The 144,179-nt window shown below is 45.1% G+C and overlaps 1 protein-coding gene across 1 annotated transcript; it reads right to left on the bottom strand.

Annotated features, from left to right (window-relative positions):
• Positions 1 to 55,209: 55,209 nt before the first annotated feature.
• On the bottom strand, positions 55,210 to 57,535 carry LOC127340153 (F-box/kelch-repeat protein At3g61590). The gene is made up of 2 exons (XM_051365928.2): positions 57,403 to 57,535; positions 55,210 to 56,606 (listed from the first exon to the last, which is right to left on the bottom strand). The coding sequence occupies exon 2, from the start codon at positions 56,601 to 56,603 to the stop codon at positions 55,389 to 55,391; it is 1,215 nt and encodes a 404-aa protein (XP_051221888.2). The 5' UTR covers positions 56,604 to 56,606; positions 57,403 to 57,535; the 3' UTR covers positions 55,210 to 55,388.
• Positions 57,536 to 144,179: the final 86,644 nt, after the last annotated feature.

A 144,179-nucleotide genomic window follows, 5' to 3' on the forward strand; every position in this document is an offset into this window, starting at 1 on the left:
GCATAAGATCACGTCATTAAGTTATTTGCTATAAGCTTTCGATACATAGTTACCTAGTCCTTATGACCATGAGATCATGTAAATCACTTATACCAGAAAGGAACTTTGATTACATCAAACGCCACTGCGTAAATGAGTGGTTATAAAGGTGGGATTAAGTATCCAGAAAGTATGAGTTGAGGAATATGGATCAACAGTGGGATTTGTCCATCTCGATGATGGATATATATACTCTGGGCCCTCTCGCTGGAATGTCGTCTAATGTCTTGCAAGCATATGAATAAGTTCATAAGAGACCACATACCACAGTACGAGTAAAGAGTACTTGTCAGGAGACGAGGTTGAACAAGGTATAGAGTGATACCGATGAGCAAACCTCGGACAAGTAAAATATCACGTGACAAAGGGAATTGGTATCATATGTGAATGGTTCATTCGATCACTAAAGTCATCGTAGAATATGTGGGAGCCATTATGGATCTCCAGATCCCGCTATTGGTTATTGGTCGGAGAGAGTACTCAACCATGTCCACATAGTTCGCGAACCGTAGGGTGACATACTTAAGGTTTGATGTTGAAATGGTAGAACTTTAATAAGGAATGGAGTTCGAAGTATTGTTCGAAGTCTCGGATGGGATCCCGGACATCACGAGGAGTTCCGGAATGGTCCGGAGAATAAGATTCATATATAGGAAGTCATTTTATAAGTTTGAAAATGATCCGGTGATTTTACGGAAGGTTCTAGAAGGTTCTAGAAAAATCCGGAAGGAATCACTAAGGAAGGAGGAGTCCCGGAGGGACTCCACCTCCCCATGGCCGGCCAACCCTAGTGGGGGAGTCCAAGGTGGACTCCACCTAAGGGGGCCGGCCACCCCCCCACATGGAAGTGGGGAATCCCACCTCAAGTGGGAGTCCCACCTTGGGTAGGTTTCCCTACTACATGGAAGGTTCTTGTGTTGGGGTCTTATTCGAAGACTTGTAGTCCAACACTTGGGGATCCACCTATATAATGAGGGGCATAGGGGAGGGGGCCGGCCACCCCAAGACCACAAGGTGGCCGCACCCTATAGTGGCCGGCGCCCCCCTCTCCCAAACCCTAGCCGCCCCCTCTCTCCTCCACCTCTCCCGCACGCTTAGCGAAGCTCCGCCGGAGTTCTCCACCACCACCGCCACCAAGCCGTCATGCTGCCGGATTCAAGGAGGAGCTACTACTTCCGCTGCCCGCTGGAACGGGGAGAAGGACGTCGTCTTCATCAACACCGAACGTGTGACCGAGTACGGAGGTGCTGCCCGATCGTGGCACCGTGATCAAGATCTTCTACGCGCTTTTGCAAGCGGCAAGTGATCGTCTACCGCAGCAACAAGAGCCTCATCTTTTTGGCTTTGGAAATCTTCAAGGGTGAGTCTCGATCATCTCCTCGTTGCTCCTGTCTTCTAGATTGCATCTTGGCTTGGATTGTGTTCTCGCGGTAGGAAATTTTTTGTTTTCTATGCAACGAATCCCTACACCCCTCACATGGAAGGGGGGAATCCCACTTGAGGTGGGAGTCCCACCTTCGGTAGGTTTCCCTACTACATGGAAGGTTCTTGTGTTGGGGTCTTATTCGAAGACTTGTAGTCCAACACTTGGGGATCCACCTATATAATGAGGGGCATAGGGGAGGGGGCCGGCCACCACAAAGCCATAGCTTGGCCGCACCCCCTTAGTGGCCGGCCACCCCTCTCCCAAACCCTAGCCACCCCCTCTCTCCTCCACCTCTCCCGCACGCTTAGCGAAGCTCCGTCGGAGTTCTCCATCGCCACCGCCACCACGCCGTCGTGCTGCCGGATTCAAGGAGGAGCTACTACTTCCGCTGCCCACTGGAACAGGGAGAAGGACGTCGTCTTCATCAACACCGAACGTGTGACCGAGTACGGAGGTGCTGCCCGATCGTGGCACCGTGATGAAGATCTTCTACGCGCTTTTGCAAGCGGCAAGTGATCGTCTACCGCAGCAATAAGAGCCTACTCTTATAGGCTTTGGAAATCTTCAAGGGTGAGTCTCGATCATCCCCTCGCTGCTCCCATCTTCTAGATTGCATCTTGGCTTGGATTGCGTTCTCGCGGTAGGAAATTTTTTGTTTTCTATGCAACGAATCCCTACACCTGTGCCTCCTCCAAACCAGGAGGAGAAAGAACCTGTGCCTCCTCCATACCAGGAGTTGGAAAATCGGATGGCTCCCTGGAGGTGAGCTATATATTTAGTTCTCCACCCTTCCATCTATTTCATTCTGTTTGGTTTGCATCTGTAATTATAACTTGTACACTTTGTTTTTGTCCAGTATGACTCCCAGGATTATCGGAGTCGGTGGACAGTAGGAACATAGGTTCATTCAAGAGGAAGCTCCCGGAGAAGCTGGAGGCTGGGAACCTCCCTTTCAAGAAGAGGGGGAAGTACTTCTGTCCATGGCACAAGGTGAAGCCTAGGGGTGGCAAGCTTGAGAACCTGAGGCAGCATTGCGAGGAGCTCGCCTTTTCTGGCACCTTCAAGTAGATAAGGGCAGAGCATGCTGGACTGCTGATGGTGCTTGCTCTGGAGGATGATGCCTAGATGATGTGGACAGATGTGATTGTGTTGCTTTTGGTTTAAGTTGTTTGAACTATGTTTGTAATGTGTGGTGAACTAAGTTTGTTTTGGTGTTGAACTGAGCTGTCTGACCATCTATTATAGTGATGGTCTTAATTTGTGAATCTGTGTGGAACTATGTTCTGTAATTAAGTATTATCTAGGTGTTGATGCTTTGTTATGTCTTTCCTTTGGAATGATGGTGGTTGCATGGTAGAGCCATATGCATATTGTACTGAATTTGGTCATCTGGATCATTGTGAGGAGAAAAATCCCGATGACTTTGTAAAGGTGGTGGTTGCATGTATGTGCACTTTGCATCGTGTTGGTTGCCGTCATCTCCACATTAGTTCCTAATTACCATAAACATCCATCTTATTCTTCGAGGTTGTCTTAATCTTTCTCATTGCCTATGTTACGATGGTGGAGATCATAATTTAGATGATGTATTTATCAAAACTTTGATAGTTATATATTTGTCAATTTATTGGGTCCACATTAGCCGAGACAAGCATGGCACGTGCAAGCTTACTAGCATGAGATCTTGGTTCAGATGATGCTTCGGTTAAATGTACCATGTTTTTCTGTTGATTGGGTTTGATTTGGGAAATTTTGTAATATATGTGCTGTAGTGAGTCCAAAAATGAAGCAGCACATTGATTATTTAGCAAGCTATTATAGGAAACTAGTCGGCATGGGCTTGATGGCATGTTCTTGAGTGGGCCTAAAAGTGGCCGTACACACCAAACCTTGTATGTTTATAGTAATTATTTTTTGAATTTTCTTTTTATCATAATTATTGAAAGCACAAGAATTGATATAATTTTTTGTAATAAAATACAACATTACATGACATGGGGTTTGAGATTTTGTGGTTGCTAACATGGTAGGGATGTGTCGAAAACGGGGGTTTTCGGTGGAAAAGAGGGGGAACTGACCAAAAATATACCTCACCACCTTGGATTGAGCCATCATTTGGAAGACTTGTGCACCTTTTGATGTGACACATTGTTTGCCATTGTTTTTCCATTTTATGAGTTGGTGCCATGGTGACCCCATGGTAGGGATGTGTCGAAATAGGGGTTTTCGGTGGAAAAGAGTGTGAAATGGCCAAAAATATACCTAATCACCATGGATTGTGCCATGATTTGCAGACTTGTGCACATTGTGATGTGACACCTTGGTTGCCATTGATTTACCAATTTAGGACTTGGTACCATGGTGACCCCATGGTAAGGATGTGTCGAAACAGGAGTTTTCGGTGGAAAAAGAGGGTGAAATGGCAAAAAATTGACCTAATCACCATGATTGGGCCAATATTTGGCACCTTGGTTGCCATTGGTTTAGCATTTTTGTAGTTGGTGCCATGGTGACCCCATGGTAGGGGTGTGTCGAAACAAGGGTTTTCGGTGGAAAAGAGGGGGAAATGGCAAAAAAATATACCTAACCACCTTGGATTGGGCCATGATTTGGCACACTTGTGCACCTTGTGATGTGAAATCTTGGTTTCCATTGGTTTACCAATTTAGGAGTTGGTGCCATGGTGACCCCATGGTAGGGGTGTGTCGAAACAAGGGTTTTCGGTGGAAAAGAGAGGGAAATGGCAAAAAATTGACCTAACCACCTTGGATTGGGCCAATATTTGGCACACTTGTGCACCTTGTGATGTTACACCTTGGTTTACAATGGTTTACCAATTGAGGAGTTGGTGCCATGGTGACCCCATGGTAGGGGTGTGTCGAAACAAGGGTTTTCGGTGGAAAAGAGGGGGAAATGGCAAAAATTGACCTAACCACCTTGAATTGGGCCAATATTTGGCACACTTGTGCACCATGTGGTGTCACACCTTGGTTTAACAATTTAGGAGTTGTTGCCATGGTGACCCCATGGTAGGGGTGTGTCGAAACAAGGGTTTTCGGTGGAAAAGAGGGGGGAATGACCAAAAATTGACCTAACCACCTTGGATTGGGCCAATATTTGGCACATTTGTGCACCTTGTGATGTGACACCTTGGTTGCTATTGGTTTACCAATTTAGGAGTTGGTGCCATGGTGACCCCATGGTAGGGGTGTGTCGAAACAAGGGTTTTCGGTGGAAAAGAGGGGGAAATGGCCAAAATTGACCTAACCACCTTGGATTGGGCCAATCTTTGGCACACTTGTGCTACTTGTTATTTGACACCTTGGTTTCCATTGTTTTATCAATTTAGGAGTTGGTGCCATGGTGACCCCATGGTAGGGGTGTGTCGAAACAAGGGTTTTCGGTGGAAAAGAGGGGGAAATGGCCAAAAATTGACCTAACCACCTTGGATTGGGCCAATATTTGGCACACTTTTGCAACTTGTGATTTGACACCATGGTTGCCAATGTTTTACCAATTTATTAGTTGGTTCCATGGTGACCCCATGGTAGGGGTGTGTCGAAACAAGGGTTTTCGGTGGAAATGAGGGGGAAATGGCCAAAAATTGACCCAACCACCTTGGATTGGGCCAATATTTGGCACACGTGTGTAACTTGTGATGTTACACCTTGGTTTCCATTTGTTGACAAATTTAGGTGTTGGTGCCATGGTGACCCTATGGTAGGGGTGTGTCGAAACAAGGGTTTTCGGTGGAAAAGAGGGGGAAATGGCCAAAAATTGACCTAACCACCTTGGATTGGGCCAGTATTTGGCACACTTGTGAAAATTATGATTTTACACATTTGTTTCCAAAGGTTTACAAATTAGGAGTTGGTTCCATGGTGACCCCATGGTAGGGGTGTGTCGAAACAAGGGTTTTCGGTGGAAAAGAGGGGGAAATGGCCAAAAATTGGCCTAAACACCTTGGATTGGGCCAATATTTGGCACATTTGTGCACCTTGTGATGTGACACCTTGGTTTACAGTGGTTTACCAATTTAGGAGTTGGTGCCATGGTGACCCCATGGTAGGGGTGTGTCGAAAGAAGGGTTTTCAGTGGAAAAGAGGGGGAAATGGCCAAAAATTGACCTCACCACCTTGGATTGGGCCATGATTTGGCTCACTTGTGCACCTTGTGTTGTGACACCTTGGTTGTTATTGCTTTTTCCATTGTATGAGTTGGTGCCATGGTGACCCCATGGTAGGGATGTGTCGAAAGACAGGTCTTCGATGGAAAAGAGGGGGAAATGACCGAAAATTTTAAGGAAAGAATATTATAAATGTACAAATCCTAGAAAATCTACCTAATTTTGTGTTGAAGACAATGTGTACAAAATATGGGATGATTTGGAGGGGGTCGAAAAATCACTTCTTTAAATAAGGGTTCATGATAGATGGTGTGATTTTTTCGACCATCTCTAATTCATCCTATTTTTTGTATATGCTCTCATGGTAGTAGTATGAAGTACAATGTGTACAAAATGTTATAAATGCAAAAAAAATTGTTTTCTATTTTATTATTTAATTTTCTATGAATCAATATAAATGTAAGTTTGATCATAAAGGATATTTCATAAACTAAACAAACATATGTAATGTGCATGCCCTACATTTCGAAATTATTTAAAAAAACCAGTTACAAATATGAAACATTTAATGTAATTAACATAGTTAAAATTAAATGGATTTAACACATTTGGGTCGTTTTTTGCATTAAACATTGCTTGGGACAACTTAATGGGCTTTGGGCCCATTAAATGGACGGCCTATGCGTTGACTGCCAAATTATGTGTGTCTAGGTCCGTGTCAGAGCTAAGATATCGTGCTTAGGTCGTTGATACGTCCAATTTGCATCACTATTTTATATCATAATTTGCTGTTATTCATTGATATATTTCATATTGGGACACAATACTTATGTTATTTCATCTATTTTGCATGTTTCATCATTATTGGAGGATCGAACACCGGAGCCAGGATTCTGCTGGAAAAAGCACCGTCAGAACGCAATATTTCGGAAGATCAACTCTGGAAGGAAATTATACCAAAAATCCTATTTTTCAAGATGACGAAGGAAGCCAGAAGGAGGAGCCAGGAGCAGCCAGGGTGGGCCCACACCCTAGGGCGGCGCGGCCTGTGCCCCCGGCCGCGCCGGCCTATGGTCTGGGGGGCCCACGACCCTTTTCGCCTCCTTTTCTTCGCCAAACCCTTCGTCCCGAAGACCTAAGCCACAGAGGGTACCTCGCGAAGAGTTACAGCCGCCTCTGCGGGGCGGAGAACACCAGAGAGAAAAGAGCTCTCCGGCGGGCAGGAATCCGCCGGGGAAATTCCCTCCGGGAGGGGGAAATCAACGCCATCGACACCGTCATCGAGCTGGACATCATCGCCATCACCATCATCATCATCTCCACCATCATCACCGCCGTCATCACCGCTGGACACCGCCACCGCCGTAGCAATTTGGGTTTGATCTTGATTGTTTGATAGGGGAAACTCTCCCGGTATCGATTTCTACTTGTTGTTGATGCTATTGAGTGAAACCATTGAACCAAGTTTATGTTCAGATTGTTATTCATCATCATATCACCTCTGATCATGTTCCGTATGATGTCTTGTGAGTAGTTCGTTTAGTTCTTGAGGACATGGGTGAAGTCTAAATGTTAGTAGTGAACTATGGTTGAGTAATATTCAATGGTGTGATATTTAAGTTGTGGTGTTATTCTTCTAGTGGTGTCATGTGAACGTCGACTACATGACACTTCACCATTTATGGGCCTAGGGGAATGCATCTTGTACTCGTTTGCCAATTGCGGGGTTGCCGGAGTGACAGAAACCTAAACCCCCGTTGGTATATCGATGCAGGAGGGATCGCAGGATCTCAGAGGTTAAGGCTGTGGTTAGATTTAATTCTTAATTACTTTCTTGTAGTTGCGGATGCTTGCAAGGGGTATAATCACAAGTATGTATTAGTCCTAGGAAGGGCGGTACATTAGCATAGGTTCACCCACACAACACTTATCACAACAATGAAGATTATTTAGCCGTATGTAGCGAAAGCACTAGACTAAAATCCCGTGTGTCCTCGAGAACGTTTGGTCATTATAAGTAAACAAACCGGCTTGTCCTTTGTGCTAAAAAGGATTGGGCCACTCGCTGCAATTATTACTCTCGCACTTTACATACTCGTACTTTATTCAACTGTTACATCAAACCCCCCCTGAATACTTGTCTGTGAGCATTTACAGTGAATCCTTCATCGAAACTGCTTGTCAACACCTTCTGCTCCTCGTTGGGATCGACATTCTTACTTATCGAAGATACTACGATACACCCCTATACTTGTGGGTCATCAAGACTATTTTCTCGGCGCCGTTGCCGGGGAGTGAAGCGCTAATGGTAAGTGGAATTGGTAAGGAAAACCTTTACTGTTGTGCTGATTTTATTTCTGCCTGCTGCTATAAGTCATTATGGAGAGATCTTCTCTTCAATTTCTATTTGGGAAATCTACTACTACTACAACGGTAGTGGATGAGGCGCCAGGTGAGGAAGTAATACCATATAAAATACCTATGAAAATTATTGAACGTGTTATGGATAACCGCTATGAAGGGGATGGAACTGTCCATCCCGGTGATCATTTACTGTTTTTGCATGAATTATGCGGGTTATTCAAATGTGCAGGTATTGCTATGGATGAAGTGAGGAAGAAACTATTCTCTTTGTCGCTGTCCGGTAAGGCGGCGCATTGGTATAAATTACTGGATAATGGGGATTCTCTTGAATGGAATGATATTGTGCCCCGGTTTTATTCTAAGTTCTATCCTCCAAGTGAAATTCATAAGGATCGGAATCGCATATATAATTTTTGGCCTCATGATGGAGAGAGCATCGCCCAAGCTTGGGGGAGATTGAAGTCTTTAATGCTCAAATGCCCCATTCATGAGCTTCCTGGTAATGTTATTATTGATAATTTCTATGCAAGACTTTCTTTTCAAGACAAGACCTTGCTGGATACTTCTTGTTCTGGATCATTTACACGCAACAAAGAAGAGTTTAAAAGGGACCTTCTTGATCGGATCCAAGAAAATACTGAAGGTTGGGAGAACGATAAGGATAGAGAATCAGGTATAATTTATGATTATAAATGCATTGAAGCTTTTATGGATACTGATAAATTTCGTAATATGAGTGCTATATATGGTCTTGATTCTCAAGTTGTCTGTAAATCTTTATAAAGCTTTTGCCTCTCATTATGAATTGCCAAAGAAGAATTTTGATAAGTATCATGAACCGTATAAAGATAAAATTGATTCATCTATTAATAAATGCGTTGTAGTTGAAGCTGATCGTGTTATTCCTGAAGCTTATATTGAAAAAACTCCTTTCCCTGCTAAAATGAAAGAGTACTCTGTTATAAATAGTGCGGTTCATAAAAGTGAAAAGAAACCTGTAGAACCAGAAGAACAAATAAAAGTTGAACCTGCTGTTGCAATAGTTAAAGATCTTGTGACTGAAAATGTGGAGGATGGTCATATTATTTTCTGTGAAGATGCTTCTAATATTGTCTCACATCCTAATAAACCCAAACGAGCTAGTGTTCCTATGCTATCTGTTAAAATTGGTGATCATTGTTATTATGGATTATGTGATATTGGTGCAAGTGTTAGTGCTATTCCGTATGAGCTTTACACGGAGATTATGCACGAAATTGATTCTTGTGAACTTGAAGATATTGATGTGGTTATTCAGCTGGCTAATAGAGAAACTATTTCTCCAATTGGTATTGTTCGAGATGTGGAAGTTTTATGCGGTAAGATTAAATATCCTGCTGACTTTTTGGTACTTGGTTCTGCTGCTAGTGATTATTGTCCTATTATTTTTGGTAGACCTTTTCTAAATACTTGTGGAGCTATTATAGATTGCAAGAAAGAGAAAATTTTGACTAAATTCGCTGGTGAATCTTATGAGTTTAACTTCTCTAAATTTACTAAAACTCCTTATAAAGCTGATTTGCCTAGTAATGATTTTAAAATGGAGCAATGTGCATCTATTGTTCTTGTTCCTAATAATCCTTTGCAGCAACATTTGGAGGATAGCGAGAGCGAAATTTTTAGGAAAGAAAGAGATGAGCTTGAGGAAATTTTTCTTCGCCAACCTATTCTCAAGCATGATTTACCGGTGGAAGATTTGGGTACAACACCGCCACCAAAGGAAGATCCTGTTTTTGATTTAAAGCCTTTACCTGATAATCTTAAATATGCTCATATTGATGATAAGAAAATATATCCTGTTATTATAAGTTCTAAGCTTTCAGAGATTGAGGAAGAAAGGTTATTGGAAATATTGAAGAAGCATCGAGGCGCTATTGGCTACACTCTTGATGATTTGAAGGGGATTTCTCCGTCTATATGCCAACATGCTATTAATATGGAAGATGATGCAAAGCCTGTTGTTGAACCTCAGCGTCGTCTAATTCCGAAGATGAAGGAAGTGGTAAGGAATGAGGTATTACGACTTCTTGAAGCTGGTATTATATATCCTATTGCTGATAGTAGATGGGTTAGTCCTGTGCATTGCGTTCCCAAGAAAGGAGGTATGACTGTTGTGCCTAATGATAATGATGAGCTCATTCCTCAAAGAGTAGTTGTAGGGTATAGAATGTGCATTGATTTTCGAAAAGTTAATAAAGTTACTAAGAAAGATCATTACCCTTTACCATTTATTGATCAAATGCTAGAAAGATTGTCTAAAAATACTCATTTTTGCTTTCTTGATGGTTATTCTGGGTTTTCACAAATTGCTGTTAAAGCTAAAGATCAAGAGAAAACCACCTTTACTTGTCCTTATGGAACTTATGCTTATAGACGCATGCCTTTTGGTTTATGTAATGCTCCTGCTACTTTTCAAAGATGCATGTCTGCTATTTTTCATGGTTTTTGTGAAAGTATTGTAGAGGTATTCATGGATGATTTTTCCGTCTATGGGAATTCTTTTGATAGTTGCTTGCGAAACCTTGATAAAGTTTTGCAGAGATGTGAAGAAACTAACCTTGTTCTTAATTGGGAGAAATGCCACTTTATGGTTAATGAAGGAATTGTATTGGGACATAAAATTTGGAGAGAGGCATTGAAGTTGATAGAGCTAAAGTTGAAGCAATTGAGAAGATGCCCTATCCGAGGGATGTTAAAGGTATTCGTAGTGTTCTTGGTCATGCTGGGTTTTATAGGAGATTTATTAAAGATTTCTCCAAGATTTCAAAGCCTCTTACTAATCTTCTTCAAAAAGATGTACCATTTGTTTTTGATGATGATTGTAAGGAAGCTTTTGAAACTCTTAAGAAAGCCTTAACAACTGCTCCTATAGTTGAACCTCCGGATTGGTACTTACCATTTGAAAGTATGTGTGATGCTAGTGATTTTCTTGTAGGCGCTGTTCTTGGACAGCGAGTAGATAAAAAACTGAATGTTATTCATTATGCTAGTAAAACTCTTGATGCTGCTCAAAGAAATTATGCTACAACTGAAAAGGAATTATTAGCTGTAGTCTTTGCTTGTGATAAATTTAGATCTTATATTGTTGATTCAAAAGTTACTATTCATACTGATCATGCTGCAATTAGATACCTAATGACAAAGAAAGATGCTAAGCCGAGGCTTATTAGATGGGTACTTCTTTTGCAAGAATTTGATCTACATATTGTAGATAGGAAAGGTGCTGATAATCCTGTTCTTGATAATTTGTCTAGATTGGAAAATATTGCTTATGATCCTGCTCCTGTTAATGATAGTTTTCCAAATGAACAATTGGCTGTAATAAAGGTGAGCTCATGAGACAGTCCTTGGTATGCTGATTATGCTAACTTTATTGTTTCCAAGTACTTGCCTCCAACCTTTTCAGCTCAAAGAAAGGAGGAAATTCTTTTATGACTTGAGGCATTATTTCTGGGATGACCCACACTTATATAAAGAAGGAGTGGATGGTATTATGCGAAGATGTGTTCCTGAGTATGAACAACAAGAAATATTGAGTAAATGTCATGGTAGTGCTTATGGAGGACATCACGCTGGAGAAAGAACCGCGCAAAAGGTTTTACAATCAGGTTTTTATTGGCCAACTCTCTTCAAGGATGCGAGAAAGTTTATTTTATCTTGTGATGAATGCCAAAGGGTTGGTAATATCTCCAGACGCAATGAAATGCCTATGAATTATACTCTTGTTATTGAACCGTTTGATTGTTGGGGATTTGACTTCATGGGACCTTTTCCGTCTTCGGAAGGTAACACTCATATACTTGTTGCTGTTGATTATGTTACTAAATGGGTGGAAGCTATACCTACGAAAAGTGCTGATGGTGAGACCTCTTTAAGAATGCTCTTAGATATTATTTTTCCTAGATTTGGAGTACCTAGATATATTATGACTGATGGAGGTTCTCATTTTATTCATGGAGGTTTTAGAAAAACTCTTGCTAAGTATGGTATTAATCATAGAATTGCTTCTGCTTATCATCCTCAAACTAGTGGTCAAGTAGAATTATCAAATAGAGAGATTAAATCTATTTTGGGAAAGACCGTTAATAAAACTAGAAAGAATTGGGCTAGTAAATTGAAGGATGCACTTTGGGCTTATAGAACTGCTTATAAAAATCCCATGGGAATGTCACCTTATAAAATGGTTTATGGGAAAGCTTGTCATTTACCTCTAGAACTAGAGCACAAAGCTTATTGGGCTGTTAGAGAATTAAATAAAGATCCTAAACTTGCCGGTGATAAGAGGTTGTTGCAATTGAGTTCTCTAGATGAATGGAGAAGTGAAGCATATGAAAATGCTAAACTCTTTAAAGAGAAAGTTAAAAAATGGCATGATAGGAGGATTATCAAAAGAGAATTTAATATTGGGGATAAAGTCCTATTGTATCGGTCTCGTCTCAGATTCTTTGCAGGGAAATTACTCTCGAAATGGGAAGGACCATATGTTGTCGAGGAGGTATCGTTCAGGAGCAATCAAAATTAGCTCTCTCCAAGGCAATGCTACGCAAGTGGTGAATGGACAAAGACTCAAGCATTATATCTCGGGTGATTCTTATAATGTTGATGTTGATATTATTCAAGTGAAAACACCGGAGGCCTACATCAATGGGCAAATTGACAAATCCGCGTAACTCGACTTCGAATAGGTAACGATCGGTAATGAAAAGTACGCAATTTACTTTCCGAACTATATTTTTGCTGTTCTTGGAAAATATGAGAAATTACGAGTTCGAAACGGAGTGGAAAGGACGCACGAGGGGGTGCCACCATAGGGCGGCGCGGCCTGACCTGGGCCCGCGCCGGCCTATGGTTTGGCCGCCTCGTCGCCCCTTTCCGACTCTGGTTCGATCTGGTGCTTTCCTTTTGACGAGAAAATTTTTGCTATATAATCCCCCGGACCCCTGGAGGTCCGTATATCGTTTTCTCGACGTGTTTTGTTTCGAGTTGTTTCTGCCAGGATTTGCTTCGGATCTAGAGCCATCATGTCTTCGTCGGAAACTCCGAAGGGCAGCTCCAGCAAGGATGTTGGCAACTTGTACATGGAGGAGCTGAGGATGCACCCCAAGGAGTTGCTGCTCGTTGAAGGAGAACTGCAGGTCAAGGATGTCCAGGGTCCTAAAGGAGAAGGAAGCCTGGAAGACAGGATGGAGAAGCTAGAACAAGAGGTTTTCAAATACAAGAAGATGGCCGAGCGTGAGGTGGATATTTTCCACAGGATTGTGTCTGAACTCATTGCTGAACATGAGAAGGAAACTACAAAGCTTTGGAGCGATATCCTCTCACTTCACGACACCACCAACAAGCTCCAAGCACAACTCTATGATTTTCAGAATCAGAACTGTGAGTATGAAAACAGGTTTAAATACATAAGCCGTGCTGCTAGTTTCAGGATCCCCGAGACCAAGATGTCGTTTCTTGATGGAGAGCCTCTTCCTTGGAAGTTTGATGACGGGAGTTCATCACCATCATCGCCAAAGGAGTAATTCATCATCGGTATTGGCATCCCCTTGGTTTGTTCCAAGCTTGGGGGAGTGCCGCGGTATCACATTATCACTACCTTTTACTTTTATTGTCAAGTAGTATCATATCATGAGTAGGGAAGTTATCATATAAGATGGGTTGCGTTTGGAAGTATCTCTCCTTTAGTTGGTTGTCTATGTATCCCTTGGTGTGAGTTATCGTTATGGAATATTAATGAGAAGTCTTATCATTTACATATTGCACATCTTATTTTAGTTTGCAATCTCTACTATATGATTCACCTTGTTGTTAGTATTGGTATCACTTTGGGAGCATTGAATAAATCTATTTGGTTTTGGCAAACTTAGCATTGGTCAATAGCAACAACACTTTGAGGTTTAAATAGAAAAGAGAAATACATGTAGATGTTTCATTGTCTTTCTTGTTAGCTCATAGCTTATTATTCTGAAGTTAAAATTGTTTGTGCTTACAAGGAAGATGCATGATTGTTTCTATCATATGTATGTTTGTTTGTTTCCCTCGACTCTTATGCTTGCTAATTAACCTTGCTAGCCAAAGACCTGCGAGAGGGAATACTTCTCGTGCATCCAAACCTTAACCCAAACCTATGCCATTTGTGTCCACCATACCTACCTACTATATGGTATTTTCTGCCATTCCAAGTAAATACTTCATGTGCTACCTTTAAACAATTCAAAACTTAGTATCTCTTATTTGTGTCAATATTTCATAGCTCATGAGGAAGTATGTGGTGTTTTATCTTTCAATCTTGTTGGGCAACTTCCACCAATGGACTAGTGGCTTCACCCGCTTATCCAATAATTTTGCAAAAAGAGTGGCAATGGGATTCCAGTCCCAAATTGATTAAACTAAATAGACACTCCTCCATGGTATGTGATTGATGGACGGCACCCGAAGGATTCGGTTAGCCATGGCTTGTGTAAGCAAAGGTTGGGGGGAGTGTCATCATCATAATAAAGCTAAAATAAAAAGGCACTCCTTCATGGTATGAGATTGTTGGCAGACACCCGAGGATTCGGTTAGCCATGGTTTGTGAAAGAAAGGTTGGAAGGAGTGCCACACAAAATGAAAATAATATGGGAGCCGCTCTTAGGAGGTTGTCTGGCAAGGGGGTTAGAGTACCCGCTACCAGTCGTTGACAACAACAAACACCTCTCAAAATGTTACTTTTATTCTCTCTATATGATTGCAAAAATTGAAAAAGCTCTAGCACATGATTTAATCCCTGCTTCCCTCTGCGAAGGGCCTGTCTTTTACTTTATGTTGAGTCAGTAAACCTATTTCCCTCCATCTCAAGCAAGCATTTGAGTAGTTGTGATCAAACCATTATATTGTGATTTGCTACATCATGTCTTTTATTCTTCTTTGTTTAGTACAAGTTTTATCTGAATGAATATAGCTTTGCAAGTTATCAATGATCATGAGAAAACCATTATGATTGAGTATGCAAGTTGTGCCTTATAAACTTTAACATGGGAGCGCTGCTCAATGAGATATAATCTGTTAATTGTTCTCTGACCAAGAACGAAGTTTGCCATCACCAATTATGATTTCTTATGCACCTTTACTTGTGATTACCTTATACTTGTTTCAATATGAGTTATAAGAGATTGTTTACTATAATGTCCTGTGTGAATGAATATGATGCTTCTTGTCCGTATTTTATTCATCGACTCTTCACTCCATAAACATGTGGTCATGTCTATCGAGCTCGGGCCGCTTGGGGACAAGCGAAGTCTAAGCTTGGGGGAGTTGATACGTCCAATTTGCATCACTATTTTATATCATAATTTGCTGTTATTCATTGATATATTTCATATTGGGACACAATACTTATGTTATTTCATCTATTTTGCATGTTTCATCATTATTGGAGGATCGAACACGGAGCTGTGGATTCTGCTGGAAAAAGCAACGTCATAACGCAATATTTCGGAAGATCAACTCTGGAAGGAAATTATACCGAAAATCCTATTTTTCATGATGACGAAGGAAGCCAGGAGGAGGAGCCAGGAGCAGCCAGGGTGGGCCCACACCCTAGGGCGGCGCGGCCTGTGCCCCGGCCGCGCCGGCCTATGGTCCGGGGGCCCACGACCCTTTTCGCCTCCTTTTCTTCGCCAAACCCTTCGTCCCGAAGACCTAAGCCACAGAGGGTACCTCGCGAAGAGTTACAGCCGCCTGCGGGCGGAGAACACCAGAGAGAAAAGAGCTCTCCGGCGGGCAGGAACTGTCGGGAAATTCCCTCCGGGAGGGGAAATCAACGCCATCGACACCGTCATCGAGCTGGACATCATCGCCATCACCATCATCATCATCTCCACCATCATCACCGCCGTCATCACCGCTGGACACCGCCACCGCCGTAGCAATTTGGGTTTGATCTTGATTGTTTGATAGGGGAAACTCTCCCGGTATCGATTTCTACTTGTTGTTGATGCTATTGAGTGAAACCATTGAACCAAGTTTATGTTCAGATTGTTATTCATCATCATATCACCTCTGATCATGTTCCGTATGATGTCTTGTGAGTAGTTCGTTTAGTTCTTGAGGACATGGGTGAAGTCTAAATGTTAGTAGTGAACTATGGTTGAGTAATATTCAATGGTGTGATATTTAAGTTGTGGTGTTATTCTTCTAGTGGTGTCATGTGAACGTCGACTACATGACACTTCACCATTTATGGGCCTAGGGGAATGCATCTTGTACTCGTTTGCCAATTGCGGGGTTGCCGGAGTGACAGAAACCTAAACCCCCGTTGGTATATCGATGCAGGAGGGATCGCAGGATCTCAGAGTTTAAGGCTGTGGTTAGATTTAATTCTTAATTACTTTCTTGTAGTTGCGGATGCTTGCAAGGGGTATAATCACAAGTATGTATTAGTCCTAGGAAGGGTGGTACATTAGCATAGGTTCACCCACACAACACTTATCACAACAATGAAGATTATTTAGCCGTATGTAGCGAAAGCACTAGACTAAAATCCCGTGTGTCCTCGAGAACGTTTGGTCATTATAAGTAAACAAACCGGCTTGTCCTTTGTGCTAAAAAGGATTGGGCCACTCGCTGCAATTATTACTCTCGCACTTTACATACTCGTACTTTATTCAACTGTTACATCAAACCCCCCTGAATACTTGTCTGTGAGCATTTACAGTGAATCCTTCATCGAAACTGCTTGTCAACACCTTCTGCTCCTCGTTGGGATCGACATTCTTACTTATCGAAGATACTACGATACACCCCCTATACTTGTGGGTCATCAGTCGTGTCCTCATTGACCTAGCACTGAACCTCCATCATCCCATGTCCGCCGCCCCCTACGTCCACCAACTTCCGCAGCCCCGTACATCACCCACCGTCCGCCTCCCCTACCTTAACCACCGTCCGCCTCCCCTACCTTAACCACCGTCCGCCTCCCCTACCTTAATCACCGTCCGCCGCATTCGTCGATTGGAGCCGCCGGAGAGTTCATCCATCAGACGCGTCTCTTCACCACGTCCCGTAAGGAAACGTCCAACTCTCTTCTTCAGCACCTCTGCCGCTACAATATCAGTTCCGCGACAACCACACCTCTTCCGCGGCCACCATATCTGCCGTGACCACCATCTGTGCCGCATTAGGCTCCTCCTCTACAAGCCCTAATCTAGCACATGCGGTACAGGTACGTTAGCACATGCAGTTCATATTTGTTAGCACATGCAGTACAAATCTGTTAGCACATGAAGTACAAATATGCCCTTGTATTCATTCTTTGTATATATACTCTGCATAAAAATAATTAAACCACAGGGTATAGTGTTTACTATGTATGTGATGCAGTAGGAAAATTTTATTTCGTAACGCGTATTATTTCATGTTGTTCATAATTGGTCTTCAGGATGGAAGAGCCGGATGGGGATATTTTCTTTGACATTATAAGGTGGTGCAAACTCGTAGCAGCTATGACCGACGAGCAATGAGAGAAATTAAGTACTTGTGATGTTGGCCGATGCATGCTCCAAATTCCATCCAGAAAGATGCGGCTACTATTGGTCAAATACACGATGCAAGTTTATGATGCGGAAAAGGGTAGGTTCATCATTGAACCAAGGGTGGGTGAAATATCGGCAACGAATGAGGATGTCAAATGCTTGCTAGGATTAGAAGATGAAGGTTTGTCATCTGCTGATATATTGGAAGAGGAAGGTGAAGAATGGAAAACAAACACACCAACTAGATTTCTTAGTGAAAAAACTGGCAATTTGGAGCAAATCATTACTTCTAAATCAACGGATGATGACTTTCTGTTCTGGCTCCTACTTCTAACTATACGGTTCATAAGCCATTCTATGCATTTGTGGAAACAGTGTACAAGTTACACAACTTGAATTGGAACCAATTCACGCTTTCATATGTCATCGAGCAGATCAACACTTGTCGGAGAGGAATATATGTTAGGCAGTGGCTGAAAGGCAATGTCGCAATATTAGAGGTACATGTCCTTTAATGTTTTGGTTCTTTTTTTTGTACATATACTAACTTTCCTTTCTATTTTTTCATGTAGTACTTGTATTGGGAGAAAGTGCAACCTCTTGATGAGATAGCACTATATGCTCGCATCTCTTCACGCCCACTTATGATCAACTGGATAGAAGCTGATGTAGGCTTGAGAGATAGCTATGATCAAGATAATGGCCGGGGCAAAGGTATCCTTAAGGTAATCATAGCTAACCGGCCAGGTCATATATTATAGTTGTTTTATGTTTAACTATGTACTTCAAATATCGTACTGACATATTAAAATTGTAAATTTTAGATTGAAGATATCATCACAGAGGAATATAGGCGAAACTATGGGAATAAAACAGATGGAAACAAAAAAAAGTGGTGCGGACATTAAAAAACCACCAACTGGAAGGAGCAATGGGAAGCCAAGTAGCTCGAAGAAACCCGCCCCCTCGTGGGAAATTACAATGGAAATCAACATGAAGCGGATGATGCAGGAATTGAAGAGGGAGATAATGGAAGAACTACCAGAGAGATGCGCGAAGGTGAATTGGCAGACATATATGTGAAGCACATAGTTCAACATGTATCCAAGTATTATTGAGATGGTAAAATTTGTTTCTGATTGCAGGATGTAGTCAAATTATTAAATAAATCAGGTGTGAGGTACAAGGCTTTGGCGAAAACGCTTTCAGATAAGGACTGTTATGAAGAAGGCTGCGGCTCTTTTCTCAATGGAGCAGCTCAATGGAAAGAATTTGTTTACGATAAAAAAAGTGACACCCGCAGTGTGTCATTACCTCAAGAAGATTTTAACAAGGTTAGTTTGAATTTAATTGATAGTGCCCTGTACATTAAAATTCACGTAATCACCTGGTTCATGTGCTTGTATGTTTCCTTTCCGTAGGTTTCCGAAGAGGCCCATAATGATGCGGATTACATCACACCTGCAAGGACGAAGTGTGACTTCATAGGGGATGGCACGCCCGAAAATCCTTGGCAACTAAATGAAGCTACGAAGAATGCCCCTTCATTGAAGGTGCCATCAAAGATATTTGAACCTGCGCCCCAAAATATGAAAAAAATAGGACGAACATAAAGGGGCTGCCTCACAAGGATCAAAAAGCTTGAATAGTGCAACCAGCAAGAATGAAGATGTAAATGGAAAGAGGAAGCGAAAGCTGCCTCTAAAACTGCAACATTCTTATGTCATTGAGAATCGACCGAAACATCAACCTCGAAAAAAACAACTACCGTAATAGGTACACAATGGACCTATTTTTTGTTAACTTTTCATTTACTAATCTGATATTAAGCACAATGCCTTTTATATGTATAGCTAATCCGTCGACCAATGATGTTGAAATGCCGCAAGACTCTACTGCTTTAACAGCGGAACACATCGTAGCTGCCGAGATTTTTGTTCAACTATGCTGCAAGACCGAGGAAAATGGGAAAACATGTGTCTACAAAAATGATATTGGCGTCACATTGACATCAAAACGGCTAAAAGAGGTTCTAGACCATAAATGGTGTACAGATGATGTAAGTAAATAGTTTACGATTCAATTATGCACATACCTGTTTATGTTTCAATAATGCACATATATGTTTATGTGTTAAGTACACCAAACATTGTTTTTCAGGTTATCGATGGTTACATTGGAGATTTGTCTCTTCGTGTTGGGGATGATCGGTACCTATGTTCAGCGTGGAGGTCATCATTCCTGCTAGAAACACGTAGCAAAGGCCACAAAACGAAAAAAATAACAACAATGATGATCACTTAGCTGCAAGAACTGGAGCCATTCAACGAGTTATGGACGAATATTTTAAGCGGGACAAGGTAAAGTATTCCATCATTATGACGAATGTTAGTACGACTAATAGTTTATAGTACGAACGTTAGTACGGCTAATAATGTTAGTACGAATGTTAGTACTTCAGTCGAACGAGCCGAGTTGAACAAGCCGGTGCTTTTATGAAAATTTGGACAAGGGTCGAGTTGCTTTTTCTCTTTTCCTTAGTCGTTTTTCGTGTGCCGTCTCCTTAAGCATCTACTCCCCCCAGTCGGTCAGCCGGGTTGCGGTCTGCTGCTGGTTCGCGAGCTGGCTGTCCGGAAGCCGAATCACGGTACTAATCCGGCTGAGTGAGAGGGCTCAAGCCAATCGGCGAAAGCAGTAAAGTACGCGAAAAAATCGTTGGTACCAGGCGCACTCGGCGCAAGCTTTTTCATTAACATAGTTTACAAAAGGGATACAAGGGATACATACATTCCTCTCCTCAAGTGTAAAATGGGCGGAGCAAGTTGACATTCCACGGACGTTTAGTCTCCTCGTCAGCCATGTCCGGCTTGTTTTTCTTGGCCTCTTTGGCATCTATGAGATAGTAGGAATCGTTTCCCACCGCCTTGCTCACGATGAAGGGACCTTCCCATGGGGATGAAAGTTTATGCTGTTCGGTTGTCCGTTGGATCAGCCGAAGCACTAGGTCTCCTTCTCGGAATGCTAAGGGATAGACCTTCCGGTTGTGATAGCTTCGGAGGCTTTGTTGGTAAATGGTGGATCTGGACACGGCCAACAGCCGGGCCTCTTCGACCAAGTCGACTTCATCTTCACGAGCTTCCTTGGATTTGGCTTCGGTGTATAATTTGATCGTTGGTGCGTCATGCTCGATATCAGTCGGCAGGACGGCTTCGGCCCCGTACACGAGGATGAATGGCGTGAAGCCGACGGAGCGGTTTGGCGTGGTGCGTAGGCTCCAGAGTACATGGGGCACCTCTTCGATCCAGCAGCCGGCTGCTCGCTGGAGCGGCTCCACCAACCAGGGTCGGATGCCGGCTAGGATTAAGCCATTGGCTTTCTCTACTTGTCCATTGGACTCCGGATGCGCCACGGATGCTAAGTCCATTTGGATCCCCATTTCCTCGCAATAGCGAGAGAAGATGCCTTGAGATAAGTTTCTTCCCTTGTCGGTGATGATGCTATGGGGGTAGCCGTATCTCACAATGATTTCCTTGAGGAATGTGACGGCTGTGGAGACATCCAGCTTCTTGATCGGCTTGGCCTCAATCCACTTGGTGAATTTGTCAATCATCACCAAGAGGTGTGTGATACGTCTCCGACGTATCGATAATTTCTTATGTTCCATGCCACATTATTGATGATATCTACATGTTTTATGCATACTTTATGTCATATTTATGCATTTTCTGGAACTAACCTATTAACAAGATGCCGAAGAGCGATTCTGTTTTCTGCTGTTTTTGGTTTCAGAAATCCTAGTAAGGAAATATTCTCGGAATTGGACGAAATCAACGCCCAGGGGCCTATTTTCACACGAAGCTTCCAGAAGACCGAAGAGTCAACGAAGTGGGGCCACGAGGTGGCCAGGAGCTAGGGCGGCCCAGCCCTTGGCCGCGCCAGCCTGTCTCGTGGGCCCCTCGTGTGGCCCCCTGACCTGCCCTTCCGCCTACAAATAGTCTTCGTCGCGAAACCCCCAGTACCGAGAGCCACGATACGGAAAACCTTCCAGAGACGCCGCCGCCGCCAATCCCATCTCGGGGGATTCAGGAGATCGCCTCCGGCACCCTGCCGGAGAGGGGAATCATCTCCCGGAGGACTCTACGCCGCCATGGTCGCCTCCGGAGTGATGTGTGAGTAGTTCACCCCTGGACTATGGGTCCATAGCAGTAGCTAGATGGTTGTCTTCTCCTCATTATGCTTCATTGTCGGATCTTGTGAGCTGCCTAACATGATCAAGATCATCTATCTGTAATGCTATATGTTGTGTTTGTTGGGATCCGATGGATAGAGAATACTATGTTATGTTGATTATCAATTTATGTCTATGTGTTGTTTATGATCTTGCATGCTCTCCGTTATTAGTAGAGGCTCTGGCCAAGTTTTTTCTAGTAACTCCAAGAGGGAGTATTTATGCTCGATAGTGGGTTCATGTCTCCGTGAATCTGGGGGAGTGACAGAAACCTCTAAGGTTATGGATGTGCTGTTGCCACTAGGGATAAAACATTGATGCTATGTCCGAGGATGTAGTTATTGATTACATTACGCGCAATACTTAATGCAATTGTCTGTTGTTAGCAACTTAATACTGGAAGGGGTTCGGATGATAACCTGAAGGTGGACTTTTTAGGCATAGATGCATGCTGGATAGCGGTCTATGTACTTTGTCGTAATGCCCAATTAAATCTCACAATACTCATCATAATATGTATGTGCATGGTCATGCCCTCTCTATTTGTCAATTGCCCAACTGTAATTTGTTCACCCAACATGCTATTTATCTTATGGGAGAGACACCTCTAGTGAACTGTGGACCCCGGTCCAATTCTCTATACTTGAAATACAATCCCATCGCAATACTCGTTCTACTGTTTTCTGCAAACAATCATCTTCCACACTATACATCCAATCCTTTGTTACAGCAAGCCGGTGAGATTGACAACCTCGCTGTTTCGTTGGGGCAAAGTACTTGGTTTGTGTTGTGCAGGTTCCACGTTGGCGCCGGAATCCCTGGTGTTGCGCCGCACTACATCTCGCCGCCATCAACCTTCACGTGCTTCTTGACTCCTACTGGTTCGATAAACCTTGGTTTCTTACTGAGGGAAACTTGCCGCTGTACGCATCACACCTTCCTCTTGGGGTTCCCAACGGACGCGTGTCGAACGGAAAGACAATACGTCAACCACGCGCATCAAGCAAAATTTCTGGCGCCGTTGCCGGGGAGATCAAGACACGCTGCAAGGGGAGTCTCCACATCCCAATCTCTTTACTTTATTTTTGTCTTGCTTTATTTTATTTGTTTGCTGCACTAAATCAAAATACAAAAAATTAGTTGCTAGTTTTACTTTATTTGCTATCTTGTTTGCTATACCGAAAACACAAAAAAAATAGTTACTTGCATTTACTTTATCTAGTTTGCCTTATTTACTACTGCTAAAATGGGTACTCCTGAAAATACTAAGTTGTGTGACTTCACAACCATAAATAATAATGATTTCTTATGCACACCTATTGCTCCACCTGCTACTACAGCAGAATTCTTTGAAATTAAACCTGCTTTACTAAATCTTGTTATGCGAGAGCAATTTTCTGGTGTTAGTTCTGATGACGCTACTGCCCATCTCAATAATTTTGTTGAACTATGTGAAATGCAAAAGTATAAAGATGTAGATGGTGAAATTATAAAATTAAAATTGTTCCCTTTCTCATTAAGAGGAAGAGCTAAAGATTGGTTGCTATCTCTGCCTAAGAATAGTATTGATTCATGGACTAAATGCAAGGATGCTTTTATTGGTAGATATTATCCCCCTGCTAAAATTATATCTTTGAGGAGTAGCATAATGAATTTTAAACAATTGGATAATGAGCATGTTGCACAAGCATGGGAAAGAATGAAATCTTTGGTTAAAAATTGCCCAACCCATGGACTGACTACTTGGATGATCATCCAAACCTTTTATGCAGGACTGAATTTTTCTTCGCGGAACCTATTGGATTCAGCTGCTGGAGGTACCTTTATGTCCATCACTCTTGGTGAAGCAACAAAGCTTCTTGATAATATGATGATTAATTACTCTGAATGGCACACGGAAAGAGCTCCACAAGGTAAGAAGGTAAATTCTGTCGAAGAAACCTCTTCCTTGAGTGATAAGATTGATGCTATTATGCAATGTTGAGAAAATCGCTTATCGGGTTCAACTCGGTCGGCTGACGATTAGCGATTAATAGGCAAATCGGACGATTAGTCGGACGATAAATGAGTTAATCGGACGATAAATGAATTTATCGGCTAATCGGTGACCACTGAATAGGGATTAATCGGGCGATTAATCGTTGAATCGGACGATTTTTTGAATAGTGCTATTATGTCTATGCTTGTGAATGATAGGACTAATATTGATCCTAATAATATTCCGTTAGCTTCATTGGTTGCTCAAGAAGAACATGTTGATGTAAACTTCATTAAAAATAATAATTTCAACAACAATGCTTACCGGAACAATTCTAGTAACAACTATAGGCCATATCCTTATAATAATGGCAACGGCTATGGTAATTCTTATGGGAATTCTTACAACAATAATAGGAACACACCCCCTGGACTTGAAGCTATGCTTAAAGAATTTATTAGTACACACACTGCTTTTAACAAATCTGTTGAAGAAAAGCTTGGGAAAATTGAAATACTTGCTTCTAAAGTCGATAGTCTTGCTGCTGATGTTGATCTTTTGAAATCGAAAGTTGTGCCTAATGAAAATCATAATCATAAAATTGTTACTACAGCAAATGCCATCCAAGTTAGAATTAATGAGAATATAAGATTGATGGCCGAATTGCGTGCTAGGTGAGAAAGAGAAGAAAATGAAAAAGAAGATAATATAGCTAAAGTTTGGACTATAACCACCACTAGTAATGCTAATGCTACACATGTTGCTGCACCTCGTACTATTAATGGTAAAATAATTGGTGTTGACAATGTTTCCACTTCAAATGCAAAGCGCGAAAAATTGCCTGAAATCGCTAAATCGCTAAACTGCACGTGATAAAACTGCTGAAATTTTTTCCAACATTGGGGATGATGATCCCATTGCTTTAGATTATAATGGTTTGAATTTTGATGATTGCCACATCTCTGAAGTTATAAAGTTCTTACAAAAACTTGCTAAAAGTCCTAATGCTAGTGCTATAAATTTGGCTTTCACGAAACATATTACAAATGCTCTCATAAAAGCTAGAGAAGAGAAATTAGAACGCGAAGCTTCTATTCCTAGGAAGCTAGAGGATGGTTGGGAGCCCATCATTAAGATGAAGGTCAATGACTTTGATTGTAATGCTTTATGTGATCTTGGTGCAAGTATTTCCGTTATGCCTAAGAAAATTTATAATATGCTTAACTTGCCACCATTGAAAAATTGTTATTTGGATGTTAATCTTGCTGATCATTCTACAAAGAAACCTTTGGGGAAAGTTGATAATGTTCGCATTACCGTTAACAATAACCTTGTCCCCGTTGATTTTGTTGTCTTGGATATTGAATGCAATGCATCTTGTCCCATTATTTTGGGAAGACCTTTTCTTCGAACTGTTGGTGCTATCATTGATATGAAGGAAGGTAATATTAAATATCAATTTCCTCTCAAGAAAGGTATGGAACACTTCCCTAGAAAGAGAATGAAGTTACCGTATGATTCTATTATTAGAACAAATTATGATGTTGACACTTCGTCTCTTGATAATACTTGATGCACACTTTCTGCGCCTAGCTGAAAGGTGTTAAAGAAAAGCGCTTATGGGAGACAACCCATGTTTTTTACTACAGTACCTTTATTTTTATTTTGTGTCTTGGAAGTTGTTTACTACTGTAGCAACCTCTCCTTATCTTAGTTTTGTGCATTGTTGTGCCAAGTAAAGTCGTTGATAGTAAGGTTCATACTAGATTTGGATTACTGCGCAGAAACAGATTTCTTTGCTGTCACAAATCTGGGCAAAATTATCAGTAGGTAACTCAGAAAATTATGCCAATTTACGTGAGTGATCCACAGATATGTACGCAACTTTCATTCAATTTGAGCATTTTCATTTGAGCAAGTCTGGTGCCTCAATAAAATTCGTCTTTACGAACTGTTCTGTTTTGACAGATTCTGCCTTTTATTTCGCATTGCTTGTTTTGTTATGTTCGATGGATATTTCGATTCCATTGACTTTCAGTAGCTTTGTGCAATGTCCAGAAGTGTTAAGAATGATTATGTCACCTCTGAACATGTATATTTTGATTGTGCACTAACTCTCTAATGAGTTGTTTTGAGTTTGGTGTGGAGGAAGTTTTCAAGGATCAAGAGAGGGAGATGATACAACATGATCAAGGAGAGTGAAAGCTCTAAGCTTGGGGATGCCCCGGTGGTTCACCCCTGCATATATCAAGAATACTCAAGCGTCTAAGATTGGGGATGCCCAAGGCATCCCCTTCTTCATCGACAACATTATCAGGTTCCTCCCCTGAAACTATATTTTTATTCCGTCACATCTTATGTGCTTTGCTTGGAGCGTCGGTTTGTTTTTGTTTTTGTTTTGTTTGAATAAAATGGATCCTAGCATTCTTTGTGTGGGAGAGAGACACGCTCCGCTGTAGCATATGGACAAGTATGTCCTTAGGCTTTACTCATAGTATTCATGCCGAAGTTTCTTCATGGTTAAATTGTTATATGGTTGGAATTGGAAAATGCTACATGTAGTAATTGCTATAATGTCTTGAATAATGTGATACGTGGCAATTGTTGTGCTCATGTTTAAGCTCTTGCATCATATACTTTGCACCTATTAATGAAGAAATACATAGAGCATGCTAAAATTTGGTTTGCATAATTGGTCTCTCTAAAGTCTAGATAATTTCTAGTATTGAGTTTGAACAACAAGGAAGACGATGTAGAGTCTTATAATGTTTACAATATGTCTTTTATGTGAGTTTTGCTGCACCAGTTCATCCTTGTGTTTGTTTCAAATAACTTTGCTAGCCTAAACCTTGTATCGAGAGGGAATACTTCTCATGCATCCAAATACTTGAGCCAACCACTATGCCATTTGTGTCCACCATACCTACCTACTACATGGTATTTCTCCGCCATTCCAAAGTAAATTGCTTGAGTGCTACCTTTAAACAATTCAAAATTTATCACCTCTGATTTGTGTCAATGTTTTATAGCTCATGAGGAAGTATGTGGTGTTTATCTTTCAATCTTGTTGGGCAACTTTCACCAATGGACTAGTGGCTTCATCCGCTTATCCAATAATTTTGCAAAAAGAGCTGGCAATGGGATTCCCAGTCCCAAATTAATTAATAAAAATAGACACTCCTCCATGGTATGTGATTGATTGGACGGCACCCGAAGGATTCGGTTAGCCATGGCTTGAGAAAGCAAAGGTGGGGAGGAGTGTCATCATAATAAAACTAAAATAAAAAGGCACTCCTTCATGTATGAGATTGTTGGCAGGCACCCGAAGGATTCGGTTAGCCATGGTTTGTGAAAGAAAGGTTGGAAGGAGTGCCACACAAAAATAAAATAAAATGGGAGCCGCTCTTTGAAGGTTTGTCTGGCAAGGGGGTTAGAGTGCCCACTACCATTCGTTGACAACAACAAACACCTCTCAAAATTTTACTTTTATGCTCTCTACATGTTTTCAAAATCAAAGCTCTAGCACAAATATAGAAATCGATGCTTTCCTCTTTGAAGGACCATTCTTTTACGTTTATGTTGAGTCAGTTCACCTATCTCTCTCCATCTCAAGAAGCAAACACTTGTGTGAACTGTGCATTGATTCCTACATACTCGCATATTGCATTTGTTATATTACTCTATGTTGACAAATATCCATGAGATATACATGTTATAAGTTGAAAGCAACCGCTGAAACTTCATCTTCCATTATGTTGCTTCAATACCTTTACTATGAATTATTGCTTTATGAGTTAACTCTTATGCAAGACTTATTGATGCTTGTCTTGAAGTACTATTCATGAAAAGTCTTTGCTATATGATTCATTTGTTTACTCATGTCATTTACATTGTTTGGATCGCTGCATTCATTACATATGCTTACAATAGTATGATCAAGGTTATGATGGCATGTCACTCCAGAAATTATCTTTGTTTATCGTTTACCTGCTCGGGACGAGCGGGAACTAAGCTTGGGGATGCTGATACGTCTCCGACATATCGATAATTTCTTATGTTCCATGCCACATTATTGATGATATCTACATGTTTTATGCATACTTTATGTCATATTTATGCATTTTCTGGAACTAACCTATTAACAAGATGCCGAAGAGCCAGTTGCTGTTTTCTGCTGTTTTTGGTTTCAGAAATCCTAGTAAGGAAATATTCTCGGAATTGGACGAAATCAACGCCCAGGGGCCTATTTTCACATGAAGCTTCCAGAAGACCGAAGAGTCAACGAAGTGGGGCCACGAGGTGGCCAGGAGCTAGGGCGGCGCGGCCCAGCCCTTGGCCGCGCCGGCCTGTCTCCTGGGCCCCTCGTGTGGCCCCCTGACCTGCCCTTCCGCCTACAAATAGTCTTCATCGCGAAACCCCCAGTACCAAGAGCCACGATACGGAAAACCTTCCAGAGACGCCGCCGCCGCCAATCCCATCTCGGGGGATTCAGGAGATCGCCTCCGGCACCCTGCCGGAGAGGGGAATCATCTCCCGGAGGACTCTACGCCACCATGGTCGCCTCCGGAGTTATGTGTGAGTAGTTCACCCCTGGACTATGGGTCGATAGCAGTAGCTAGATGGTTGTCTTCTCCTCATTATGCTTCATTGTCGGATCTTGTGAGCTGCCTAGCATGATCAAGATCATCTATCTGTAATGCTATATGTTGTGTTTGTTGGGATCCAATGGATAGAGAATACTATGTTATGTTGATTATCAATTTATGTCTATGTGTTGTTTATGATCTTGCATGCTCTCCGTTATTAGTAGAGGCTCTGGCCAAGTTTTTTCTAGTAACTCCAAGAGGGAGTATTTATGCTCGATAGTGGGTTCATGTCTCCGTGAATCTGGGGGAGTGACAGAAACCTCTAAGGTTATGGATGTGCTGTTGCCACTGGGGATAAAACATTGATGCTATGTCTGAGGATGTAGTTATTGATTACATTACGCGCAATACTTAATGCAATTTTCTGTTGTTAGCAACTTAATACTGGAAGGGGTTCGGATGATAACCTGAAGGTGGACTTTTTAGGCATAGATGCATGCTGGATAGCGGTCTATGTACTTTGTCGTAATGCCCAATTAAATCTCACAATACTCATCATAATATGTATGTGCATGGTCATGCCCTCTCTATTTGTCAATTGCCCAACTGTAATTTGTTCACCCAACATGCTATTTATCTTATGGGAGAGACACCTCTAGTGAACTATGGACCCCGGTCCAATTCTCTATACTGAAATACAATCTACTGCAATACTCGTTCTACTGTTTTCTGCAAACAATCATCTTCCACACTATACATCTAATCCTTTGTTACAGCAAGCCGGTGAGATTGACAACCTCGCTGTTTCGTTGGGGCAAAGTACTTGGTTTGTGTTGTGCAGGTTCCACGTTGGCGCCGGAATCCCTGGTGTTGCGCCGCACTACATCTCGCCGCCATCAACCTTCACGTGCTTCTTGACTCCTACTGGTTCGATAAACCTTGGTTTCTTACTGAGGGAAACTTGCCGCTGTACGCATCACACCTTCCTCTTGGGGTTCCCAATGGACGCGTGTCGAACGGAAAGACAATACGTCAACCACGCGAATCAGTGTGTCATGCCGCCTCGAGCAGTTCTGAATGTACCCACCATATCCAGGCCCCACATGGCAAATGGCCAAGTGATGGGGATGGTTTTTAAGGCGGAAGTCGGCGCGTGCCTTTTCTTGGCGAAGCGCTGACAACCATTGCACTTCTTCACCAGTTCTTCTGCGTCTTTCAGCGCAGTCGGCCAATAGAAGCCGTGCCGGAAGGATTTGCCTACTATGGCTCTGGAGGAGGCGTGGTGGCCGCACTCTGTTATCACCAGAATTTGACCGAGTCAGAGGTGGGCCGCGATCAAGATGGGCTTAAAGATTATACATGGAAGAATATACATGAATCGGCCTTATGTGCAACGTTTGGGCTAGTGTGCCCGTGTATCTGTAATATAGTAGATCGCATCTTAGATTAAAAGATAGAGTTTTACCCGTGCACGGTTAGGTGCACGCCTAAATTAGAAAGTCCCCTGGACTATAAATATGTATCTAGGGTTTATGAAATAAACAACAACCAACGTTCATCACAAATCAATCTTGGCGCATCGCCAACTCCTTCGTCTCGAGGGTTTCTACCGGTAAGCATCATGCTGCCTAGATCGCATCTTGCGATCTAGGCAGCACAAGCTTCTTTGTTGTTCATGCGTTGCTCGTACTGAAGCCTTTTTGATGGCGGGCAACGTAGTTATCTTAGATGTGTTAGGGTTAGCATTGTTCTTCGTATCATATGCTGTCGTAGTGCAACCCTTATACATCTAGCCGCCCTTACACCTATCTTAGGTGTAGGGGCGGCACCCCGCTTGATCATTATTTAGTAGATCCGATCCGTTACGGTTGCTCCTTGTTCTTCAAGGATTAGTTTAATATCTGCAATAGTTAGGCCTTACAAAGGGTTGGAGGATCCAGCGACGCGTAGGGTGTCGTTTGCTAGCCCTAGACAGGATGTTCCGAGGATCAACCTCGTGTTGGTTTTTAGGCCTTGTCTAGGACCGGCTTACGATCACCGTACGTGACCGCGAGGCCCAATCGTGAGTAGGATGATCCGATTATGCGGTGAAAACCCTAAATCGTCGTAGATCGCTTTAGCTTTATCTTGATCAAGCAGGACCACCATATATTCGTGCACCTCGTACGAATCATGGGTGGATCGGCTCTCTGAGCCGATTCACAGGATAACCTGAGAGCCGATCGAGGCTCGTATTTAATGTTTACGTGTATGCCATGCAGGAAACTAAGCGAGGCATCTCCATCACCTTCCTGACCAGGCATAGGTCAGGTGGCACGCCCTTGCACCAGCATCGGACGTGCGTACCAGAGGCTTTGCGGGCCGTCGCTCGGAGGGACCAGGGCCAGCCGCAGCCCTAAGTTGTTCCCGGCTCTACTGTGTTGCCCGTCGTTGCTCGCCGGTGGGTTTCTGACCGCAACACATTCTCCTTGATGGATTTCCCGTGGGAGTTCAATCCCTTCAGCCGTCTAGACACACCACTGGAACACCCCATTTACGCTGCGTTTATACAGCTGGTGGTTGATGATGGTATATGCCTTGGCCCTTCTCTCAATCTGCATGGCTTGAACCCTATCATTGGGCAGCACACCATCTATTAGGTAGGAGAGGAATTCTTGTGCCCATGATGGTACGCATCTTATCTCGACTACGCTGACTAACAGGGCCTCCTGCGTGGGAGCTTCCGGGTTCGACTGCTTGGTTGCCGGGTTCGGCTGTGGAGCCGGCGGGTTCGGCTGTGAAGCCCCCGAGTTTGGCTGAGAAGCCCCCGGGTTCGGCTGAGGAGCCGGCGGATTTGGCTGAGAAGCCCCCGACTTGGGCTGTGAAGCCCCCGGGTTCGACTGAGAAGCCCCCAGGCCAGCCGACACGAATATAGAATCCGAGTCCAGTGACGGTGTGATGGACGGCTTCCGCAAGTGCTCCAGGGAAACGCCTGGTGGAATTGCTTGCCGTGTTGAGCCTATTTTGGATAGGGCGTCAGCCGCCTCGTTGTTTGCTCGCGGCACATGATGGAATTCACAACCATCGAAGAAGCCGGATAACTGCTGGACATGGAAGCGGTATCATGCGATGTTGGCATCTTTCGCATCCCAGTCGCCAGATGATTGCCGTATAACCAAGTCGGAGTCGCTGAAGCAAAGAATGCGACGCACGCCAATCTCCTTGGTCAGCTTGAGCCCATGAATGAGCGTCTCGTTCTCCGCCACATTATTGGATGCGGCGAAGTGGATCTGCAGGACGTAGTCTAGGCGGTCTCCTATGGGAGAGGTGATGACGATGCAGGCTCCCAAGACGGTGCACATCTTCGAGCAGTCGAAGTGCATCTTTAAGTGCGTGGAGTCATGCACAGGCGGCAGGTACTGCATCTCGGCCCAGTGGACGAAGAAGTCAGCTAGGATCTGCGACTTGATGGCAGTTCTTGCCTCATAGAGGATGGAATGGGCCGCCAGCTCCAGGGCCCACTTGGCAACCCGGCCATTGGCGTCCTTGCTGCCAATGATTTCCGCCAAGGGCGATGTGGCCACCACCTTGATGGGATGCTCTTGGAAATAGTGCTTGAGCTTCTTGGCCGCCATGTACACGCCATGGTGACCTTCTGGTAGTGAGGGTAGTTTTGCTTCAACTGGGAAAGCACCTCACTGAGGTAGTAGACTGGGCGCTGAACCGACTGCTCCTTGCCGGCTTCCTTGTGCTCCACCACCAGGACAACGCTAACCACTCGGTTGGTGGCTGCGATGTACAACATCATCGACTCCGTGGAGCTGGCGATGCCAGGACGGGTGCGGTTGACAACACACACTTTAAGTCACGGAAGGCTTCGTCTGCCTGCGGTGACCAGACAAATGTGTCCGATTTCTTGAGCAACTGGTACTGGGGCAGTGCCTTCTCCCCCAGCCGGCTGACGAAGCGGCTCAAGGAGGCCAGGCAACCAGTGAACTTCTGGACGTCCTTGAGGCACTACGGCAGCTTGATACGTCTCCAACGTATCGATAATTTCTTATGTTCCATGCCGCATTATTGATGTTATCTACATGTTTTATGCACAGTTTATGTCATATTCGTGCATTTTCTGGAACTAACCTATTAACAAGATGCCGAAGTGCCAGTTGCTGTTTTCTGCTGTTTTTGGTTTCAGAAATCCTAGTAACGAAATATTCTCGGAATTGGACGAAATCAATGCCCAGGGTCCTATTTTGCCAGGAAGCTTCCAGAAGACCGAAGAGGAGATGAAGTGGGGCCACGAGGTGGCCACACCCTAGGGCGGCGCGGCCCCCCCTTGGCCGCGCGGCCCTGTGGTGTGGGCCCCTCGTGCCGCCTCCTGACCTGCCCTTCCGCCTACTTAAAGCCTCCGTCGCGAAACCCCCAGTACCGAGAGCCACGATACGGAAAACCTTACTGAGACGCCGCCGCCGCCAATCCCATCTCGGGGGATTCAGGAGATCACCTCCGGCACCCTGCCGGAGAGGGGATTCATCTCCCGGAGGACTCTACGCCGCCATGGTCGCCTCCGGAGTGATGTGTGAGTAGTCTACCCCTGGACTATGGGTCCATAGCAGTAGCTAGATGGTTGTCTTCTCCCCATTGTGCTTAATTGTCGGATCTTGTGAGCTGCCTAACATGATCAAGATCATCTATCTGTAATTCTATATGTTGCGTTTGTTGGGATCCGATGAATAGAGAATACTTGTTATGTTGATTATCAAAGTTATGTCTATGTGTTGTTTATGATCTTGCATGCTCTCCGTTATTAGCAGATGCTCTGGCCAAGTTGATGCTAGTAACTCCAAGAGGGAGTATTTATGCTCGATAGTGGGTTCATGTCTCCGTGAATCTGGAGGAGTGACAAGAACCACTAAGGTTACGGATGTGCTGTTGCCACTAGGGATAAAACATTGGTGCTATGTTCAAGGATGTAGTCACTGATTACATTACGCGCAATACTTAATGCAATTGTCTGTTGTTAGCAACTTAATACTGGAGGGGGTTCGGATGATAACCTGAAGGTGGACTTTTTAGGCATAGATGCATCTTTGGATAGCGGTCTATGTACTTTGTCGTAATGCCCAATTAAATCTCACAATACTCATCATAATATGTATGTGCATGGTCATGCCCTCTCTATTTGTCAATTGCCCAACTGTAATTTGTTCACCCAACATGTTGTTTATCTTATGGGAGAGACACCTCTAGTGAACTGTGGACCCCGGTCCAATTCTCTATACTGAAATACAATCTCTGCAATCTTTGTTCTACTGTTTTCTGCAAACAATCATCTTCCACACAATACGGTTAACCCTTTGTTACAGCAAGCCGGTGAGATTGACAACCTCACTGTTTCGTTGGGGCAAAGTACTTTGGTTGTGTTGTGCAGGTTCCACGTTGGCGCCGGAATCTCTGGTGTTGCGCCGCACTACATCCCGCCGCCATCAACCTTCAACGTGCTTCTTGGCTCCTACTGGTTCGATAAACCTTGGTTTCATACTGAGGGAAAACTTGCCGCTGTACGCATCACACCTTCCTCTTGGGGTTCCCAACGGACGCGTGTTGTACGCGTATCAAGCAACTTTTTCTGGCGCCGTTGCCGGGGAGATCAAGACACGCTGCAAGGGGAGTCTCCACTTCCCAATCTCTTTACTTTGTTTTTGTCTTGCTTAGTTTTATTTACTACTTTGTTTGCTGCACTAAATCAAAATACAAAAAAATTAGTTGCTAGTTTTACTTTATTTGCTATCTTGTTTGCTATATCAAAAACACAAAAAAAAATTTACTTGCATTTACTTTACTTATTTCATCATGTTTCCTCCTAAGTTTGTTCTTAAAGATATACCGGTAGGCCGAGGGTCTATCCTTGGGAAAGACAATATAGAAGATTTTTTCACTCATATTAGTACGGTCGAAGATTTTGAAGATAGACACTTGGTAGAACTTGCTCCCACTTATGAAATTGCTGTTGCTTCTTTAGTACACGCATTAGAAGCTAGATTCGTTAATCTTAATCCTGTGATTCAACATATGTTTCTTACACTCAGTGATATGGAAGAAGGAGAAAAGAAAGATTTTGTATTAGAAACCCTTCTTAAAGAATTTGGGGGAATAGCGAGAGAAGCTAGAAAAGTCTTCACTAAATATAATATGCTAGGCTCTTATACCAACTTTGCCAGTGCCCTTGAGAGGATGGAAGAGGATAGACAAAAGTACACTAATGAAGTCAATTATGAGGGGGATATTAAAACATCAATACCTTGCAAACTCTTGGGAATGTGTGAGGCACTAGAAAAGAATTTTGATTGGATTGTTCCTGAAGATTTGTTTGATGAGAGTAGCAAGCCCAAGACTAATGAAAAGGGAGCCTCTGAAACTCACATAGAAAAGATAAGATGCATAGTTGAGAAAAATCCACACCCCGCTGAAGATGCACCACCCTCTGATAATACTTGATACACACTTTCTGCGCCTAGCTGAAAGGCGTTAAAGAAAAGCGCTTATGGGAGACAACCCATGTTTTTACCTACAGTACTTTGTTTTTATTTTGTGTCTTGGAAGTTGTTTACTACTGTAGCAACCTCTCCTTATCTTAGTTTAGTGTTTTGTTGTGCCAAGTAAAGTCGTTGATAGAAAAGTTCATACTAGATTTGGATTACTGCGCAGAAACAGATTTCTTTGCTGTCACGAATCTGGGCTGTTTTCTCTGTAGGTAACTCAGAAAATTATGCCAATTTACGTGAGTAATCCTCAGATATGTACGCAACTTTCATTCAATTTGAGCATTTTCATTTGAGCAAGTCTGGTGCCTCGATAAAATTCGTCAATACAAACTATTCTGTTTTGACAGATTCTGCCTTTTATTTCGCATTGCCTCTTTTGCTATGTTGGGTGAATTTCTTTGATCCATTAATGTCCAGTAGCTTTATGCAATGTCCAGAAGTGTTAAGAATGATTGTGTCACCTCTGAACATGTTAATTTTTATTGTCGCTAACCCTCTAATGAGTTGTTCTAAGTTTGGTGTGGAGGAAGTTTTCAAGGATCAAGAGAGGAGTATGATGCAACATGATCAAGGAGAGTGAAAGCTCTAAGCTTGGGGATGCCCCGGTGGTTCACCCCTGCATATTCTAAGAAGACTCAAGCGTCTAAGCTTGGGGATGCCCAAGGCATCCCCTTCTTCATCGACAACATTATCAGGTTCCTCCCCTGAAACTATATTTTTATTCCATCACATCTTATGTGCTTTGCTTGGAGCGTCGGTTTGTTTTTGTTTTTATTTTGTTTGAATAAAATGGATCCTAGCATTCACTTTATGGGAGAGAGACACGCTCCGCTGTAGCATATGGACAAGTATGTCCTTGGTTTCTACTCATAGTATTCATGGCGAAGTTTCTTCTTCGTTAAATTGTTATATGGTTGGAATTGGAAAATGATACATGTAGTAATTGCTATAAATGTCTTGGGTAATGTGATACTTGGCAATTGTTGTGCTCATGTTTAAGCTCTTGCATCATATGCTTTGCACCCATTAATGAAGAAATACATAGAGCATGCTAAAATTTGGTTTGCATATTTGGTCTCTCTAAGGTCTAGATAATTTCTAGTATTGAGTTTGAACAACAAGGAAGACGGTGTAGAGTCTTATAATGTTTACAATGTGTCTTTTATGTGAGTTTTGCTGCACCGGTTCATCCTTGTGTTTGTTTCAAATAAGCCTTGCTAGCCTAAACCTTGTATCGAGAGGGAATACTTCTCATGCATCCAAAATACTTGAGCCAACCACTATGCCATTTGTGTCCACCATACCTACCTACTACATAGTATTTTCCGCCATTCCAAAGTAAATTGCTTGAGTGCTACCTTTAAAATTCTATCATTCACCTTTGCAATATATAGCTCATGGGACAAATAGCTTAAAAACTATTGTGGTATTGAATATGTAATTATGCACTTTATCTCTTATTAAGTTGCTTGTTGTGCGATAACCATGTTCATTGGGGACGCCATCAACTATTCATTGTTGAATTTCATGTGAGTTGCTATGCATGTCCGTCTTGTCTGAAGTAAGAGAGATCTACCACCTTATGGTTAAGCATGCATAATGTTAGAGAAGAACATTGGGCCGCTAACTAAAGCCATGATCCATGGTGGAAGTTTCAGTTTTGGACATATATCCTCAATCTCAAATGAGAAAATTATTAATTGTTGTTACATGCTTATGCATAAAAGAGGAGTCCATTATCTGTTGTCTATGTTGTCCCGGTATGGATGTCTAAGTTGAAGAATAATCAATATCGAGAAATCCAATGCGAGCTTTCTCCTTAGACCTTTGTACAGGCGGCATAGAGGTACCCCTTTGTGACACTTGGTAAAAACATGTGCATTGTGATGATCCGGTAGTCCAGGCTAATTAGGACAAGGTGCGGGCACTATTAGTACACTATGCATGAGGCTTGCAACTTATAAGATATAATTTACATGATGCATATGCTTTATTACTACCGTTGACAAAATTGTTTCATGTTTTCAAAATCAAAGCTCTAGCACAAATATAGCAATCGATGCTTTTCCTCTATGGAGGACCATTCTTTTACTTTCAATGTTGAGTCAGTTCACATATTTCTCTCCACCTCAAGAAGCAAACACTTGTGTGAACTGTGCATTGATTCCTACATACTTGCTTATTGCACTTATTATATTACTCTATGTTGACAATATCCATGAGATATACATATTACAAGTTGAAAGCAACCGCTGAAACTTAATCTTCTTTTGTGTTGCTTCAATACCTTTACTTTGAATTATTGCTTTATGAGTTAACTCTTATGCAAGACTTATTGATGCTTGTCTTGAAGTGCTATTCATGAAAAGTCTTTGCTTTATGATTCACTTGTTTACTCATGTCATATACATTGTTTTGATCGCTGCATTCACTACATATGCTTTACAAATAGTATGATCAAGATTATGATGGCATGTCACTCCAGAAATTATCTGTGTTATCGTTTTACCTGCTCGGGACGAGCAGAACTAAGCTTGGGGATGCTGATACGTCTCCGACGTATCGATAATTTCTTATGTTCCATGCCACATTATTGATGTTATCTACATGTTTTATGCACACTTTATGTCATATTCGTGCATTTTCTGGAACTAACCTATTAACAAGATGCCGAAGTGCCGATTCTTTTTCTGCTGTTTTTGGTTTCAGAAATCCTAGTAAGGAAATATTCTCGGAATTGGACGAAATCAAAGCCCAGGGGCCTATTTTTCCACGAAGCTTCCAGAAGTCCGAAAACGAAACGAAGAGGGGCCACGGGGTGGCCAAACCCTAGGGTGGCGCGGCCCCACCCCTGGCCGCGCCGGCCTATGGTCTGGGCCCCCCGTGCCGCCTCTTGACCTACCCTTCCGCCTACTTAAAGCCTCCGTGACGAAACCCCCAATACCGAGAGCCACGATACGGAAAACCTTCCAGAGACGCCGCCAACGCCGATCCCATCTCGGGGGATCCAGGAGATCGCCTCCGGCACCCTGCCGGAGAGGGGAATCATCTCCCGGAGGACTCTACGCCGCCATGGTCGCCTCCGGTGTGATGTGTGAGTAGTCTACCCCTGGACTATGGGTCCATAGCATTAGCTAGATGGTTGTCTTCTCCCCATTGTGCTATCATTGTCGGATCTTGTGAGCTGCCTAACATGATCAAGATCATCTATCTGTAATTCTATATGTTGCGTTTGTTGGGATCCGATGAATAGAGAATACTTGTTATGTTGATTATCAAAGTTATATCTACGTGTTGTTTATGATCTTGCATGCTCTCCGTTACTAGTAGATGCTCTGGCCAAGTAGATGCTTGTAACTCCAAGAGGGAGTACTTATGCTCGATAGTGGGTTCATGCTCGCATTGACACAGGACGGTGACAGAAAGTTCTAAGGTTGTGTTGTGCTGTTGCCACTAGGGATAAAACATTGATGCTATGTCTAAGGATGTAGTTGTTGATTACATTACGCACCATACTTAATGCAATTGTCTGTTGCTTTGCAACTTAATACTGGAGGGGGTTCGGATGATAACCTGAAGGTGGACTTTTTAGGCATAGATGCAGTTGGATGGCGGTCTATGTACTTTGTCGTAATGCCCAATTAAATCTCACTATACTCATCATGATATGTATGTGCATGGTCATGCTCTCTTTATTTGTCAATTGCCCAACTGTAATTTGTTCACCCAACATGCTGTTTATCTTATGGGAGAGACACCTCTAGTGAACTGTGGACCCCGGTCCAATTCTCTTTACTGAAATACAATCTACTGCAATACTTGTTCTACTGTTTTCTGCAAACAATCATCTTCCACACAATACGGTTAATCCTTTGTTACAGCAAGCCGGTGAGATTGACAACCTCACTGTTTCGTTGGGGCAAAGTACTTTGGTTGTGTTGTGCAGGTTCCACGTTGGCGCCGGAATCCCTGGTGTTGCGCCGCACTACATCCCGCCGCCATCAACCTTCAACGTGCTTCTTGACTCCTATTGGTTCGATAAACCTTGGTTTCTTACTGAGGGAAACTTGCTGCTGTACGCATCACACCTTCCACTTGGGGTTCCCAACGAGCGTGTGAGTTACACGCCATCAGCAAGCTTCTCAAGTTCAACAATGGAGGAGAGAGAGAGTGAGAGAAGCACTAGCCCAAGGAGGAAGAAGGGGGGTATTTATACCCCCCACCAAAATCAAGCCGTTGGGGAACTTTTAGGGCCAGATAATCCGGCCTAAGTTGGAGCCGGATAATCCGCCACCTCCTCAAAAAGTCCGGCCCTGGGGAAATTCCGGTCAAAAGTCCGGCCAAATATCCGGGGTAGTACTGAGCCGGATCGCCTCGAGTCCTTAGCCAAATTTCAGGGGCCGGATATTAGGCAAATATCCAGCCTAGCAAACTTGTAAAATCAATATCTCAAGATTGGTAGCTCCGAATGGAGTGAAACCAATTTTGTTGGAAATATGGAAACCAGTGGGGGTGATTTTCTATTATTTTTAGAGGTGCAACACCTCAATATGAGAAACCGAGAAAATCACCAAACTCGAAAAGGCAATAAGTGATCTATGCAAAATCCATTTTCGATGAACTAGAGCTTGTCATGAGAATAAGCACAAGGTCTAAAACATGACATGGATAAGATCCAAATAACCACCATGAAAGATGATGAACCAAGCTCAAAAACGCAACAAGTGATCTATGCGAAATCCGTTTTCGATGAACTAGAGCTTGTCATGAGAATAAGCACAAGCTCTAAAACATCACATGGATAAGACCCAAATAACAACCAAGAAAGATGATGTGCAAGGATGCAAAGGTTTGAGCTCTCCGAAGGATACGGTCGAGTTACTCACTGGAGAGCCCTCTTGATAGTACGACAACTAAACGATAAACCGGTCTCCAACTACACCATGAGACCGGTGAGAAAGAAACCCTATCAAGAGCAAACCTTAACCTTGCGCATTCCACTTGAGTTTGATGATGATGGTCTTGACCGCAACAAGATGGAACGCCTTTCTTGATTGTGCTTGCTTGACGAAGTCTTGTAGATTGCTCCCCCATAATCCACCATGGGACAACTTCTTCTTCGGCGCATCTTCACATAACCATGATCACCATATGGATGGCAAGAGTCAAGCAAAGGATCTCTTCGAGATGGCTCATCTTGAACTTGCACTTCATTATGTTGATGTCTTGAAGTAACTTGAGGGCTCACTTCATCTTCATCTTCAAGACATACTTGACACTTGATATCCTTCATCAATTTCTTCTTATTGCAACCTTGAAGCCAACAAATAGTTCAAGCATTGCCTATGGACAACACCTACAAATATAACTCAATACAAACATTAGTCCATAGGGATTGTCATTAATTACCAAAACCACACATGGGGGCTCCATGCACTTTCAGTTGCTTCACCGGTCTGGCCTCTGGCCTGACATGGAGGTGGTGCTCATCCAACTCCCTCGGCACACCCGTCATGTCCCTTGGAGACCATGTGAAGATGTCCCGATTCTCACGGAGGAGGTTGGTGAGCTCGCTTTCCTATTTGCTGTACAGGCCGGCACCGATGGTGACAAACCTGTCCGGCTGCGCCGGGTCCAGCAGGATCTTCTTGGTGTTGTTGGCCGGCTGGAAGTGAGTCGTCCCAGCCAGGTTGCCGACAGCTGGCATGTCCGTCTGCGCGGCCTTGGCCATGGCGACGATGTTGTGGACGAGCTTCTTCTCGGCAGCAATGACCAGCGTCTGAGCCATCTTTGAGCTCTGTGTGGCGCACTCCATGGAGCGGAGGTAGTCACCGGCTACGCTGATGACCCCTTTAGGGCCCGACAGCTTCATCTTTAGGTACCCATAGTGGGGCACCCCCATGAACTTGGTCATAGCCGGCCGGCCGAGGAGCGCGTGGTAGGGGCTGACCGGGTCCACCACCTCGAACTCGATCTTCTTGGTGCGGAAGTGCCCAAACATGACCTCCAGCGTAATCCGGCCAATTGGCTGGCGGGAGTGGCCTGGCACGATGCCATGGAAAATGGTAGGGGTGGGGCGTAGCTCGCTTTCCTGGATACCCAGCTTGCGGGCGGTGTCGCGGTAGAGGATATTGATGCTGCTGCCCCCATCGATGAGGACGCGCGAGAAGCGCATGCTGCACCGGCTTGTGCCAATGGTTGGGTCGAGGACCATGGCGTAGCTTCCCGGCTTCGGCAGGACAGCCAGTGTGTCGCGTCGATCAAAAGTGCTGGCATGCTCTGACCAGTTTAGGTTTTGGGGGACCGGCGGTATGACCGTGTTTACCTCGAGGGAACGACACTGCTGGCTCATTTTGTCCTCGGGCTCGGAGGTGAAGACGATGTAGGTGGCTTCCTCGGCCAAGTATCGGCCATGGTGCACTTGGTTAGCCTCGTGGTGCTCGAGGTTGGCGTTCTCCGCACCGGCTTGGCCACCCAGCCCGCCGGCTGGTGGAGGGGGCAGCGGTTCGCCGCTTGTCATCCGCTTGGTGAAGTGACACTCGCAGGTGGTATGGTTGGAGGGATTCTTGCCGCTGTGGTATTTGCACGGCACGTCGAGCATCTGCTCGAATGTGAACTTCGACTTCCAGGGCCGGTCCTGTTTCTGGCGCCGACTGGCGCCAGCCGCCGCATGGTCCACGACTGCCACATGGGCGGAGCCGTACCGGCGATCCGGCTGGTCGTTGTGCTGCTTGCCGTGGTAGTTGTCCCACCGGCTGCCATGGGAGGCTCCTTCGGCCGGCTTGCTCTCAGCCGGCTTGTTTTGTTTGCGCCTGGCCTGAGCCAGCGAAACGTCAGCCGGGGCCTTGCTGGCTTCCTCAGCCAGCGCGTACTTGTCCGCGATGGCCATTAGGTCCGCCATGGTCTTGGGGTCGCTGCAGCGCAGCTTGTGCCACAACATCGTGTTGGGCCGACAGCCGGCCATGAAGAAGCCGATGGCTTGGATCTCGTGCACACCCTCGCAGGAGTTGCGCATCTCGCACCAGCGCGTTAGGTACGCACGGTCCGGAGTCCAATCTATCATCATCATTTGGCTCATCCACAACATCACTCTGAATCTAATGCATTTTAAACCATGTAAACATCGCTCCATATTTTTATGCAAACAAACATTAATTACTACAAACTCACATTATCAGTGTCAACATCTTCTTCTTGCTCTACATTATCATCTTCTAGATCAATACCATCTGCATCCATCTATTAGCAAAAATAAGCACAATCGGTATTTAACTACTTACATGCAAGTACTAAATAAAACTACTACTTTCGTTTCACTCACACTTTCGTTGACATTATCGTCTCCAGAGTGTGTTCATCTTCAGGTGATGCATTCTCGTTGGCAGACGTAAAATCCATTTCCTCTTCATCTGTATTTCCGCTGTCGTACTCGATTAAACTTGAACTCAAATCAAGAACCAAATAAGTACATCGCAAAAAAACTTCATCAACATGCAAAGGAATTACAATCCACTACCTCGCAGAACCACCACGGAGCGCCAAACCCTAACGCCGCCTCTAGATGGAGGAACAACCCTACGACCGGCCTCGTATCAACGCGAGACTTGATCAATGACGTTTCAAGCCGCCGTGGCGATCCTCGCCCGCGTCTGCCCTTGCCCAGCCTCGTCGTCGCCGGATCCGCGTCCCGCCTCCACGAAACGCAACCGCCCTGCCCTCCCAACTCGTCCATGCCGTGATACGGGGACTTGGCCCGATCTTTCACAGTGCATCTCCTTGATCCATAGGATCCGATAAGTCTCCCAATCACGTGTGCGATACACGCAGCCTGAAGATGGGGAACGCAGATCCAGTGCGCAACTCGACGAAGAACGCCGAACCTCTCGCACATATGATCACCCTTGACAGACTCAAGAACTCTCACACCTTTATTGATAGATAACCGGACGAACGTCCGAGACACCGTCACACACGCCGATCCCATAGGAACGGTGATAACTGGAACTCAAGGTTCTACATGATCTGAATCAAAACTGGTCTTCCCCTAACCCTAGCCGCACCTCCACCTTATATGAGGGGGAGGGTGGCTGGCCAGCCCCTATTGGGCTGGGGCGCCACACTATGGACCTAGCCCTAGTTGGGTTGGACAGGCCCAAACCCAACAGACACTCTAATAACCCTAATTTGGCCCACCACATGACCTGGCTACATTATTATTTCCTAATAACAAGACAATGATAAAATACTGGTACAAACTTAGACTTAATCATCATATCAATGGCTGTCCTAGTGTACCAGGCCTGAATATCCTCATCATCCTCCCCTTCTTCAAGAAGCGTTGTCCCCAACGCGTGTGGGTCTGCTAGAAAAAGGGTGACATCAGATAAGTAACATCGCCGGTCTTCATCCTCAAGCCTCGCTAGTCTTCCACACCTCATCCTCCCTCTCGACTAGCTTGACTTAACCTTGGCGCCCCTTTGGTCTTCGACGCCATCAACCTGATTGAAGGCACAAGTATCCTTCCAAATGCAACTGAAGCGCACCATACATATCACCCAAAACAAACAGAACAAATTCCTGCCCGCCTTAGATCCAAATAAGTTGAAAACACCTGAGTATGCACCCTTCTGAAACACCAATGTCTTCTTCCTTGAAAAACAAAATTTTCCCTCCACGATGAACAAGCAACAGCAGCAGTAGCATCAAGTAGCATCGCCGAAGATGAAACAGGAGCAGCAGGGGAAGACACCGCAGCAGCCTGGACCTGCCCGGCCCAGGGCCCGGTTGGACCGGCCTGGGGACCGGCCTGGCTGCCGGGAAGTCGGCTGGGCGGCACAATACTCGGGCCGGTTTGCATGAGCAAATTGGCCGGTTTGGACCAGCCCGGCCGGCCCAGAGCTCGGTCAACCGGCCTGTGGACCGGGGCGGGTCGCGAAATTTCGTCTTCTTCCCGAATTCTGCCTTGATTTTTCGCGATTTTGACCTCCGAAACAGCCATGGATGACCTGCAAACTGCACCAAACAACGCCAAACTTCCTCCAACTCAACCTCCTTCGACCGAGAGCCAAACTCCTCCGATCTAGAGCCAATCTTCTCCGATGCAAACCGATCCAAGAGATCGATCAACAAAACCTCGCCGTGAGCAACCCAGAAAGCTGATACCACATGATAAGGGAGAGACCCACTGGATCCTCCTTGGTTGATGCCCGATCTTTCACAGCGAGAACCTGGGGTAGTAAATCCTCCAAAAAAACGCGATGAACGCAGCCTGGAGAAGAGGGAACGAATCCAGCAAGCAACAGATCGATGAACGATACGCCTCAAACCAAGAGCTAGACAATCCTTGATGAACACAAGAACCTTTGCAGCGGATATAATAGATAACGGTAGCGCCGTACCCCTGGAGGGATGATACACGTGATTACACGCAATAGGGAAACCCTAATCTTTTAGACTAAACTTGTTCTCCCCTAAACCCTAGCCGCACCTCCACTTATATGAGAGGAAGAGGTGGGGGCGCCCCACTTGGGCCTAACCTGGTTTGGCTTGGACATGCCCAGTTTGGTATTGGGCCTGTCCAAGCCAAACCAGGTTAGGCCCAAGTGGGGCGCCCCCACCTTTTCCTCTCATATAAGTGGAGGTGCTGCTAGGGTTTAGGGGAGAACAAGTTTAGTCTAAAAGATTAGGGTTTCCCTATTGCGTGTGATCACGTGTATCATCCCTCCGGGGGTACGACGCTACCGTTATCTATTATATCCGTTGCGAAGGTTCTTGTGTTCATCAAGGATTGTCTATCTCTTGGTTTGAGGCGTATCGTTCATCGATCCGTTGCTTGCTGGATTCGTTCTCTCTTCTCCAGGCTGCGTTCATCACGTTTTTGGGAGGATTTAGTACCCCAGGTTCTCGCTGTGAAAGATCGGGCATCAACCAAGGAGGATCCAGTGGGTCTCTCCCTTATCATGCCGTCTCCCTCCCGATCGACAAATCTTCCAAACCCTAAGGACTAGCTATGGCGCACACGCAATATTTCAAAAAATTCCCCCGTAACCACCACCTATCGCCGGCAACAGTTCCACGTGATCGACGTAAATTTCGGGCCAAACTGTGTTTATACTGTTGTGGGGCCGTCATCGACATGGATACGTACCTCATCTACGTGGCAAACGACAATCTACTTGGCAAATGACGTGGAGTATACTTATACACCAATAATATGGGCCCACCATGTCTTACGGGTATCCCACCTGAACGTCGTTCGCCAGGGGGCACCGGAGCATAGCCCGTTGTCGGTTTGGGTTTTGGGAGGGATAAAATGGATGAGAATATCCAGGGAGCTCGAGGGTGTATTTTCTCTCTCCCAATTTTTTTAGTGGTTCCAAGTCATTTTAGAACGCTGCGGGAAGGAGTGGACAAGGAGAAGGTGGTCAGACTCTCCATCAAGACGCGTAGGAGCCGTCCGTGGCTGCCCACATGCTGGATGGGCTGTCCGAGGAAAATGCCCGCAGGCTAGCCATGAAGGCCTCACTGCACTACCCCTTTTGCACCACGGTCGTTGTGGGAGCAGTGGCCCAAGCATGCCCCAACCTCTTCTCATCCAGCGGCATACCTCTCTCTCGTCATTAAAGACCAACTGGCCGTGGGAGAAGTATCTGCAACATGTCTCGGCCGCTCCTCCTCCTCCTCCTCCCCGGTATACCCTCTACCGGCGTCTGCACCCAACTAGGCGCGGGAGCTTTTGGTTATCGCGAACCTCATCTAGGACAGCGACGACGAGCAGTAGAGTAGGCTAGGATTTTGGCCCTTTTAGTTTTAATGTTTTATCTCGCTTTTATTTTTGTAAATTAAGGTTTCTATTAATAAAATTTATCAAAAAAACATTTGTGTCAGGCCGTTGAGGCAGCACTCGATCCAAACGGACAAGAGGGGCGATGCTGCCAATTTTTTGTCCATGGCCCGATCCAAATGGACCAAAACAGAAGAATTTGTTGTCATTTTTTCCGCCGGGCCTAGGCATCTCCAGTCCAGGACCGCATACGTATATTTCATGTCTTTTGTTGTCCGTGTGGCATAAACGTGAGCCCAACAGTGACACTCTCATGCTTAACGATGTCGAGAGCGATGGCTTTGAGGAGGTGACAACGAGGCTAGGGCCGAGGGAGAGATCACCGGCAATGAAAAGAAGAAGGGCACGAGCCAAAGGATTGTCGGTTACAACGACAAAGAGGACATTGTGCTCTGTAATTCTTGGCTCTTCATTAGCCAAGATCATATATGCGGCGCCAAGAAAAAAGGCCAAGCGTATTTGAGAAAGGTTGCCCAAGAATTCCATGAGTACCGTCAGCTTGCTCCGTACCGGACTTATAGTACCCGCAACCAGACTTTTCTAAAAAAGAGGTAGGGTACATCTAACAGGAGACAAACAAGGTTTGCGCGGCGTTCGACCATGTCGTTTCGCGCAAAGTGAGCATGCTCGGTGTTGTGGACATGTTTATGGCAAGGCCTGCTTCATTCGGGAAATGTAGATGCCTTGGCAAACTCTAATAAATTGAAAATGTGCATGTGCCAGCTGGGCTTGGAGTGCTTCAAGCCAGCTTGGGGCAAGGGCTACCACATGGTCTAATATTGGCATGTGGTGAAGAACGCTCCAAAATGGAAGCTCCGCTACCGGCCTACCTGGTCAGCATCAAGAATGGCGGAGCCGGTGTGGCGGTTGCTGTCAACGACAAAGAGGAAGCCCCAGGCCAAAATGCCATTCCATATCAGGCAAGAGGCCACAAGGCCAACAAGGCTGATCTGAAGCGTGAGGCGTCGGCCCTTGCGTTGAGTGATAACCCGCATTAGATGATGACCGAGACAAAAGAGGCCATGGCCAAGAGAGATGAGAAGCTGCGCCACGAGAAGGAGGCCACCGCCACCACCTTCATCGAGCTTACCAAGTAGGACATAAAAGGTCCAGAAGATGCAGGTTGCGGCCAAGTTGCTTACGGAGGAGAACATGATCATGCTTGTCGACTTAGACTTTAGCATCAAGGATCCAAAACAAAGGGCATGGTTCGAGAAGAAATGATCCCTTTTGCAATATGCCTATCTTGTGTACTTATGTGCACTTCATGATTGACTAAAATTAGACGAATTTGGAAACACTATTTCTTTTATTATTTATATGGCATGTTGGTGAATGTGATTCAAAATTGAATCTTTGGTCGGGCGGACGTAAAATGCATCAAGTCCCTAGGCTAACCCTAACCCAAGATATTGCACACGACACAACTTAATCCACAACCCGATTTAAAAAGATTGAAATAGACATTTTTTGTGTTTGAAATACGGTACGTTCGATGGAGATGCCTTAAGGCCCGCTAGCATGACGTGTCCATTTTTCGAGATGCATTCTGTACCATGTTATAGATGGGTCCATAAGACCCGCTAGCGTGACGTGTCCATTTTTCAAGATGCATTCTGTACCATGTCATATGTGTCCATAAGTATCTGATTTTTCTGTCGCCAAAACAAACAAAAAGCAGTGACATTATTAATAGACCGTAGCTAGCTAGCTGACATGGAACATGTTTAACCTATGGAGAATCTTATCCTTAGACCAGGAGTAACTGTGACAGATAGGATGCATTGGCCATGTCATAGTCATAATGTCATGTACTATCATGTACTCCTACTAGTATATGTAGTTATGGAACCAGGATTTTTTTTCCTCAGTAATCTTTTTTCTAAAAATTTCTTTGTTTCCACCAAAAAGGGTTTTGTTTGACTCACACAACTCAAGAAATGCAGACTTCGACAGGTTACACTCGAATGACCATTGTTTTAAAATTTAGCGCAAAATTGTCTAGATAAAAGTTTAAGATTGTCCTATAAAACGAAAACTCATCCTTGCTCGTGGGCACTAGTGAGCCTGTTTTTTGAAAAATTGAAAATCGCATTTTTCAGTCTCCAAAAAACCTGCAAAAAACATGTATCTAGATATGTATACCAAGATTGTACTCGAGAACCAACCTGAGGTTGGGTGGTTACGAGGGTGGTTGTACCTCCAGCCCACCAAAGTTTAAACCTCAGGTTTAAGATCTGTGTGTCTCATAAATGCGGAATATTCATTCAGTGGGAGGTGATGTTCCCGTCGATAGCGAGATGCCTGTGGTGACTTCGTCAACTTTAAGATTCAATCTGCTGGCTCAGTTTTCCGGAGGTGCTCATAGGGGTAGTGTGTGCGTGTGTGCGTTCATATGGGTGAGTGTATACGCGTGTATGTGAGCGTTATAAAAGTACAGAATACGATTGAGATTGTGCCGTGCTTCAATGCATCGGCCAGGGACTCTTTATATACAGCTCAAACGAGCTAGGGTTTACAAGTAGTTAGGATTACAACAACTAACCGAAGTTATGTATCTATCTGTTTAGGAGGAGAGGATAGGATCGTATCTATACACCGTCGCTAACCTCTTTTAACAGCCCCTCTCGATCCAAACTCGTACTAGCTAAACACAACTCGAACTTCAGGCGATCAAACATATCTCGACCAAGTGCCTTAGTGAAAATATCTGCTAGCTGATCTCGAGAGGAGATGAAACGAACTTTTAGTGTACCTGCAGCAACCTTTTCTCGGACGAAATGAAAATCAATCTCTATATGTTTCATTCGTGCATGAAACATAGGATTTGCTGCAAGGAACGTAGCTCCAAGGCTGTCACACCACAAAGTCGGAGCTTGAGCTTGAAACACTCCTAGTTCTCTGAGAACTGACTGTAACCACGTCACCTCGGCTGTCCCATTAGCTATAGCCTTGTACTCTGCTTCCGTACTGGATCGACTGACAGTGGGTTGCTTTCGAGAGCTCCATGACACCAAATTTGGTCCGTAAAATACTGCATAGCCACCCGTAGACCGGCGATCGTCAGGGCAGCCAGCCCAATCGGCATCTGTATAGAAGCTCAGCTCAGTTGACAATGATCTCTAAATTTGCAGCCCATGATCCAGTGTTCCTTTCACGTATCTCAGTATACGTTTTACAGCTGACCAGTGCACATTTGTCGGAGTGGCTAGGAACTGACATACTCGATTCACAGCAAACGCAATATCTGGCCTGGTCAAGCAGAGATACTGCATACTACCAACTGTGCTACGATAGCTGAAAGCCAAATCGTCTGACAGTAATATTCCTGAGGTTTTGCTGAGCCTTTCAGAAGATGACATTGGTGTGGCTATGTCTCTACAATTATGCATATTTACGCGCTTAAGCAGATCTGCTGCATACTTGGCTTGAGTAAGCGCTATGCCACTATCCGTGCGTGTCACTTCAATGCCGAGAAAATAAGACAGATCTCCCAAATCCTTAACAGCAAAGGATTCTCGAATCTTCTTCATCAGATTACTGACAACTTGCTGAGAAGATCCTGTGATGATAATATCATCTACGTAGATCAACATGTAGATTGTTACTCCTTTCTTACCAAAGACAAAAAGAGAAGTGTCGGCCTGGGATGGAACGAAACCCAGAGACTGCAACTTCGAACTTAGCTTCGAGTACCACGCTCTTGGAGACTGCTTCAGTCCATACAGAGATTTTTGAAGACGACAGACACGATTCGGATAATTCTTGTCAACATACCCTGGAGGCTGATACATGTATACCTCCTCCTGAATATCGCCGTGTAGGAACGCATTCTGAATGTCAATCTGGCAGAGGGTCCATCCTCGGGACACGGCGATAGACAAAATCAGCCTGACAGTGGTCGGCTTGACGACCGGAGAAAAGGTGTCTGTGTAATCAATCCCTGGACGCTGTGTGAACCCCTTAGCGACAAGCCTGGCCTTGTGACGATCGACGGTGCCATCTGCGTTGTGTTTGATCTTGAAAACCCACTTGCATCCGACAATGCTATGGCCAGGGGGAGGATCAACGAGGCGCCAGGTATTGTTGATGCAGAGAGCGCGAAACTCATCATCCATCGCGGATTTCCAGGCAGGGGTCTCCAGAGCATCGACATGAGAGGTAGGTTCAGCTGCAAAGGCTCGCTTCTTGGTGTCATACCGGATGATGCCATCAAACAGACGCACAGGTTTGACAGGGCGGCGGGCGGGAAGAGCTGGAGCAGAATCCGCAGCAGATGAACCAGACGGAGCCGGGGACAGTGCAGGTGACGACGCAGAGTCGGCTGGTTGGTGATGCTGATCTTGGGCTGGCCCATGAGCAGTAGGTGACGGAGTGCGCGGTGGAGAACCATCGGAGTCATGGGCCTCAGCTTCGTGCGGCCCACCATGGGCTACATGGGGGTCGCCTGTATGATCGTCGTGAGGAGGAGCATGGAGAACCAGTGGTTCAGCGAGGACCGGTACCTGCAAGATCTCTGGAACAGAAACAGAAACAGCACCGTCAGTAGCACAAGCCGTATCAGTACATAGAGGATCCTCTATATCCGGTTCAGGAAGAAGAATAGCGTCTTCGGTGGGTGACGAGGAGGAGGGGGTATCGGTGGAAAAGGGAAAGACATGTTCGTCAAACACGACATCGCGAGAGACATATATGCGGCCTGTGTACCGATCTAGACACCGGAAGCCTCGATGGTCAGCGCTGTATCCGAGGAAGACGCACTGACGAGAGTGAAAACTGAGTTTACGGGTATTGTATGGCCGCAGGTTTGGCCAACACGCGCAGCCGAAAACGCGCAAGTTGGTGTAATCGACGGGTTTCTTGAACAACTTTGTGACCGGGGTTGTGTTCTGAATGACACGGCTTGGCATTCTATTTATGAGATAACATGCTGTGAGGACGGCATCGTCCCAAAAACAGAGGGGAGCGGAAGATTGGGCGAGGAGGGCTAAAGCAGTTTCAGCAAGGTGACGATGTTTCCGTTCAATGGCGCCATTTTGTTGATGAGTGTGTGGGCAAGAGATGCGGTGGGTAATGCCGGTTTGGGAAAAATAAGTGTGAAGTTTTTGGTATTCCCCGCCCCAACCGGACTGAACCGAGCGAATTTTGGTGCCCAGCAAGAGTTCGACCTGCTTTTGGAATTGATAGAACACGTTTTCAACATCAGATTTGTGCTTCAACAAATAGACCCAAGAAAATTTACTGAAATCATCAAGAAAGCTAACATAGTATTTGAACCCGCCAGCGGATTTAATTGCTGGACCCCATACATCCGTATGAACAAGTTCTAAAGGAGAAAGGGAAACACGACTAGAGGCTGCATGCGGCAGCTGGTGGAGTTTTTCCTGCTGACAGGCATCGCATACATGTGCCACTCCATTATTTGGAAGGGAGCCTAACTTATTCATCTGAAGGATGGACTGAACTATGGGTGTTGCAGGGTGGCCGAGACGACGGTGCCACAGTTCCTTTGACGGCGAGGTGCAGTGAGCTTGCGGATGACATGGCGGTGGGCGATGATGGGAAGGAGGAACTGGTAGCAGGCCACCGTATGATCTACCTTGAAGCAGAGTTGCCCTCGTGGTGCGATCCTTGACACAAAAAGAATGAGGGTGAATTTCAACGAAACAGTTGTTATCCCGAGCAAGCTTATGAGTGGCAAGGAGGTTTTTGCTTAGGCTAGGGGCATGCAGAACATTGCTTAAACGAAGAGGACGAGTTGAACCGGACAAACTAGATTCACCAATATGCAAAATAGGGATGTGCGTACCGTTGGAACTTGGATCTGCTCGTTGCCCCTGTAGTTCTCGTGGGTGTGGAGGCGCTCGAGGTCGTTCGTCATGTGGTCGGTGGCGCCCGAGTCCAGGTACCAGTTGGGATCGCTGGTGTACTGGTCGTTGGCAGCGGAGTAGTGGGCTGCCCGGTTGCTTGATCCACCTGTCTCCGGCTGGATCCCGTGGTTGAAGCGTTGATAGCATCGCAGGGCGTCATGGCCGTAGGTGCCACATATCTGGCATGTGGATTTGCCGCCTCCGCCGTGACCACGCCCTCCACCTGGGGCATTGCCATCGCGCCAGGAGTTGTCGCCACGGCCACCGCCGTGACCGCCTCCCTGGTAGGCGCCGTTTCCGCCGTTGCCGTGGTAGCCGTTGTTGCCGTTGTTGTAGCCGCCGTTGTGGCGACCTCCTCCATTGCCACGGCCGCCGTCGTCGCGGCCACGCCCGCCTCCACCGCGAGCGAAGTTCCCACGCCCGCCACCGCGTGTGGCGTTGTTTGCAGAGTGCGGGAACTGGTTGTTGGTGTTGTTGGAGGAGCGATCGCCGGTGCGCGCCTCGTAAGCTGTCATGTGGCCATACAGATCACTAAGGGTAAAGTCATCATTACCAGCGAGTACGGCCATGGAGGTGGTGAAGTTATCGTAGTCGTCGCCGAGGCCGGCGAGCACGTAGGAGACGATCTCGTCGTCAGCAAGAGGGCTACCGATCGCCGCCATGGTGTCGGCGATGCGCTTGATGTTGTTGTAGTAGCTGGACATCGACACGTCCCTCCTCTTGGGTTACACCAGCGCGGTGCGGAGCTGCACGATCCGCGCTTTGGATTTGGACGCAAAGGTCCGATCCAGGGCCTCCCACACCTGCGCGGACGTCTTGAGCATCTGGACGTGACCGAGCACGGCGGGCGTGAGAGAGGCGAGCAAGCCACTCAGGACCTGCTGATCTTGCCTGAACCAGATCGGATACTCCGGATTATCGATCTGTTCAGAGCTGCCGGTTGCAGCTGCAACCTTCTTCGGTGGCGCCGCCTTTGATCCATCGACGAAGCCGAACAGGTCATTGCTGTAGAGCGCAGGCAAAGCCTGAGCCTTCCAGAGCAGGAAGTTATCCCCGTCGAGCTTGATGGTGATGGCGGCACTCAGCGCGGCGATGATGTTGATCGGTGCAGGGGGCGGCGGTGGTGCGTTGGGAGCCATGGGTGGTTAGGAGTGTTGGCTCTGATACCATATAAAAGTACATAATACGATTGAGATTGTGCCGTGCTTCAATGCATCGGCCAGGGACTCTTTATATACAGCTCAAACGAGCTAGGGTTTACAAGTAGTTAGGATTACAACAACTAACCGAAGTTATGTATCTATCTGTTTAGGAGGAGAGGATAGGATCGTATCTATACACCGTCGCTAACCTCTTTTAACAAGCGTCTGCGTTTATACCGTGTTTCTCAAAAAAGTATACCAAGATTGTACTCAAACTTTTTTGTTTTTTGTTTTAAAGTACGTTAATTTTGATAAATACCAAGAAGGCAAATTTCTAACAAAAATACAAGTATGCAGCACAAAACTACTTTAGCCCTTTCCGTTCATATGAGTGAGTGTATACGCGTGTATGCGAGCGTCTGCGTTTGTACTGTGTTTCTCAAAAAAGTATACCAAGATTGTACTCAATTTTTTTTGTTTTAAAATACGTTAATTTTGATAAATACAAAGAAGGAAAATTTCTGACAAAAATACAAGTATGCAACACAAAACTACTTTGGCCCTTTCCGCATTGGTCATGCCTATATAGTCTCGACGGAAGATTGTTAGGGCATCTTCAACGAGACACGCATATCATACGTCCAAAAATGATCACGCGTATCCATTTGCGTCGTCTCATAGATATATTTTGACCGCACTTGCGTCAAAATGTGCTCCCAACGGGGCGACCTATTTTTTGTTTTGCAAAATATTTAAAACACATGATGTACTCTGCTCGACGGGCTGGCTCCATCGTCGCGTCCCTCCCTCGTTTTCTTCTCCGCCGCTAGCCGTGCGGCCGCTAGAGCTCGGTACGCCGCCGCGTCCTCTAGCAGGCACCGCCGAAGTGTCTCGTTCGTGGCATCTCGGCTTTCTTGAGCGTCTTGAAGGAGTCGACTAACGCCCTTTGCTCCGCCGCCTTCTCCTTCGGGGTAGGCGCATCAGGGTCATCAGAAGACCATGAGATGTCGAAGGAGTCATCCTATGCGGCGGCCACCACCCTGCGGCGTTCCATCTCGACGTCCTACGCCACGTGGTCCACCTGCTCCTCCTCTGCTTCCTTCTCCGCGTTAGCCATGAATTTTGCGTCCCTAACCGGGTCGAGGAGGTCGTCGTCGTCGAACTCCTCGTCGGAGCTCGAGGTTGGGGAAGGTGGAGTCCGAGGTGGTGGTGGAGGCGCGGCAGCCTGGCCGCGGCCGGCGCTGCTCATGGTGGCAAAGGTGGAGGTTGAGCGGCGGCGGCGCTACGGTGGTGCGGTGGCTAGGATTTAGTGTGGGAGGAGATGAGATGTGCGCCCCTGTTTATATAGGCCGGAGGCAGACGATGGCCGCGACACGCGTGTCATCGTCATTACTTCGTGCATAGAGGTAGGCGCCAGCCGCGCGCCGAGTGAGGCATCACCATTACGCGGCGGCAGACTTCCGAAGTGATGCCTACTAGCGCGGTTAAGAAGACGCATCAAGCCTGGGTCACCGTCAGGCGGGCCCGACGAAACGTTCGCCAGATGCGAGCGGACACTTTGCGCGTCCGAGCGCAGAGACGCATCCGAGGCATATATTTGGGCTAGTTTTGCGTCACTAAGCACGTTCCGATCACTATGCGTCGCTCCACTTGAGCTAGTTCTTGACGCATTTTCGACCCGCATTGACCGCATTTTCGACCCGCATGGACGACGGATGCTCTGCGTCGCTCTCCCGGAGATGCCCTTAGATACAAAGGTGGCATTGGGACAGAGGCAGAGCTGCATATCATCCACACCTATAGTAGGATGCTGCCATCAGAGTGTCCTGAGCTTACTTCTGAATCTCTTATTGCTTGCTAGCTATCTAGTATCTAGTATCTACTATTTTGAGCTGCAGTAGCAATAGACAGGAAAATGGATAGATGCTAGTACTATTTAGGACAGAGAGAGAAGGCAGCGGCAGCAGAAATGCAGTGCCCGGCTTTGCACAATCACATGCTTTGTATGAATTGTTCTATAAGAAGCAGGCTAAATTCTGGCACACCAATGTACAACATACTGCTGTATAATACAGTTCAGCAGCAATTCAATACAAGGATACCACATTAATAGGATACAGAACATGAGCTGAAAATTACCTCAAAGAAATATCTCCGGATTTTGATTGGATTAAAGAAATACTATATTGGACTATGCATAGTGAAACAAGAGAAGGCAACGTAAGACTCTGCTATTCATAATAAATGGCTCTAGGGCAGGCAGACAGACCAAGTGCTGTGTTTCAAGTACTGGCCTAAGATACAGTCGAATGCAGATGTATGCATGTAATTGTTGTGCAAGATTAAGAAAGGATAAAACACTAATGACAGCAAAGGAAGAAACAAACTTTACTCAATTTGCAACCATTCGACCATCAAAGTAGCAAAATATATTTTGTTCTTGAAATTCAGAAATATTTTTACTTGTTAACGTCTATAGCCTCCCTCACTACTAATATCAATCCAACCATCAAAGTAGTATATCAAAAAAGATTCGAAATGTTAACCCACCACTTTCATAGAAGATATACCCCAACAATAAATACAATAGATTATAAGAACTGAAAACTTTCTGTGCTGCTCAAATGCCTTCATGATCTCCTCACTTGTAACTCGGAAACTGGGCAAAAATATAGTGGGAAGATCTCCACTGACCTCAAACAAAATGAAAACTAGGAAGCAATGTCCAGGCTTGGCTCGAACGAGAAACCAGTAAACAGCTGCAGCGGGAACCTCTTCATAACAGGACTCTTTGCAGACCACCTCCACAACTTCTGGTTTATTTCAAAGGTGAGAAGAGATGGTGACCCATAGCTTTGTATATAGATGAGATCATCAGCTCCGCAGCTCGCAAAAACATCATCAAACTCACCAAATCCCTGGAAATACTTGTGCGGCATTCGAGCAACCTCATGCCATTGCTTGTTCCGGAGCTCCCATACACCAATTCCCTTGATGATACCAGGCCTATCTTGCTTCCCAATGCCCCCAACCAAAACAAGCCTCTCCCTTAGGTTCATCAGCCGGCCGCATGTAAGTGGGCACGGCACTGGTATAGCCATGCTCATCAAAGAAGTGTGAACAGATCTGGTAGATAGATCATACATGAAAACACAATGGCGATGCTCGTTACTGTTCACCAAAACTCCTGTGGAGTACACCAAATAGTAGAGAACTCCATCACAAATGACACACTCATCACCCCCTCGCCATCCAAGCAACACTTCAGTGAAGGCAGCCAACCACTTACCAGTCTCTGACTCGTACAATTGGATGCTAAACTCCCACTGGTAATACTCTGTCGGCACTTGATTGCTTCTTGCAATAGCCACGATGTACTGATGAGATGTCCTGCTCACAGACAAGGCGAGAGCACTGTAATCAGCTGACTTGCCGCCAGGAGCATCAACAAGCCTCTTCCAGTCCTTGGTTATTGGGTTGCACACAATGATGCGGCTCCTGTTCTCACTGTCCATCAGGCAAACCAACCCAGCCGACGAGGAGGTTGACCAGTTGCTCTTCTCAATGCAAGGGAAGTCGAAGCCATACCATTTACGGAGGCTCGGGTCATAGGCGAACCCCGACACCGCCTCCTCGCTGCAAGTAAACATGAAGTACCATGGCTTTTGGGCAACCATTTTACTCCATGTCCGGCTCCGAGCGTGCACAATCTCATACCACCTCTTGCAAACTGACCCGCATCTTATGACACTCGCAACAGGCAGGAATGAAATAACCTTCTCCAAGAGATCGTCAGGAAGAACGGCGTCCAGCGACACCATGGAGTCTCCACTCCGATCATCACTGGTCTCTTCAGTAACTGTTCCATATTCTATGACTTGAGCGCCAATGTAAGATGGATAGAGCTCCCACTCCTCGGACCACATAGCCTGCAAGTGGTACAATGCAATCATATAAGGGATAAAGCTACAGTAATATGGAAACATCTAACATAAAACTGCTCAAATATTCAGAAACATTTTCGTAGGACGTTTTCATCAAACATAAAACTGTACCATAATGCATGCGTTTTAGGCTTTTAGCAAATTAAACTCATCCTCAAGAGGGAGATTAACCAGGTTTGAACAATAGAGATAGTATCAATAATAAAGTGGGATATTTTTTATATACTAGTGTTCACTATCAGCTATAAACATGTACACACAAAAAAATAGCTACCGATGAAATGAAACGGAATGAAATCTTGTGTAAGCCAATAGTGGCAACATGGACAGCAACGTCGCAATCAAAAACCGAAGCTGCTTTTTCTACAAAATAGAAGAAGAAAGGTCTTTTTAACACCACAATCAAGTTGCCGCGGCGGCCACGTCACGATCACCAAAGCCAAGGCAGCCAAGAACAGCACCATCTACCTAACAAACTTTAACCAAAAAACGCACGCCAATATCAATCTTTTGTTTTCGCATCCGCATAAAATCCAGCATCTAAACCCCGCATTAATGCGGAGAAAACAGAAAATAAATCGCGGAAACGAAAAAAATAGAACAGTCGGGGAATTAAACAAGAAAGGTGTAGTGTGCAATGTACTGAATAAATCGGTTCAATGCCAATCTTCGACAAGATGGAATCTTCAACACTACAATGAGAGCGTCGGCTTCAAAAAATGGAAGCCAAGATTAAATCTTTCCCTCGGTACACAGATCGAGGAATGATTCGTGGACTCACCGTAGGCGCCGAAGGCTCGCAGCTCGGTCCGTGGGGGCCGCCTCCGCTGCTCGCACCTCCCTCCTTCCGGGTCTGGCGGCTCCCTCCGCCGCCGGCGCCTACCTCGTGGCCACACCCACCCCTCCCCTCCCCGCTGGCCTCGCCGGCCGATTGCCCGTTGCTCGCGTGGCGATAGAGAGGACGGACGTCGTCGACTCTTTGCGGGGGAGGGCAGAGGCTGTGAATGGGCGGAAGGGAATGGAGCGCCGTCGCCGTCGGCGGCGATCGGTTGGTTGGGAGCGGGCGGAATAGGCCCAATCTGGTGGGGGCGGAGGGATTCGAGAATGAGGGAAAGGTGAGGGTCCTTGTTGCCCTTTTCTACCTACGACTAGGAGGGATGAAACAGTGGGCTTTCTCTCTCTCTCTCTCCTTGCTCGCTCACCCCGACGGTGTGAAGTGTTTGCCACCCACAAGCCACAACCACAATGGCCTATATATTGATAATGAGATGGACAGGGTAGAGAGGGAAACCAGTTTGGTTGCTTCCTTCCAGCCGCTAGGTTGGAGACAGAGAGATGCACAAGGACTGTTTTGAGCCCAATAGATGCACCACCAAAATAATTGCTGAATTTTGGCATGTTGTAGATTTTCATTTGATTGTTTTCATCAGCAGTAAAGTTTTAATAAAAAAACAAGGTAACTTTGTACCTTCCTAGTTTTTGCAAGTAGCTTAACCAGACTGTGCATCACATTTGCATTGCACAATGCTTAATCGTCCCACGACTTCTCTTTAATTGCTTGCTTAGTTTTAATCGATAACATTGGGCACGCCGGCATGAGCATGCGTGTTATAAGGGTCTTACGCATCATCGGCGAGCGGTCGCCATTCTCCATAGGGTTGGGCGAGGACGGGGCGCTTGTGTTTTTTAAGTAACATGCTGATATAATTTTTTCTAGTACTCCTATAATTGTTAATATTTTGACAATCAGTTTATCAAATATGCCATGACTAATTTATAATAAAGATAGCGCTTTACCATTGCAAGAATGAAAAAATTACGAGACATTTGTCTTCTATGAGAAACATAGCATTTGCCAAGTACAACAAAACACTAGTTTCGTTGTGCTTTATATATCTCTTATGTTGTGAGAAGATATGCTTATTATGATACCATAAAGGCCTAAATGGAAGTTAAAAGGTCTATCTCTAATCAGCACACCAAACAGTTGGATCATAAGATCTGGATCCAAACCAACAATGAAATATGTTGCTACTAGCTCCAAGAAATTTGGGGCAAAGAAAGGACTTTGTTTTACGATTGAAGCATCTTTGCCTCCATATTCTTGGTTATGATGAAGATTAATATATTTTTGGAAAACATAGCAAGATCCAGAGAAATGATGCAAGGTTTACAGTTTTTTTTTTACCCTCAGCGGGATATACTTTCCTAGAGATAAAAACTATGCGTGGATTTGATGGCCCATACAAGAAGTGTGTGCGTGGGCCACAAGGGAGGTGTTGGATGAGGTCTATTTTATGATTGGTGGAGGCACCAGGGGCCGTCTTTACCTAATCTACCTATGTGGAGTATGTACATCTGTGCGCCACTCACATGTCACAACATTTTCTTTATCTCATGACCCATCTCCCTCAGCACACTTGTTTTGTCCCTGGCCCGTCCCTATCCTGAGCACGCTTTGCTTCTCCACCGTTGGAAGGCCACGAAAAGTGATGCAGAACTCACTTAAAATGAGCAGCCTGCGGGCATCAACTTTGTTGCTGTCCTTGTGGTGTGAATGTGATAAAGATATGGGTTTTATCATTTTACTGTTGTCAAAAATGAAAATAAAGGGGATTATATTGAGGTCATCGGAAGTGCCATCTATTAACTTCATTTAAGATGGCGTCAATTGTTACTAAACTAATTTTATTTATTTAATGGAGGGTAATTTTTGGTTAATCTTAATCATTCTTGATGTCATTCGGTTAAATCTCAAAATCGATACAATGACCATCTGAGCATAGTGGTGCAGTCAAAGGAGGTGAAGACTAGAAGCGAAGAGGGGCGCAACACTACCAAGACTGTCAGGGCCAGTGATCCAGCAAAGGTGAGAAATGGCACCAAGGTAATTGCATTTTTTTTGAACAGGGGAGGCCCCGAAGGACCTAGAGCTTCATTGCAGTCAAAACGGTGGAGGTACAAATTACAGAAAGGGTCAAAATAGAACTGGAAATTACAATCTGACCCTGACAATTTGCACTAAGGACCCTAAAAAAGAGACAGAGAAAGCAATCTAGCCCAGCTCCTTCTCCACCACAGCAGGGCTCGCCGTCATCAACCTGCATGCCGCCGGGGACACGACCACTTGGGGCATGTAGGTGGGAGCTAACTACGGCGCAACCAGAGAACCTCCGCTGGAGGTTGATTGAGGCCTGGAGGTGACGGCCGTACGCCGTCGCTCGAGGTTGGAGGGGCCGTCCTTCGGCCATGTAGAACGGCGACAGTGGCGTCGTAGGGTACCTCCAGAAGAAGATCTGGAAGTGACGGCCAGACGCCATCACTCGAGGTTGGAGGGGCCGCCTTTCGGCCATGAAGAACGGTGACAGAGGCGCCGTATGAAACCTCCGGTGAGAAGCTACGCCGCTCCCCTGCTGCAGATCCAGTGGGCAGCCGACCAAGAGCCGCATCCCCTCCCCAATCACGCCACCATGACGGATCAGGGAGAAAAGGTTGTAGCTTTGGTCTTGACCACCAGATCCCGCCGAATCAACCTTATTTATGGAGATCTCCACGCTCCTCCGTCGCCACAACACCAGCTCCGACCACCGGAGCACCTTGAAGCAGCTGAAGAAGATGGTGCGATGCCGGATCTGGCTGAGAAGATCCGTTGCCTCCCTCCCGGCATAGACGCCATACGCCATATAGGACCAAACCCTAGACCTACCACTACCACTATCTACTCCGGCGCCTGCTCCTTCCCTACTCCGGCCGGCTATTCCGGCGGAGAGGGCATCGGAGCGGCCCGACGGGAGAAGAACGCCTATCAACTACTGTAGCGAGCTGAGAGAGGGGGAGGGGGAAATGAGACCTCTAGGTAATTGCATTGAGAGATAGACCTAACAACTGAGGAGCAATGCGCTAGGGCATTGACCTTCATAGCCTAAAGGTGATGTGGTGAAACGGTGGACGAAAACGAAGAGAATGACATATGTCGGAGGCATGTCCGCGACACAATATCTTATAAATATTCACTAACAATTTTTTTTCATTATATTATCTCCCTTCCTCTATGTGCCCTGCGACATCCTCTTTTACATAGGTATGGTTTCTATATGTTCATCTCGTGTGATTTTTAAAAACTTTAATTGCGTGTGTAAATCATATGTATAGATTTATTTTTAAAATTCATTTCAAATAATTAATATAATATCCCCATAAAAAGATGTTCTCATAGAAATTGATGGTCAAAGTGAATAATGCCTGACATTGGAATCTGAAATTTATGAGAGCAGATTTGGTGCACCTGAGCACCAATGCTCTCGGTTTTATAAAATTATACTTCTATGTTTTAAAAATTGTAAATTTTATTTCATGAATACATACACACATATGTTGAATACTCATGTAAAAGTATGGTAGAAATTTTGTTGTATTTTAAGCTACTGGGAAAAAATGGTTATGTATAGAGATGGTTTCTCTCAGAAATTTATCTTTTTATATAGTTCATAATACAACATATTTTCCTCCGAAATTCATATCGTACCTTCAGAAGATTTCTCTGTATGTGCGTATGTAAGATCAGATTTTTTGAAATCCTAGGAGTATGTTTTTTTCAAAAAACCAGGATCACTAGTGTTCATGTGCCAAAAGCACTTTTCGGAAATTTAGTCCGTTTGTTGTTTGTTTAGTGACAGGTAATCCTAATACCCACACAGCCAGTCTAAAATATTGCATACATATATACTAGTGATTTGTATCAAAGACCGAAGAATGCATGAATCATGATGCATGCATACACCTTCGTCCAAAAATCATACCAGAAACCAGATAGTTGTGTTTGGGACCGATGAGTCATGAGCAGTGCCAAACACAGACGCATGCATACCCGCCTTTGTCGTCCTCATACGTCTGATGCAGTGGATACACGCAAGGGGACAAGCTACGTGGGTTGAAAGGTTGCGTTGCATCTACCGATTGATCCTTGGAACATCCCCAAACTCCAGATGCACACAATCTGTCCGCATGTGCCACCACACATCACATGCCCACAGTTCATCTTATCAAAGAAAATTTGTTGCCTAGTAGGCTGTGTAGGATCTAGCAGTATCTCCGATTGATATATTTCGCCTTTCCGTCGTTGCTATTTCTCTTCTCATGTCACTGTTTGTTGCAAATGCCGGAAGGGGATATGTTCACAATTGTAGAGAGGAGATGTGATCGCTGCTATTCCGATTTGAGATTGCTTTTGGATGTGCCAATATGTGAAGTGTCGGTCTTTTTTTAAAAAAAAAACTTTTGCATGTGGAGTAATGCCTAGCTTGCCTGTGTTGAAATATTGGGCCTACACTTACTACTTACTGGCCCATACTAGATTTTAGATTTTCCTATAAATCTCAAAGCCCACATAGTGGAAACCTTGTGAGCTTGAGCCCAAGTTGGTGGCAGCTCACTAGGGAGTGGTAAGAGGTGGGAAGTTTAGTCCCACATGGAAAGTTGGGAGGAAGTTAGACCACCTTATAAGGTGGGTTGTTCCACCACTAGTAAGTGAGTGAGAATAGGAGTGCTACACGCGCGCGCTCCTCCTCCTCCTCGCTCGTCTCGCCACGACGCGACGCGACGCGACGCGCGCGCCGCGCTCGTGGTGAGTGGATTGAGCCTCGAGCCGAGACTTTCCTTACTTTTTGCAGCTCAGGAAAACGAACAGAGTCCTAGACGGACGCGTCGCAGTTAGTCGGTTCGGGTCGCTCCCGGATCGTGGGCTATCTATAACCGACTCGAAACGTTCGTGCGACGTGGGCGGCGTGGCCCACGTTACCTAGGGTTTTCTGAGCCTATATAATCTCTTGCCCGGCTACCGCAGAAATATACTGAATACACGAGTTAGGGTTTCCACCTCTCTCTGCTTGCGCCGCCATCGTAGCCTACTCCATCCCGCTCGCCGACGTGCATCGGCGAACGGGAGAGCAGGTCTCCGGAACCACTCGTCCTTGCGATCCTATACGGGAGAGGGCGAATTAGGTTTTTGGGAAGCGCTCTGCGCGACTGCTCAAGCTCTTCATCACGGGTCGCCTTCCGTCCAAGTCGGGCGGTGCTGCCTACCGTCGTTTTCAACGCCGTCTACTTCGACCCATCGTTCCCGTCGTCAACAACGTTGTCATCAACAACGTTACTGCCGCGACATCATCTGCTACACCTCCACCGCCACCTCCACCAGATCGGTACGTGCGACATATCTCGATCTGTTTAGCGATGGATGCTTTACCGTTTGCACTGCTGCTACTCATGTTGATTACTGCATCTAGTATGTTCGAGTTTCACATGTTAGTAGTTACTGTCGTCATGCTTAATATTCTGGAATTAATCATGGAAATTGTGCCTAATTATCCAACAATCCAAAAACCTAATTGTAGGCAATTTCCTGAGTTAACAATGGCTGGTTTTTCTGATGCACTGAGGCCGGATAAGTTTACCGGTGTGCACTTTAAGAGGTGGCAGTATAAGGCCATGCTCTGGCTTACTCATCTGAAAGTGTTCGAAGTTACTGATGGTTTACCTGAAGGAACTATATCTAACAAGATCAGAACAAGTTCAAGGAAAACAATAATCTCTTCGTCGGATGCGTTCTAAGTATTCTTGCTGATCGTCTGTGTGATGTGTACATGCACATAACAGATGGTAAAGAGCTCTGGGATGCACTGAATGCTAAGTTCGGTGCAACCGATGCGACGATGAACTGTACATCATGGAGAGCTTCCATGACATCAGGATGGTTAACAACCGTTTTGTAGTCGAACAAGCTCATGAGATACAGTGCATTGCGAAAGAGCTTGAACTCCTTAAGTGTGCCTTACCTGACAAGTTTGTGGCTGGATGCATCATCGCTAAGTTGCCCCCTTCATGGAGGAACTTTGCCACAACTCTCAAACACAAGAGACATGAGATATCAGTTGAAAATCTGATAGCATCTCTTGATGTTGAGGAGAAAGCTCGGGCTAAGGATAATACTGAGAAAGGAGAGGGTCAGTCTAGCGCCAACATGGTGCAGAAGAAACCCTACAGCAAGAACAAAGGGAATAACAAGCCCTCCTTCAATAAGCCTATGAAGACTACAACCTTCAAGAAGAAGAAGATGATAAACAAAGCATATCTGAGCTGCTTTACATGTGGAGAGACTGGCCACTTTTCTAAGGACTGTCCAGAGAGGGCAGACCGCAAGAAAAAGGCGAGGGAAGTCAACACGGTGACCGCTAGCAATGCTGATGGGTACGGTAATCTCTTTACTGTTCTTTCGGTATTTCAATCTCCATGTTGGTGGATTGATACGGGTGCTAATGTTCATGTGTGTGCTGATATATCCATGTTCACTTCTTACCAGGTCGCCCGGGATTCTTCCGTCTTGATGGGGAATGGGTCACATGCTTCTGTTCGTGGTGTTGGCACGGTAGATCTGAAGTTCACTTCGGGGAAGATCGTGCAGCTGAGGAACATGCAGCATGTCCCTACTATGAACAAGAATCTCGTTAGCGGCTCCCTTCTATGCAGAGATGGGTTTAAGGTTGTTTTAGAGTCGAATAAAGTAGTTGTTTCCAAGTTTGGACAATTTATTGGTAAAGGCTATGAGTGCGGAGGCTTGTTCCGCTTTTCGCTTTCTGATTTCAGTAATAAGTCTGTGAACCATATATGTGGCAATGCTAGTGATGATACCAGTGTTTGGCATTCTCGTTTATGTCACATTAATTTTGGTTTAATGTCTCGGCTATCCAGTTTAAGTTTAATTCCGAATTTCACCATTGCCAAAGGTTCTAAGTGCCATAGTTGTGTGCAATCAAAGCAACCTCGAAAGCCTCACAAGGCGGCCGAGGAGAGAAACTTGGCACCTCTAGAACTCATACATTCTGATCTATGCGAGATGAATGGTGTGTTGACAAAAGGTGGAAAGAGATATTTCATGACATTGATTGATGATGCGACTAGATTTTGCTATATTTATTTGTTGCGAACTAAAGATGAAGCTTTAGACTACTTTAAAATTTATAAGGCCGAAGTGGAAAATCAACTAGAGAGAAAGATCAAGCGTCTTAGGTCGGATCGTGGTGGCGAATATTTTCCTAAAATCTTTGATGAATTCTGTGAGGAACATGGCATTATTCATGAGAGGACGCCTCCCTATTCACCCCAATCAAACGGGGTTGCCGAGAGGAAAAACCGCACGCTGACTGACTTGGTGAATTCCATGTTAGCCACTGCTGGTTTATCAAAGGCATGGTGGGGGTAGGCTTTGTTGACTTCATGTCATGTCCTGAATAGAGTTCCTAACAAGAATAAAGATAAAACCCCTTACGAGGAGTGGGCTGGGAGAAAACCATCACTTTCGTATTTGCGCACATGGGGATGTTTGGCGAAAGTCAATATTCCAATTACTAAGAAGCGCAAACTTGGACCAAAGACAGTGGATTGTATCTTTCTAGGTTATGCTCCTCGGAGTGTAGGATATAGATTTTTAGTAGTTCAATCCGAGGTACCTGATATGCATGTTGATACTATTATGGAATCTCGTGATGCAACATTTTTTGAGAATATGTTTCCTATGAAAGATATGCATAGCATTGCGAGAATTTCTCCGGAGATAATTCCTGAGTCCAGTACATCTAATGAGTATTTTGAACAATCACATGAGAATGTTACTGAGAAGGATGACAATGAAGCTCCTAAACGGAGCAAGAGACGAAGGATTGAAAAATCCTTTGGTGATGATTTCATTGTGTACCTTGTGGATGATACTCCCACGTCCATTGCAGAGGCATATGCATCTCCAGATGCAAATGACTGGAAAGAAGCTGTCCATAACGAGATGGACTCGATCCTTTCTAATGGAACTTGGGAGCTATCAGAACGACCCCATGGATGCAAACCTGTGGGCTGCAAATGGGTGTTCAAGAAGAAGCTAAGACCTGATGGTACTATTGAAAAGTACAAAGCGCGGCTTGTAGCGAAAGGCTACACACAGAGAGAAGGCGAAGATTACTTCGACACCTATTCACCTATCGCTAGACTTACCACCATTCGAGTACTACTATCCATGGCTGCCTCCTATGGTCTTATCGTTCATCAAATGGACGTGAAGACAGCTTTCCTTAATGGAGAGTTGGAAGAGGAAATCTATATGGATCAGCCTGATGGGTTTGTAGTAAAAGGTGAAGAAAGAAAGGTGTGCAAGTTGCTGAAATCTTTATATGGCCTGAAACAAGCACCTAAGCAATGGCATGAGAAGTTTGACAGAACTTTAACTTCTGTAGGCTTTGTTGTCAATGAGGCTGACAAGTGTGTTTACTATCGCCATGGTGGGGGCGAAGGTGTTATACTATGTTTGTATGTGGATGATATTCTGATCTTTGGTACAAACATGAGAGTAATACACGAGGTCAAGTCTTTCTTGTCAAAGAGTTTTGATATGAAAGATCTGGGAGAAGCTGATGTGATTCTGAACATCAAGGTGATTAAGAACGAGAGTGGGATTACTCTAACGCAATCCCATTATGTTGAGAAGATTTTGAGCCGGTTCGGCTATATTGATAGCAAGTCTTCTCCAACACCTTATGATCCCAGTGTGACACTACGCAAGAACCGGAGGATTGCCATAGATCAATTGAGATATTCTCAGATCGTTTGCTCACTCATGTACTTAGCGAGCGCGACTAGACCCGACATCTCTTTTGCTGTTAGCAAGTTGAGTAGGTTCATGTCAAACCCGGGTACTGATCATTGGCATGCACTTGATAGGGTCATGCGCTACCTATGTGGTACAATGAGTTATGGGATTCACTATTCAGGGCACCCAGCTGCGCTTGAACGATATAGTGATTCGAATTGGATCTCAGATGTAGCTGATCTGTATGCCACAAGTGGGTATGTATTTACCTTTGGAGGTGGCGCAGTATCATGGAGATCTTGCAAGCAAACCATATTGACGAGGTCAACTATGGAAGCAGAACTTACTGCTTTAGACACAACCACTGTTGAATCAGAATGGTTGCGTGAGCTCTTGATGGACTTGCATGTGGTTGAAAAACCTGTTCCGGCAATCCTTTTGAATTGTGACAATCAAACTGTAATTGTCAAAGTGAACAATTCTAAGGATAACGCGAAGTCATCAAGACACGTCAAGAGACGTTTGAAGTCTGTCAGGAAATTGCAAAACTCCGGAGTAATAACTGTTACATATATTCAAACAGACAAAAACCTGGCAGATCCCTTTATGTAACCCTCTCTATGTGAAGATGCACAACTCTCAATTGTTGTAAGGCAGGTTGGCAACAAGCCTTAATGTGTTTATGTTGGCTATATTAGCAAAGATGCTGTCCTACAGAGCATTCTTGAAATAACACACCTATATGAGTCCGATTGTTAAACGTCGCAATCTATGAGATTTTGGGTGATCTCTAGTAAACTCATGAAGAGACCACGAAGTATGACGCATATGCTTCACCAGCGGGGTAGGCTACTGGCAGCCATGTACTGGTCATGACTTTGAGTGAAACCCTGTTCACGCAAAACTTGCAATTCAAGGCTTAGTCCATTGTTCAAGTGTGAATGGATGTAGCTTAAGGTTCTAGGCGGAAGTTCAACTTAACAGTCTCCGCTGAAACACTGGTGTATAAACAAGCAGCGAGTATTGGTAAATCTCTAAATAGGGATTTGAGATCTGGTGGGGGATTGTTGAAATATTGGGCCTACACTTAGTGGCCCATACTAGATTTCAGATTTTCCTATAAATCTCAAAGCCCACATAGTGGAAGCCTTGTGAGTTTGAGCCCAAGTTGGTGGCAGCTCACTAGGGAGTGGCAAGAGGTGGGAAGTTTAGTCCCACATGGAAAGTTGGGAGGAAGTTAGACCACCTTATAAGGTGGGTTGTTCCGCCACTAGTAAGTGAGTGAGAATAGGAGTGCTACACGCGCGCGCTCCTCCTCCTCCTCGCTCGTCTCGACTCGACGCGACGCGACGCGCGCGCCGTGCTCGTGGTGACTGGATTGAGCCTCGAGCCGAGACTTTCCTTACTTTTTGCAGCTCAGGAAAACGAACAGAGTCTTAGAGGGACGCGTCGCAGTTAGTCGGTTCGGGTCGCTCCCGGATCGTGGGCTATCTGTAACGGACTCGAAACGTTCGTGTGACGTGGGCGTGGCCCACGTTGCCTAGGGTTTTCTGAGCCTATATAATCTCTTGCCCGGCTACCGCAGAAATATACTGAATACACGAGTTAGGGTTTCCACCTCTCTCTGCTTGCGCCGCCATCGTAGCCTACTCCATCCCGCTCGCCGACGTGCATCGGCGAACGGGAGAGCAGGTCTCCGGAACCACTCGTCCTTGCGATCCTGTACGGGAGAGGGCGAATTAGGTTTTTGGGAAGCGCTCTGCGCGACTGCTCAAGCTCTTCATCACGGGTCGCCTTCCGTCCAAGTCGGGCGGTGCTGCCTACCGTCGTTTTCAACGCCGTCTACTTCGACCCGTCGTTCCCGTCGTCAACAACGTTGTCATCAACAATGTTACTGCCGCGACATCATCTGCTACACCTCCACCGTCACCTCCACCAGATCGGTACGTGCGACATATCTCGATCTGTTTAGCGATGGATGCTTTACCGTTTGCGCTGCTGCTACTCATGTTGATTACTGCATCTAGTATGTTCGAGTTTCACATGTTAGTAGTTACTGTCATCATGCTTAATATTCTGGAATTAATCATGGAAATTGTGCCTAATTATCCAACAGCCTGCACAGACTGAGTTCCACATGAATTCCGACAGCAGAAACATCTTATAAGCGGATTCCAAAGTTTGATTGCACAGCCGCACAGGACATGTATAATTGCACAATTGCTAGATCCTCCCTTTCACGACTTATGAGGACACGTTTTGGTAGCCTACATCTATTTCATGCCCCACTGGCGCAGTGAGAAGAAGCCCCATCTAAGACGGGTCATGGGTCAGAAAAGTCACGTTGTTTGGTGGCCTGCAGAGAGTTTTTTTTTTGCCCTCGTGGAGATTCGGGCTCTGTCCGTTTGGTAGGTCGGTTTTCAGGCCTAGTAGCAGCCCAGAACGGTGCCACTATTGTTTGGTTGCAACCCAAAATCCGCTTCTGGTTACCTCTTCCCTTCAGTGGGAGATTACCAGCGATCAACATCAACACAATCATAGACAACACACAACTTAGCACTGATCATAGATGACATAAGTTCACGACACACCATTGTTCTGACACGATCATAGTTCATGACATAGCATACATGATCATAATTCAGCACACTTGACACGAATAGCAACTAGACACGACATGGTAGGAGGTTAGCTTCAGACATGATGCTCGAAGACGACACACCTGGTGTCATCGCCATGTTACGGGCACCTGCTCACCACCTCAGTGCAGGTGTGGTCAAAGATGACCACATTGTACTCGAAGGAGGACACCTTTTTTGAAGGTGTGCTGATGGGCGATGGCGAAGACCACCCACCCCTGGTCGATGAATACGTCATTGCCTTCTTTCCTCGTAGTCATCCTCCAGTTGCATCCAGTGTTGGTGGTGGCGATGATGTTGGAAGGGATTTCTCCGAACCACTTGACGAAAACTTGAGGGATCATGATCCAGCCTAAGGTGGGCTTGAAGATGATGCGGAGTAAGTGGTCCGGCCCTACGTCCTCGTGGAAGTGGCCGACGTTAGACGGTCTTCCACGATGCTTCTTCGTCGGTCCCTTGCCGGGAACCTCAGCAGGTGATCCAAGCATGATTTTCTCAGTCGAACACATGCCATTAGAGGTGTGTCTACTCACAAGTAGTTTAGATGAAAACAGACATTGATAACATTAGTAAGGCCTCATACATTGGCTCACACGGCAGGCATAGGGAGTGGCCACAAACTAAGTGTAGTGTGCAATGACTGTGGCACACATGACTAAGTTTGAGGCCACCACCTAGACTTCCATTGTGCCTTTGTTCAATCATTGGCCAACGCAAATGAGGCCTCATACATTTGGTCACATGGCATACAAAGGGACTGTCCCCAAACTAAATCTAGTGTGCAACAAATATGGTACACATGACTCAGTTTGAGGGCAGCACCCTGCCTTCCGTTGTGCCATTGTTCAATTATTGGCCAATGCAGAATTGAAGAAGCGGAAACATGCAAAGCAAGGTAGCAAAGGCCTCATACTATGAGGACATATGGAGGAGATGTTTGATCAGAATCAATGCATGGTCATGTTCAGTCATGCCATAGGTTCAGATCAATCATCTCCTCATATTATGATCCCAGGTTATAATCATCGGCCTAGTTCAATCAGAAACAACACAAGTAGCAGTTCAAACTGAGTACATTACGAGTGGTACTTAGGGTACATTACAAATTCTACTTAGGGATTAGGGTACATTACAAATTCTCATACAGTATATCTAGAACACATTCATCACTCATTACAAGTAGCCCTGATCCTCTTGAGCTTATCCTTGATTGCAAAGTTCACTTGAAGCATATCGTATAGGCCATACTCTAGATTTCTCTTCTCAGCCTCCAAAGCCTTTCTTTCTGCCTCTCATTCATGTTTCTTAGCCCTCATCGCTTGTGCTTGTGTTCTCTGCAGATTCTTCAGCATAGCAACTTTGTTCTTCAAGTCCTCCCACTCCTCTTGTGTCTGTACAAACTAGCGCGACCATTACAACATATTTGACATTTTATGACGCTCATTCCATGACGATTCAGTCAAAAAACGTCACAGTTTGTGAAAATTTGACTATTCCCTGACGATTTTTCACTGTATCGTCACAGAATGAGCGTCATATAATGTCACATATGTCGGCTTAATCTTTCGCACAACAATCACAATAGGCTAAATCTCAGCAAAAAAAAAACCCTCCCCTCTTAGCATGCACAGTAAAATCTGACAGTTACCAATCGATAGTCCGATCTACGAAGCATGCACAGTAAAATCTGACATTTACAAGAACAACAAGCAATGGCGAGGAACGCCTTGCAAACATCAATCCGAACCCTATCCTAATGGAAACCCGAGCATATCTAATGTGCATGTTGTCGCAAATGCTCCAGCATGGCCTGTTCTGGCACAAGGAGTAACAAGGTGAGAAGCAAAGGTCGTTATCGCCATTGTTCCGGCCGAGGATGAGGTTGAGTTCGTGGCCGAACTCGAGATACTCATGAAGACTGCGGAGCAGGTTGCGGCCGATGTCGCGGTGCTACTCGCCGATGTCTCCTCCTCCGGTACCAGAGCTCCTCCTTGCGGCGGTGCGGCGGATTGGTCGGCGGGAGGGGAACCGTCTGGTGATGTGACAGTTTGGGGGTGGTGAGAGTGAAGTCACGAGTGAGAGGAAGGGGATAGGAGCGGTAAGGCTAATTATGGCGCGTGCTCCCGGAGGGACGCGACGTTTTCGTCTCCCTTCTCCATGCGCACAACCTTCTGGCAACAACAGGCCTGTCTCCAGAGAAACTACCACTCCAGACGTTCCTCTAGGGCTTGTCCGAGGGGTGTTTTGAGACGCGATTCATGCAACAACTCGGCAGCCTGCAGGCAACCAAACGGGACGATAATTGTTGGCCCGATGCGAGCCAAGATCCGTCCAGGCTACCAAACGTGCCCTTAATTACTTCCTCCGGTCGGATTTAATTAACGCCGAAGAGGTACATGCAAGGCGAGAGCTGTAAGCAAGGACGTGTCGATTAAATCGGTCCCGATGTAATAGGTGGCAAAAAGTCTGAACACAATTCGCGTGCAAAAGTTCAAATTTTGTATCGGTGGCGTGGTGGGATCTCAACCCTCCAAGCCAACGATGGTGTTGTTTTTTTCAGAAAAAAAAAAATCGAAGTGGCTCACATGAAATGTACATTAGCATCTTTGTTTTTGCCGCGCAAAATCCCTAACGAGGGCAAGTTCCACAGTCGTAATTTTAGAAAGGGACCTTTAGCACCTGTGGGGGCTATCATGAATCTTTATTTCTAATTCTCGACCGACTACAAATTAGATTATAGACCATTGGATTAAATAGTAATCCGTGATAGTTATGAATGTACGAGTTATACATGTTGTTACAACTAAGATTTTACTACTTGTACATGGCCGCGTTGCAATTGAGGTTTCATGATTTAATCATAAATTGTAACGTGTGCTGCAACTGAGAAAAATGCTATGAAGTGTTGGAATATTTGGTGATCCTTGCTAGTCATGCATGCCGCCAGCCGTCCGTCCGAGTTCAAAATTGGACATGATTGATTGATTTCACCGTTGCCAAAAATTGATTGGGGTTGGAGCGGTCACGGCTAGGGACTCTCTGTCAGGGCGACATTAGGGATGGTGGAACTCTGACGAATCCACCGGTGGCGCCTTCCTGAAAGTTCCATCCTACTAATAATTTTCTCCTTTGCGGTAAACTGAAAAATTAGCCCTCAAAACTAGGTATATGGGGTTCACGGGGCTTGATATGCGAGAACTGCAAAAAGTTTTACGGGCCGACCCTTTTGGTATGAACATCTTTTTGACCAAAACCGCAAATTGGTTGTTATTTTACGGTTTTATCGCTTTTGCGGTATTTGGTAGAGATGCTCTAAGGCCCTACCCTATTATAGCAAAAAGAGTAAATTACTGTTTTTACCTCCTAATTTGATATTTTTGACACTAATTACCTCATTTAGCTAAGTTTCATTCTAATTACTCCATTTAGTAAAAATGTTGCCAATTTTTACACATTTAATAGATTAACGGACCAGGAATGGTGTTCATTTTGACGTAGCACAGGTTTTGATCGGCTTAAGCAGGCAGTTTGTTCTTTCTTTCAGGGAAGGCACGACATGTTCTTCATGGTAGAATAAATCAGCGTGTCCATGGGAGAAGTACTTGCATACTCTATGGGAAGCTTGATTGTGGTAAATTATTCTTAAACATTAACATGGTATGCGTGGTCAATTGTTTGATTTGTTTTTTTTTCTAATAATAGTTATAGAATTAAACAAACTGGCACGTGATGTCTTGGATAGTTGGATCCATCGATAAAAATACTCACAAACTTTTAGAAGGGGTAAAAATTAGCACAATTGACACATTTTTTTGCTAAATGGGGTAATTAGGATGACAATTTTCTAAATGGGGTAATTAGTGTCAAAATAATCAAAGTATGGGGTAAGAACTGGAATTTACTCTAGCAAAAATAATGAACTATCGCTTTAGCGGCTAAGGTGCAAAACTGCTGGTGTATTTGAAATATTTTTATATCTTCAGATCACGACATCACGTAACCACCATAAACTAAATATAAGCGCACACGCATGATTGCTATGTCATATTGCTCAATTTAACTCATTCTGAAGGTGGGAAAGAACCTGGCTGGCTACCAATTTCGTGCATATTTATGAATTGAAGCTACCTGGCTACATCATTCTTGTGGTGGCAAAGCAGTAGGATCTCAACTATGCCCGAAAGTAATCAAAGGCATACCGGTGGACTAATGAGAGTGGCCACTAGATTAGTGTCCACTACTATATATGCGTGTGGCATGTGACAGTCGGCTTTTTTGTGTTGCATGGGAAAGCTAAGATCTTGCTTTCCAAAACATTGAGCTACCATGTGAGTCAGATACAGACTACACCTGAAATGTTAGTGCAATTACCATCACACAGAACCAGGCTAAAAGAAATCGTAAGAAAACACTAAAAGCGACAAATTCCTAAGGAATGAATTGAGTCGATTATCAACCGAAAAGCAAAACCCATGGTACGATCAAGAATGTACTGCCCACAAGGTTCACCTTTCGTTTCTCATTCTACATTTTTAAAGAAGAAGAGACGGAGCTTAAGAGCATCTCTAACCGAAGCCCTTTTCGCCGCCGGATGAGCAAATTTGCTCCTCTAACGATCGACAACAGCTCTAAACGAAACCGCAAAATCGGTTAGAGGAGAAAATATACGATAGTGACTCCTAGAATCTTTCCCCACTCACTCACATATACTCGGTCACGGACTCGACTCCTAGAAGTTCCGCTCATGCCTCGGCGCCGACCCTCCCGCCTAAAACCGCCACCAATCGTAGCCGGCGTTGGGATTCACCCCTCCCCCTGCCGGAATGCACCAAAGCTTGCTTCCGCAGCCCCTCCCCCGCCAGGAGTTTCCCGACGACGCACCGCCACCAAAATCAAACCCCGTGACTTCTCCGATGCAGCGGAAACGGTTGGGCATCACATGTGCGGCGCGGTCGACGGTAGCGGCCGCCAAGACTAACTCCAAGTCGTGCAAGGCCACGACGATGGCATGGAAGGTGGGCCAGCCACCCCTTGCGCCAATGTTGAGTGGGCCGCGGGTGCGGAAGCCGACGGAGGTCATGATCGCCGTTTCGCAGGCGGCAGTGGAGAAGAAGAAAAGAAAATCGCGTAGAAGATCTTGACGGTGCCACAATCGGGCAGCACCTCCGTACCCGGTCACACGTCCGGTGTTGATGTCGACGTCCTTCTCCCCGTTCTAGCGGGCAGCGGATGTACTAGATCCTCCTCGGAATATCGCCAACACGACGGCGTGGTGACGGTGGTGGTGGAGATCTCCGGCAGCGCTTCGCCGTAAGCACCGCAGGAGAATATGGAGGAGGGGAGTGGCTACGGTTTGGGAGGGGGCACTTGGGCGCCAGCCTTGGGTGCCCTTTGGTGGTGCGGCTCAAGAGGTGGCCGGCCCTCTCCCTCTTCCTCTCTTTATATAGGTGGAACCCCCTAGGGTTTGCCCCAAAACCAAATTGAAGTCCAACTCCAAAACTGCCTTATGGGTGAAACCTATGGGAAGTGGGATTGCTTCCTTTCCTTCTCCCTTGGCCGGCCAAGGTGGTGGAGTCCACCATGGAGTCCACCTTCCCTCTGGGTTGGCTGGTTAGGGTTGGTGGAGTCCATCCGGGACTCTACCTTCCATAGTGGTTTATTTCGGAAGGTTCTAGAACATTCTAGCGCCTTCCATAAATGCACCAGATCATTTCCAAAATTGGAAAGTGACTTCCTGAAAGGATCGTATGCCGCACCTAGAGGGGGGGGGGGGGGGGTTGAATAGGTGCTAACAATTTTTAGTTCTTTTTCAATTTAGGCTTGACACAAAAGGTAAATTCTCTAGATATGCAACTAAGTGAATTTCCCTATATGACAAGGCTAACAACTAGGCAACATAAAGCTAAGCAATATAAGAGATAGAATAGGATAGAGGTAACCGAGAGTGGAGCACGCGATGACACGGAGATGATTCCCGTAGTTCCCTTCCTTTGCAAGAAGGTACGTCTACGTTTGGAGGAGTGTGGTTGCTACGAAAGCCAAACCAACAGCCACGAAGGCTTCACTCAGATCTCCGGTGAGCAACGCCACGAAGGCCTAGCCCACTTCCACTAAGGGATTTCCTCGAGGCGGAAACCGGGCCTTTACAAGGTTCTTGGGGCACACATCCACAACCAAATTGGAGGCTCCCAAATCTGTTACAACACAACAATCAACAACAATACATCAACACAAATCAACTAGGGAACCAAATAGGAACACTAGCATGAGATCCCTCAAACAAGAGAGGGGGAAATGAGAATCGCTTCGGTGAGGATGTAGATCGGTGTCTTCTCCTTCGAATCTCCAAAGATCAAGAGCTTTGGTTGGGGGAGGAAGGAGATCTTGCAAATCTTGAGTTTCTTGAGGTGGCTCTAATGGAGGTGGCTTGGCAGATTTCTTGTGCAATGATTGAGCAAACAAGCAAGGTAGAAGAAGGGGGGTATTTATACCCCCACCAGAAAATGAGCCGTTGCAGCTTCCGGGGGGCCGGATATTCCGGCCTAAGTAAGGGCCGGATAATCCCCCCCCCCCCCCCCCGGATAATCCGGCCTTCGGGACAAAACCGTGACAAAATCCGGCCAAATGTCCGGGCCCATGCCAGACTTGTTTTTCTTCCAGTCCTTAGCCAAATTCGAGGGGGCCGGATATTTCCAAAATATCCGGCCCGGATATTCCGGCCCTGGTACAATACCGGGACAATATCCGGGCAAAAGTCCGGCCCCTATACTGCGCTGCTTTTCCTCAAAGACTTAGCCGAAAACTGGGGGCCGGATATTTCCACAATATCCGGCCCGGATTATCCGGCCTGACCAACTTTTTGCTGTTATCTTTTGACAGACCGACCATATCCAACACACATGAACATGTATCTATGTAATCCCTGTACCACTTAAACAAACATTAGTGTATCACATATATTGACATCAAACACACAAAACATAATGTGAGAGATGTTCTTTAAATCTCCCCCTTTTTGGTGTTTGATGACAATATACGGATTTGCAAGAGAATCACTATAGAGACAAGCATGATGGCAAAACATAGAGGCACTCCCCCTACATGTGTGCATATAAGTAATTTTCATTTGAATACAAATACACAACACATAGGAGTGAGGTGCCTCAACACAAGAGATATCCAACATGAGCTCTAACAATAGACATTGACAAATATGAAGTTGAGATAGGATGCAAGAAATCATACCCATGTGTAGATATATAATACGGAGATATAGCATCACACATAATATAATAGCCTTGATCTCAACAAATAGAAATCCGAAAACCATAACAATGTCTCACACCACATAGCACATAGTTTTGAACGGCACACAAACAAACCAAATAGCACATAGTTTTGAACGGCACACAAACAAACCAAATAGTTCAAATAAGAGGGAACACAAGCAATATAAGAATGATAAACGCATATGCTTGTGCCCAAACCATGCAAATCCCCGAAAGTCCTAATAGAACACTTCTCCCCCTTTGGCATCGAGACGCCAAAAAGGGCACAAGCGCGATGCTACACGTCCCATGGGGATCACTCGGAGGCATCTTCATCATCGGACTGGTATGCCGCATCCTCATCTTCATCTTCAGTGTCAGGTGCATCCGGAGAGCGGCGAGTGAGGTTGGACCTTTGAAGGCAATCATCAAGATCACTCCATGGAACCTGTGCAGAATGCCATCCACTATAACCTTGGTGAGCTGGAGGCTGAGGCGGGGGACCTTGATCACCACTGAGCTTGTGTAGAATAACCGCCTGAGTATGCTTAATCTCAGAACGCTCTTGGCTAGCCGCATAGTTCTCCTTATGGATCTCAATGTTCATGCAAAGGATGTGACGCTGAAACCAACTAAGCCGGCTCACTTGCTTCCTCATAGCCGGGACATCAGGATGGCGAGCAGGAGCAAAACCACTAGAACGAGCATCACCCATGAAAGAGTCAGGTGCAGGTACAGCAGAAGAGACTGGCTTAAGTTTGTAAGCCTTATTGACACCGTGCTTCATCAAAGGGTACCCGCTCAAGTCCTCACCACCCAAGGCCACAGAATTGTTGATGAGAAGCTGGATGTAGGGAGCATAAGGTATGGTGGTCTGGGAGACCATGGCATCATGGATCTCATGGAAGATGAAGTCCATGACATCAACAGTATAGTTCCGTTCCTCATTAACATCACGAGCACACTTAAAGCTGAGGTGCATAAGGTCCACAAGGGCTCCCCGGAGAGCATCATTGTTACCACCACTTGGGCAAATGGTTGCCCGAAAGAACCGGAGCAACTGACTGTAGATGGGAAGCAGCCCCTTGGCATAACCAACTTTTCCCGCTGAGGTATAGAGATCCACCAGTGCATTCTTATCTGTCTTCTGTGGTCCATGAAGGCGACGACCCCCTTCTGCAGGAACTCCAAGAATACCAGCAAATCGTCGCAGAGTGGCACCACAGTGAGAGGAGCCAGTCATCCATTCCATAGTGTGTTCCTCATCTTTCTTGATCGCCAAAGTGGCAAAGAATTGCTTCACCAAATCTGGGCTATAGTCACATTGAATCTTCATGATATCAACCAAGCCCAACCTGCCAGCTACCCAGATTGCATCTTCAAAGTGATTGTTGACAGCTAGAATGTCCACATCGATAGCTTGCATGGGTCTCAGATTCTTCATGGGCTCATAGATGTCCCTGTAGATGAAATCCTACTCCATGCACCAGTATCTCCTTCCCTCAATCTCTTCATCCCTTGGGAGGTCTTCATACCAGTTCTTCATGCGGATAGCGGAATAAGAGATAGGGTCCATGGCCTTGTAGTTTTCCCTCACTTCCTTGTTCTTCCGCCTTGAAGCGACGGACTTGCGAGGTGCATTGGGTGCAAACTCGTCACTTGATCGATCATGCCTAGAGCGTCTCCGACCACCCCGAGAAGCACCACCTGTGAGAAGCAAAGACGGGTAGCAAAGAGAAGGTAATGCTCATAAGTCATGTAAGATAAAGTAATATACTCTAGAAACATACTATAAGTCGGTACAAATCTAGACATGATAGATTGAAACAAAACTGTAGCGGCGATGAAGCTCCAGGCCGGATAATCCGGTGTCCCCTGGGGGCGGATAATCCGGCCTGGCCGGATAATCCGGCCTGCGCGGGGGTCGGATAATCCGGCCCTGCGAAACTTGCAGTTTTCCAATCAAAAGCTTGTCTAAGACTAGATCGGCCTCATAGCATGCAAGAGGAGTACACTACACTTGATTTGGAACAACTAGACACCAATTCCACCAAGAAAATAGCACATATAAAACACAACATCTAGGGTTAGAGATTGTGAATCATACCCACATCCATTGTGGAAACCGCTTGGAGGAGAAGGTAGCTAGGGAGGAGATGCACCCGATCCACCCAAGAACTCCGAGAGGGAGCGGACGGAGCGTCTCCGGCGAGGAGGAAGCGGTCCGGCGAACTTGAGAGGAGAGAGAGGAGAGAGAGGCGCGTGGGGGGGGGGGGTGGTGTGAACCATTTGCCCCCCCCCCCGTGGCCTCGTCCTCAACCCTTTCAAGATCTGCCCAGGCCGGATAATCCGGCCCTAGCTTAGGGTGGATAATCCGGCTGGGCCGGATTTTCCGGGGTGTCCTGGGGCCGGATTATCCGGGATTCTGGAAAATTCCAGAATCACCGGGAATCCGGCCCATCTTTCGTTGGTTATTTGCATGACCCATATGCGATGCAATAATGTATCACGTCACATATAAGGTGCAAATTTACCAATAAGATGGAGCAACCTAGATCATCCGACCGAAAAACCTCAAACTCCAAGTTTTTTACCAAACATGACAAATGAGCAAGATGGAAATGGCTTATAGGAGAGAGTAGGCTTAGGTTTTAGAAGATACAAACTGTTAATGGTACATGGTCACTCAAGTTTGCAAGATATGAGCAAATAAGGCCAAACTAGAGTGATTTCCCATAAGAACATGGAGTTGTCAAATAAAAGGCGATAAGATCCAAATAACTCCAACTCTTCACAAAGAAGAGTGTGGTGGCCTAGGCCACCATATATGAGTGTTGTGGCATGGCACCGCGAAGATATATCTTGGGTCCAAGCCACTACTCATCATTGAAGCTCACATATCAACATATGATATAAAGAGAATGATTTCTTAATGTTGGCATTATGGGGGGAGGGATAGCTCAATAATTTAAACCGCACTCCCCCTATTTCCATGCCCACATCTAAACCAAATAAAGTTTTGAGACGAAGGTGTGTTTGCAAGATGGTCAAGCTATATTCCTTGAATCAATGATATTTAGCTCATTCCTCAAATAAGTGAACCTTGCTTCATCAAGAGGCTTCGTGAATATATCGGCAAGTTGATCTTCGGTAGGAACATAGATAAGCTCAATATCACCATGGGCAACATGATCCCTAATGAAATGATTCCGGATCTCAATATGCTTCGTTCTCGAATGTTGCACCGGATTATAGGCAATCTTGATAGCACTTTCATTGTCACATAATAGAGGCACTTTGTCACAAATGACACCGTATTCCTTTAAAGTTTGCCTCATCCATAACAATTGAGTGCATCCACTTGCGGCGGCAACATATTCGGCTTCGGCGGTGGAGAGAGATATACAATTTTGCTTCTTAGATGACCAACACACCAAGGACCTACCAAGAAATTGGCAAGCCCCGGAGGTTGATTTCCTATCATCCTTGTCTCCCGCCCAATCCGCATCGGTGTATCCATTGAGAATAAAACTTGAGCCTTTGGGGTACCAAATACCATATCTTGGGGAATCAACTAAATATCAAAAGATTCTCTTGAGAGCTATCATGTGGCTCTCCTTAGGAGAAGCTTGATACCTTGCACACACACCAACACTCAACACTATGTCCAGTCTAGATGCACAAAGGTAAAGCAAGGATCCAATCATGGAGCGATATACCTTTTGATCCACCTCTTTACCATTGGGATCAAGTGCAAGATGACATTTGGTAACCATAGGAGTGGCAACACCTTTCATCTCGGTCATCTTGAACCTCTTGAGCATGTCTTGGAGATATTTTGCTTGGTTGATGAAGGTTCCTCCTCTCAATTGCTTGATCTCAAAACCAAGGAAGAACTTCATCTCTCCCATCATAGACATCTCAAACCTATCGGTCATAAGCTTTGAGAATTCATCATTGAAAGCTTTGTTAGTAGAGCCAAAGATAATATCATCAACATATAATTGGCAAACGAAAAGCTCCCCATTGACCCTCTTAGTAAAAAGAGTGGGATCGATTAGCCCAACATCAAACCCACGGTCTACCAATAATTCCTTAAGGTGCTCATACCAAGCTCTAGGATCTTGTTTGAGACCATAAAGAGCTTTATCGAGCTTGTAGACATGGTTAGGGAAGTTGAGATCCTCGAACCCCGGGGGTTGCTTAACATAAACCTCTTCATGCAAAGGACCATTAAGAAATGCACTTTTCACATCCATTTGTTGTAACTTAAAGTTATGATGCGATGCATAAGCAAGAAGGATACGGATGGACTCAAGGCGAGCCACGGGAGCATAGGTTTCTCCAAAGTCAATTCCCTCAACTTGAGAGAACCCTTGAGCCACCAATCTTGCCTTGTTCCTCACAACATTTCCAAACTCATCTTGCTTGTTCTTGAATATCCATTTAGTGCCAATAACATTGCGGCACCCCTTTGGCTTCTCTACTAAGGTCCACACTTTGTTGCGCTTGAAGTTGTTGAGTTCTTCGTGCATAGCTTCCAACCAATCCGAATCTTCAAGGGCTTCAAATACTTTCTTGGGTTCCACTAAGGAGATATAAGCATGATGGTTGCTAAAATTTGCCAATTGCCTTCTTGTGGAAACCTTCGCCCTTATATCACCAAGAACCTTATCATGAGTGTGATCACGAAGCTCAAGGTTCCTTTCTCTTCTTGCTAGACGACGGGCCTCGATCTCCTCCTTGGTTCTTCTTGGCCTTGGAGGTATCACTTGATCAACTTGATCTTTTGGGTCCCCGTCTTGACCTTCAACTTGAGCAACTACAATTTCTTGTGAGTGCTCAACATCATGTGCTTGATCTTGGACATCATTTGGTGTGGAGCAAATATCAATTGGATACTCGCCGGAACCATCATGAATTCTTGGTTGATCTTGATCTTGATCTTGTCCTTGGTCTTGCCCTTGATCTTGTCCTTGATCTTGCACACTAGAGGGAGGGTTTTGTTCTTGTTCTTGGGTTGGTGCATCATTTGCTTCACTTGATGGGGTTTGTTGATGTTGAGAAGATGAGGGCTCCACTGTGGTAGAGCATAGTCCTTCCCGAGACGCCACACCGTGTCCCTCAATGGGGCGGAAAAATCCCACACCCATTCTTACTATGGCATCTTGAGGTATTTCATCACCTGCACATACATCAACTTGCCCCACTTGGGAGCCATCATTTTCTTCGAACGTCACACTACAAGATTCAATGATAATCCCGGAGGCTATATCAAAGATTCTATAAGTGTGAGACTCGGCACCGTAACCAACAAATATACCCTCCAAAGCTTTAGGAGCGAATTTAGATAAACAAACCCCTTTGATTTTGTAGAAACACTTACACCCGAACACCTTGAAGTATGAGATATTAGGCTTGTTCCCGGTGAGTATTTCATATGGAGTCTTGTTCAAGCCCTTGCGGAGATAGAGCCGGTTAGAGGAGTGACAAGCGGTGGAGATGGCTTTGGCCCAAAAGTTATAGCGGGATTTATACTCCGCCATCATAGACCTTGCCATATCCATAAGAGTCCGGTTCTTCCTCTCCGCAACACCATTTTGTTGAGGGGTGTAAGCAGCGGAATATTGATGACGAATCCCCTCATCACTAAGAAAATCATTGAGTGTGTAGTTCTTGAACTCGGAGCCGTTGTCACTTCTTATTGCCATAATGAGTAGGTTGTGTTGGCGTTGCACCTCGGTAGCAAAGTCAATGAATATTTGTTGAGTCTCATCTTTCGTCTTGAGAAAGTAGACCCAAGTGTATCTTGAGTAGTCATCGACAATCACCAAGCAATGTTTCTTCGCACCAAGACTTGCATGAGTAACGGGACCAAAGAGATCCACATGAAGGAGCTCCAAGATCCTCTTGGAAGAGATGATGGTCTTGCTTGGGTGCGGGGAGTCATGCATTTTGCCTTCAACACAACCCCTACAAACACGATCTTTGGCAAAAGACATATTTTCCATTAGTCCCACAATATGGTTCCCCTTGTGAAGACTTTGCAAAGTTCTCATGTTGACATGGGCTAGGCGGCGATGCCACAACCAACCCACGTCCGCCTTTCCGAATAGGCACATCGCACTTGTCGTGGTGGTCCGCGAAAAGTCCACCACATACAAGTTGTGTTCGCGATACCCAACGAATGCGACTTTTAGAGTCTTGCTCCACAAGAGGACCACAATATCATTATCAATAAAGACGGCGAAACCCATCTTGCCAAGGGCAGAAACGGAAAGCAAATTGTAACCAAGGGTTTTGACAAGCATGACATCCACAAGAGTAATGTTGTGTGCAACCACAACCTTGCCAAAACCCAATACCTCGGATGTAGAATTATCGCCAAAGGAGACGGTGATATGATTTATGTTGGGCCTCAACTCCTTGACGAGGTTCTTGCCGCCGGTCATATGACTTGTACATCCACTATCAAGTACCCATTTTGAACCTCCGGCGGCATAGTCCTACATGAGATCAATTCTTGGATTTAGGTACCCATTTTTCAATGGGTCCTCTTTTGTTAGCAACAAGGGTCTTTGGAACCCAAATAGACCAAGCAACATAACCATCATATGGACCAACATATTTATCATAAACATCACCATAATAATCTTTAAAGAGAACATAGTGAGGGTTATCTATTCCCGCACCATCATCATTAATGGTTTTGCCCTTTCGGGTTTCACCATTAGCTTTCTCATGTGCGGGCTTAGCCTTTTTCTTGTTTGCATTCTTAGCCTTGGTATTAAAACCAAGTCCCTCCTTCCCATGGTTTGACCTTTGCTTACTCAAAAGATCATCCAAGGAAAGTTTACTTTGGGGAGAGGAGGCCTTAGCAAGTTCATCTTTCAACCTAGCATTTTCCTCAATAATATTTGCATGTTCACATGAAGGAGTAGAGGTGCTAGGTATGTCATATGAAGCAAGCCTAATTTGAAGTTGCTCATAAGACTCGGAGAGGAGAGAGTATTCACTCTTCAAGGCTTTGTGAGCCTTGTCTAGTTCATCTAGATCCTTCACAAGTTTCTCATGATCAACACCAAATTTGGCCTTTTCCTTTATAAGCACTTTAGTCTTAGCTCTAGCAAGATCTCTAGCTTTAGTGAGCTTGTTAAGTTTATCTTGAGGTTCTTCAAGACTTTCTAGCTTCTCTTCAAGAGATGCTATAGTTTCTCGACATTCCTCAAGAGCATTTTTAAGAGCATGTATTTCTAGAGAGTCTTCTCTCTCTATTTGGCACTTTTTCTCAAGAGTATCATTTAGTTGAGCCATACGAACCATGAGACTTGAAACATGCTTCTTAGTGTTACCTTGTAGGTTACTAATGAAATCATCAAACTCTAGCATTTCTTGTTTCACTTTTAGACTAGCGGGGTCAACCCCTAGATCATTAGAAATGTTAGGCATAGAGGGGTTAGGAGATGATACCTCGAAAGATTTAGCCATGAGGCAACTTTCTTCCTCCACATGAATGACCTCATTGGGAGATTCACTTGTTGATGAAGAGTTAGTGGAGAGGGAGGCAAGGGCAACCACTCCATTTGAGGTTGCATCTTCTTCATCATCAACATCTTCATCTCCGGAGGTATACTCTTCTTGAGTTGATAGCACAATAGATGTGTCCAAGGTGGACCTTGCCATGAAGCAATGTGCATTCTTGCGTTGAGGGTTCTCATTGGGTGAATCAAAGAGAGAGGAAGAGGGAATGTTGGTGGTGACAATGGCGGCCACTTCTCTTGAGCTTTCCTCTTCATCATCACTAGCACTTGCAATCTCATCGGAAGAGTATTCTTCATTAGCAACTAGCACAATCCTTGAGGGCCTCTTGCCCTTCTTGTTCTTGTTATAGAATTTCTTGTTGGGGGGCTTTGAATATTTGCCCTTTGAGTCTTTGCTCCTGTCCTTGGGGATGAGCCTTCCACCATGAGTCTCCCTATTCTCATAGGGACATTCGGCAATGAAATGGCGCTTGTCATTGCAACTGTAGCAAGATCTTGTTCTTGGGCCCGAGCTTGAGGGACCCCTTGTCAACACCCAGATTTTTAAGTCCGGATGCCTATTATGTCATACATCGCAATCCTAGGAATATTGTTGTTGCGAGGCATAATAGTTAAGTATCACAGTCATCATTCATTACAAACCATAAGTCTTACAAATTTGGAATCACATGATCCATATTACACGAATAGTTGATCTATTGATCAACGAACAAACACAAGTTCATAGTTCAACATAGCGGAAGCGTAAGATACAAGGACTCTCTAGTCCACAGGCCAACGCTTGACGTCGGAAGGCGCTTAGTTGTCGTAGGCGTCCTGTTGGTCATCTCCTTGTTCCTCTTCATACTCTGGCCATTTGAATAGCCAGGGACAAAGCCGTGAGTACTTTAAGTACTCGCAAACTAATACTAATGTAAGTACTAGACATTCTAGTATGGTTTGCTAAGCTCTAGTTTATTTGCATAAAGCTAGTTTTAGTTCACAAGTAATTGAGAAAAGCTTATTCAAGTGCTAAGTAACTCAAGTGGGAACATTAGTGTCATTCCCACCATTCAAGTGGTGATTTCAATTCAATTCACCACAAGTCATTTCACCATCACCTTTCAACATCATTTTTCAAAGATATGACATTGGAAACTGTATGGCCTTTCCAACCGTCCGTAACCGTGGACGCGGCTATTCGAATAGGTTTGCACTCTGCAGAGGTTGCACACTTGTGCCACAACATTTGATTTCATCCGTCGGGATTACCCCGAATCATCGTAACACAGTACGCGGATCATCAACCATAACCTTTCACTTACGAATCCTAGTATGAGCACCTCTCCCCATGAGCTTGGCCTCCCAGTGAAGACCAACTGTCAACCTGTGAACTGCACAGGGCTTGGTCGTACAATTCACCTCAATTTCACATCATTTCTCAACAACGGAGGCAGCCTCAAGCGTAACCCCTATGACGTGTGTTCAGAGGGAACCCATACTAAGACGCATAAACTTCCAGTTAAGCCCTACCCATAATCAGGTATTGTGGGGGTACTTAATAATTGGAAAGGTATCGCATTCAAACCAACATCATTGTTTATCAAAAATCACCATATTCTCTTGTTCATATTCACCTTCAAAAAATCATTCAATGGAATGCATCATCATTCCAAGGTTTCAAATTCATTTCAAATTCACATTGTTCCCATCTAGAGTAGTCAAGTTTTATTTCATTAGCACTAGCTCTAAATCATGAGGGGTGCTATCTTGCCTTGCTTGGAAGAGACTAACTTCACTACTCTAGTAACCAACTTGTACTTTGACCAAAGTTAACTATAGAAGTAACTCATTTAGAAAACAAGTAAAACTTGTAAAGTAAAAACTTGGGATAGGCTCATGTAAGAAAAGGTAAGAATCATGGTGCCTTGCCCCCAAAAGGGGCTTTGCACTTTGCAAGAATATTAGCTTGCCTTGGTAGTTCTCAAACTGTTCCTCCTCCTCCTCTTGGTAGCAACCTTCTTCTTCGGTGTACTCTCCGGTGCTACCGTCTAAATTTGAATACGAGTATAATTACTGTGGTGACCCTGCATACCACTGCATGTTGTAGTATGCCAGTCGTTGATATAACATTCGCGAAGTACCATTCCGCAAATATTACATCCCTCAGAGTAGTACAACAGAACATAGCAAGGTCCATAACTCATTCACATATTATTACAATCATCATACACAAGTCGTCTCGGAGCTCCTCTTGGGTCCTAAGAGGATAACTCCTGGGTTCGAGGTGAACCCAACTTAACTTACAATACCATTGTCTCATTAAACTAAACATTTATTTAATCGAGCAGCTCTGTAGTAAGAGTTTGTGCTGCTCGGCTACTACTACTCCTCCTGATATCCTTAGGCTTGTTCTCCTCCGGAAGCCTCCCCGGATCCGTAGACTATGATGTAGTCTACGCCTTCAACACCTCCTGAGAGGTCTGGTTCCTCGTAGCCGATGATCTCGGCTCCATCATTGCTGTCGTAGTCCTCCTCCTCCAGACGGTTCAGACAATCTAAGCATGGGGTTTAAGAGTGGTATGAGTACGAGCGTACTCAACAAGTTCATTATAGATAAGAGGTGTTTAATGCACTAGCTACGATATTAGACCAGAAAGTCTAATACCAATGCAAGTTTTGATAAACATTTCTTCAATAGATTGCTTTTATTTCAAAGAGCTATGTCCGTCAGCCTTCACCGGTTTACTAGAACTTCATGGAGCTCCTTTCCGGCCGCGTTCGCAGTTCCTCAATCCCGGAACAGGAAGTGACAGGTCACAGTTCTTACACTCTGCAGAGGTGTGTTGCTTTACCCATAAGAGATCTTAACCTTGGTGCCAACCGGGCAGCTTTCCCGTCCACACTTCCTTTGGTGTGAGGCCCGGTATAAGGTCTAGCCAATCATGTTCCTCCGCTACCTCGAACACCCACCCTTTGTTGCATGCGCCGACCCTGGGTCCACGTCGGTCCCATTATTCCCGTAATTTCAGGGTGGACCCCGACCACGACAACAGCTTTGGGACTCGTTAACCAAACTCCTTCGCCGTAGCTGCAACCCATCATAGACCACTTACCGTGGGGAATTAGAATGGGATCCCCACCCCACCGCTTGCCCAACCTGGGTCAAGTGTCTACGGTAAGCGCATCCGTTGATGTACGAGAGGTGGAAACACTTTTGACTACTCCGTCCCACTCCAGATCTTATGGTTAACACGGGTATTACGGCACAAGAATCACTGGCGACATTTGTTGTTTAATCCTAGATGGATATAAACCCTTGCAATGGAACCTCCACCATATCAACACAATCCATGGTTCCATTGCCCACCACATAGTCATATTCATAGTTATGAAAGTAGTGGTTTTGATTTTTTATGCAATAGTGATAACCATAATACTTTGCAAGTAATTTGATAGAAATACTCAAATGACATGAGCAAGTGATGAACTTGCCTGAACACTGCAAAGTTCTGCAGTTGGTAGGTATGGACTGACCCTTGTCCTCTTGTTCTGAAAAATAGCATCATTGTCCGATAAGGGCAATGGTTAAAGAAGCAATTATGCATGATTCCATTTTTAGGGTTTGTTCCCCCCTTCCGATGTCGTTAATATTTCATGTAAGAGGTTAATACTAAGAACAATTTGGGGGTACATGAATTAAAGTAAAATACAACCTTGAAATTTTGTCAAGGTGTTTTTGAAGTCCCATTTCATTAATGGACTTATTTTATTATTGAAAATTTTTATGTGTGATTTAAATGATTATTTAAATCCTCAAGTAAAGACTTATTTTTAATTGTCTTCAAAAACTCTCTTTTGTATTTTATTATTATAGAGATTTTTATGCTGATCTATTTTCATATTTTTAATTATTTTTTTAAAGCTTTTATCAATTTTCTATTATTATTCAAAGTTTCAGCATTTTTATTTGTTTGTGAAAAGACAAAAAACACCCCTGGGCCCACCTGTCGGTGCAACCCAGTGGGTTAGGTCGGACCGACCGGCTCGGTCCGGCTCGACCAGCCCCACTCCTCTCTCTTCTCCGCACGCGCGCTCGAACCCTAACCCTAATCTGCTCTGGCGACCTGCGTCGCCTCCGCCGTCGCCGCTCGATTCCGGCGAGGTTCGCCGGACTTGGCCCCCGCCGTGGTGCGCAATCAACGCGCCATACGACGGCGGTCATTCCTATCCGTGTCGATCTGTCGCGGACGACCTGCTGCTCTCGGTCTCGTCCCCGTCTGGTGCTAGGGTTACGGGATCCGCTCGATCCCGCCGCTCCTGGCGCTCCTGGTGCTTGGACTCCGCCCTGGCTTCGCCGCCGTGGTGCTGGCGGTGCCGTGGTGTCGCCATGGCCAGGCTTGGCTTGGCGCCGCCGCTCTCTGGCGTGTGCCGCCATGGTCGCCATGGCTGCGCCTATCTGCTCGACCAAGGTAGGTGTTCCGCCGCCCCCTTTCTCCTGTGTCTCTCTTCTTCTTCCTCCAGTATCCCTGGCCATGGCTTCCCTCCTTGTGGAGGTGCTGGCCTACTGATGTTGGTGCTCTGCTGTGCTTGACTTGCTGCTGCCGCCATAGATCTTAGCTTGCAGTGCTGTGCTGTTCTTGCTCAATTGCTCACTATGCTTCCTAGCTATCTCTGTTTATTGTAATCTTTAGCTGTGATCCTCCTGTGGTTGCTCATGAGCATCCAGTGATGCTCATGGCTTACTGGCATGCTCCTATTCTTTTTTTTTACTGTCACTAAGGCATACTGTGTGTGCTTAATCTTGTCCCTGGCTTGATTGTGGTGGTTAATCCTTGCATACTTGCAAGTACCAGTGCCTCTGGATAGTTCGTTTTGTTCAGATTCATGATCATGCTCAATTGAATATTACTGTTGGCTTAGTAGTGTGATCCAGTGATGAATTGATATGTACTTTTTTTGTATGTTGTGATCCTTTGGTTCATCAAGCCTTTGATGTGCTTCTGGATACAATTATAAAGCCTGATGCTCCTTTCTGTGATGCAATTGTTCAGTTATTTAATTATCTGTTCATGTGTTAATTGCTTGGAATGGATTCTAGCATGCTTGATCAAGTCCTGATGATCTTATGATCATCAGTTGCTTGGTGAATGGCTGCTGTTTCATCCTTGTGTCTAGCTGATGCTCTCCTGATGTCAATGTAACACAGTGGCTTGTGTGTGCTCAAGCCCCTGCTACTATCTGCAATGATCCATTGGATCATCTGCAGGGCCTGGTGCATAGCTTATTTCTCTGTTTCATTTATCTGTGTAGCTTTGATTCATTAAGTAGATAAATGATGTGAACTGCTCTGCAGTGATGATCTCATGGATGGAATAATGAGGCTAAAGGGATGCCAACCACTGGTTGGGTACCCTAGCTCATCCTGAACCCTAGTGGGTGATGATGTGATGCTTTGGTGATCTGTTGAAGTGGCTAGGTAGCTGATGTGACCCTAGCAGGCTTAATCTGCTAGAAATGGTTGCTCCTGCCTCTCTGTGACTTGCTATGGTTGGGTTTGCTTGTTTGGAATGGAACAATTGCTCACTGGCTTGATCCAGTATTGGACTTCCAGTGGTCCTTTGATGTTGACAAAGAATATAGACAGGTAATTGTCTATAGTCTGATGGCCTAGCTAGCTGTAGGTGCTTAGTGAGGGGTTTAGGCTAACTATGGTTTCACTCTTAGCTGGATTCCTCTAGTTATGCATGGATTTGCATAACTGTTGTTCCCAAAGGATGTTAACCTATTGGTCTTACCCATCTGTGCTTGCACCAAATGGCTTGGTAGCCAAATGATGACACACACTGGGTAATCTACCCTTTCTGTGCTCCAGTGATGCTTTGTATGCTTAATTATGAGCAAGATATGATCTTGCTCAGGCTTTTGTGTGGTATACCTCACTCCAGCTCCTAGATTTAATTGTTGTTGTAGAGGATTGCTTCTGTGATGCTTTGTTTGCTTGCCCTTCTCCTCCTAGCAAGCTTGAGATCTTGGTTTATTTTCTGGTGATTGTGAATAGATGAGACAGCTCTAGCCGTTCATCCGTTCTTGGTGTTCTTGGCTGTTCTTGGTGTTCTTACCACCGCTTTGCTTGTCGATGGATGAGCAAATGACTAGGGTTTGAGCACCGAAAAGGTTATATATGTTGTCGCTGTACTCTCCCCGGTCGACACTTGGCTCTGGTCACTTTGGTGACTCACCGATCTTGTGTGTGTGTTGTGTCACATGCACAGGCAGTGCCTGTGTGTTGAGCATGCACACCTGATGTGTGTGCTGCTTGTGTGCCTGTGTGAACCAGATCCTGTGCATCTGGCTTTGGCCTGGATCAGCTCGGCCACATTGAGCTTATCTGCTCATTTTACCTTTCCATTTGATTTTCTAACTTGCCAAGTGGCTTTGCCACTTGGCATAATTTCTCTTTGTTGTGTTTTTGTACAGGGATCAACAATGGCTCAAAATGGGCTTGGAATTCATCAAGTTCAAGATCAAATGAAAATGATCTTGTAGAACTTAGTTTAGAATCATTAATCTTGTAATTTTTCTTTATTTTGCTATTCTGCCCATTTATGTAATGTGTTGTAATATTCTTTTATTTCACTTATAAATATTGTAATGACATTGTAATGTGTGTGATGATCAATAAAGCTCAAAGTCTCTCTAATGAGCTTGACTTTCATATTATTGTTTATCTTGATTATTATTGATTATATTCTTAATGAATTTCCTCATTTGAATTATTTAAAGTAATTATTTAATGTTTGAATTTGAAATTCAAATTCAACCTTGGTTTGAATTCAACCATGTCATATCATTTGGAATTCAATCAAGCAAACTCTCCTCTCTCATCTCAAAACCCTAACTAGTGAAGTGAGAAGCAAGTTTGTCGCACTCTCGAAACCCTAACCCTGTAAGGTGTCGAGAGAGAAACTTGTCCCCCTTCGATGCAGTTTTTGTTTAAAAGCGCGAAATTTCCCCAGAATTACTATGCAATGCACATCCCTTTCTAAAATCTACCCCTCGATCGTCTCTAAACCTGGGACATTACAGCCTTTCCCCCTTAAAGAAAACTTCGTCCCGAAGTTGTGGTTGTAATACCTGAACAGCTCGGGGTATGTTTTCCTCAGGTCTTCCTCTTTTTCCCAGGTGGCTTCCCTCTCGGGGTGGTGCTTCCATTGTATCTTGCAATACTTGATCGCCTTATTTCTGAGTTGTTTCCAGCTTTCCTCGAGAATCTTGGCTGGCTTCTCGATGTATGTCAAGTCTGGTTGTAACTCGAGCTCCTCATGTGATATTGGTTCATCTGGGGTCTTCAAACATTTCCGAAGTTGTGACACATGGAATACATTATGGACTTGAGCTAACCTTCCCGGTAGATCGAACTCAAAGGCTAAACCTCGATTCTGACTCAGTATCTTGAAAGGTCCTATATATCTAGGACTGAGTTTCCCTTTTACTCCAAACCTCTGGATTCCTGTCATCGGGCGGACCATAAGATAAACCATGTCTCCAACTTGTGGCTCCCATGTCCTTCTCTTCGATCAGCATAACTCTTTTGCCGACTGGGCTATCTTGAGCCTGTCTCGATAATGTCAATGATTTGTTGTTTTTCCTTGACATAATCGGGTTGAACTCTTTGCTTGCTCCGGCTTCATACCAACATATTGGTGATCTGCATTTCCTTCCATACAGAGCTTCAAATGGTGCCATCTTGATGCTGCTTTGATAACTATTGTTGTATGAAAACTCTGCTAAAGGTAGATGCTCCTCCCATGATCCTCCGAAGTCTAGGGCACAAGCCCTAAGCATATCTTCTAAGATCTGATTGGTTCTCTCAGTTTGTCCGCCTGTTTGTGGGTGATACGCGGTACTATAATCCAACTTGGATCCTAAAGCTTCGTGAAGCTGCTTCCAGAATGCTGATGTGAACACGGATCCTCGATCCGATACGATCTTCTTTGGCACTCCATGCTTACTTACGATCTCTTTGATGTAAAGATCGATAAGTTTCTCTCCTTTATCCTGCTGGTTTACCGCTAAGAAATGTGCACTTTTCGTCAACCGGTCCACGATTACCCATATCATGTCCTTCTTTTTATTAGTCATGGGTAGTCCGGTGATGAAATCCATCCCTATCTCCTCCCATTTCCACTCTGGAATAGGTAGAGGTTGTAACTTCCACTGCCGGACTCGGTGTTCTGCTTTCACTGGGCGGTGTATGGCATTCTGCCACATATTGTGCTATCTCCCTCTTCATGTTATTCCACCAGAATAGTTCCTTTAGATCCATGTACATCTTTGTACTTCCCGGATGTATTGAATATGGTGTCTGATGAGCTTCCCGGAGTATTACTTCCTTAATTCCAGCAATATCCGGAACGCAAATCCTCTTCTGGAACCACAAAGATCCAGATTCTCCCCGGTGAAATTCGGATGGTCTTCCCTCATCTATTCTTCTCATCTCTTCTACAATAAATGGATCGTCCAACTGACCCATCATTATCTCATTCTTCAAGTTAACATTTAGTTCATCGGCTACTTGCAACGCTGATAATCCTTCATGAGCTTCCTTCTCCCAAAGTTGTATTTGGGCTTGGCTTATTTCCTTCCTCAACTCCGGTGATATTTCTTGTTCCACTCCTCCGGTACTCTTCCTACTCAGGGCATCTGCTACAACATTAGCCTTCCCTGGTGTATGGTTGATCGTCAGATCATAATCCTTGATCAATTCTAGCCATCTTTTCTGCCTCATATTGAGTTCCTTCTGAGTGAAGAAATATTTGAGGCTTTTATGATCTGTATAGAGCTCACACTTAGCTCCATAGAGAAAATGTCTCCAAGTTTTAAGTGCAAATACGACCGCTGCTAATTCCAAGTCATGCGTTGGATAGTTCACTTCATGAGGTCTGAGTTGCCTTGATCCATAGGATATCACTTTCCGATCTTGCATGAGTACGCAACCCAATCCATGTTTGGATGCGTCACAGTACACGGTATAATCCTTGCCAACTTCCGGAACTGCTAACACCGGTGCTGTGGTGAGTTTCTCTTTCAAAGTTTGAAAACTCTTCTCACACTCTTCTGACCACACGAATGGTGTATTCTTCCTTAGCAACTTTGTCATAGGTCCTGCTATCTTAGGGAATCCTTCGATGAATCTCCGATAGTATCCTGCCATTCCAAGGAATCCTCGGATCTCTTTGACAGTCTTGGGTGCTTCCCATTCTAAAACTGCTGCTACCTTGCTCGGGTTGACAGCGATTCCATCTTTACTAATGACATGACCAAGAAATTCCACTTGATCTAGCCAAAATTCACACTTACTGAGTTTGGCGTAAAGTTGGTGTTCCCTTAGTGTTTGCAACACTAACCTCAAATGTTCGGCATGTTCCGCCTTGTTCTTGGAATATATCAAAATATCATCGATGAATACGATGACAAACTTGTCAAGATATGGCATGAAAATCTTATTCATGAGATTCATGAATATTGCTGGGGCATTGGTTAATCCAAAAGGTACTACAAGGTATTCATGGTGTCCATACCTTGAGACAAAAGCCGTTTTCGGAACGTCTTCTTTCTTGATCTTTATCTGGTGATAACCCGATCTTAGATCAATTTTGGAAAAGACTCCCGCTCCTCTAACCTGATCAAATAGATCTTGTATCCTTGGAAGTGGATACTTGTTCTTGATTGTGACGTTGTTTAGATTCCTGTAGTCTCCGCACATCCTTCTTCCTCCATCCCTTTTATCCACGAAGATCACAGGTGATCCCCATGGTGAAACACTCTCCTGAATGAATCCCTTCTGTTCCAAGTCATCCAGTTGTTCCTTGAGTTCTTTCAATTCCTTAGGCCCCATTTTATATGGTGCTTTAGCAATCGGAGCTGTTCCTGGGATTAGGTCGATAGTGAATTCTATCTCCCTATCTGGTGGCATACTGTAATTCATGAGAAACACATCCTGGAATTCATTTACTACAGGTATATCTTCTAACTTCACTTCCTTCATGCTATTCAGCTGTAGCTAAACTTCAATCTGAGTATGTTTGTCGCCTTGGTAGATCATTCTACTTCCATCGGGACTTTTTAGTGACACCGTCTTATTTACACAGTCGATCAATGCTCCATTAGCTTCCAACCAGTTCATACCAAGAATGACATCAATGTCCTTCATCGGTAAAATGAACAGGTCCGCGTCAAACACGCACTTATTGATCATAATGACTTGTTTTTGTTTGGCATGGGTTACTAATATCGTTTCCCCCGCAGAAAGTATGGTTATGGGTGTATCTAACTTAGTGCAACTAATCCCATGTTTGATGATGAATTGTTGAGAAATGAATGATGTAGTTGCACCAGTATCGAAAAGTACTTTGCCAGGATGAGTGAGTATCTGGAGCGTACCTATCACCGCCTGGTCAGAGTTGACCACCTCCTCCAGACTGGTACAGTTCAGCTTGCCGAAGGGCCTCTTGTTCTTCCAGTTCCCTCCGGTGTTTCCTCGATTTCCTCCTCCTCCACTATTCTTCTTGGGGCAGTCCTTCAGCATGTGCCCCTCCTGACGACACCCAAAGCATATGATCTTGGGTTTCTTACAATCCTTCGCGACATGTCCTTTGAATCCACAGGGAATGGCATGTAATCTGATTTGTGACTGATATCCTTGGTTCCTCCTCTGGTTGCTGTTGTTGTTGTTGTTGTTGTTATACCGTGGCTTGAAACTCAAGCTGGTGTTAGGCTTGTTACTAACAAACCTCTTCGGCTCATACTTGGCCTTCTTCCTCTTCTCTTCTTGCAGTTGTTTGAAGTCATCTTCAAGAGTGATGGCTGCATCCACCAACTCTTGGAATTCCGTTGCTCTCATCATTCGTAGCTGCACCTTAAACTGGGGACTTAACCCCTCGTAAATCTCTTCTTCTTCTTGTCCTCGGTATTGACTTCCTCAACAGCATACCGGGACAGCTTTGAAAACTCCCTGACATAGGTCAGGATTGCCTTATCCTTCTGCTCGAGACTCTCGAACTCTCGACGCTTCAGTTCCACGATACTTTCAGGGACATTGGATTCCCTGAACTTCCTTGCGAACTCCTCCCAGGTAAATACCTTACCTGCCGGATACACGGCTACAATGTTGTCCCACCATGATGCGGCAGGTCCACATAGCAGATGGGTCGCATAACGGACCTTCTCTTGGTCATTGCATCCAACAGTGTTGAGCTTGCGCTCAGTATCCATCAACCAATCTTCCGCATCCATAGGCTCTGGCGCGTATGCGAAAGATATCGGCTTGGTGTTTTGGAAGTCTGCTAATGTGACTCCCTGGTTCTCAGGTCTCTCCACCCTATTCTCGTCGCATCGAGATCCTCGAAGGAATTTGTTCTGCAGCTCCAGTGTTACACGCTGCCTCTCTTCCGCAAGTTGCATGTACTGGATAAAGTTTTGCTGCGTCATGGGTGGTGGTGGTGGTGGAAACTGATCTCTGGCTGCACCCTCAGCCTCTTCCTTCTCTTTTGCTTCGCGCTCCATGCGCTGCGCTTCCGTCTCGTTTCCTAACGTTCCCGACATATCCCCCTAGTTCTGCAACACAAGATGATACTCATAATTACTCCATGCGCAAGTTTTCTGAGCTCAACATTGTGCACAGAACTAGTCACGCAATGGAAATCAAGAAGCAATTCCAAATCATACAAAACATATACCCTGTATATACATACATAAGTGGTCTTATTACAATACTCAAGTCGATGTGAGTATGCAAACTCACTTATTAAAGTATATGTACAAATTTATACAAATATTACAAACTATAATACACGTGGTACTTGTGTATTATAGCCATGCCTCCCTTGGTGGACTTCTACTCGGTCTTCACTCCCGGTACATTCCAGGCTTCCATCCGGTCGAACGTGTCGTCCTCCTGATAGACCCTGGAACATAAGGTCTCCCCGTTGGCTTGTAGTCTGAATCCGATGATGACCCTAAGGAGAAATCAGTATTCACAAACTGATCGTTGAGTGCATCATAGTCCACCCATCGGGTGTACTCTCCTGTAGCCCCACCATAAGGGTTACCAAAACCCATACCCGACTCAACCTGTGTCGGATATCCTGCATCCACTCCTTCATTACTAGGATAGCTCTGGTTCTGGGTTGTTGCATCATCGTTCATCTCTCCATCATAATACTCAGTAGTACTATGGGTTCCAGTATCATTTCCCCAACGCCAACCCCTAGAATTCTCGATCGGAGTCTCGGAACGCTGGTTGTTTCTGGATTCCGCTCCGCCTTCGTATCCCCCATAGGAACTATTCAGGTAGTTCCCAGGTGTAGCAGGTGTAGGTTCACGTGCAAGTGGATCAAAGCTGATGTAGTCACCAGCTGAATAAACTGGTGTGTGCACTACATTCTCCATAGGTTCTTTCTCCCTACTCTCCTCCTTGGGTTCGGTAAATTCCTCTAACATCGTATCAATAGCTCCTATCAGATGATGATTCAATTTGAAAGAGTAATGATATGAAGTTACGGCTATTATCCATATATTTTGCCGCTGCTATGGGTTTGCGTTTGGCGTATTTGTAGTGGTTGAGCATGGGATCTTCCTCCTCCTGATTATGAGGAATATGGGAGAACTCGGAATCCATAAGCTCTTTTGTCTTATGTTCCCGTATGTCGGTTATGGCTCTCATAACAGCTATATGGTAGGCTGTGTTGGTTGTCCTAGCTTCTCCAGCTGGCATGACTACGCTCATTCCCAAGGATTCGGGAAGTCGCAGTCCTACTCTGCACTTGGCTAACACCGGTCCATCATAGAACATGTACTTCTTTACTGGAATCTGGGGATCACACCCAAACTCCAGGAACATGGATCGTAGGATATCAGCAAGTCCTCCTTGGTATTCGTTCAATGTGGAATCCATAACTTTCACGTTTCTTCCCGGTCGTGCACTTGCCATGTTGGCTGTAGAAATAGAAAGATTATAAGATTAGTGATAATGCATCATAATAGAGATCATAAAGAATTATCGCACTAAAAGATATGATTGTTGTATTCTCATTTGAATATACACCATATTTTTAGAGAATTCTTTACTAATCCTATTTGACTCCTAACGTTTAGTCCCATTTACTAGGTTCCAACCTAAGGTCAAAGCTTTTGCTCTGATACCAACTGTGGTGACCCTGCATACCACTGCATGTTGTAGTATGCCAGTCGTTGATATAACATTCGCGAAGTACCATTCCGCAAATATTACATCCCTCAGAGTAGTACAACAGAACATAGCAAGGTCCATAACTCATTCACATATTATTACAATCATCATACACAAGTCGTCTCGGAGCTCCTCTTGGGTCCTAAGAGGATAACTCCTGGGTTCGAGGTGAACCCAACTTAACTTACAATACCATTGTCTCATTAAACTAAACATTTATTTAATCGAGCAGCTCTGTAGTAAGAGTTTGTGCTGCTCGGCTACTACTACTCCTCCTGATATCCTTAGGCTTGTTCTCCTCCGGAAGCCTCCCCGGATCCGTAGACTATGATGTAGTCTACGCCTTCAACACCTCCGGAGAGGTCTGGTTCCTCGTAGCCGATGATCTCGGCTCCATCATTGCTGTCGTAGTCCTCCTCCTCCAGACGGTTCAGACAATCTAAGCATGGGGTTTAAGAGTGGTATGAGTACGAGCGTACTCAACAAGTTCATTATAGATAAGAGGTGTTTAATGCACTAGCTACGATATTAGACCAGAAAGTCTAATACCAATGCAAGTTTTGATAAACATTTCTTCAATAGATTGCTTTTATTTCAAAGAGCTATGTCCGTCAGCCTTCGCCGGTTTACTAGAACTTCATGGAGCTCCTTTCCGGCGCGTTCGCAGCTCCTCAATCCCGGAACAGGGAGTGACAGTCACAGCTTCTTACACTCGCAGAGGTGTGTTGCTTTACCCATAAGAGATCTTAACCTTGGTGCCAACCGGGCAGCTTTCCCGTCCACACTTCCTTTGGTGTGAGGCCCGGTATAAGGTCTAGCCAATCATGTTCCTCCGCTACCTCGAACACCCACCCTTTGTTGCATGCGCCGACCCTGGGTCCACGTCGGTCCCATTATTCCCGTAATTTCAGGGTGGACCCCGACCACGACAACAGTTTGGGACTCGTTAACCAAACTCCTTCGCCGTAGCCGCAACCCATCATAGACCACTTACCGTGGGGAATTAGAATGGGATCCCCACCCCACCGCTTGCCCAACCTGGGTCAAGTGTCTACGGTAAGCGCATCCGTTGATGTACGAGAGGTGGAAACACTTTTGACTACTCCGTCCCACTCTGCATCTTATGGTTAACACGGGTATTACGGCACAAGAATCACTGGCGACATTTGTTGTTTAATCCTAGATGGATATAAACCCTTGCAATGGAACCTCCACCATATCAACACAATCCATGGTTCCATTGCCCACCACATAGTCATATTCATAGTTATGAAAGTAGTGGTTTTGATTTTTTATGCAATAGTGATAACCATAATACTTTGCAAGTAATTTGATAGAAATACTCAAATGACATGAGCAAGTGATGAACTTGCCTGAACACTGCAAAGTTCTGCAGTTGGTAGGTATGGACTGACCCTTGTCCTCTTGTTCTGAAAAATAGCATCATTGTCCGATAAGGGCAATGGTTAAAGAAGCAATTATGCATGATTCCATTTTTAGGGTTTGTTCCCCCCTTCCGATGTCGTTAATATTTCATGTAAGAGGTTAATACTAAGAACAATTTGGGGGTACATGAATTAAAGTAAAATACAACCTTGAAATTTTGTCAAGGTGTTTTTGAAGTCCCATTTCATTAATGGACTTATTTTATTATTGAAAAATTTTATGTGTGATTTAAATGATTATTTAAATCCTCAAGTAAAGACTTATTTTTAATTGTCTTCAAAAACTCTCTTTTGTATTTTATTATTATAGAGATTTTTATGCTGATCTATTTTCATATTTTTAATTATTTTTTTAAAGCTTTTATCAATTTTCTATTATTATTCAAAGTTTCAGCATTTTTATTTGTTTGTGAAAAGACAAAAAACACCCACAGGCCCACTGTTTGCAACCCAAGTGGGTTAGGTCGGACCGACCGGCTCGGTCCGGCTCGACCAGCCCCACTCCTCTCTCTTCTCCGCACGCGCGCTCGAACCCTAACCCTAATCTGCTCTGGCGACCTGCGTCGCCTCCGCCGTCGCCGCTCGATTCCGGCGAGGTTCGCCGGACTTGGCCCCCGCCGTGGTGCGCAATCAACGCGCCATACGACGGCGGTCATTCCTATCCGTGTCGATCTGTCGCGGACGACCTGCTGCTCTCGGTCTCGTCCCCGTCTGGTGCTAGGGTTACGGGATCCGCTCGATCCCGCCGCTCCTGGCGCTCCTGGTGCTTGGACTCCGCCCTGGCTTCGCCGCCGTGGTGCTGGCGGTGCCGTGGTGTCGCCATGGCCAGGCTTGGCTTGGCGCCGCCGCTCTCTGGCGTGTGCCGCCATGGTCGCCATGGCTGCGCCTATCTGCTCGACCAAGGTAGGTGTTCCGCCGCCCCCTTTCTCCTGTGTCTCTCTTCTTCTTCCTCCAGTATCCCTGGCCATGGCTTCCCTCCTTGTGGAGGTGCTGGCCTACTGATGTTGGTGCTCTGCTGTGCTTGACTTGCTGCTGCCGCCATAGATCTTAGCTTGCAGTGCTGTGCTGTTCTTGCTCAATTGCTCACTATGCTTCCTAGCTATCTCTGTTTATTGTAATCTTTAGCTGTGATCCTCCTGTGGTTGCTCATGAGCATCCAGTGATGCTCATGGCTTACTGGCATGCTCCTATTCTTTTTTTTACTGTCACTAAGGCATACTGTGTGTGCTTAATCTTGTCCCTGGCTTGATTGTGGTGGTTAATCCTTGCATACTTGCAAGTACCAGTGCCTCTGGATAGTTCGTTTTGTTCAGATTCATGATCATGCTCAATTGAATATTACTGTTGGCTTAGTAGTGTGATCCAGTGATGAATTGATATGTACTTTTTTTGTATGTTGTGATCCTTTGGTTCATCAAGCCTTTGATGTGCTTCTGGATACAATTATAAAGCCTGATGCTCCTTTCTGTGATGCAATTGTTCAGTTATTTAATTATCTGTTCATGTGTTAATTGCTTGGAATGGATTCTAGCATGCTTGATCAAGTCCTGATGATCTTATGATCATCAGTTGCTTGGTGAATGGCTGCTGTTTCATCCTTGTGTCTAGCTGATGCTCTCCTGATGTCAATGTAACACAGTGGCTTGTGTGTGCTCAAGCCCCTGCTACTATCTGCAATGATCCATTGGATCATCTGCAGGGCCTGGTGCATAGCTTATTTCTCTGTTTCATTTATCTGTGTAGCTTTGATTCATTAAGTAGATAAATGATGTGAACTGCTCTGCAGTGATGATCTCATGGATGGAATAATGAGGCTAAAGGGATGCCAACCACTGGTTGGGTACCCTAGCTCATCCTGAACCCTAGTGGGTGATGATGTGATGCTTTGGTGATCTGTTGAAGTGGCTAGGTAGCTGATGTGACCCTAGCAGGCTTAATCTGCTAGAAATGGTTGCTCCTGCCTCTCTGTGACTTGCTATGGTTGGGTTTGCTTGCTGGAATGGAACAATTGCTCACTGGCTTGATCCAGTATTGGACTTCCAGTGGTCCTTTGATGTTGACAAAGAATATAGACAGGTAATTGTCTATAGTCTGATGGCCTAGCTAGCTGTAGGTGCTTAGTGAGGGGTTTAGGCTAACTATGGTTTCACTCTTAGCTGGATTCCTCTAGTTATGCATGGATTTGCATAACTGTTGTTCCCAAAGGATGTTAACCTATTGGTCTTACCCATCTGTGCTTGCACCAAATGGCTTGGTAGCCAAATGATGACACACCGGGTAATCTACCCTTTCGTGCTCCAGTTGATGCTTTGTATGCTTAATTATGAGCAAGATATGATCTTGCTCGAGCTTTTGTGTGGTATACCTCACTCCAGCTCCTAGATTTAATTGTTGTTGTAGAGGATTGCTTCTGTGATGCTTTGTTTGCTTGCCCTTCTCCTCCTAGCAAGCTTGAGATCTTGGTTTATTTTCTGGTGATTGTGAATAGATGAGACAGCTCTAGCTGTTCATCTGTTCTTGGTGTTCTTGGCTGTTCTTGGTGTTCTTACCACTGCTGCTGTCGATGGATGAGCAAATGACTAGGGTTTGAGCACTGAAAAGGTTATATATGTTGCTGCTGTACTCTCCCTGGTCGACAGCTTGGCTCTGGTCACTTTGGTGACTCACTGATGTCCGTGTGTGTGTTGTGTCACATGCATGTGCAAAGGTTCTGTGTTGAGCATGCACACCCGATGTGTGTGCCGCTTGTGTGTTCGTGTGAACCAGATCCTGTGCATCTGGCTTTGGCCTGGATCAGCTCGGCCACATTGAGCTTATCTGCTCATTTTACCTTTCCATTTGATTTTCTAACTTGCCAAGTGGCTTTGCCACTTGGCATAATTTCTCTTTGTTGTGTTTTTGTACAGGGATCAACAATGGCTCAAAATGGGCTTGGAATTCATCAAGTTCAAGATCAAATGAAAATGATCTTGTAGAACTTAGTTTAGAATCATTAATCTTGTAATTTTTCTTTATTTTGCTATTCTGCCCATTTATGTAATGTGTTGTAATATTCTTTTATTTCACTTATAAATATTGTAATGACATTGTAATGTGTGTGATGATCAATAAAGCTCAAAGTTTCTCTAATGAGCTTGACTTTCATATTATTGTTTATCTTGATTATTATTGATTATATTCTTAATGAATTTCCTCATTTGAATTATTTAAAGTAATTATTTAATGTTTGAATTTGAAATTCAAATTCAACCTTGGTTTGAATTCAACCATGTCATATCATTTGGAATTCAATCAAGCAAACTCTCCTCTCTCATCTCAAAACCCTAACTAGTGAAGTGAGAAGCAAGTTTGTCGCACTCTCGAAACCCTAACCCTGTAAGGTGTCGAGAGAGAAACTTGTCCCCCTTCGATGCAGTTTTTGTTTAAAAGCGCGAAATTTCCCCAGAATTACTATGCAATGCACATCCCTTTCTAAAATCTACCCCTCGATCGTCTCTAAACCTGGGACATTACAGCTACTCACTAATTCAATGGCTATTCCATACATCACATATAACACGCAAACTATTCTATGCACACAAATAAATTAACTAGGGTGCATGGGTTGTGTGTTTTAAAGAGAATTCACTTCTTTGTATTTAATATGTAAATGATAGTTTCCATAGGGTTCTTGAGAAATAATTTCCTCTCATTGAAATCTTCTTAAGATTTAATTTCTCCAATAATCATATATGAACTCATATTGACCTAAGTCAAATGTTCATCATCATCATTTGGGGAAAATGATTTAAATGAGGTAGATCACCTCATATCATTTAATATCACTACATATGATTTAAATCTCAAGTAATTCATATAAGAGAGCTTGGGACCAGGGGTCCAAACATCCCATGAATTCATGTGAGACAAGTTTAAATGAAGTGTAAGACTCCACATAATTTACTTTAATAGTTTTGGACAATATCAACTAGTTAAACTAGTCAAATGATCCATTAATTAAACTAGGGCATGATCATGCAAGGTGACCACACCATTTTATTGCATAAACAATTAGTGTAAGTCAAATGTGAGCTATTAGAGTTGGAATTAACTTAATATCTATTTTGGTTGATTTTTAATAATTATTTGAATAGGGAAAGTCCCTGCCTTGTTATTTTTATCACATTAATTCTACAAAGAATCTGGTCATGGGACCAGTGGCATGTTGTAGATAATTTCTCTAGCTTTCCAACCATATAAAGTTCATCAAATTTGGTTTAGCCAATTTAAATCCATTGAATTTCAAAGTGGCAGCAGTATTGAAATTCATTTGGAAATATTTAAACTAGGTTTGAATTAAAAGGCCGGCGGGAAAACTAAACGGGCTGCCAGATTTAAAAACGGCCCAAACCAACCCAGACCAGCCCAACCACGGTCCACAGACGCGCGCGCTGACAGGGTGGGGTCCGCGCGTCAGTGACTCAGCGTCACCGAAACGGTACGTTTTAAATTGGATCGTTGGATTAGAACGAGATCAAACGGCTGTGGTTCATCGTCCCGCCGGCGAGAGAGGAGTTCACCGGCGGCTCAGGTAGGGGGTCAGAGGGCTTACGGTGGCTTCAGCTAGGGTTGGCAGTGTGCTCGGGGAAGTGGTCGACGACGGCGAAGCGGCTGGTAGCAGTGGCGGAGCTCGAGGTGGTCTGGTTCACCGTCGATTTCTGCAGGGCTTCCGCCGCGGCGATCTTGCAATTGGCCCTCCTCCGGCGACGATTGAGTGAGTGGAGTGGTGGTGGAGAAGCAGTGAGAGGTGGAGAGCAAGGTGGTGTGCTTGGTTCTGTCCAGGGAACTCCCTATTTATAGGATTGAGCAAGGGTTGCGGGGCAGTGAGGTGGTCGACATGGGCGCGGCGTCTCCGGCGGCTGGTCGAGCTAGGCGAGGCTATGGCGATGCTCTACGGGTCCAGGCGATGCTACTGGCAGCGACAGCGTGGTCGGGGAGCATCGGAATCGCTCGCGTTGCTTCCGTGTCTGGCGGCGGCGCTCGCGGGATCTTCTTCCCCGTCCACGGTGGCGGCGGTCCAGGGTCTGGTCGAGCTGTTGTCTGGCGGCTTCCAGGTGGCGAGTGGAGGCTCAAGGCATCGAGAGCGGGTCCAGGGCGTGAGCGAGGTGGCTGCGCGGCGCGTGTACTGTGACGTCCGCGCGCATGTCCACGCGCGACGTCACCGGCATGGTGAGCGCGTCCAGGGCGCGCGTCGGCCGGCGTGTGTCGTCCTCGAGCGTGACAATGGCGATGCTAGGGTGGCGTAGGAGGTGCGTTGGCGCACGGTGGCGAGGTGGCCAGGGCAGTGGTGCAAGAGGAGAGAGGGGAGGTCGACGGTCTCGGGGACATGGCTGGCATGGCCATGCCCTAGCTTGCTCTCTCCTCTCCTTAGCCTCACTATGCATCAATTAGGGTTTAAGGGGACCAGGGAACGCAATGTGATAGATTAGGGTAGTTTAGGTGAGGTAGATTCACTATTTGCAATAGTTGCAAATAGTGCCCGAAATTGTAAATTCCAAAAATATCCAAATTTGAAATAATTCAAATGGTGAATGTTTTTGAAATGTGAGTGTTGATATAAGTTGTAATTGACCAGAGAGGATTTGAGGTGGTGGTGGAAATTTAGAATTTCAAGAATTGGCCAAAATGGCTAAGTGTAGAATGTTGCATATGTGAAAAAGTTGTGACTTTGGATGAGCCTTGCTCATGATCCAAGATGATTTTGGCATGATGATCTTCACCAAAGTTGTTCACCTTGATGTTGACTTTGAAATGGTGCAAAGGGTTAGCAAGAGTTGGTTTGGGAAAATTGAATGGCAAGGGTTCAAAGTGGTGATCAGACTAGAATTGTCAAAATTGACCAATATCATATGTGAGCTAGATTTGTGTTTGAATTTCATTTGAATTGGGAATCTTTGATTCCAAAAGTTGTAATAAGTGTTTAACAACATTACTCAACTAATGGTGAAGACCAAATAGGTCTAGGGTCAAAATTTATAAAAATGTCATAAGGCATATGTGAGGGTTTTTAGGGTTTTGCATTTTATGGATTTTCTTCCTCTTTGTTTTATTTGGTTGGTGATCTTCATATGATCACGTTAGGGTTTTAGAGCATATCAAATACAAGTAATAACAATCATCATGGCATATCAATCAAATGCACAAGTCCTATGCATGGTACTATATGCAAATAGAAAAGTTTTTGTTGGTTTGAAATTTTGCTTTCTGGAATTCTCTAACTTTCTTTTTATTGAAATTTGGGGTGTTACAAACCCTTCCCCCTTACAAAAGATTTCGTCCCGAGATCGAAAAGAAAGTTAGGTACTAAAGAGATCTGGGTACTCCTTCTTCATGAAGTCTTCGCGTTCCCATGTGGCTTCATCCTCAGTATGATTGCTCCATTGGATCTTCAGAAACTTGATGCTTCGGGTGCGGGTGGTTCGGTAAGCTTCTTCTAGAATGCGAATCGGCACTTCGCGGTAAGTCAGATCCTTGTTGATATCCACCGATCGGTGATCGATGTTCTTGAACACTTCGGTCTTCTCCGGGACTTCGAGGCACTTCCGGAGAAGTGAGATGTGAAACACGTCGTGCACAGCCGACATCTCTTCAGGCAACTCCAGTTGATAAGATACTTCTCCTCGGCGGCTGAGGACTTTGAAAGGTCCGACATATCGGGGTGCGAGCTTTCCTTTCAGTTGGAATCTCTGCATTCCTTTCAAAGGGGATACCTTGAAATAGACGAAGTCTCCGATCTCGAAGGTCATCTCCCGACGTCTCTTGTCGGCGTAGCTCTTCTGTCTTGATTGCGCCGTTTTGAGGTACTCGTGGATCTTGTGTACTTTCTCTTCGGCTTCACGAAGAACATCTGGGCCAAAAACTTGGCTCTCTCCGACTTCCGACCAGTTTAGGGGTGTGCGGCATTTTCTTCCGTACAAGGCTTCGAAGGGGGCCATCTGTAGGCTGGCTTGATAGCTATTGTTGTAAGAGAATTCTGCGTAAGGTAGGCAGTCTTCCCACTTGGATCCGTATTCCAGTACGCATGCTCTAAGCATGTCTTCCAGTATCTAGTTTACTCTCTCAGTCTGTCCGTCGGTCTGAGGGTGATAGGCGGTGCTGAAATTTAGGCGAGTGCCTAGTCCTTCATGCACTTTCTGCCAGAACCTTGAGGTGAACTGTGATCCTCTATCTGACACTATCGATTTGGGGGTTCCGTGCAGGGCGACTATTCTGGAGATGTAAAGTTCAGCTAACTTGGGGCCTTGATAGGTGGTTTTGACGGCGATGAAATGGGCGACTTTGGTCAATCTATCGACCACTACCCATATGGAATCATTGCCTTTGCTGGATTTGGGCAGTCCGGTGATAAAGTCCATTCCTACGGAGTCCCATTTCCATTCTGGAATCTGGAGGGGTTGCAACAGTCCGGCGGGTCGTTGATGTTCTGCCTTAACTCTCTGACAGATGTCACACTTGGCGATATAGCTACCGATCTCTCTCTTCATTCCGTGCCACCAAAATTGTTCTTTTAGGTCCTGGTACATCTTGGTACCTCCGGGGTGGATTGAATAAAGGGTGTCATGGGCTTCTTGCAGGATGACTTGTTTCAAGCCAGAGTCGATGGTACGCAGAGACGTTCTTTGTACCAAAGAACTCCGGCTTCGTCTACGGTGAATCCGGGGGCTTTTCCTGCGGCTATCTGTTTCTTGATTCCGTCAATGCTAGCGTTGTCCTTCTGGGATTCCTTGATTTGACTAACCAAGGTGGGTTGCAGTTCTATGCTGGCTAGGAAACCTTCGCTCACAAGTTCAAGTCTGAACTGTTCAAACTCTTGGTGCAAACTGGGCTGTTCAGTTGCGAGCATGGAGTTCAACTGGCACGGCAGTCGACTCAAAGCATCCGCTACCACATTGGCCTTGCCGGGGTGGTAGTGAATCTCCATGTCGTAATCCTTGATAAATTCGATCCATCGACGTTGTCTCATGTTTAACTCCTTCTGGGTGAATATGTATTTGAGGCTTTTGTGGTCGGAGTATATCTCGCATCGATTACCCATGAGGTAATGACGCCAAACTTTCAAGGCTAAGACCACGGCTGCAAGCTCGAGGTCATGGGTTGGGTAGTTCTGTTCATGTTGCTTGAGTTGTCTTGAAAGGTAGGATACAACCTTGCCTTCTTGCATAAGCACGCATCCAAGTCCAGTCTTGGAGGCGTCGCAATATACGTCAAAGGGCTTTGAGATATCTGGCATGATCAGGATTGGGGCTGTTGTCAGTCTACTCTTGAGCTGTTGAAAGCTCTCTTCGCATTTGTCGGTCCACTCAAACTTTCTGTCCTTTTTCAGCAGTTGGGTCATTGGTCGGGCGATGCTCGAAAAACCTTCTACAAATCTGCGGTAGTATCCGGCTAATCCAAGAAAAGCGCGGACCTCGGTTTGTGTGGTTGGGGCTTGCCATTCCATAACAGTTTTGATTTTGGCGGGATCTACGGCAATTCCTCCTGCAGACAAGATGTGTCCCAGGAATCCAACTTCTTCCAGCCAAAACTCACACTTGCTAAACTTGGCATACAACTTCTGCTGTCTAAGCGTTTCTAGGACAATCTCCAAATGCTGTTCATGTTCCTCTTCGGACTTGGAGTAGACGAGGATGTCGTCGATGAAGACAACGACAAACTTGTCCAAAAAGTTCATGAAGATCTTATTCATGAGATTCATGAAATAAGCGGGGGCATTGGTCAGTCCAAACGACATGACGTTGTACTCATACAACCCATATCTGGTGGTAAAGGCAGTTTTTGGAATGTCGGTAGCTCGGATCTTCAGTTGGTGGTATCCAGTTCTAAGATCTATCTTGGAGAAAACTTTGGATCCGGTGAGTTGATCGAACAGGTCTTCTATCTTGGGTAGGGGGTATTTGTTTTTGATGGTGACATCGTTAAGCTTACGATAGTCCGTGCATAAGCGATTTGCACCATCCTTCTTGTCTACAAACAAAACGGGGGATCTCCAGGGGGATGCACTCGGTCTAATCAACCCTTTGGCCAACATATCATCTATCTGCTTCTTCAGCTCCACAAGCTCGGTTGCGTTCATGCTGTAGGCTCTCTGGGCTATGGGTCCAGTTCCGGGGATTAACTCGATGATAAACTCGATATCCCGATCCGGGGGCATACCGGGTAGATCATCCGGAAACACATCAGGGTAGCGACAAACGACCCTGATTTGATCCAGAGTTGGCTTGGATACACTTTGGTTGCAGGTAAATTTTCTGGGTAGTTTTTCAGAGACGTGCTCTACTACGATACCGGTGCTGCTAGTCATGGTTATGGCTTTCTTGGCACAGTCTATCAATCCATTGTGTTTGGACATCCAATCCATTCCTAGGACAACTTCCAAACCATTGGTTCCAAGTATGATGAGATTGGCATAGAAGTCTACATCATGGATTTTGATTGGCACATTTTTGCAAAATTTTCTGGCTTTGGTGGTTCATCCGGGGATTTGAACTATCATAACATGTTTCAAACTGAGAGGTTGAATTTTACTTGTTGATGCAAAGTCTTCGGTGACAAAAGAATGAGATGCTCCGGAATCAAACAATACTCTGGCGGGGATGTGGTTGACAGAAAACATACCCAGTACAACATCTGGTGCTTCCTGGGCTTCTTCAGCGTTCATGTGGTAGAGGCGGCCGTTGCGGTTATTGGGGTTGTTGGGGGCGAACTTCTTGCCGGTGGAGACACGGCGTTGCTGCTGAGCAGGTGCAGCGGTGTTGCCGGCGAGCTTGGCAAGACGCTTGGGACACTCGTTGGAGTAGTGCCCCACTACACCACACTCATAACAAGTGATAGTGGTCTTGTCCTGCTTGTTCGCAACGGGCACGGCATTGCTTCCGGTTCTGGGAGCGGTGTTGGGGTTGTTGTTGTTGTTAGGGGCTCGGGGTGGAGCGCTGTTGTAGTAGTAGTTGTTGTTGTAGTTGTTGTAGCCTCCTGGCTTGGAGTTTCCTCCACTCCGGTTCTGATAACCGGGGCGAGAGTTCTGCATCTGGGGTTTGTTGTTTCTCGGAGTGAAACCTCCGCTTGAGCTAGGGCGAAACTTCTGGGGGTGGCTTGATCCACTCTGATTCGCCATGCGGCGCTTGCGGTTCTCATTGGCTTGGTTTAACTTGCCCTCAATCTGGATGGCGGAGTCAACAAGGGCTTCGAGGTCGGCGAAGGGGATGTTGACGAGGACAGTCTGCATCTCATCATGCAGTCCGTTCAGGAATCTCTCCTTCCTCTTCTCAACGGTGTCGGTCTCATCAGGGGCATACCTCAACAAGGTGAGAAACTTGTCGCGGTATTCAACCACCGTCATGCGACCTTGTTTCAGTTTACGGAACTCATCCCTCATCTTCTTGATAAGACCCCGGGGTACATGGTACTTGCTGAACTTGAGTTTGAAATCCTCCCAAGTCATGAATTGGCCTCCGTTCATGGCACGGGTGCTTGTCCACCAAGCGCGGGCTGGTCCAGCGAGATAGTGGGTGGCGAACAAAACCTTCTCGTTGGCTTCCACTCCGGCTACCTCCAGATTGTTCTCCATAGTCTGGAGCCAATCGTCGGCGTCGAGGGGTTCCTCGGTCTTGCTAAACACCGGGGGATTGGTGTTCTGGAAGTTCTTGAGCTTGGATCCGGGGTGGTCATGATTTCCATGGCCTTGGTTGGCGATGTTCTGCAAGGCGATGAGGTTGGCTTGGCGTCCGGCTCTTTCGGTTTCCCGGTCGGCAAGCATGGTTTGCAACAGTTGCAACATCGCGTCATTGGTGCGATTTGGAGGGGCCATCTGAAGATATAGAAGATCATGAGATAAGAGGGAACATTCTATGGTTCATTTTGGTTAAGTTTGAAAAACATTTGAAAACTTGTAATCTTTTCATGACAAACATACCATTCATTCATTCAACACATAGTACAAACTACACACACATACTCCAATGGTTTTAAGAACCATTCTCATGCTACGATGCAAAGGACGGGATACAACTCACACCTACATAAGTGAACTAGTGCAACTACTCCTCATCCTCGACATCGATCGGGACGTAGTCGTCGGGTCCTGCCTCCAGGAACTCGTAGTCCTCCTCCTCGGTGTTCTCGTCCTCCTCAAAGTCGTTGTCGTCGCTCAGGAAGGCGTCTCCTCCCTGAATGTCGATGCCTCCGTCGTCATCCTCCAGCTGACAAATCTGATCCTCCTGGGCCTTGACAGTGGCCTCAAGTGACGCGATCCTGGCGCGAAGGCGACGAATCGTAGCGTCCTTCTTGGCACGCTGCTGGCGAAGGCTCTTGCGGTCGTTGTTGAGTAGCTTGATCGCCTCACCCTGCTCGGTGATGTGAGCATGGGTCTGGTTCGCGTAAGCGCGAGTGGCGTCGAGGTCCCTCTGAGTCTGGTAGAGCATGAAGTCCAGGTGCTCAGCATGGTGCCTCAACTCCGGGTGCGGCTGCAGCTCCATGGGCACTCCCGCAGCATCACGCCTCACAAGGTGGGCGTAGCGAGAGGCGAGGATGCGCACCACGTTCTGTCCACAGAGGCGCGCAAGTGCCTCCTAAAGGCCACATGCGAGTCCGTCGAGCCAGTTGCTCTCGCGGAAGGAGAAGAGGATCCTCTCCGAGGTGGGAGGCTCCATCTTGCCCCTCAAGTCGGCAGTGATCACCCACTGCAACTCTCCTCCGGGCGTGTCGTCCAGCTGAACCCCGTGAAACTCGGGGTGTGGGCGCCCAAGGAAGTCAGAGACGGCGTTGAGGTCGTGCTCGAAGATCAAACTCCCTCCGTTCCCAAGCTGGTAAAACTTGGTGTTGATGGGTTCATTCGGCTCCATCTGAAAGAGAATTGGATGAGTAAGTTAGAGAGTGCAAAGTGTGGCAAAATTTTAAGTTGATTCAAATAAGATAGAACATGATCCATCCAAATTTTGGCAAAGTCTCAAAGACAAGAGTGTAGTAAATTTTCACAAATATTTTCTTTCATTTGATTTCAAAGTTAAGTTTTTTTTCCAGAACGCCCATTCTAACTAAGGTCTTCTAAGGTCAAACAATGGCTCTGATACCAACTTGTCAACACCCAGATTTTTAAGTCCGGATGCCTATTATATCATACATCGCAATCCCAGGAATATTGTTGTTGCGAGGCATAATAGTTAAGTATCACAGTCATCATTCATTACAAACCATAAGTCTTACAAATTTGGAATCACATGATCCATATTACACGAATAGTTGATCTATTGATCAACGAACAAACACAAGTTCATAGTTCAACATAGCGGAAGCGTAAGATACAAGGACTCTCTAGTCCACAGGCCAACGCTTGACGTCGGAAGGCGCTTAGTTGTCGTAGGCGTCCTGTTGGTCATCTCCTTGTTCCTCTTCATACTCTGGCCATTTGAATAGCCAGGGACAAAGCCGTGAGTACTTTAAGTACTCGCAAACTAATACTAATGTAAGTACTAGATATTCTAGTATGGTTTGCTATGCTCTAGTTTATTTGCATAAAGCTAGTTTTAGTTCACAAGTAATTGAGAAAAGCTTATTCAAGTGCTAACTAACTCAAGTGGGAACATTAGTGTCATTCCCACCATTCAAGTGGTGATTTCAATTCAATTCACCACAAGTCATTTCACCATCACCTTTCAACATCATTTTTCAAAGATATGACATTGGAAACTGTATGGCCTTTCCAACCGTCCGTAACCGTGGACGTGGCTATTCGAATAGGTTTGCACTCTGCAGAGGTTGCACACTTGTGCCACAACATTTGATTTCATCCGTCGAGATTACCCCGAATCATCGTAACACAGTACGCGGATCATCAACCATAACCTTTCACTTACGAATCCTAGTATGAGCACCTCTCCCCATGAGCTTGGCCTCCCAAAGAAGACCAACCGTCAACCCGGGAATCGCACGAGGCTTGGTCGTACAATTCACCTCAATTTCACATCATTTCTCAACAACGGAGGCAGCCTCAAGCGTAACCCCTATGACGTGTGTTCAGAGGGAACCCATACTAAGACGCATAAACTTCCAGTTAAGCCCTACCCATAATCAGGTATTGTGGGGGTACTTAATAATTGGAAAGGTATCGCATTCAAACCAACATCATTGTTTATCAAAAATCACCATATTCTCTTGTTCATATTCACCTTCAAAAATCATTCAATGGAATGCATCATCATTCCAAGGTTTCAAATTCATTTCAAATTCACATTGTTCCCATCTAGAGTAGTCAAGTTTTATTTCATTAGCACTAGCTCTAAATCATGAGGGGTGCTATCTTGCCTTGCTTGGAAGAGACTAACTTCACTACTCTAGTAACCAACTTGTACTTTGACCAAAGTTAACTATAGAAGTAACTCATTTAGAAAACAAGTAAAACTTGTAAAGTAAAAACTTGGGATAGGCTCATGTAAGAAAAGGTAAGAATCATGGTGCCTTGCCCCCAAAAGGGGCTTTGCACTTTGCAAGAATATTAGCTTGCCTTGGTAGTTCTCAAACTGTTCCTCCTCCTCCTCTTGGTAGCAACCTTCTTCTTCGGCGTACTCTCCGGTGCTACCGTCTAAATTTGAATACGAGTATAATTACTCACTAATTCAATGGCTATTCCATACATCACATATAACACGCAAACTATTCTATGCACACAAATAAATTAACTAGGGTGCATGGGTTGTGTGTTTTAAAGAGAATTCACTTCTTTGTATTTAATATGTAAATGATAGTTTCCATAGGGTTCTTGAGAAATAATTTCCTCTCATTGAAATCTTCTTAAGATTTAATTTCTCCAATAATCATATATGAACTCATATTGACCTAAGTCAAATGTTCATCATCATCATTTGGGGAAAATGATTTAAATGAGGTAGATCACCTCATATCATTTAATATCACTACATATGATTTAAATCTCAAGTAATTCATATAAGAGAGCTTGGGACCAGGGGTCCAAACATCCCATGAATTCATGTGAGACAAGTTTAAATGAAGTGTAAGACTCCACATAATTTACTTTAATAGTTTTGGACAATATCAACTAGTTAAACTAGTCAAATGATCCATTAATTAAACTAGGGCATGATCATGCAAGGTGACCACACCATTTTATTGCATAAACAATTAGTGTAAGTCAAATGTGAGCTATTAGAGTTGGAATTAACTTAATATCTATTTTGGTTGATTTTTAATAATTATTTGAATAGGGAAAAGTCCCTGCCTTGTTATTTTTATCACATTAATGCTACAAAGAATCTGGTCATGGGACCAGTGGCATGTTGTAGATAATTTCTCTAGCTTTCCAACCATATAATGTTCATCAAATTTGGTTTAGCCAATTTAAATCCATTGAATTTCAAAGTGGCAGCAGTATTGAAATTCATTTGGAAATATTTAAACTAGGTTTGAATTAAAAGGCCGGCGGGAAAACTAAACGGGCTGCCAGATTTAAAAACGGCCCAAACCAACCCAGTCCAGCCCAACCACGGTCCACAGACGCGCGGCGCGCTGACAGGGTGGGGTCCGCGCGTCAGTGAATCAGCGTCACCGAAACGGTACGTTTTAAATTGGATCGTTGGATTAGAACGAGATCAAACGGCTGTGGTTCATCGTCCCGCCGGCGAGAGAGGAGTTCACCGGCGGCTCAGGTAGGGGGTCGGAGGGCTTACGGTGGCTCCAGCTAGGGTTGGCAGTGTGCTCGGGGAAGTGGTCGACGACGGCGAAGCGGCTGGTAGCAGTGGCGGAGCTCGAGGTGGTCTGGTTCACCGTCGATTTCTGTAGGGCTTCCGCGGCGGCGATCTTGCAATTGGCCCTCCTCCGGCGACGATTGAGTGAGTGGAGTGGTGGTGGAGAAGCAGTGAGAGGTGGAGAGCAAGGTGGTGTGCTTGGTTCTGTCCAGGGAACTCCCTATTTATAGGATTGAGCAAGGGTTGCGGGGCAGTGAGGTGGTCGACATGGGCGCGGCGTCTCTGGCGGCTGGTCGAGCTAGGCGAGGCTATGGCGATGCTCTACGGGTCCAGGCGATGCTACTGGCAGCGACAGCGTGGTCGGGGAGCGTCGGAACCGCTCGCGTTGCTTCCGTGTCTGGCGGCGGCGCTCGCGGGATCTTCTTCCCCGTCCACGGCGGTGGCGGTCCAGGGTCTGGTCAAGCTATTGTCTGGCGGCTTCCAGGTGGCGAGTGGAGGCTCAAGGCATCGAGAGCGGGTCCAGGGCGTGAGCGAGGTGGCTGCGCGACGCGTGTACTGTGACGTCCGCGCGCATGTCCACGCGCGACGTCACCGGCATGGTGAGTACGTCCAGGGCGCGCATCGGCCGATGTGTGTCGTCCTCGAGCGTGATAATGGCGATGCTAGGGTGGCGTAGGATGTGCGTTGGCGCACGGTGGCGAGGTGGCCAGGGCAGTGGTGCAAGAGGAGAGAGGGGAGGTCGACGGGCTCGGGGACATGGCCGGCATGGCCATGCCCTAGCTTGCTCTCTCCTCTCCTTAGCCTCACTATGCATCAATTAGGGTTTAAGGGGACCAGGGAACACAATGTGATAGATTAGGGTAGTTTAGGTGAGGTAGATTCACTATTTGCAATAGTTGCAAATAGTGCCCGAAATTGTAAATTCCAAAAAATATCCAAATTTGAAATAATTCAAATGGTGAATGTTTTTGAAATGTGAGTGTTGATATAAGTTGTAATTGACCAGAGAGGATTTGAGGTGGTGGTGGAAATTTAGAATTTCAAGAATTGGCCAAAATGGCTAAGTGTAGAATGTTGCATATGTGAAAAAGTTGTGACTTTGGATGAGCCTTGCTCATGATCCAAGATGATTTTGGCATGATGATCTTCACCAAAGTTGTTCACCTTGATGTTGACTTTGAAATGGCGCAAAGGGTTAGCCAGAGTTGGTTTGGGAAAATTGAATGGCAAGGGTTCAAAGTGGTGATCAAACTAGAATTGTCAAAATTGACCAATATCATATGTGAGCTAGATTTGTGTTTGAATTTCATTTGAATTGGGAATCTCTGATTCCAAAAGTTGTAATAAGTGTTTAACAACATTACTCAACTAATGGTGAAGACCAAATAGGTCTAGGGTCAAAATTTATAAAAATGCCATAAGGCATATGTGAGGGTTTTTAGGGTTTTGCATTTTATGGATTTTCTTCCTCTTTGTTTTATTTGGTTGGTGATCTTCATATGATCACGTTAGGGTTTTAGAGCATATCAAATACAAGTAATAACAATCATCATGGCATATCAATCAAATGCACAAGTCCTATGCATGGTACTATATGCAAATAGAAAAGTTTTTGTTGGTTTGAAATTTTGCTTTCTGGAATTCTCTAACTTTCTTTTTATTGAAATTTGGGGTGTTACACCCCTTGAGTTGTTTCTCTTGATGTTGTCCTCCTTGGCCTTGGAAGGATCAATCCAAAAGGTGTTTGCATGGAATGCCATGTGGTCATGGTAGTGGTGTTCCAAGTCTTCCGGATAGGTCATGCTCCAAGATGCCTGTAAGATTCTTGAGGAATCACTTCTTGCACGGGGTCAACCACCAAGGCAAGGTTGGACCCTTTTGTCATCCCAATGGCACGATTGCGGGAATCATGAGAGTTTTGCTCAAGCACCTTGAGAGCTTGCATCTCGTGCATGGCTTGTTGAGAGGTGAGAGAGGCATAGCATTCTCTTCCGACAAGAGTCTTGACATCAGTAGGCTCGAACGGCATCATGCACTCAATGTACTTCTCCTTGATCCAAGAGTCATTAATGTGAGTGGCTCCAACAATCCGGAAGGCATCGGCAACGGTGAGAAGTCTTCCATACATGTCTTCATGATCTTCATCCGGAAGCCTCATGAATCCTTCGGCTTTATTCCGAAGAGCATTATACTTGTTCCTTCTTGTGCTACCACTTCCAATGCGACCCGCGGCCAAAGCATCCTTGGCGGTGGTGAAATGCCGAACACGAGACAACTCCTTTGTCCCCACGGCAGTTTGAATCATGTGCAAGGCGGTGTTGTTGAGTTGATTATCAACCGCTTCTCTTCTAGTCAACTTCTTGGGGTTGTAAGGATTGAAGCCTTCCTCGATGATTCTCCAAAGTTCATTGGAGGCACTGCGAACATGAGAGCTAAACTCAAATTGCCAAGTATCGTAATCATTAACGGAAAACTTAGGTGGGTCGCCCCGGATGTTTATATGAGGATGGGGAACCGGTATATCGGGTGATTGGAAAGGTGGAGGTACTCGATTGTAGCTCTCACTTCCACTAGTTCCCTTGGGAGATGCAATGGGGGGTTTGATAGTGTTTGAGTTATCACCATCCATGGGTGTGGTAGCGGAAGGTAATACCGAAGTATCACCCTCTACAACCGCATCCGTGATATTAACCTCTATGGTGGGAGCCACGGGACGGGGGGAGCCAAAAGCTCGGAAATCATTTTTCTCATGCTTTCGATTTGAGCATCCATGGATGACTTCAACGAGTTGATATCATCCATGGTGACCGGCCTAGCCTCCCCTTCTGAAGATCCATCATCCGGCATACTCTTAGGCAGTTAAGCCCGAAATAAGAGTCGAGGCTCTGATACCAATTGAAAGGATCGTATGCCGCACCTAGAGGGGGGGTGAATAGGTGCTAACCAATTTTTAGTTCTTTTTCAATTTAGGCTTGACACAAAAGGTAAATTCTCTAGATATGCAACTAAGTGAATTTCCCTATATGACAAGGCTAACAACTAGGCAAGATAAAGCTAAGCAATATAAGAGATAGAATAGGATAGAGGTAACCGAGAGTGGAGCACGCGATGACACGGAGATGATTCCCGTAGTTCCCTTCCTTTGCAAGAAGGTACGTCTATGTTTGGAGGAGTGTGGTTGCTACGAAAGCCAAACCAACAGCCACGAAGGCTTCACTCAGATCTCCGGTGAGCAACGCCACGAAGGCCTAGCCCACTTCCACTAAGGGGTTTCCTCGAGGCGGAAACCGGGCCTTTACAAGGTTCTTGGGGCACACATCCACAACCAAATTGGAGGCTCCCAAATCTGTTACAACACAACAATCAACAACAATACATCAACACAAATCAACTAGGGAACCAAATAGGAACACTAGCATGAGATCCCACAAACAAGAGAGGGGGAAATGAGAATCGCTTCGGTGAGGATGTAGATCGGTGTCTTCTCCTTCGAATCTCCAAAGATCAAGAGCTTTGGTTGGGGGAGGAAGGAGATCTTGCAAATCTTGAGTTTCTTGAGGTGGCTCTAATGGAGGTGGCTTGGCAGATTTCTTGTGCAATGATTGAGCAAGCAAGCAAGGTAGAAGAAGGGGGTATTTATACCCCCACCAGAAAATGAGCCGTTGCAGCTTCCGGGGGGCCGGATATTCCGGCCTAAGTAAGGGACGGATAATCCACCCCCCCCCCCCCCGGATAATCCGGCCTTCGGGACAAAACCGTGACAAAATCCGGCCAAATGTCCGGCCCCATGCCAGACTTGTTTTTCTTCCAGTCCTTAGCCAAATTCGAGGGGGCCGGATATTTCCGATATCCCGGCCCTGGTAAAATACCGGGACAATATCCGGGCAAAAGTCCGGCCCCTATACTGCGCTGCTTTTCCTCAAAGACTTAGCCGAAAACTGGGGGCCAGATATTTCCACAATATCCGGCCCGGATTATCCGGCCTGACCAACTTTTTGCTGTTATCTTTTGACAGACCGACCATATCCAACACACATGAACATGTATCTATGTAATCCCTGTACCACTTAAACAAACATTAGTGTATCACATATATTGACATCAAACACACAAAACATAATGTGAGAGATGTTCTTTCACTTCCTATATATGAATCTTATTCTCCGGACAATTCTGGAACTCCTCGTGATGTCCTGGATCCCATCTGAGACTTCGAACAACATTCGAACTTCATTCCATATTCTATATCTACTTAAAACGACATCAAACCTTAAGCGTGTCACCCTACGGTTTGAGAACTATGAGGACATGATTGAGACTCCTCTCCGATCAATAACTAATAGCGGGACCTGGAGATCCATAATAGCTCCCATATATTCAACGATGACTTCGTGATCGAAAGAACCATTTACATAAAATAACAATTCCCTTTGTCTCGCGATATTTTACTCATCCGGAGTTTGATCGTCGGTATCTCCATACCTAGCTCAACCTCGTTACCGATAAGTACTCTTTACTCATACCGTGATATGATATCCCTTGTGAACCAGTCACATGCTTGCAAGCTAATTGGATGTCATTCCCCGAGAGGGCCAAGAGTATATCTATCTGTCATTAGGATTGACAAATCCCACTATTTATCCAGGTGCCTAAACCCTATAATTTTCGAACACTTAATGCCAACTTTATAACAACCCATTTAAGAAGTAGTGTTTGGTATCATCAAAGCATCCATCTGGTGTAGGTGATTAACATGATCTCATGGTCAAAGGATTAAGTTGCTATGCATATTAAAGCTTGAGGCACAAAGAACTAAATGACTTGATCATATGCTACGCTTACTATGGGTGTATGTCCATCACATCATTCACCTAATGATATGACCTTGTTATTAATAACATCCAATGTTCATAATCATGAAAATATGATCATCTTTTAATCAACAAGCTAGTTTAGCAAGAGGCTTACTAGGAACTCTTTTATGTTTACAAAACACACATGTATTAATGTTTCCGGTTAATACAATTATAGCATGGGATGCAAACATTTATCATAAACACAAATAGATAATAATAACCACTTTACTATTGCCTCTTGGGCATATCTCCAACAGAGTGTTGCCACCAATGGGTTGGGGCCGCTGAGTATGTGACCAATGCACCACCGACTGGGGTGCTAATCACCAAATGGGGACCTCTACAATAAGATTTCTACAAGCACCGCAACAATAGAGGCGACCACAAAGCGTTTTGAAAGTGCATGGAACCCCCACGTGTGGTTTTGGTAATTAATGACAATCCCTATGGACTAATGTTTGTATTGAGTCATATTTTGTAGGAGTTGTCCATATGCAATGCTTCAAGCATATGTTGGCTGCAAGATTGTAATAATAAGAAATTGATGAAGAATATGTCTTGAAGAAGAATATTAAGTGATATCTCGTGTGTATCTTCAAGACATCAATATGATGAAGAATGAAGAAATGAAGTGCAAGTTCAAGATAAGCATCTAGAAGAGATCATAGGCTTGAAGCTTGTCATTATTATGGTGATCATGGATATGTGAAGACATGCCCCAAGAAGAGGCTCTCCCATAGGAGTATGGGGGAGCAATTTGCAAGTCTTGAACAAGCTAGTGTAATCAACAAAGGTGTTCCATCTTGAGGTGGACATGATCGTCATCATCAACCTAAAATGGAATATGCGCAAGACAAAGGTAGGATATTGATAGGTTTTGTTGCTCACCAGTCTCGTGGTTTAGTTGGGAGACCGGTTTATACATTAGTGGCCGTACTATCAAAAGGGATCTTGAGTGAGTAACTCGATCGTATCGTTCGGAGTTAGCTCAAACCTTTGCATACTTGCCTTATCTTTCTTGGTTGTTATTTGGATATTATCCATGTGGTGTTTTAGAGCTTGCGTTTATTCTCATGACAATCTCTAGTGCATCAAAAACGGATTCCACATGAAACACTTGTTGCGTTTTCGATATTGGAGTTTTTCTCGGTTACTCGTATTGAGAGGTTCGAATGTAGCCTGGTGATCAGGGGGGTACGTGAGCACCCCTTCTCTTCCCGACACGTGTCTAACGACGTTAGTATCTAATCAGTGGTCTCACGTCACGCACGAGCTAATTCTGAACACCTTTCCCTTCTTTGGTGACTCGCCCGAATCGAGCCGATTCTTTTGACTGTATCAACACCCTGTCTCCCCATCCATCACTTTCTCAACCATTTTACATGGCCGCTCCACCCACCCCTCACCCCATTTCCTCCACCGATGCCGATGTGGTGCACGCAGTTTCCATGGTTCTGGCGCTAGTGCCCTGAGCCGGGGGCAACGGGCGGCAGCTTCCATGCGCGCGGGCGCGATTGGCGGTGGAGGATCTCGCGCCCGTGTGGGATTGGAGGCGGCGGGGTCATGGGGACAGTGCGGCCTGCTCCCTTCACTCGATTTGGGCTGCCATGGCGCTCCTCGAGCTCCCTTTGACCTGATTGGAGATGCGCGTCGGCACGGAAAAGCGGCAGCAAGCGAGCAGATCGACATCGTCCGCAGCGCCAGCATCAGCATCAACCTCTTCGACGACCACCTCTTTGACCTCGTGCGTCCCGATGACATTGACGAGCTGCGCGCCATCTCCGACCGCATGAGCCGCGCGGGATACGCCAGCGAGCTCGTGCAGGTCGACTGCGGCACCCTTCTTGTGTTGGGATCTCGTCGTTGCCTTCTTGTTCTTGGCCGATGTGATCCAATTCAAGCTTGCATGGGTCTTATCCCCAAGACACCAGAAGCTGGGTATATGGTGACACATGCCTTTATCCTTGCATCCAGGCCACCTCCAGGAGATCCAAGGGAGGCATTGTACAACATGGCAATGGCAGGAGTCAGAGCCATGGGAACAGCGTTTGCATCAACACCTCCCGAAGGAACAGCAAGGCAAAATAGTCCAAGACCTGCGGCAGCAGCAACAGTTCCCGAAGGAACAAGTGGGGCAAGAGACACGGCAGCTCAAGCAAGGGTGGACAGAGCAAGGCAAAATAGAAGGGAACATCGGCATTCCCCAGAGCTAAACGACGAGGATATGTGTGGCTTGCCATGCTTCACAAGGAGGGTCCGAAAAACTCGGGTCCCTTCGGGGTTTAAGTTGCCTGACAACTTCAAAAAATTCGACGGCCTGCAAGATCCAGAGGACTGGCTAGTTGATTACCTCGAGACGGTGAAACTCACGGGAGGAACCAGAGCAACAGCTATGCAAAGCATCCAGGTGCATTTAAGTGGAGCCGCGCGATCTTGGATAAAGAAGCTTCCTCCAGGATCTATCGATAGCTGGGATAGTTTCGAGGACGTGTTCGTCAAGAATTTCCGGTCCACCTGCAAAAAACCCGCATCGCTAGAGGAATTGAGGGCGTGTCGACAAAAACCAGACGAATCAATGAGAAAATACATCCAAAGGTGGAATATCATTAAAAACTCGGCAGAAAATATATCTGACGAGAGAGCGATAGATGCGTTTGTCGCAGGAATCAGGCGAGGAGATTTTGTCGAGGACTTGGGGAGAACTAACCCAAAGACAGTATCCGCATTAATGGAGATAGCAAACAGATGGGCAGATGGAGAAGATGCTGTTCACAACAAACGGCATAGGTCACCAGAGGAGGACCGCGGCCGAAATTATCAAAATAGGCGACGATTTCCTCGGCAGTACTCGGGCTATGATGCTCCTGGGCAAATTTCGGCTGGCTTCCGAGCAAGCGCCGGAGGAAACAATAGAGATGATTATCAGAGGAGCAGCGAGCAGCGAGGCGACAACAGAGATGACTCTCGAAACAACAGGCAAAATACAGGGTCAAGGTTTCAGAGGCCTTTCGTGTCTCCCGAGGAGATGATGAACGGGTGATGCGTGTGGTTGGCACGTCCGTTGGGAACCCCAAGAGGAAGGTGTGATGCGCACAGCGGCAAGTTTCCCTCAGTAAGAAACCAAGGTTTAATCGGACCAGTAGGAGTCAAGAAGCACGTTGAAGGTTGATGGCGGCGAGATGTAGTGCGGCGCAACACCAGTGATTCCGGCGCCAACGTGGAACCTGCACAACACAACCAAAGTACTTTGCCCCAACGAAACAGTGAGGTTATCAATCTCACCGGCTTGCTGTAACAAAGAGTTAACCGTATTGTGTGGAAGATGATTGTTTGCAGAAAACAGTAGAACAAGTATTGCAGTAGATTGTATTTCAGTAAAGAGAATTGGACCGGGGTCCACAGTTCACTAGAGGTGTCTCTCCCATAAGACGAACAGCATGTTGGGTGAACAAATTACAGTTGGGCAATTGACAAATAAAGAGAGCATGACCATGCACATACATATCATGATGAGTATAGTGAGATTTAATTGGGCATTACGACAAAGTACATAGACCGTCATCCAACTGCATCTATGCCTAAAAAGTCCACCTTCAGGTTATCATCCGAACCCCCTCCAGTATTAAGTTGCTAACAACAGACAATTGCATTAAGTATTGCGCGTAATGTAACTAGTGACTACATCCTTGAACATAGCACTAATGTTTTATCCCTAGTGGCAACAGCACATCCATAACCTTAGAGGTTCTTGTCACCCCTCCAGATTCACGGAGACATGAACCCACTATCGAGCATAAATACTCCCTCTTGGAGTTACTAGCATCAACTTGGCCAGAGCATCTACTAATAACGGAGAGCATGCAAGATCATAAACAACACATAGATATAACTTGATAATCAACATAACAAGTATTCTCTATTCATCGGATCCCAACAAACGCAACATATAGAATTACAGATAGATGATCTTGATCATGTTAGGCAGCTCACAAGATCCGACAATGATACCACAATGGGGAGAAGACAACCATCTAGCTACTGCTATGGACCCATAGTCCAGGGGTAGACTACTCACACATCACACCGGAGGCGACCATGGCGGCATAGAGTCCTCCGGGAGATGATTCCCCTCTCCGGCAGGGTGCCGGAGGCGATCTCTGGATCCCGAGATGGGATCGGCGGCGGCGGCGTCTCCGGGAAGGTTTTCCGTATCGTGGCTCTCAGACCGGGGGTTTCGTCACGGAGACTTTTTATAGGCGGAAGGGCAGGTCAAGAGGCGGCACGGGGCCCCACACCACAGGCCGGCGCGGCCAAGGGGGCCGCGCCGCCCTATGGTGTGGCCCCTCCGTCGCCCCTCTTCGTCTCTCCTTCGGACTACTCGAAGCTTCGTGAGAAAATAGGCCCCTGGGCTTAGATTTCGTACAATTCAGAGAATATTTCCTTACTAGGATTTCTGAAACCAAAAACAGCAGAAAACAAGAATCGGCACTTCGGCATCTTGTTAATAGGTTAGTTCCGAGAAAATGCACGAATATGACATAAAGTGTGCATAAAACATGTAGATAACATCAATAATGTGGCATGGAACATAAGAAATTATCGATACGTCGGAGACGTATCAGCATCCCCAAGCTTAGTTCTGCTCGTCCCGAGCAGGTAGAACGATAACACAGATAATTTCTGGAGTGACATGCCATCATAATTTTGATCATACTATTTGTAAAGCATATGTAGTGAATGCAGCGATCGAAACAATGTATATGACATGAGTAAACAAGTGAATCATATAGCAAAGACTTTTCATGAATAGCACTTCAAGACAAGCATCAATAAGTCTTGCATAAGAGTTAACTCATAAAGCAATAATTCAAAGTAAAGGCATTGAAGCAACACAAAAGAAGATTAAGTTTCAGCGGTTGCTTTCAACTTGTAACATGTATATCTCATGGATATTGTCAACATAGAGTAATATAATAAGTGCAATAAGCAAATATGTAGGAATCAATGCACAGTTCACACAAGTGTTTGCTTCTTGAGGTGGAGAGAGATAGGTGAACTGACTCAACATTGAAAGTAAAAGAATAGTCCTCCATAGAGGAAAAGCATCGATTGCTATATTTGTGCTAGAGCTTTGATTTTGAAAACGTGAAACAATTTTGTCAACGGTAGTAATAAAGCATATGCATCATGTAAATTATATCTTATAAGTTGCAAGCCTCATGCATAGTGTACTAATAGTGCCCGCACCTTGTCCTAATTAGCTTGGACTACCGGATCATCACAATGCATTGTTTTTACCAAGTGTCACAAAGGGGTACCTCTATGCCGCCTGTACAAAGGTCTAAGGAGAAAGCTCGCATTGGATTTCTCGCTATTGATTATTCTTCAACTTAGACATCCATACCGGGACAACATAGACAACAGATAATGGACTCCTCTTTTATGCATAAGCATATACCAACAATTAATAATTTTCTCATTTGAGATTTGAGGATTGTTGTCCAAAACTGAAACTTCCACCATGGATCATGGCTTTAGTTAGCGGCCCAATGTTCTTCTCTAACATATGCATGCTTAACCATATGGTGGTAGATCTCTCTTACTTCAGACAAGACGGACATGCATAGCAACTCACATGAAATTCAACAATGAAAAGTTGATGGCGTCCCCATGAACATGGTTATCGCACAACAAGCAACTTAATAAGAGATAAAGTGCATAATTACATATTCAATACCACAATAGTTTTTAAGCTATTTGTCCCATGAGCTATATATTGCAAAGGTGAATGATGGAATTTTAAAGGTAGCACTTAAGCAATATACTTTGGAATGGCAGAAAATACCATGTAGTATAGGTAGGTATGGTGGACACAAATGGCATAGTGGTTGGCTCAAGTATTTGGATGCATGAGAAGTATTCCCTCTCGATACAAGGTTTAGGCTAGCAAGGCTTATTTGAAACAAACACAAGGATGAATCGGTGCAGCAAAACTCACATAAAAGACATATTGAAAACATTATAAGACTCTACACCGTCTTCCTTGTTGTTCAAACTCAAAACTAGAAATTATCTAGACCTTAGAGAAACCAAATATGCAAACCAAATTTTAGCATGCTCTATGTATTTCTTCATTAATGGGTGCAAAGCATATGATGCAAGAGCTTAATCATGAGCACAACAATTGCCAAGTATCACATTACCCAAGACATTTATAGCAATTACTACATGTATCATTTTCCAATTCCAACCATATAACAATTTAACGAAGGAGAAACTTCGCCATGAATACTATGAGTAGAAACCAAGGACATACTTGTCCATATGCTACAGCGGAGCGTGTCTCTCTCCCATAAAGTGAATGCTAGGATCCATTTTATTCAAACAAAACAAAAAACAAAAACAAACCGACGCTCCAAGAAAAAGCAAATAAGATGTGATGGAATAAAAATATAGTTTCAGGGGAGGAACCTGATAATGTTGTCGATGAAGAAGGGGATGCCTTGGGCATCCCCAAGCTTAGACGCTTGAGTCTTCTTAGAATATGCAGGGGTGAACCACCGGGTGCATCCCCAAGCTTAGAGCTTTCACTCTCCTTGATCATGTTGCATCATACTCCTCTCTTGATCCTTGAAAACTTCCTCCACACCAAACTCGAAACAACTCATTAGAGGGTTAGTGCACAATATAAATTGACATATTCAGAGGTGACACAATCATTCTTAACACTTCTAGACATTGCATAATGCTACTGGACATTAATGGATCAAAGAAATTCATCCAACATAGCGAAAGAGGCAATGCGAAATAAAAGGCAGAATCTGTCAAAACAGAACAGTTCATATTGACGAATTTTAAAATGGCACCAGACTTGCTCAAATGAAAATGCTAAAATTGAATGAAAGTTGCGTACATATCTGAGGATCATGCATGTAAATTGGCTTAATTTTATGAGCTACCTACAGGGAGGTGGACTCAGATTCGTGACAGCAAAGAAATCTGGAACTGTGCAGTAATCCAAATCTAGTACTTACTTTTCTATCAACGGCTTAACTTGGCACAACAAAACACAAAACTAAGATAAGGAGAGGTTGCTACAGTAGTAAAAAACTTCCAAGACACAAAATAAGAACAAAGTACTGTAGGTAAAAACATGGGTTGTCTCCCATAAGCGCTTTTCTTTAACGCCTTTCAGCTAGGCGCAGAAAGTGTGTATCAAGTATTATCAAGAGACGAAGTGTCAACATCATAATTTGTTCTCATAATGGAATCAAAAGGTACCTTCATTCTCTTTCTAGGGAAGTGTTCCATACCTTTCTTGAGAGGAAATTGATATTTTATATTACCTTCCTTCATATCAATAACAGCACCAACAGTTCGAAGAAAAGGTCTTCCCAATATAATGGGACAAGATGCATTGCATTCAATATCCAAGACAACAAAATCAACGGGAACAAGGTTATTGTTAATGGTAATGCGAACATTATCAACTTTACCCAAAGGTTTCTTTGTAGAATGATCAGCAAGATTAACATCCAAATAACAATTTTTCAGCGGTGGCAAGTCAAGCATATTATAAATTTTCTTAGGCATAACAGAAACACTTGCACCAAGATCACATAAAGCATTACAATCAAAATCTTTAACCTTCATCTTAATGATGGGCTCCCAACCATCCTCTAGCTTTTTAGGAATAGAGGCTTCGCGCTCTAGTTTCTCTTCTCTAGCTTTTATAAGAGCATTTGTAATATGATGTGTAAAAGCCAAATTTATAGCACTAGCATTAGGACTTTTAGCAAGTTTTTGCAAGAACTTTATAACTTCAGAGATGTGGCAATCATCAAAATTCAAACCATTATAATCTAAAGCAATGGGATCATCATCCCCAATGTTGGAAAAAATTTCAGCAGCTTTATCAAAGGCGCTTCAAATAGCTTTTAGCAGCTTTCAGTGCTTTTTCGCGCTTTGCATTAGAAGTGGAAACATTGCTAACACCAATTCTTTTATTAGTATGAGTAGGAGGTGCAGCAACATGTGTAGCATTAGCATTACTAGTGGTGATAATAGTCCAAACTTTAGCTATATTCTTTTCTTTAGCTAGTTTTTCATTTTCTTCTCTATCCCACCTAGCACGCAGTTCAGCCATTAATCTTATATTCTAATTAATTCTAACTTGAATGGAATTTGCTGTAGTAGTAATTTTATTATGATGATTCTCATTAGGCAAAACTTTTGATTTTAAAAGATCAACATCAGCAGCAAGACTATCGACTTTAGAAGCAAGTATATCAATTTTCCCAAGCTTTTCTTCAACAGATTTGTTAAAAGCAGTTTGTGTACTAATAAATTCTTTAAGCATGGCTTCAAGTCCAGGGGGTGAACTCTTATTATTGTTGTAAGAATTCCCATAAGAATTACCATAGCCGTTGCCATTTTTATAAGGATATGGTCTATAGTTGTTACTAGAATTGTTCCGGTAAGCATTGTTGTTGAAATTATTATTTTTAATGAAGTTTACATCAACATGTTCTTCTTGTGCAACCAATGAAGCTAACGGAACATTATTAGGATCAATATTAGTCCTATCATTCACAAGCATAGACATAATATCATCAATCTTATCACTCAAGGAAGAGGTTTCTTCGACAGAATTTACCTTCTTACCTTGTGGAGCTCTTTCCGTGTGCCATTCAGAGTAATTGATCATCATATTATCAAGAAGCTTTGTTGCTTCACCAAGAGTGATGGACATAAAGGTACCTCCAGCAGCTGAATCCAATAAATTCCGCGAAGAAAAATTTAGTCCTGCATAGAAGGTTTGGATGATCATCCAAGTAGTCAGTCCATGGGTTGGGCAATTTTTAACCAAAGATTTCATTCTTTCCCAAGCTTGAGCAACATGTTCAGTATCTAATTGTTTAAAATTCATTATGCTACTCCTCAAAGATATAATTTTAGCAGGGGGATAATATCTACCAATAAAAGCATCCTTGCATTTAGTCCATGAATCAATACTATTCTTAGGCAGAGATAGCAACCAATCTTTAGCTCTTCCTCTTAATGAGAAAGGGAACAATTTTAGTTTAATAATATCACCATCTACATCTTTATATTTTTGCATTTCACATAATTCAACAAAATTATTAAGATGGGCAGCAACATCATCAGAACTAACACCAGAAAATTGCTCTCGCATAACAAGATTCAAGAAAGCAGTGTTTAATTTCAAAGAATTCTGCTGTAGTAGCAGGTGGAGCAATAGGTGTGCATAAGAAATCATTATTATTTGTGGTTGTGAAGTCACACAACTTAGTGTTTTCAGCGTTGGCCATTTTAGCAACAGTAAATAAAGCAAACTAGATAAAGTAAATGCAAGTAAACTAATTTTTTTTTGTGTTTTAGATATAGCAAACAAGATAGCAAATAAAGTAAAACTAGCAACTAATTTTTTTGTATTTTGATTTAGTGCAGCAAACAAAGTAGTAAATAAAACTAAGCAAGACAAAAACAAAGTAAAGAGATTGAGAAGTGGAGACTCCCCTTGCAGCGTGTCTTGATCTCCCCGGCAACGGCGCCAGAAATTTGCTTGATGCGTGTGGTTGGCACGTCCGTTGGGAACCCCAAGAGGAAGGTGTGATGCGCACAGCGGCAAGTTTCCCTCAGTAAGAAACCAAGGTTTAATCGGACCAGTAGGAGTCAAGAAGCACGTTGAAGGTTGATGGTGGCGAGATGTAGTGCGGCGCAACACCAGTGATTCCGGCGCCAACGTGGAACCTGCACAACACAACCAAAGTACTTTGCCCCAACGAAACAGTGAGGTTGTCAATCTCACCGGCTTGCTGTAACAAAGGGTTAACCGTATTGTGTGGAAGATGATTGTTTGCAGAAAACAGTAGAACAAGTATTGCAGTAGATTGTATTTCAGTAAAGAGAATTGGACCGGGGTCCACAGTTCACTAGCGGTGTCTCTCCCATAAGACGAACAGCATGTTGGGTGAACAAATTACAGTTGGGCAATTGACAAATAAAGAGAGCATGACCATGCACATACATATCATGATGAGTATAGTGAGATTTAATTGGGCATTACGACAAAGTACATAGACCGTCATCCAACTGCATCTATGCCTAAAAAGTCCACCTTCAGGTTATCATCCGAACCCTCCGGTATTAAGTTGCTAACAACAGACAATTGCATTAAGTATTGCGCGTAATGTAACTAGTGACTACATCCTTGAACATAGCACTAATGTTTTATCCCTAGTGGCAACAGCACATCCATAACCTTAGAGGTTCTTGTCACCCCTCCAGATTCACGGAGACATGAACCCACTATCGAGCATAAATACTCCCTCTTGGAGTTACTAGCATCAACTTGGCCAGAGCATCTACTAATAACGGAGAGCATGCAAGATCATAAACAACACATAGATATAACTTGATAATCAACATAACAAGTATTCTCTATTCATCGGATCCCAACAAACGCAACATATAGAATTACAGATAGATGATCTTGATCATGTTAGGCAGCTCACAAGATCCGACAATGATAGCACAATGGGGAGAAGACAACCATCTAGCTACTGCTATGGACCCATAGTCCAGGGGTAGACTACTCACACATCACACCGGAGGCGACCATGGCGGCGTAGAGTCCTCCGGGAGATGATTCCCCTCTCCGGCAGGGTGCCGGAGGCGATCTCCTGGATCCCCCGAGATGGGATCGGCGGCGGCGGCGTCTCTGGAAGGTTTTCCGTATCGTGGCTCTCTGTACTGGGGGTTTCGTCACGGAGACTTTTTATAGGCGGAAGGGCAGGTCAAGAGGCGGCACGAGGGCCCCACACCACAGGCCGGCGCGGCCAAGGGGGGGGCCGCGCCGCCCTATGGTGTGGCCCCTCCGTGGCCCCTCTTCGTCTCTCCTTCGGACTTCTAGAAGCTTCGTGAGAAAATAGGCCCCTGGGCTTTGATTTCGTCCAATTCCGAGAATATTTCCTTACTAGGATTTCTGAAACCAAAAATAGCAGAAAACAGCAAATGGCACTTCGGCATCTTGTTAATAGGTTAGTTCCAAAAAATGCACGAATATGACATAAAGTGTGCATAAAACATGTAGATAACATCAATAATGTGGCATGGAACATAAGAAATTATCGATACGTCGGAGACGTATCAACGGGCCGTGTCAGATGCATTTTTATCTCGACAATAACGGAAAAAGACAGTCAGGACACTTGCAAAAGGATTGCCGAAATTTCCAGGCAATGTTAAGGTGGGCAGGGCATGCCAATGCTCAGGCAGCGCCTAGAAATCCTCAAGGACCCAGGAGTGAGATTCACCTGCCACCTCCTCCCGCAATTACGGACGATAATCGACATCAGCTCGTAATTGCGGCAGCACCTGCACCACCGCCTTATGTTGATCCCAATTCCAACGGAGCGGTCTCGATGATTCAGAAAGGCAGGCAATCCAATAGAGCTCAGAAAGTAATCTCGCGACAGGTGTTCATGGCAGAAAAGATGCCTCCACCAACGGTTGAGTATCTAAATTGGTCAGGGCAAGATATTGGATTCACAATAGCGGATCATCCACAGCAAGTTCCTCGACCAGGGCAATCAGCACTTATCTTACCAGCAGTAATTGCAGGATTCGAGGTATCTCGAGTGTTCATAGATGGCGGCAGCAGTTTAAACCTTATGTATGCAGATACATTAAGGAAGATGAATATATCCCTAGCACACCTGAAACCAACCGACACGCGATTCCACGGTATTACACCGGAGAAGCCAAGTTATCCGCTGGGGAAGATTAATCTCGACATCCAGTTTGGGACCCGAGAAAACTACAGAATAGAGAAGCTGGAATTTGAAGTCATGGATTTCCCATCACAATACCACGCTTTGTTGGGATGCCCAGCATATGCTAGGTTTATGGCGGTACCACATTATACGTACCTGTTATGGAGGATGCCTGGACTTAAGGGACCAATCACAGTAAAAGGAAGCTTTGCGCTAGCCGATAAGTGTGATAAGGATTTTCATCGACTGTCAGAAACCTTCGGGATGCAAGCAGAGTACATGGCGTCAAGGCTCACGACTGACTATGATGTGTTGCCAGATGTAGGAAGGCCCAACAAAGAATCAACTTTTAACACCGAGAAAAATTCTAAGGAGGTGCAGATCCACCCGACAGACCCAAAAAAGACGACGTCCATTGCAAACGACATGGACCTCGCATAGGAAAGCGCGCTCGTCGAGTTCCTCCGTGAGCACTGGAAAATCTTCGCATGGTGTCCAGCTGACATGCCAGGAGTACCCAGGGAACTTGCCGAGCACCACCTAAACTTGGATCCATTAGCGAGACCAATAAAACAACCTTTGCGGCGTTTTTCGGAGCCAAACCGCAAAGCTATGCTGTCAGAAATCGATCGACTGAGAGAAGCTGGTTTTATCAAGGAACTGCATACAGAAGCCACATGGGTAGCAAATCCAGTGTTGGTGCCGAAGAAAAACACTAAAGTCCTTCGCATGTGCGTCGATTTTACGTGTCTGAATAAACATTGTCCAAAGGATCACTTTCCCCTCCCGAGGATCGATCAAATTATCGACTCCACGGCAGGATGTGAACGTCTTTCCTTTCTGGATGCATATTCTGGTTACAACCAGATCTGATTGAAAGAAGAAGATGAAGTCAAAACAGCGTTCATCACACCTTATGGCGTGTTTTGCTATAGACCAATGCCTTTTGGTCTGAAAAACGCGGGAGCAACATACTAGAGGATGATGCAGAAGTGCTTAGCAACACAGATTGGGAAAAATGTACAAGTATACATCAACTATGTCGTCATAACATCAAAAAAGGGGACAACACTAATCGAGGATCTGAAGGAAACTTTCGACAACCTCGACAAGTTTTGCCTCAAATTAAACCCGACGAAGTGTTCCTTTGGTGTCCCTGCAGGAGAACTTCTTGGGTTTCTAGTCTCAGCAAGAGGGATTGAAGCAAATCCCGAAAAAATCCAAGCTATCGTAACAATGAGGAAGCCAACAAAGTTGAAGGAAATACAGCAGTTAACTGGGCAAGTCACAGCTTTAAGCAGATTTGTCGCCAGACTGGGAGAAAAAGCGTTACCGTTCTATACTTTAATCAAGCAAGGAGAGAAATTCCAGTGGAACGAAGAGGCCGATAGAGCCTTCGAGGATTTGAAGCGCACAGTTTTGACACCACCAATCTTGGTGGCACCGAAAGAAAAGGAACCTCTCCTGTTATACATCGCAGCCACACCTCAGGTGGTTAGCACGGCGCAAGTCGTCGAAAGAGAAGAAGAAGGGAAACTCCATGGAGTGCAAAGGCCGGTATATTTTATCAGTGAAGTTTTGTCGCCTTCCAAACAGCGGTACCCGCAGTACCAGAAGTTAGCATATGGAGTATTCACGACAGCAAGAAAATTGCGCCACTATTTTTCGGCACACCCGATAATAGTGGTCAATGAAGCACCTCTATCACATATACTGAACAATCCAGAAGCTACAGGGCGTGTCTCCCTTTGGGGAATAGAACTTTCCCCTCGGGACATCACGTATGAAAAAAGAAAAGCAATCAAGTCGCAAATTTTGCCAGATTTCATTGCAGAGTGGATGGAGCTGCAAAATACAGGACCCCCAGATTTGTCGAGAACTTGGACCATAAATTTCGATGGATCCAAGAGAGTAGAAGGAGCTGGTGCAGGGGTGATACTCATATCACCTGAAGGCGACAAATTGAAGTATGTCCTACGGATGACGTTCCCAAACGCATCTAATAATGAAGCAGAATATGAAGCTCTTATACACGGGATGAAGATGGCGAAAGCTTGCGGCGCAACTCAACTAAAAATCTTTGGCGACTCACAATTGGTAGCTCAGCAGGTTATGAACCAATGTGATGCAGTCAATGATAGCATGGTGGCATACAAGGAAGTGTACAACGAGCTTGAGAAGATGTTTGATGGATGCGAAGTAAATCACATCAGTAGGATGAGCAACGATGAAGCCGATGTTCTCGCAAACATCGGGTCGCAGTGCCTTCCAATCCCGCCAGGTGTGTTTTGGGAAGAGATAGCTGAGAGATCTACAAAGCCAAAGAAGGCGCAGAAGAAGAAGAAGGAGGAGAAAACCTCGGCACCTCTCAAAGAAGCTACAGATGAAGAAGAGGACCAGGAGCTGGTGATGATGGTAGAAGTCCCATGGATGCAAGCGTACATATCGTATATCCTAAGGAAAGAAATACCCGACGACCCAGTTGAAGCAAGGCGAGTTATTCGACGAGCCAAAGCTTTCACAGTGGTCAAAGGGGAGTTATACAAGCGAAGTATTTCGGGCGTGCTGCAAAGGTGCGTTACACCCGAAGAAGGAAGGATAATCTTAAAGGATGTACACGAGGGAATATGTGGTCACCACGCGAGCAGTCGAGCTATTGCGGCCAAGGTTTTTCGGGCTGGATTTTACTGGTTGACAGCAATCGAGGATGCAAAAGAAATAGTATGAACCTGCGACGTGTGTCATAGATTCGCCGCAAGACCCCACTCTCCAGCAGTAGAGCTGATGCCAATACCATTGTCTTGGCCCTTTGCCCAATGGGGTCTCGATATGGTGGGAAAATTACACAAAGCTTCGCCAGGAGGATACGAGTACATGTTGGTTGCTGTCGATAAATTCACCAAGTGGATAGAAGCAAAGCCGATAAATTCACCAGATGCAGCATCAGCAATAAAATTCGTGAAGGGCATCGTTTTTCGATTTGGAGTACCTCACAGCGTCGTCACAGACAATGGTAGTAACTTTACATCCAAGGAGTTCAAGGCATACTGTGCAGAAATAGGCATCAAATTGCACTTCGCGTCAGTTGGGCACCCGCAAACCAACGGTCAAGTCGAAAAAGCCAATGGTATCATCTGCAACGGTATTAAAAAGCGCCTGCTAGGACCGCTTGAAAAGGCTCGACATACCTGGCCAGAAGAATTGCCAAGTGTCTTGTGGAGTATTCGAACAACACCAAACACGGCGACACAAGAAACTCCGTTCTTCTTAGTCCATGGAGCTGAGGCAGTACTACCGATCGAAATAGAGCATGACTCCCCAAGAGTCAGAGAGTATGATGAAGAAACCTCAAGAAAAGCTTTGGAGGACGATGTAGATGCACTCAACGAAGCTCGAGATGAAGTACTTTCACGGGTTACCAAGTACCAGCAAGACCTAAAAAACTACCACAGTCGACGATTGCGGCCAAGATCTTTCCAGATCGGAGATTTGGTCCTACGGCTCAATCAACAAAGTACCGAAAAGATCGAGTCGCCTTGGCTGGGCCCTTACGTCATCACAGAAGTAATCGAAGGAGGAGCATATAGGATCAAGGACAAGAAGACAGGGGTTCCCGAGAAAACCCCTGGAACGTGGCGCAGCTCAGGCGGTTCTACGCTTAGAGCCAAAATATAGTCCTCCTTTGTAAAAATACAATGTACTGAAACGCCCGCGAGTTTTCAGACACACTCTTTTCCTTTTCAGGGCACCGAGTGAGGCTGGAAAGGTTTTTAATGAGGTGGGCTCGCGGTGCTGCAATATAATAAAAGATAGTGGTGGTATACATCTTTTTTCTTCGACAGGCTCGGGGGCTCATAACCCACGACAGCAAAATACATATGTTCTCGCAAAACAGTAAATTCTTCGAGATGACAAAATAGTATAAGCTCCAGCCAAAGGCTCGGGGGCTTCGCAATATAGATTACACTTTACAATATAGACAACTTCATCAATACAAAGAATTTGACGAAAAATATAGACACAACTTTTCGCGATATAGTACAACTCAGTCAAGGCCTAATATACTATCTATGGATAAGCCTTTGTTATTTGCAGCAATTGTCTTGTGCTCAGCATAGCTCCCCTTGACGAAGAATTCAGAATCCATCCGAAGAAGTTCATCCATCATCGCTTCGGCCACAGGAGTCACCATGTCATTGATTTCGTCGAAGTTATTCTTTCGTCGTGATTTCTTGGCCAGGCAGTTTGGGACAATCTTCGTCAGATCTAGTTTTGGATGGCAAATATGTATCATGATCATGGTGAATCTTGCTCCAGCAGTCAACTTAGCTCGTACAAAGTTATGAATACGAGGGGCATCTCGAAATTTTTCCATCAATCCAAGAAGAGTATCGGGAGCTTCATCTCGAGGGAACATAGTCTTGTAAACTAGGGTCAAGGTTCTCGTGCAGAAGTTAAGGAATTCGCGAACCTGACAGGCGCGGTCTTGGAACCTGACAATTTGTTGGGTCCGCTCGGGAGTGTCCCAGAACAGACATCCGTGGTTAAGAGAAAGGTTAACGAGGAGGTTCGTTCTTACATTAACCCTTTCATCTTCAGCAGCAGTGTCGAGAACAGAACCTATCAAGCGAAAGAACAAGATATTCAAAAAACAAGGGGGTACAGCAAAAGACAGAAGAAGTTCTGGGTTGAAAAAGCATACCTAACATATCCACACTAGCTTCAGTCATTAGCTCGAGCATACTATTTTCTCGAGTAGTTGCTTTTTTAGCTTCCAAAATAGCAGCTTCCTTGGCAGATATGGCTTCTTTAGCTTGTTGAAGGGCAATTTCTCTCTTTCGAATGCTTTGCGGGATTGCTCCATCATTGCAAGAGTTTACTTTTCATGGACTGAAGTTGTTGGTGAAGTTCTTGCAAATCTTGCGAGGAGTGTTTACTTGAAGAACCTTCGACAAGATCATCATCGACAAGCATTTTCTTCGGGAAGGAGGAAGCAGGAAAAGCATCGGCAGGATAAGGATTTGAGGACTAGTTATCAAATATCAACTGGAAAAGAAAATTTCAGTATCAATGATCACACAAAATAGAATTCCATTGATCTTCGGGAAACTTACATAGATATTACAAAAGGAGTCCTCAAAAGAATTACTACGACAGTTGTCGCCAAAGCTACTGTGATGACAACATCAAAAGAAACAGTGAAAATAAAAACAGAAAAAGGTAGGGCATTCAACTAGACCTCCGGCTTCGACGAGCTAGGAGTAGAAGTTGGGTTGAATCCAAGATAGGCAAGGATCTTCTTTGTGTTGGGCTTTGCAGCCCTGATCAGCGATTGCCACTTCGTGGTCTCCATCTCCTGTGTGTCGCCAACTTTGGTCCAGTCGATGCTTTGCTGGCTGTCAGCAACCAGGGCGACAGTGCTTTCAACGGCAACCTTCATATTTTCTTGGCGAAGCTTCAGTCCAAGATCTTCCGGGGGATTAAAGCACTTGGCAAGAGCAAGAAAAGTCGCGGGTTCCTTTTTCTTCGGGAAGAAGTAGGGGAAGAGCCGCGACAATCCTTCCTTGGCCTGATCAATGCTGTCGCGTGCTTCTTCTCCGTGAAACTCAAGGAAAGCAAGTGCGTCAAGAAGAGGATCATTGTCGGGATCTTCAAGTTCATATTCTTGAGATGTTTTCCCTGTCGAGGCAAAAAAAATTATTTGTCAACAAACAAGTAAAGAAAAGCAAGTCCAAAGAATGCAAAATAGCTTGGGCACTTACTGAAAAAGCGGCGGCTTTGTGATTCCAAGCGCTTGGTAATCGCTCCTTCACGAGCAGATTGTGCGGTTTTATGCTCGCTCAAAGCAGTCTCGGCGTCATGAAGCCTCTTTTGAAGTTCTTCGACACCAGCAGCGTCGGCCTTGGCCTTGTCAGCCTCTGCCCTAGCTTTACTAGCATCTGATTCGGCCTTCTTACGAGCCTCCTCACTTTGCTCTAATTTTTGAGCAAGTGTGTCGGCACGTTTGTTGGCCTCCGCCAGTTTTTCTGCCAAGATAGTCAAATCCAGTCAAAATCACGACAAGAAAGGAGTAAGAAGGTAAGGGTAAAGAGAAGCAGAAAGACATTACCTTCAGCTTTGCTAGCATACTCGCGGTACCCAACGAATTGGGCACCGAAGCGGATGAATTCCTTAATCAAGGGCTGTTAAAGAAAGATAGAGAAAGAAAGCGTCGGTAGGGGAAAAAGTGCGATAGCACAAAATGAAAGGAAGAAAACAGTGAAAACATCGATAGCATCAGAAAGCATTCAAGGACTTACATCATCCAAAAGAGGAGTCGAGGAGCTACCCAATTGAAAGGTAGGCTCTGTGATTGATTCAACCCTCGCCCTTTTTGGTGAAGGGACGAGGGGGCTTGCAGGAGGAGTAGGTGCGTCGGTGTTTTGTTGAGGAGGCGAAGATTCTTCTCCTTCAACTTGCACCTCAGAAACAACTAGAGTATGCGACGTACTCGTTCGAGCAGTCGCATCAATAGCTGGCATTTCTTACTCGTCACCACTACGATTAAATGGCGACAGTATAAGAAGCAAGATAGACAAAAATCTTCAAGTAGCACAACAAAAAGAAACAAGGGATGACTTACGAACTGACGAGGGCGTCAAGGTATGGATCAAAAGCTGCCTTCCGATTCGAAGGAGCAGCTTCTTCGGCTTTGGAGGTGCCGGAATCTTCGACGTCTGTCCTCTTCCTTTTGTTCTTTTGAGAAACAGCAGGAGGAGGAGAGTGTGCCGATGTGGTAGCCTCAGAGCCAGCCTCCTTTTCAGAGGATCCCGCAGATTTTCGAGAACCTGCGGGTTCACTATCAGGGCAAGGAGCATCTTGGTTGTCATCAGTGACAACGGCTCGTTCTTCGACTTCTCCACCTTCAGGAAGGGGAGGAAGAGAGATAAGATCTGGATGGTTCTATAAGAAAACAAAGGGGGATGTCAATAAAAGAGTTATGCAAAGGATGTCAAACAAAAATGAGCAAGTCGACAAAGGTTACCTTGGGAAGCGCATTGGTGGCGCTATATGGTTTTACGCGACAAGAAGAGGGGACATCATCTTTCTTGCTGAGGGAGGAGATTTTCCGGACAAGTTTTTCTAAATCCTTGACCGGCAAATCCACCGACAGCCGATCAACATCATTGTCGCCAGCATACTTCCAGAGGGGATTTTTGCGAGCCTGCAGAGGCTGCACTCTGATCCTAAGGAAATATGCCGTGATTTGGATACCCGACAGTTCTTTACCGCGGGTGCTTTGGAGCTCGTGGATGCGGGCCATCAGCGCCTCCGTCGCCGTTTTTTCTTCATCGGTAGCTTCTGCATCCCAGGAGCGGCGGCGATAGATTTTCTCGGCACCATCAAAAGGAGGAATGTTGTCTTCAGCACACCCATGATTCTCCTCATGGATGTACATCCATTTTTTGCGCCACCCTTGAACTAAGTCAGGGAATTTGACATCGAAGTACTCGACATCAGGGCGAACGCAGATAACAACGCCGCCTATGTTATAGGCGACATTGGGAGAGCCATTGCGGCGACAAAAAAAGATGCGTTTCCATAGCGCCCAGTTAGGCTGGACGCCGAGAAAGTTTTCGCAAAGGGTGATGAAGATGGAAATATGGAGGATAGAGTTGGGAGTGAGGTGATGAAGTTGCAATCCATAAACGAAAAGCAATCCACAGAGAAAATTGTGAATGGGGGCAGAGAGGCCGCGGATGAGATGATCGACGAAACTAACCCGATACTCCATTGGAGGGGTTGGGTAGCTCTCTTCGTTGGGGAAGCACAACGCCTTTGGTTTCTTGCTGATCCCTAGTTTCTTCAGGAGGTTGATGTCTTGGGCAGAGATTTTGGATCTCTCCCACTCAGCGCTCCCTAGATCTGCGGAAGCCATCTTTGATTCAGGAGTGCTGTGCCTGATCAATCTGCGCGGTGGCATCAACAATGGCGCAGGAGTACAGTGTGAGAGTGGTTGAGCTCAAGGAGTTATGGGGCGCAAGAGGGGATTTTTGCAGAGGAGAGCAGAGGAGCGGCGCGAGCGAAAGTGCTTGAGGAAGAAGATGGAGACCTTAAATAGAGGTGCGGCGAAGCGGCGCACCGTTGGATGCAAAAAGCATGAGACAGATGATGTACACGCGGAACAGGGGTAAAAAAGTAATTTCACCCTGGAAGAGTTACAGTACGTGCGCCAGGAAAAGCGGAGGACGTGTGTCCCCCACTTGCACGATGTTTCAATATGATGCGTAATTTGGGCCCGCAAGGCAGCGAGAGAGAACTTCTCGCGATTTCCAGGAACAGCGGTCGTGGCTATCGTCAGCAATGATGTCATCTTTGCAAAGAGAAAATTTCGAATCAACAGTTTCATAAAAAAGGCGACAGCAAAAGATATCAGAGAGCCTTTGATCAAATACAAGTTTTTGATCAAATGCTCGGGGGCTACTTTGGAAAAATGAAAAATTCGAGAAAGACAAAATAGAAATGGTGTGAGCCTATGATCAAATACAAATATTTGCTCATAGCCTCGGGGGCTACTCCCATCGGGAGCGCTGTTCGCGCACCCGAGAGATTTGAAAATTTCGGGAGAGAAAGAAAATATAGCGACATAAGGCGTGGAGCCTACACCCAAGCACAAGTCCTTGGCTGTAGCCTCGGGGGCTACTCCCATCGGGAACGCTGTTCGCGTGCCCGATGAAATTATAAAGATAAAAGAACAAGAGAGTATATTTTGAGTTATGAGTAACTCTACATATACTCCCATCGGGAGATCAATATAAGTCATCCGTTGACTCAATAAAATCTGCCATTCCAACAGCCGAATAAGCACTCGACAATATATTCTCAGAATGCCAAAGTTGCGAACAATTTCTGAATGCCGCAAAACTTTGCGAAGGTAAGACCCCAGATCCGTTTTGTGTGGCGTGGCGCCGTCTCTGACGTCGGTTTGCTACTTTTATCCGTATCAATAGATACGAAGAAAAATCCTAACGGACACGTTAGGTACCCGATAAATATGACTGCGACTCGACAGAATGGTAAGACCTTAAGCGACACCTGTCGAAGTTTACACCAGTATCCCGAGATCATGTCCAGGGACGTGATCTTGAAGTAGGTTTTTGCGGATTGCCACTTGAGCAGTTAACTAGTACCTGATCCATCAGATGAACTAGCCCCAACTACCATTATCCCTGTACAATATAGAAATTCATATGAAGAAATATAGAGAAGTTTAAAGTTGTAGAGTAAAAATTAACAGTGGAGATTTTCCCTGACTCTACGATTCAAGCAAAATCTCGGGGGCTACTGACATAGGCATCCCCAATGGGCCTACCGAAGATAGTACCTGGGGTTTACTGAAGGCCCACGACTCGAAGAATAAGAAGAATCGGAAGCCCAAGTTGATATTAAGGAAAGCTAGAGTTGTATTAGGAGATAATATTTGTAATCTTGTGGGATGAGTTGGAAACCTTCCCGGACTCTGTAACTTGTATAATATGAATCCCTCGGCTCCACCTCCTATATAAGGGGGAGTCGAGGGACAAAGAAAGCATCGAATCATTGTCTCACAAACCCTAGTTTTCATATCGTCGAGTACTTTTCGGCTGAAACCTTCGAGATCTACTTGCCCTCTACTTCCAACTAAACCCTAGTCTACAACCCGTAGGCATTGACAATTTAATCCCTTGTCAGCTGGACATCAAATAATTTGTAGTCTGGTACTGTACCACGCAATTTTCCTGCGAGAAATAACTCCGTCCAGAGCTATTCTCCATCCAGAATATATTACGCAGAGCTCTCCTGTTCACCAAAAATTGCGATCCAGAGCTATTCTCCGTCCAATTTGCGATCTGTTCTTCGTCCAGAGCTCTCCTGTTAACCACTAATTGCATGTCTCCGGTACGATTCCACCGACCGTTTGTTTAATGATCCCTGCGTACGCCTACCACTGTTCTCCCTTCCGAGGATTTCATCCCGTCGGCAAGTTCAGATTTGAGTGCTTTCATTTATCCTAGGATGCTCAATTGATTGATTCATTTTGTGAAGCAACTTCGTTGACCGGCGATGCGCGAGGTGGAGGTGAGGCCGGCTAGAAGGGAGCGCCGCCGCGCTAGGAGGGAGCGCCACCGCGCGAAGGCCGGGGCCGGCGTTGCATCGCGCTGGGGCATCCAGAGTGTTTGGGTCAGCTATAACATTTGTTTTCAATTTGGTGGAAGAGTTGGAACAGTTCTAACAACAATAGACAAAGTGACAAGATATAAAATAATCCATTTGCCGAATTTTCTATTCTCTCTCCAGGAACCGGTCCCACGCATGCATGCATTCTGGACAGAAAAGTAGCACCAACCGTCTGTGAGCTTCCGTGTAGTGGCCGTTAGTGAGTGGCGTAATCTAACGGTGGTGGATCAGATCCAACGGTAGTAACCGCGTGCTCACGTACCCCTGATCACCGAATCCACTCTCTTGAGAGGTTTTACTCTAAAATCCATAGAAATACTCCCCCACTTGTTTCCATATTTTCACTCTTTGTGGGGTAGCTCTTGTCATCATATTTCCAACAAAATTGATTTCACCTAAATCCGAGTTTCCTAACTTAAGTTGTTGCATTTTCCATTTTGGAGGTGTTACCGGTTTGTCTCTTATAGATAGGTTAAACCTTTCCCCATTTAATTTTATCCTCTGAATGTACTAGGACGTCGCCTAGAGGGAGGGTGAATAGGCGGGGTATAAAAACTTCTACTTGAGAGCTAAACTAGGCGGAATAAAACTACTAAGTGTTTACTAGTTTAGCTCAAAGCCTATCAACTAGGGGTTTGCCTAAGTGCACCAACAACCTATGCTAGCATGATGAGCAACAAGGTGATAACAAGCTAGGTATAGAACATCAAGCATGATAGATATCACAATGTAAAGCGCATAGGTAAAGGAGCTCAGGTTGAGAAGTAACTGGTGCACGAGGAGACGATGATGTATCCCGAAGATCACACCCAAGGGTGCTACGTCTTCGTTGGAGCGGTGTGGAGGCACGAGGCACTCCAATGATCCACTAGGGCCACCGTATTCTCCTCGAGCCTTCCCACCAAGAGTAAAGCCTCGATCCACTAAGGGACCCTTGAGGGTGGTCACCGAACCCGTACAAGCTTTGGCAAACTCCCAAGTATCAAGCTTGAGGCAAGTCCACAACACGGAGGCTCTCAAGTACAAGGCCACAAGAGGATACAACACACCACACCGGCAACAAGGCCACCAAGACACCAACGCGCCACAGCCGGCTCCAAAACCACAAAGGCTACCACACTCCACTAAGGCAACAACACCACAAAAGCTACCATGCCACAAAGACGACAAGGCCACAAAGGCTACAAGGCCACAAAGGCTGCAACACCACAAAGGCAACAAGGCCACGAAGGCAACAACATCACTAAGGTCAACACGCCCTCTACAAGATCGAAACCCCAGAGAGAACCTAAACCAATGCACCTAATGCAATGGCTAAGAACACCACTAAGATGCCCAAGTTCTTCTCTCCCAAATTCCAACAAAGCTACAAAAACTATTGGGGGAATAAGGGAGAAAGAACAAAATAGAGGAGGAACACCAAATTACTCCAAGATCTAGATCTAGCAAGATCCCCTCAGTTGGAGAGGGATTCAATTGGTGAAGCTCTAGATCTAGATCTCCTCTCTCCTTTCCCCCAAAAATATGCAAGAAATAGTGGGGGGATCAAGAGGAGGATCGAACTCTTCAAGGTCAACAATGGAGGAGAGAGAATATAGGGGAAGAAGTAGTTGGGTCGGAGGTGGAAGAGGGGTATATATAGGGCCCCCCAGAAATATAGCTGTTGGGGCAGAAAAATGGTCAGATTTGCGCCCGAGCGGTACTACCGCTTGTCAAAGCGGTACTACCGCTCGCACGCAAACTGAGTAGAAAATAGTCAGAAATCGCCCCAAACCGGTAGTACCGCTGCGCGGAGCGGTAGTACCGCTTGTATACAGATTTGAGGAAAAGCAGAAGAGAGAGAGGGGAAAAGGCAGCGGTGGCAGCAGGCATGCAGCGGCAACAGTGCAGTGTGGGGCCAGGGGTGTAGCGCGACAGGCGAGAGGGAAAAGAGCAGCAGTAGGTGGGGCCAGCGGGCTGCAGGCGTGCGCGCGCAGCAGCATGCAGCAGGTGGGGGCTTGCGGGTCAACGCCCCGTCTCCCGCGTGGGAGATCGAGCGGGCGAGCGGGAGGCGCGGGGGCGAGCTGGCGACGAGCGCGTTGGCGGGCCTGGCGGCTGGGCCCAGCTAGGTGGCGGCGGCCTGCTGAAGGGATGCGGACCGGGTGCGGCCTGGGCGGTGGATGGCTGCAGGGGGGATCTGGGCCGGAGGAGGGTGTGGCCCAAGTGGCGGCTGGGAGGAAGAAAAAGGAGAAAATAAAAAAGGAAAAATGGGCCGACCGGTAGTACCGGCACAGTACCGGTCTAGTACCGTAATTGGGTTACGGTACTACCGGGCCATTACCGGCCTGGTACCGCTTCAAGTCCAGTAAGCCTGGAAAGCTGATGCGGTAGTTGGGTCGGTACTCTCGGTGGTAGTACCGCCCAGCCCAAAATGTTTTTTCTTTTTCTTTTTAAATATGAAGCAAATGTAAAAAACCGTAACTTGAGGTAGGAAGCTCGGAATGACATGAAACCAATTTTGCCAGAAAGAGGACGACGAGAGATACCTCTACACAAGGTGAAAACATGGAAAAGAGTGAATTATGATTTTCTCATGGTCATAGAGGTATAACCTCTCAATACGGTATATCGGGAATCATCACCCTCGCACAAGCAACATGCGATGCACCCGGAATCCGTTTCCGATGAGCTAGAGCTTGTCATGAGAATGAACACAAGCTCTAACCCATCTCATGGATAAGAACCAAGAACAACCAAGAAACACGATGCAATGCATGCAAGGTTTGAGCTCTCTCCGATGATGCGACCCACTATCCTATCGAGCACAAACCTTGTCCTTGCGCGTTCCACTCGAGTCGGCAACTCCGTCTTCATCCTCTTCAACCTTGTACATGCCTCCATATTCTTGCAACATACACGCCACCGTCTTATTCCATCTTGTACGCACGCCACGTCTTCATCCATCTTCTGCGCCGTCTTCGTCTCTCTTCATCTTCTCCATCTTCATCTCTCTTCGACACCATCTTCGTTCGTCTTCTTCATTGTACTCGATCTTCTCCATCTCGCAACCTTGAGACCATCATATGGCTATGGACATGTCCTAAGATCGATTCTCAATGCAACCGTTAGTCCATAGGGATTGTCATCAATTACCAAAACCACACATGGGGGTCCATGTTCTTTCAATCTCCCCCATTTTGGTAATTGATGACAATCTCTTTGAGAGGGTTTAAATATGGAATTTAGCAAACAACCCAAGTTGAATATTTAGAACAAACTCCCCCATAATATATGAATGTGTGAATGAACTTGAATTTCATTGCATATACCAGCAATTAAAGCCTAGCGGAGTATCCTCTAAATATTCAACCATGCAAAGCAACAAATGGAAGCATGAAAGGCAAATGCTTAAGAACCAACAAAAGCAATTCCCTTAAACCCTCCAAACTTCTCCCCCATTGGCATCGATTGTCAAAGTGGACGAAAGGTTTAGAAGGCCAATATAGTGAGCGTTCCTCCATAAGTTGTGCATTTCTCATAATTGTGAGTGAAATCAAATGCACATATTCAATGACGAATATTTGAGGAAATCAAACTATATTGAGGATCAAAGATTGCAAGAGAATAATAAGGTGAGAAAGCTTAAACAAATGAAGCAAGAAATCCAATGAACCAAAAAGAAACACAATCTTAATAAGAAGCAAGTAAAAACGAAGCTTGTGCCAAAATCAAGTATGAGTGTGTGAAGATGCAAATAGAATAACACGAGCACTCATAACCAAGTTCTTTGTGGAGCCATTAAAGAGTCAAATAAGGATAAATGAATGGACTCCAACAAAGATATATATATCCAAAAGAAAATGTATCATGTCTCATGTATATAAGTTTCTCTAAGTGGATAACATCACAAAGATTTTTATCCATCAAGAAACATGCACACACAAGATAGATACAAGAGAATAAGAGCAAGATATCCAAGGTGAAGTAATACAATATACCAATGAGATATTTGCTTTATAGCACGGACAAAGGCTCATGTTTATCTCATTGTACATTGAACAACTTCAACCATAAACACCTCAAAGACATCACAAGAATCACCAAGAGAAGGAGATAGTTGATATGCTTTGAGAGAGGCAAACAAGTTCAACAAATGAACTAAAACACAATGAGCAAGATGATATACAAGACATTCATGCTCAAGGACTTATATCATTTTAAGAAGCTAAACCAAATATAAA

This window comes from Lolium perenne, chromosome 6 (genome assembly GCF_019359855.2).
Source record: "Lolium perenne isolate Kyuss_39 chromosome 6, Kyuss_2.0, whole genome shotgun sequence".
NCBI lineage: Eukaryota > Viridiplantae > Streptophyta > Magnoliopsida > Poales > Poaceae > Lolium > Lolium perenne.

What these genes read in the sequence shown, in the direction of transcription:
- LOC127340153 (XM_051365928.2), bottom strand. Translation starts at nt 56,603, where the DNA reads ATGTGGTCCGAGGAGTGGGAGCTCTATCCATCTTACATTGGCGCTCAA.